Genomic DNA, 144,179 nt, shown 5'->3' with positions numbered 1-144,179 from the left:
GCGTGTGTGTTGTCTTTCATGTTCCCAAATGGTTGAGGACAACCATGTCCAAAGGGGAGGAATGTAAGGGTGATGGACTGCTCTGCTTTGTTCCTACTCTTGAAGACAGCAGTCGTGCTATGTGTACAACGTTATGCCTTTTTTATGTAATATGAATAGTGATGTGCATCTTTCATATTGTATGGTGGTAATATACAGTGTATAAGAATATAAAGTGTTAATGTATAATGTGAGTAGTGCATAGTGTAGGGTAAGCATGGGGTTAGACTGTATGAGTACTGTTCATTTAGTTAAGTGGCTTAGCAATGACAGGACATAAGGCAAGGACAGTAGGTTTAGTATATAGGATAGGGTATAGTTAGTGGATAGAACCAGCCCAGTGGGTGAAGACTGGCCACTTCCTGGTAGTGAGTCATGCAGCGCCCCAGAGTCCTGGTCGTTGCAGTACTGTGGCTCCGCCGCTAAGGGGGGCTATGGTACGTCTGATGGCACTGAAGGAGTTCATCTGACCAGGTATCACATACACCAATACATTTCACAGTCTGGCCTCCAGGGGGAGCTAAAGGTACTATTCATTAGGCCACTCCTCACAGTCTGGTAAAACTGGGGGTTAGGCAGGAAGTTAGAGAGAACGCTGACTGGGTTGGAACCAAGCAACACCTTGTGGCAGAGGGTGTTGCAGGGGAAGATTCGGTAGGGTCCCTGTCAGGGGTGGGATCCTGACAGAGGCCTGGCAAACAGAGAGAAAGCTACGGGACCGCGCCTGCACTTCATAGCGGCGGTGCCCTAAGAAAGGATAAGAAGCGAGATTTATTGTGCTGAGTGAGAAACGAGATCAACGCAACAGGGAGAAATACCAGTAGGAGTCGTGCTGTTAGACCGAGGCAACATCCTACTGAGGTGTAAATAACCGGTGGCCGGAACGCCGAGGAAGTACAGAGCTCTAAGCATTACTTCAAACCAACGGCAGGGCAGAGAGCTATAGGCTGGCTGTCTCACCTACATCACCTACGCAGACATAGGGGGCAACTTGTGGAGAGGGGCGACTCTAGGGTCCCGGAAGAGCTCCGAGCCTTCCCGTCATACGGGTGCGTCCTACCATAAGATCTGGGGGACGAGAAGAAGAAGAACATCAGAATCGAGTTGTGAGGGAACACGAGGAACAGACACAACAGTTGTGGGGTACTATCCCGTAAGCACAGCAGGGGAGGACCACAACACACTAGCGCTAGAAGGAAGGCACAGATTTCCACCTGCAACGGGAACTCTGGAGGTGCCATCGGACCGGCCAGACTTGCGCAGCCCGGTTAACCGTATTCCGGATTGAGGACCCAGAAGCCTTCAGTAAAGAGGTAAAGAGACTGCAACCTTGTGTCCTCGTTATTGACTGCGACCGTTACTGCACTGCATCACCACCACCATCCACATCTATCATTGTGCGCCCCTCAGCAGGGTCACGGACCGGGTCTAGCCACCGTGACAACCCCAGAGCAGAGACTCAGAGGCCCGGTACCGGGTACCCCTCGGCCCTGCGACAGTGGGGGCGCTGCAAACTTGGAGTCACGAACAGGATCTACTTAAGCCTGAAGAATCAGGTCATGTGTGCCTTGGAACTGTGATTTACTGTGCTTGGACTGTGCTTTATTGGAAAGACTGTGTATTGCCATTACTACAAGGATTACCGCCAAAACCGCCGCCATTGCAGCGCTGAGGAGAGCGCAGTAGAAGAAGAGGGGCGTGGAGTGGGCATAGACAAGCTGGAGAGCGCGAAGGACAATGGGCGCCCAGTCTAAATGTTTCTGTGTCCTGAGGACGTGCCCGTCAGCAGCCGAGGTCCGCCTCCTTATCCTGTTTGGAGGATGGAGACCATGGAGACGGGGCTGCCCACGAAAGAGACCGCGGGAAGAGGACACAAGAGAGGAAACGAAGATGGCGACGCCGGGAGTACCGCGTGGGAATGACCCGACTCAGCGAGAGGCTGCACAACCTGACACAGCCCCGGACACGCCATCGTTGCCGGAATTGACCCTTGCGGAGCTACCGATGGGCCGACCCCCATGGCCGATGTCCGAAGAGTGTGTGGCTGCAGCCGAGGCCCGGCAGATAGCCTACCGCCTGGAAGCCGATGCCCGTGTGATCGCTCGGCTGGGCCAACCTACGGAGGTCCGCCTGTCTCCGGTGTCCCCTGCTTCTTTCGTCCCGATCGTGGCGGAGTGTGAGCTGCAGACACAGGGCCTGAGGATCATGCCGGAGGCAGAGCACCTGCAGTGCCTGATGACAGCGTGGCGGAACAGACCCCAACCGGCAGCCCAGGTCGATCTGAGGAGTGTTGAGGAGGTTCCACCGTCACACTGGGGTGTAGTAATATTCTTTAACTCCCGGAAAGGAAGGGGAGTTATCCAGGAGATCGGGGAGCCACTGCAGGTCCGTGTGGATCGGGAAGAAGTGGAGCCCTGCGGGGGAAGGTACGATTCCGACCTGGAGCCTGGCGATGCAGTGACCTACACCCGGTGGAGGAGGGAAGCTGGTGAGACTGGCTGGATAGCTCGAGGCGTCCAGCGGTGCGTCGCCCTCCAGGCTGCTGCCGGGACGTCGGAGGACGAGCCTTCTGCAGGGAAGATGCCGGAGCCCGTTCCCACGGAACCTCAGGAGGTCCGGGTCCACCGCGTGCCTCTGGGTCGCGCTCGCCCACAAGCAAGGAGGGCATCCCGACGAGGGATCCTGTCGCTGCTGGAGCCAGGACCGGCCCTTACTGCACTAACGCGGCCCGTTGGCCGGGTGAGGCCTGGAAGAAGACCACCCCCTGCACAGCCACCATCAGAGTAAGCAAAAATGCTTTAATGACTGTAAATAGTTCATTGTTTTTCCTTGCTGTTTTGCTGCTAAAACCCGTTTAGGGTTACTCTTAAAGGGATCCCTTTGTTGACCCGGGATCCCTATTGTTTTTGTTTGTTTTCTACGTTTTGCACAAGTTATCAAAGAACTGCTGAATCATGAACAATGCATGATTACAAACTCTTTGTATATAGTTTGCACCTTCTTAAAGGTGCTCTCTACTGGTTTTACACAAAAACAGGACTCTTTGCGAAGATACGGTTCTTGGAACCTGCACTGGAGTCCTTGCTGCATACGGACTTGCGGCTTGAGAAGTTGCATTACCTCATAGAGACTTGGTCCCCTCTTATAGGGGATGTTCACATCCTGCACTTATGAATAGTGTTGCCTTAAGATGGTTGAATGGCAATAATGTCTTGAAAAGAAAGTATTGATGATGTTGATATGTGAAAGTTAAATGTAACTAACTAGTTGATTGTAAGAAATGTTTAATAATGTTAATAGAAGAATGAGGACAGGAAGTGAACCCGTAGGGGTTAGTGGTGAGTCCTCTTAGGAGCCATAGAGGGATGGCTCAGTGATCTTGAACTGAAAGAAAAATATGTTCTATACTGTGTATAGTAGTGGAAGGACAGTAGGCTCGGGCGGAAAGGAGCGGTCCTGTAACAGAAAGGAGAGGCAGTAGGTCTGGAGCAGTTAGGACAGGCGGTCCTGCAGACTTAAAGTAGGAGAATGCATAACAGTTAATTAGCCTTATATGTGATATAAGAAGGTCTTTAGTGGATTTAGCGAGTACGTCCTTAAAGGCAATGTTAAACTATTGTTCAGAATTTGCACTTAGTAGAATACCCGGTTGGGTAAGAAAAGTTAGTTATAGTAAAGTTATTTAAAAGTATTTAACCATGTTTGTAACGTTCAAGTGTCCTCACCTCCCATAAAGGGAAGCTCTGTTAAAAAGTTGACTTGTACTTGCATTTTCAAAATTGTATGTCTTTTTGCTGACATGTATTGTTGTTTTCTTCCCAGTCCAGGAGTACTGGATTTAACCGGGGGGGAGTGCAGCGCCCCAGAGTCCTGGTCATTGCAGTACTGTGGCTCCGCCGCTAAGGGGGGCTATGGTACGTCTGATGGCACTGAAGGAGTTCATCTGACCAGGTATCACATACACCAATACATTTCACAGTCTGGCCTCCAGGGGGAGCTAAGGGTACTATTCATTAGGCCACTCCTCACAGTCTGGTAAAACTGGGGGTTAGGCAGGAAGTTAGAGAGAACGCTGACTGGGTTGGAACCAAGCAACACCTTGTGGCAGAGGGTGTTGCAGGGGGAGATTCGGTAGGGTCCCTGTCAGGGGTGGGATCCTGACAGAGGCCTGGCAAACAGAGAGAAAGCTACGGGACCGCGCCTGCACTTCATAGCGGCGGTGCCCTAAGAAAGGATAAGAAGCGAGATTTATTGTGCTGAGTGAGAAACGAGATCAACGCAACAGGGAGAAATACCAGTAGGAGTCGTGCTGTTAGACCGAGGCAACATCCTACTGAGGCGTAAATAACCGGTGGACGGAACGCCGAGGAAGTACAGAGCTCTAAGCATTACTTCAAACCAACGGCAGGGCAGAGAGCTATAGGCTGGCTGTCTCACCTACATCACCTACGCAGACATAGGGGGCAACTTGTGGAGAGGGGCGACTCTAGGGTCCCGGAAGAGCTCCGAGCCTTCCCGTCATACGGGTGCGTCCTACCATAAGATCTGGGGGACGAGAAGAAGAAGAACATCAGAATCGAGTTGTGAGGGAACACGAGGAACAGACACAACAGTTGTGGGGTACTATCCCGTAAGCACAGCAGGGGAGGACCACAACACACTAGCGCTAGAAGGAAGGCACAGATTTCCACCTGCAACGGGAACTCTGGAGGTGCCATCGGACCGGCCGGACTTGCGCAGCCCGGTTAACCGTATTCCGGATTGAGGACCCAGAAGCCTTCAGTAAAGAGGTAAAGAGACTGCAACCTTGTGTCCTCGTTATTGACTGCGACCGTTACTGCACTGCATCACCACCACCATCCACATCTATCATTGTGCGCCCCTCAGCAGGGTCACGGACCGGGTCTAGCTACCGCGACAACCCCAGAGCAGAGACTCAGAGGCCCGGTACCGGGTACCCCTCGGCCCTGCGACAGTGGGGGCGCTGCAGTCACATAGGGAAGTACCATGACAGATTCAAGTTCAGGTGCAGTGGGCTGGGAGGGCCAGCATGGGCCAATCGTTCAAGGTAGTTGGGAGTCCGTATTGATTTTTCTCGTGGACATTTCCGCAACATCTGAAGCCTAGGGCTCCGTCCCGGTACTAGGGAGAGTGCCCGCTCTTCTGACATTTCAAGGTTAATGAAAGTGAAATCACGTGAAGGACAGGTGGCCAGTAGGGTTGAGCGACTTTCATTTTTTTAAGATCGAGTCGGGTTTTGGGAAACCCGATTTTGCCCAGAGTCGAGTCGAGTGCAGTCGGCCGATTGTCGCTAAAAGTCGGGGATCGACCGAAACACGAAACCCAATGCAAGTCAATGGGGAAGCATAGTCGGCAGTGAGTGGAGGCCAGGAAAACACCTACAGTGCCCATTTTAATGCCAAAAACATCCATTCTTGTTTCTGAAGCTTGTCAATCTTAATTAACTTCATAATAATAGTTGGGCATTGGAAATTGGGGTCATTTGGCAAAAGTTGTGGGGGGTAGGGCTGGTTCAAGGAAACGGGCACAGGAAACGTGGACTACGTCACGGCGGTGGAGCAGTGAGAGGTAAGTATGTCAAGTTTGCAAGTGCTGTGATCCTAAGCAAGCAGGGGGGCCCACTCGTTGGCATTGGCACTGGCACAGGGCCCCTCAAAGTACAGCGGTGTGTTTGCACGGCGGGGGCGCCTCCCACCGGCAGCGACACTTTTGCGTACTCTGAGGGGCCCTGTGCCAGTGACGTCACCAACGAGTATGCCCCCCCACCTGATGAGGGAACCTGCACTTTCATCTGCACCTTCCTCTTTGTCCCTGTGTAAGGTGGTATAACATGCGGGAAGGGGAACCTTACTTTCAGCAGGGTCAGATTCTGGCTGTGTAGAGTGCAAGGGGAATGTAGTGGTCTAGGTCAATGTACCAGCAGACTCATCTAGCAGTGGCTGGGCAATGGGCAGGATGAGGAGGAAACAGATATAGGGCCAAAGAATAAAGTAGGCTAAATGCAGTTCAAAATTGGTAACAGGACAGGACTAAACAGGCGGCATTGCTTTGTTCAGTGGAGTAGCAAACCCAGGAGCAGCAGACACTGTTTTAGGGGCCCAACCACACTAGTAGGCCAAACGCAGTTTAATATCTGATACTATAGGCCCAAAGCCAGAAGGTTGAAGCTCAGCTGTATTCAGTTGAGGACAACACCAGGCAGGGGCAGACACCGTTAGTAGGCCGGAACCACCAATTTTTTTAAAAACAGCAGTTAATCAGAGCCAGAAGGTAGAAGCTCAGCTTTATTCAGTTGAGGACAACACCAGGCAGGGGCAGACACCGTTAGTAGGCCGGAACCACCATTTTTTTTTAAAAACAGCAGTTAATCAAAGCGAGAAGGTAGAAGCTCAGCTTTATTCAGTTGAGGACAACACCAGGCAGGGGCAGACACCGTTAGTAGGCCGGAACCACCAATTTTTTTTAAAAACAGCAGTTAATCAAAGCCAGAAGGTAGAAGCTCAGCTTTATTCAGTTGAGGACATCACCAGGCAGGGGCAGACACCGTTAGTAGGCCGGAACCACCATTTTTTTTAAAAACAGCAGTTAATCAGAGCCAGAAGGTAGAAGCTCAGCTTTATTCAGTTGAGGACAACACCAGGCAGGGGCAGACACCGTTAGTAGGCCGGAACCACCATTTTTTTTTTAAAACAGCAGTTAATCAAAGCCAGAAGGTAGAAGCTCAGCTTTTTTCAGTTGAGGACAACACCAGGCAGGGGCAGACACCGTTAGTAGGCCGGAACCACCATTTTTTTTAAAAACAGCAGTTAATCAGAGCCAGAAGGTAGAAGCTCAGCTTTATTCAGTTGAGGACAAACACCAGGGAGCAGCAAACAGAGGTATTAGTCCCCATCCAGCAATTAAAAAAAAAAAAAAAAAAAAAAAGCTTCATCAGAGCCAGAAGGTAGAAGCTCAGCTTTATTCAGTTGAGGACAACACCAGGCAGGGGCAGACACCGTTAGTAGGCCGGAACCACCAATTTTTTTAAAAACAGCAGTTAATCAAAGCCAGAAGGTAGAAGCTCAGCTTTATTCAGTTGAGGACAAACACCAGGGAGCAGCAAACAGAGGTATTAGGCCCCATGCAGCAATTAAAAAAAAAAAAAAAAAAAAAAAGCTTCATCAGAGCCAGAAGGTAGAAGCTCAGCTTTATTCAGTTGAGGACAACACCAGGCAGGGGCAGACACCGTTAGTAGGCCGGAGCCACCAATTTTTAAAAACACAGCACTTAATGAGAGCCAGAAGGTTGAAGCTCAGATTTATTCATTTGAGGACAACTTGAATTAGGGACTGCAGACAGACTTACCAGGCTGTCCCCTGTGTGGACCATGCATCCAATACATTAACCCATTGCGCCACAAAGGACACGTAACCTTCCGTGGCCATGCCTACCGCTCCATGTGTCTGTTGTCAGGTGTACCTTTGGACTCACAGATTGACAGAATGAAAGGACAATGGGGTCTTTAACATGCTGGTGGAGGGGTGGGATGGCTTTTCTCGCAAAAGAATTGTCAACTGGGTAGCTCATAGCGTGGTACAGCGTAGTACATCATGGCTTTATTAATATTAAATAAAATAAAAAAATAGGCTCTATGCACTGTAAAATTGGTTCCAGGGGTACACGGGCAGCAGTGGTCAGGTGAGTGGAAGCCTAGTGGAAGGAGGGACCGCAGACAGGCTTCCAAGGCCTAACACAATAAAATGGGCTGGCTGGAGGCACTTTATAATTGGTTCCAGGGGTACACGGGCAGCAGTGGTCTGGTCAGTGGAGTCCTAGTGGAAGGAGGGACCGCAGACAGGCTTCCAAGGCCTAACACAATAAAATGGGCTGGCTGGAGGCACTTTATAATTGGTTCCAGGGGTACACGGGCAGCAGTGGTCTGGTCAGTGGGGGCCTAGTGGAAGGAGGGACCGCAGACAGGCTTCGAAGGCCTAACACAATAAAATGGGCTGGCTGGAGGCACTTTATAATTGGTTCCAGGGGTACACGGGCAGCAGTGGTCTGGTCAGTGGAGGCCTAGTGGAAGGAGGGACCGCAGACAGGCTTCCAAGGCCTAACACAATAAAATGGGCTGGCTGGAGGCACTTTATAATTGGTTCCAGGGGTACACGGGCAGCAGTGGTCTGGTCAGTGGAGGCCTAGTGGAAGGAGGGACCGCAGACAGGCTTCGAAGGCCTAACACAATAAAATGGGCTGGCTGGAGGCACTTTATAATTGGTTCCAGGGGTACACGGGCAGCAGTGGTCTGGTCAGTGGAGGCCTAGTGGAAGGAGGGACCGCAGACAGGCTTCCAAGGCCTAACACAATAAAATGGGCTGGCTGGAGGCACTTTATAATTGGTTCCAGGGGTACACGGGCAGCAGTGGTCTGGTCAGTGGAGGCCTAGTGGAAGGAGGGACCGCAGACAGGCTTCAAAGGCCTAACACAATAAAATGGGCTGGCTGGAGGCACTTTATAATTGGTTCCAGGGGTACACGGGCAGCAGTGGTCTGGTCAGTGGAGGCCTAGTGGAAGGAGGGACCGCAGGCAGGCTTCCAAGGCCTAACACAATAAAATGGGCTGGCTGGAGGCACTTTATAATTGGTTCCAGGGGTACACGGGCAGCAGTGGTCTGGTCAGTGGAGGCCTAGTGGAAGGAGGGACCGCAGACAGGCTTCGAAGGCCTAACACAATAAAATGGGCTGGCTGGAGGCACTTTATAATTGGTTCCAGGGGTACACAGGCAGCAGTGGTCTGGTCAGTGGAGGCCTAGTGGAAGGAGGGACCGCAGACAGGCTTCCAAGGCCTAACACAATAAAATGGGCTGGCTGGAGGCACTTTATAATTGGTTCCAGGGGTACACGGGCAGCAGTGGTCTGGTCAGTGGAGGCCTAGTGGAAGAAGGGACCGCAGACAGGCTTCCAAGGCCTAACACAATAAAATGGGCTGGCTGGAGGCACTTTATAATTGGTTCCAGGGGTACACGGGCAGCAGTGGTCTGGTCAGTAGAGGCCTAGTGGAAGGAGGGACCGCAGACAGGCTTCGAAGGCCTAACACAATAAAATGGGCTGGCTGGAGGCACTTTATAATTGGTTCCAGGGGTACACGGGCAGCAGTGGTCTGGTCAGTGGAGGCCTAGTGGAAGGAGGGACCGCAGACAGGCTTCCAAGGCCTAACACAATAAAATGGGCTGGCTGGAGGCACTTTATAATTGGTTCCAGGGGTACACGGGCAGCAGTGGTCTGGTCAACGGAGGCCGATTGTAATGAGTGTCTGCCAGTTAGTGGTCAAAAACAACAATTAAATGTGAATGTCTCGCATTAAAACAAAACAAAAACACTAAAGGGTGCAATCATTAGGTTCAGGGGTGGGATCCTCTGCGTTGTTTCAGACCTACTAATTTAGCGCAAAGTATTTACTGTGGTAAATAGAGGACACTGCCCCTGACTATGTTAAGAACCATCATACATGTCAACACAATGGTATTGTCAGTGGCAGGTATGGAAGGATGTCAGCGCATAGACTAAACATTGGTGGAAGTGTGAGAGATAACTGTGGAAGTGGTAGAGCAATGTTTGACCTGGGGGTGGGTGAACTCTCTTGTGGCCGGCGGTACAGGCCCAGGGCCCCTCATGTTACAACAGTGTGTCTGACGTTGGGTGCGCACCACCACCGCCAGAGACACTTTATTGTACTATGAGGGACCCAGTAGCAATGCCGTCGACCAAAAGCGAGCACACCCACCTCTTCAGACAAACAGCAGTCTCACGGGTGCTTGCGCCAAGTCGCGATACCACGGCCCCGTGTGGGGAGTTTGGCCATTTAGGGAGGTGTAAACATGTCGTATGCTGGACAATCAGCTGCAGAAAATTAGACATTAGAAAAGTAATTCACAGTAGTCCACAGGCAAGAGCTTTTCATAGGAAAGCTAGGTGTCGCCCGGGCAAGGTGGGGCAAAAGATTTCGAAATCCAGTTGTGGTTCATTTTAATGAATGTTAGATCGTCAACATTTTGGGTAGCCAGACGAGTCCTTTTTTCGGTTAATATTGAACCTGCAGCACTGAATACTCTTTCTGATAGGACACTTGCTGCCGGGCAAGCAAGCTCCTGCAATGCATATTCTGCCAATTCTGGCCAGGTGTCTAATTTTGATGCCCAGTAATCAAATGGGAATGACGGTTGAGGGATAACATCGATAAGGGATGAAAAATAGTTAGTAACCATACTGGACAAATGTTGTCGCCCGTCACTTTCAATTGATGCAGCAGTACCTGTCCTGTCTGCGGTCATAGCAAAATCACTCCACAACCTGGTCAGAAAACCCCTCTGTCCAACGCCACTTCTGATGTGTGCACCCCTAACACTCCTAGTCTGCTGCCCCCTGGAGCTCGTGTGAGAACGATCACGTGCGCTGTGTGCTGGGAATGCCTGAAGCAAACGGTCAACAAGAGTTGATTGTTTGGTTGCTAATATTAGTTCCAAGTTCTCATGTGGCATAATATTTTGCAATTTGCCTTTATAGCGTGGATCAAGGAGGCAGGCCAACCAGTAATCGTCATCGTTCATCATTTTCGTAATGCGTGTGTCCCTTTTTAGGATACGTAAGGCATAATCCGCCATGTGGGCCAAAGTTCCAGTTGTCAAATCTCCGGTTGTGATTGGTTGAGGGGCAGTTTCAGGCAAATCGACGTCACTTGTGTCCCTCAAAAAACCAGAACCCGGCCTTGCCACGCAACCAATTTCCAGTGCCCCCGGGAAAGCTTCCGCATTAAAAATATACTCATCCCCATCATCCTCCTCGTCCTCCACCTCCTCTTCGCCCGCTACCTCGTCCTGTACACTGCCCTGACCAGACAATGACTGACTGTCATCAAGGCTTTCCTCTTCCTCTGGTGCAGACGCCTGATCCTTTATGTGCGTCAAACTTTGCATCAGCAGACACATTAGGGGGATGCTCATGCTTATTATGGCGTTGTCTGCACTAACCAGCCGTGTGCATTCCTCAAAACACTGAAGGACTTGACACATGTCTTGTATCTTCGACCACTGCACACCTGACAACTCCATGTCTGCCATCCTACTGCCTGCCCGTGCATGTGTATCCTCCCACAAAAACATAACAGCCCGCCTCTGTTGGCACAGTCTCTGAAGCATGTGCAGTGTTGAGTTCCACCTTGTTGCAACGTCTATGATTAGGCGATGCTGGGGAAGGTTCAAAGACCGCTGATAGGTCTGCATACGGCTGGAGTGTACAGGCGAACGTCGGATATGTGAGCAAAGTCCACGCACTTTGAGGAGCAGGTCGGAGAACCCAGGATAAGTTTTCAATAAGCACTGCACCACCAGGTTTAAGGTGTGAGCCAGGCAAGGAATGTGTTTCAGTTGGGAAAGGGAGATGGCAGCCATGAAATTCCTTCCGTTATCACTCACTACCTTGCCTGCCTCAAGATCTACTGTGCCCAGCCACGACTGCGTTTCTTGTTGCAAGAACTCGGACAGAACTTCCGCGGTGTGTCTGTTGTCGCCCAAACACTTCATAGCCAATACAGCCTGCTGACGCTTGCCAGTAGCTGGCCCATAATGGGACAACTGGTGTGCAACAGTGTCATCTGCCGATGGAGTGGTTGGCCGACTGCGGTCTGTGGAAGAGCTGTAGCTTCTGCAGGAGGACGAGGAGGAGGAGGAGGGGGTGCGAACGCCTACAGCCAACTGTTTCCTAGACCGTGGGCTAGGCACAACTGTCCCGAAATTGATGTCCCCTGTGGACCCTGCATCCACCACATTCACCCAGTGTGCCGTGATGGACACATAACGTCCCTGGCCATGCCTACTGGTCCATGCATCTGTAGTCAGGTGCACCTTTGTACTCACAGATTGCCTGAGTGCATGGACGATGCGCTGTTTAACATGCTGGTGCAGGGCTGGGATGGCTTTTCTGGAAAAAAAGTGTCGACTGGGTAGCTCGTATCGTGGTTCAGCGTACTCCATCAGGGCTTTGAAAGCTTCGCTTTCAACTAACCGGTAGGGCATCATCTCTAACGAGATTAGTCTAGCTATGTGGGCGTTAAAACCCTGTGTACGCGGATGCGAGGATAAGTACTTCCTTTTTCTAACCAGAGTCTCATGTAGTGTGAGCTGGACTGGAGAGATGGAGATCGTGGAACTTTCGGGTGTGCCGGTGGACATGGCAGACTGAGAGACGGTTGGAGACGGTATTGTTTCCGCCGGTGCCCTAGATGCAATATTTCCTCCTACAAAACTGGTGATTCCCTGACCCTGACTGCTTTTGGCTGGCAAAGAAACCTGCACAGATACTGCCGGTGGTGCGGAAAATGGTGGCCTTACAGTGCCGGAAGGGATGTTGCGTTGCTGACTAGCTTCATTGGCCGAGGGTGCTACAACCTTAAGGGACGTTTGGTAGTTAGTCCAGGCTTGAAAATGCATGGTGGTTAAGTGTCTATGCATGCAACTAGTATTTAGACTTTTCAGATTCTGACCTCTGCTTAAGCTAGTTGAACATTTTTGACAGATGACTTTGCGCTGATCTATTGGATGTTGTTTAAAAAAATGCCAGACTGCACTCTTCCTAGCATCGGATCCCTTTTCAGGGATTGCAGACTGAGCTTTAACCGGATGGCCACGCTGTCCTCCAACAGGTTTTGGCTTTGACACGCGTTTTGGGCCAGATACGGGCCCGGCAGATGGAACCTGTTGCGATGTTGATGCCTGCTGCGGCCCCTCCTCCACCTCCGCTTCTGAACTACTGCCGCCTGCACCCTGTTCCCCCAATGGCTGCCAATCGGGGTCAACAACTGGGTCATCTATTACCTCCTCTTCGAGCTCGTGTACAACTTCGTCTGTGTCACTGTGTCGGTCGGTGGTATAGCGTTCGTGGCGGGGCAACATAGTCTCATCAGGGTCTGATTGTGGATCAGTACCCTGAGAGGGCAATGTGGTGGTCTGAGTCAAAGGAGCAGCATAGTACTCTGGCTGTGGCTGTGCATCAGTGCACTCCATGTCAGAATCTACTTGTAATGGGCATGGCCTGTTAAGTGTTTCACTTTCTAAGCCAGGGACGGTATGTGTAAAGAGCTCCATGGAGTTACCTGTTGTGTCGCCTGCTGCATCCTTCTCTCTTGTTGTAGTTTTTGCTGAAGAGGACAAGGAAGCGACTTGTCCCTGACCGTGAACATCCACAAGCGACGCGCTGCTTTTACATTTACCAGTTTCAGAAGAGGAGGCAAAAGAGCTAGAGGCTGAGTCTGCAATGTAAGCCAAAACTTGCTGTTGCTGCTCCGCCTTTAAAAGCGGTTTTCCTACTCCCAGAAAAGAGAGCGTTCGAGGCCTTGTGTAGCCAGACGACGAAACTGGCTCCACAGCTCCAGACTTAGGTGGAATATTTTTATCCCCACGACTACCTGATGCTCCACTACCACTACCATCATTACCAGCTGATAATGAACGCCCACGGCCACGACGACCTCTTGCACCAGACTTCCTCATTGTTTTAAAAACTTAACCAAAGTAACTTTATTTGTTGCTGTCAAACAACTTACACGGTGAGCTATAACTTCAGTATGATTTCAATATCCCTTAACAGGTTGGTGAAACCACAAGGAAAATCAGGCACAATGTTACACACTCTGTTTTCTGTGGCACCAAATCACAGAGATGCCACACACGCAGGACTGTCACTCAAGCACAAATGTCAATATTAATCTCCCACTGTTTTATTTTTTTTTTATTTTTCAGGGAGACTTTAGAAACCAAATAATAAAAAAAAAAGGCTTTCTATGGCCCACTGAGTGAGAGATGGCACACACAGGAGTCAGGAGTGGCACACAAGCCCTGAGGCCAATATTTTTCTCCCACTGATTGATGTAGTGATTTTTTTTCAGGTAGATTTTAGAACCCAAATCAATCAAAAAAAATTAATAGGCTTTCTATGGCCCACTGAGTGAGAGATGGCACACACAGGAGTCAGGAGTGGCACACAAGCCCTGAGGCCAATATTTTTCTCCCACTGATTGATGTAGTGATTTTTTTTCAGGTAGATTTTAGAACCCAAATCAAGCAAAAAAATTAATAGGCTTTCTATGGCCCACTGAGTGAGAGATGGCACACACAGGAGTCAGGAGTGGCACACAAGCCCTGAGGCCAATATTTTTCTCCCACTGATTGATGTAGTGATTTTTTTTCAGGTAGATTTTAGAACCCAAATCAAGCAAAAAAATAAATAGGCTTTCTATGGCCCACTGAGTGAGAGATGGCACACACAGGAGTCAGGAGTGGCACACAAGCAGAAAGGGCAATATTAATCTCCTACTGTTTGAATTTTTTTTTTTTTCAGGGAGACTTTAGAAACCAAATAATAAAACAAAAAAAGGCTTTCTATGGCCCACTGAGTGAGAGATGGCACACACAGGAGTCAGGAGTGGCACACAAGCAGAAAGGGCAATATTAATCTCCCACTGTTTGAATTTTTTTTTTTTTTTCAGGGAGACTTTAGAAACCAAATAATAAAAAATACAAAGGCTTTCTATGGCCCACTGAGTGAGAGATGGCACACACAGGAGTCAGGAGTGGCACACAAGCAGAAAGGGCAATATTAATCTCCTACTGGTTGAGTTTTTTTTTTTTTTCAGGGAGACTTTAGAAACCAAATAATAAAAAAACAAAGGCTTTCTATGGCCCACTGAGTGAGAGATGGCACACACAGGAGTCAGGAGTGGCACACAAGCAGAAAGGGCAATATTAATCTCCCACTGTTTGAAATTTTTTTTTTTTTCAGGGAGACTTTAGAAACCAAATAATAAAAAATCCAAAGGCTTTCTATGGCCCACTGAGTGAGAGATGGCACACACAGGGATGGCACTCTAGCAGAAATGCCAATCTTAGGGTACGTTCACACAGGACTTTTTTGCTGCTTTTTTTTTGCTGCTTTTTTTTATGCTAATTTAGGTGCGTTATTTTGGTGCGTATTTGGTGCGTTTTTTGGGTGCGTTCACACAGGACTTTTTTGCTGCAGATTTTTGCTGCAGTTTTTTGCTGCAGTTTTTTTTTATGCCAATTTTCAGCTGCTAGGACACCTCACAATGGCTCTTCACACCTCACAATGGCTCTTCACACCTTACTACCAGGAACTCCCTCACAATAGATCACTATCAGGACACCTCACAATGGCTCTTCACACCTCACAATGGCTCACAATGGCTCTTCACACCTCACTAACCACACCCCTAAGCTCTTGGCTGTGAGATCCCTTCCTGCTGGCCATGATTTTCTGCACAAAAAACGCAGCAAATAATGCTACATGCGTTTTTGCAGCGTTTTTTTCATCACCCATTCAAGTCAATGGGTGAAAAAACGCTGCAAAAACGCAGCAAAAACGCTGAAAGAAGTGACATGCCCTATGTCCAAAAAAAGCAGCAAAGCAGAAAATACTGATCAAACAAAAAACCAACGTGTGTGCATGAGATTTCTGAAATCTCATAGGCTTTACTGGTACTGTAAAAAGCAGCTGAAAATTAGCATAAAAAAAAGCAGCAAAAAAAAGCAGCAAAAAAGTCCTGTGTGAACGTACCCTTAATCTCCCACAAAAAAAACAAACAAAAAAAACAGGGACTGTCCTACAATTACTATCTCCCTGCAGTAATCTCAGCCAGGTATGGCAGGCAGCAATAAGTAGTGGACTGATGCACAAATTAAATAAAAAGTGTGGACAAACAAAAAAGATAGCTGTGCAGAAAGGAAGGAACAAGAGGATTTGTGCTTTGAAAAAAGCAGTTGGATTGCACAGCGTCGTACACACACAGGCACAGCAACGCAGCTATCAGGGTCAGGGAGCCTTCTAGGGCAGCCCAATGAGCGACAGCGCTGAGGAAAAAAAAATGTAGCTTCCACTGTCCCTGCAAACAAAAGGTGGTGTTGGACAGTGGAAATCGCTACAGCACAAGCGGTTTGCAGCTTTATGTACCCTGCCTATCACTATCCCTGCTTCTGAAGAAGCTGCAGCAACCTCTCCCTACGCTCAGAGCAGCAGCAGTAAGATGGCGGTCGGCGGGAACGCCCCTTTATAGCCCCTGTGACGCCGCAGACAGCAAGCCAATCACTGCAATGCCCTTCTCTAAGATGGTGGGGACTGAGATCTATGTCATCACGCTGCCCACACTCTGCGTTCACCTTCATTGGCTGAGAAATGGCGCTTTTCGCGTCATTGAAACGCGACTTTGGCGCGAAAGTCGCGTACCGCATGGCCGATGCAACGCTGGGATCGGCTCGGTTTCATGAGACGCCGATTTTGCCAAAAGTCGGCGACTTTTGAAAATGAACGACCCGTTTTGCTCAACCCTAGTGGCCAGTCCCAGGATCATTGCTGAAGTGGACAGAAAATTCCTGAGGCTGACGGAGTCAGTGGGTTTAGTGATAGACGAGTACGAAGGAGTGGTAGGGCTGAAGATGCATTATACTAAGGAAGTAAGATGCATGAAATGCTGAGCCCTATCCCACATGTCACAGCCTGTTGAGCTTGAACTGACCGGTAAACATTTCCTTGTTGCAAAGAACTTAATGTTCAGAATTGTCTCCTAAGGATGGAGGCCTGGACGCAGCGGAAGCCTGCAGCCTACAAGTGAGTGTGATGCACCCCACACCTGAGAGCACACTGGGACTGGGACACTGAGCATAACCGGACAGCAGCTCGATCATGACTACCACTCTTGGGAACTTTACATAGTCATGAAGTCACAGCCTGTCAACAAAGACTGCGACAAATGAAAATGATGTCCATACATTGCCCACATTTTATACAGGTCCTTCTCAAAAAATTAGCATATAGTGTTAAATTTCATTATTTACCATAATGTAATGATTACAATTAAACTTTCATATACTATAGATTCATTATCCACCAACTGAAATTTGTCAGGTCTTTTATTGTTTTAATACTGATGATTTTGGCATACAACTCCTGATAACCCAAAAAACCTGTCTCAATAAATTAGCATATCAAGAAAAGGTTCTCTAAATGACCTATTACCCTAATCTTCTGAATCAACTAATTAACTCTAAACACATGCAAAAGATACCTGAGGCTTTTAAAAACTCCCTGCCTGGTTCATTACTCAAAACCCCCATCATGGGTAAGACTAGCGACCTGACAGATGTCAAGAAGGCCATCATTGACACCCTCAAGCAAGAGGGTAAGACCCAGAAAGAAATTTCTCAACAAATAGGCTGTTCCCAGAGTGCTGTATCAAGGCACCTCAATGGTAAGTCTGTTGGAAGGAAACAATGTGGCAGAAAACGCTGTACAACGAGAAGAGGTGACCGGAACCTGAGGAAGCAGTGGACTGAGTCTGGTGTGGAAACATCCAGAGCCACCGTGCACAGGCGTGTGCAGGAAATGGGCTACAGGTGCCGCATTCCCCAGGTAAAGCCACTTTTGAACCATAAACAGCGGCAGAAGCACCTGACCTGGGCTACAGAGAAGCAGCACTGGACTGTTGCTAAGTGGTCCCAAGTACTTTTTTCTGATGAAAGCAAATTTTGCATGTCATTCGGAAATCAAGGTGCCAGAGTCTGGAGGAAGACTGGGGAGAAGGAAATGCCAAAATGCCTGAAGTCCAGTGTCAAGTACCCACAGTCAGTGATGGTGTGGGGTGCCATGTCAGCTGCTGGTGTTGGTCCACTGTGTTTCATCAAGGGCAGGGTCAATGCAGCTAGCTATCAGGAGATTTTGGAGCACTTCATGCTTCCATCGGCTGAAATGCTTTATGGAGATGAAGATTTCATTTTTCAGCACGACCTGGCACCTGCTCACAGTGCCAAAACCACTGGTAAATGGTTTACTGACCATGGTATTACTGTGCTCAATTGGCCTGCCAACTCTCCTGACCTGAACCCCATAGAGAATCTGTGGGATATTGTGAAGAGAAAGTTGAGAGACGCAAGACCCAACACTCTGGATGAGCTTAAGGCCGCTATTGAAGCATCCTGGGCCTCCATAACATCTCAGCAGTGTCACAGGCTGATTGCCTCCATGCCACGCCGCATTGAAGCAGTCATTTCTGCCAAAGGATTCCCGACCAAGTATTGAGTGCATAACTGAACATTATTATTTGATGGTTTTTTTGTTTGGTATTAAAAAACACTTTTATTTGATTGGTCGGGTGAAATATGCTAATTTATTGAGACAGGTTTTTTGGGTTATCAGGAGTTGTATGCCAAAATCATCAGTATTAAAACAATAAAAGACCTGACAAATTTCAGTTGGTGGATAATGAATCTATAGTATATGAAAGTTTAATTGTAATCATTACCTAATGGTAAATAATGAAATTTAACACTATATGCTAATTTTTTGAGAAGGACCTGTATACCTGCACCAGTATTCCCATGTGTAAAATGTTCCTGGTGCAGGCTTTAGAGCTTCTGTAATGCACATCAGGTAGGAAATACATTATTACATCGAAACTAAAATAGTGGGGCTTACTCTGCAGACATTCCATGTAACATATAACAAGGTTACAGCGTCTGCAGGTCATCACTGGCTACTAATGTGAGGCTGACAACAAACTACATATGGCTCTGCATATAGCAGAATGACTCTGCAATCTGTAAATAGCTGCAGAGAAATCCAGTAAGTGGAGGGACTTGTCCTCAGGGCATCCTCTGTACAGAGCCATCCTCACCAGTCTTTTCCAGTAAGGTGTCACATATTATACAAGACAATGCTCATTCCTTCTTTAATTAATGTTTTATAATATACTTTCTGTATCAACCCCTTATAGGGGTTCATGTGATAGGACATTTCATGAATACTGTATATAGAGGCACGCTGCTCATCTGATGACCACACGGAGGTGCACTTCTCATGTGATGGACACACAGAGGCACACTGCTCATGTGATGGACACACATAGGCACACTGCTCATGTGATGGACACCCAGAGGCACACTCAGGGCTGGACTGGCCAATTTGGCAATTCTGGCAAATGCCAGAAGGGCCGGTCTGGTTGTGGGCTGCCTTGTGTGCTACGTTGTTAACAGAACCAATGTTCTCAAGACACCCATACTGTTAACAGTTGTGACGGAGCACAAAGCCGGTCACTCCGTCACTTACCTCAGCATGCCGTGGGTATAATTAGAAATATTGGTCTTATAGCATGCCGCTGATGCTGTGGTAGCCATGCTGGCTCAGTATGCCTTCAATTTTGAATAAATCCCCAATTGCGTCACCAGCAAAGCACCCCCACACCATCATACCTCCTCCTCCATACTTCACGGTGGGAACCAGGCATGTAGATTCCATCCGTTCACCTTTTCTGCTTCACACAAAGACACGGTGGTTGGAACCAAAGATCTCAAATTTGGACTCATCAGACCAAAGCTCAGATTTCCACTGGTCTAATGTCCATTCCTTGTGTTCTTTAGCCCAAACAAGTTTCTTCTGCTTGTTGCCTGTCCTTAGCAGGTCACTTACCTCTGCATGCCGTGGGTATAATTAGAAATATTGGTCTTGTAGTAAATCTTCCTTTCCTCCATCCAGGGTAATATTAGTAATATATCCCATCTGGTTCTTGGGGACGGGGACACCATGTGCCTGTGTGATTTCAAATGCCAGGGCTGAATTTCATCCCCAGTCCATACCTGGGCACACTGCTCATGTGATGGACACCCAGAGGCACATTGCTCATGTGATGAACACACAGAGGCGCACTGCTCATCTAATGGACACACAGAGGCACACTGGTCATGTGATGGGCACACAGACACATTGCTCATGTGATGGACACACAGAGGCACGCTGCTCATGTGATGGACACACAGAGGCACACTGCTCATGTGATGGACAACCAGAGGCAGCCTGTTCATGTGATGGACACACAGAGGCACACTGCTCATGTAATGAACACCCAGAGGTGGCCTATTCATGTGATGGACACACAGAGACACATTGCTCATGTGATGGACACACAGAGGCACACTGCTCATCTAATGGACACACAGACGCACACTGCTCATGTGATGGACACCCAGAGGCGGCCTGTTCATGTGATGGACACACAAAGAGGCGTACTGCTCATCAAATGGACACAGAGGTGCACTGCTCATCTAATGGACACACAGAGGCACACTGCTCATGTGATGGACACACATAGGCACACTGCTCATGTGATGGACACACAGAGGCACACTGCTCATGTGATGGACACACAGGGGCACACTGCTCATCTAATGGACACACAAAGGCACACTGCTCATGTGATGGACAACCAGAGGCGGCCTGTTCATGTGATGGACACACAGAGACACATTGCTCATCTAATGTACACACAGAGGCTCACTGCTCATGTGATGGACACTCAGAGGCACACTGCTCATGTGATGGACACACATAGGCACACTGCTCATGTGATGGACACACAGAGGCACACTGCTCATGTGATGGACACACATAGGCGCACTGCTCATCTAATGGACACACAGAGGCACACTGCTCATGTGATGGACAACCAGAGGCAGCCTGTTCATGTGATGGACACACAGAGACACATTGCTCATGTGATGGACACACAGAGGCGCACTGCTCATCTAATGGACACACAGAGGCTCACTGCTCATGTGATGGACACTCAGAGGCACAATGCTCATGTGATGGACAACCAGAGGCGGCCTGTTCATGTGATGGACACACAGAGACACATTGCTCATCTAATGTACACACAGAGGCTCACTGCTCATGTGATGGACACTCAGAGGCACACTGCTCATGTGATGGACACACAGAGACACATTGCTCATGTGATGGACACACAGAGGCGCACTGCTCATCTAATGGACACACAGAGGCACACTCTTCATGTGATAAACACACAGAGACACATTGCTCATGTGATGGACACACATAGGCGCACTGCTCATCTAATGGACACACAGAGGCACAGTGCTCATGTGATGGACACACAGAGGTGGCCTGTTCATGTGATGGACACACAGAGGCACACTGCTCATGTGATTAACACACAGAGGTGAACTGCTCATCTAATGGAGACACAGGCACACTCTTCATGTGATGGACACAGAGACACATTGCTCATGTGATGGACACACAGAGGCGCACTGCTCATCTAATGGACACACAGACGCACACTGCTCATGTGATGGACACCCAGAGGTGGCCTGTTCATGTGATGGACACACAAAGAGGCGAACTGCTCATCAAATGGACACACAGAGGTGCACTGCTCATCTAATGGACACACAGAGGCACACTGCTCATGTGATGGACACACATAGGCACACTGCTCATGTGATGGACACACAGAGGCACACTGCTCATGTGATGGACACACAGAGGTACACTGCTCATCTAATGGACACACAAAGGCACACTGCTCACGTGATGGACACACGTAGGCGCACTGCTCATCTAATGGACACACAGAGGCACACTGCTCATGTGATGGACAACCAGAGGCGGCCTGTTAATGTGATGGACACACAGAGACACATTGCTCATGTGATGGACACACAGAGGCGCACTGCTCATCTAATGGACACACAGAGGCTCACTGCTCATGTGATGGACACTCAGAGGCACAATGCTCATGTGATGGACACACAGAGGCACACTGCTCATCTAATGGAGACACAGGCACACTGCTCATGTGATGGACACCCAGAGGCGGTCTGTTCATGTGCTGGACACACAGAGGCACACTGCTCATGTGATGGACACACAGAGACACATTGCTCATCTAATGGACACTCAGGCACACTGCTCATGTGATGGACACACAGAGGCGCACTGCTCATCTAATGGACACACAGAGGCACACTCTTCATGTGATAAACACACAGAGACACATTGCTCATGTGATGGACACACAGAGGCACACTGCTCATGTGATGAACACACAGAGGTGAATTGCTCATCTAATGGACACACAGGAACACTCTTCATGTGATGGACACACAGAGACACATTGCTCATGTGATGGGCACACAGAGGCACACTGCTCATCTAATGGACACACAGAGGCACACTACTCATCTAATGGACACACAGAGGCACACTCTTCATGTGATGGACACACAGAGGCACACTGCTCATCTAATGGACACACAGAGGCACACTGCTCATGTGATGGACACAGAGACACACTGCTCATGTGATGGACACACAGAGGCACATTGCTCATGTGATGGACACACAGAGGTGCACTGCTGATCTAATGGACACACAAAGGCACACTGCTCATGTGATGGACACGCAGAGGCATACTCTTCATGTGATAGACACACAGAGACACATTGCTCATGTGATGGACACACAGGCACACTGCTCATGTGATGGACACACAGAGGCGCACTGCTCATCTAATGGACACACAGAGGCACACTGCTCATCTGAAGGAAACACAAAGGCACACTGCTCATGTGGCTGAATCCACGGGGTATCAGCAGGACCAGCAATACTTGAAAATCGCTGCAGAGCAAACTGAGTTTATAGACTACAGCCAATCTGGACCAGGGTTTAGCCCGAATGCCCCTTTACCACATTAGAGGATAACACTACTATGATTGGTACTTGAGTGGCGGAAGCCCAATACTTCATTTTTAAACAGAGTCTGTCAGCACAGAGTGACTGTTCAAACCAAGTACAGGCGCTCGGTTTCTCCATGGCAGGGTCAATCATTTAAGTGCAGCTTACCACCTACTTATTTTCCCTCTATATCCACCACCCTTCCCTGGCTCTGTGAAGCCAGAGCTGTCAATCGAAGAAGAGAGGTGGGTAGAGATTGAGGGAAAACAAGCAGGTGGGAAGGTGTACATAGATGATTGGCCCCCATGATGCACCGAGCAGTGGTACTTAGTTTGAACAGTCATTCTGTGCTTACAAAGTCCCTTTAAATTCCCTTTTCAACTGTGAAGCCTCGTTGATTGCTCAAGAGGCCGCTCAGGAGTGTGCAGCTCAGCAGGCAGAAGCTAACAAGAGTGGAGTATGTGTGTATATAGACATGTACAGTATATATACAGCATATAGTGATCAAACTGTGGTGAAAACCTAAGTAAGGCTAAGTTCACATTTGCGTATGTGTCCGCAGCGTATCGTCTGCATGCGCAAACGCATGCTAAAACGCATGCAAAAGCATGCTTACACCTGCGCATCATCTTGCGAATGACGCAAACCAAAACGCTGCGTGTGCATGCATTTAAATGTGTTTTGCCATGTGTTTGCGTTTTATATGCGCATGGTGGAGGCGGTGACATCATTTTCTGGACATGCGCAGTCTAAAGTACGTATGCGTATCGAGCGCATGCGTACGCATGTCATTGTGTACCAATGCAAACGCATGCAAAAGCATGTCACTGCGTATATAATGTTAAACATATGTACGCATGACGCATGTCCATCGATACGGATCGTACGCTGTGCACACAGACGGATAGGGGAACCTGGTCTAAGTGTGCAAAAATCCATCCCGGGCAAAAATCCATTTTTTTCTGAAGCATCTTTTGTGTCGTTTCGGTTATTTCCTGAGCGTCTTTCCCATGGTTTTGGCCGCAAGCTGTTTTTTGGAGGGTTTTCCTATGGTTTTTGTGACGTCTTTTTTACTGTCACATTCCGATTGTTTTTTATGCTTGAATAATGTAGAAACTGCTAGCGTTTTAGTGTTTTTTTTTTAACCAGAACGATAAAAAACGCTCCAAAAGATGTCCAAGTGTCTACTGGGCGTCTTTTGAGCTTTTACTTGACTTGTAATGTAAAGTGTAGAGCGTCTTCCAAGCGGATATGCCAGAAGAATGCTCAGGTCACTTCTTTTAACTGCTTGAAGCTTATAGTTGTTAAAAGACGTTCAAAACACTGAATAAGTCGTCTCCACATAGAAATGGATATTTTCATTATTTTGAGTGTTTTCTGCAGTTTCGGCTGCAGAATCTGCTTGAAAAAGATGTGTGCACATAGCCTCAAAGTGAAAAAAGTAGATATTAATCAGCCTGATGGAAGTTTCTGAAGCATCTCATACCAGTCCTTGTACTGTCTGCAAGAGGAAGCAGAGTAGGAAATGCCTATTTCCTATATATGTTGGACCATTAGTCCACTAAGACAATAAAGGACCAAATAGAATATCGTGTTCATGTGTTGTCAGTAGAAAAACAGACATAGATGATAAAAGTGTCGTGTGAATAGGACCTGGAACAATCTATACATGAATCAAGCTGCAGTCCTGACTTTGCATGTTCTATGAGGAGTAATATATTTATTTTATGCCATGACAATTAAGTGTGTCCATTTCATCGTGTCTTTATCTTTCTGCTGTTGCCTTGTTGCTGCCTTCTCTTCACCTCCTGCTATCTGGGGTGTTGAATTTCTGAAGACTGTAAATCTCTAAGGTCTCAATCAATACAGTGATACTATAATTTTCTGCTTAGTATATGACATTCATCACCGCTTTCAGGCTCTCGGCCTTATGGGCATTTCATCCATGTGAACATAGAAAAGCAAATGAAATAATTTTAAAACAAAAGCTTGGTTATACATAAAGTGAATCTTATTCCAAAAGTAAGATGGCTTCATAATTCAGTAGAATTTGCACAATGAGCAGTTAGCATAATATGCTATTGTGTCTTTGCAGACCAAGCTCTTTAATGTGGCAGGTGAAGCCAATGCGCCCACATAGTTGGTTCCAAGTTGCTATTGCAACCTCTGCACCCTGTGCTGCTTCTTCTTCTTCTTTTTTTTTATGATACATGCTATTCTACTTTTGAGGTCATTTGGCCCATTTTTTTCAGACAGCATTACTCTGGCTGATAGGCAGTATGTGGTCAGCTACTTTCATTTTTATATAGCTGAGCTACATTTCCAGACACAGCCCACAAATGAGGGTAACATTGTGCCCGCGCAAAAAAAACCATAACCAAGAGACATAGTTTCCATATTCCATGAAGTGTGCTGTCAGCTATACACTCACCACTCTCCAATCTAGGACCATCTAGCCATTGTTCCTGTGGATTCTGCTTCAAGCTGCCATTTTGTTGGTTCCTTTTGCCTATAACCTTGGATACTAAGCCTGGGGCTTGAAGAAATACTCTTGGTTCAGACTTGTAACTAATTCAGTCTAGGCCTTTGGATGTCTAGGCCTTTGGATACTACGCCTGGTTAGCTATAGTGCTCTAACTGGTCCAGCGTTCAGTTGACTACGCTCCTGTCTCATACTGTATGTTAGTCCATTGCATCCCTACTGTTCTCTTGGTGACAAACTTTGTCCCTGTTCCTAACCAAGTTTCTCTCCTAGATCCTGTCTTGTTGCCTTGGTTTCTCCTGATTGCATCTAAGACCTGTTCCTGGATGCAGTCCCTGGAACGCCTTAATTTAATCTAAGGCCAGTTCCTGGTACCTTCTGATTCCATCCATGGTCTATTCACGATAATTCTGTATCTGGTTGCAGTTCAAGTACATACTACCATGTAGGGTTTAGAAAACCAGAGAATTCCTTAGACTCTGCAGCGTAGTCTAGCCAGCGAATACCTGATGCTATTTGTATGTAGCTATGTAATCTATATATATGTATGTATTGAAGAATATTTCCTTTGAAAACTATCTTTAAATGACACAGAATCCCACTATGTAGAAGCTGATGTTAAAATCGAATTGCATACAAATTGCATTTGCATGTTATTCAGATGACAGGTGATAAAAATCTCATTGTACTCGCATGAAAATCGCATGCCACTCGTTCGACTTTTTAGGAACAACATCAAACCAATTTTTTTAACGGTGATGTGTATGAGCCCTACCACAAAGTCTGTCAGTACAAGGGCAACTCTTTGAAGAGGCTTTTTGCTTTCACTTATAGAAGAAGGTAGGAAGTGGGCCACAGCCCTCAATGATGTCCATTTACCCTATTAGGCCAGTTTCACACGTCAGTGACTCCGGTACGTGTAGTGTCAGTTTTCTCACGTATCGGAGACACTGACACACTTAGACACATTAAAAATCAATGTGTCTCTGCACATGTCAGCGTGTTTTCACGGACCGTGTCTCTGTGTGCCAAACACGGAGACATGTCAGTGTTCGTGGGAGCGCACGGATCACACAGACCCATTAAAGTCAATGGGTCCGTGTAAACCATGTACCGCACATGGATGCTGTCCGTGTGCCGTCCGTGTGCTGTGCAGGAGACAGCGCTACAGTAAGCGCTGTCCCCCCAGCTTGTGGTGCTGAAGCCGCCATTCATTTCTTCTCTCCAGCAGCGTTCGCTGGAGAGAAGAAATGAAAAATCATTGTTTTTTGTTTTTTTTTGCGGTTGAAATAAAGATCTTTGTCACCAAATCCCCTCCCACCCCCTGTGCGCCTGCCCGCTGGAAATAAAATACTCACCCAGCTCTATCGAATCCCATAGGGGTGGAGCCGCATATTAATCACTGTAATGAGCGGCACCACGTGACCGCTCATACAGGAGAAGCTGCGGCGTGGAGAGGACGCATCAAGGGAGCCGGGTGAGTATTTTATTTCCAGCGGGCGGGCGCACAGGGAGTGGGAAGGGGGTGGTGACAAAGATCTTTATTTCAACCGCAAAAAAAAACAATGATTTTTCATTTCTTCTCTCCAGCGAACGCTGCAGGAGAGAAGAAATGAATGGCGGCTTCAGCACCCAAAGCAGGGGACAGCGCTTACTGTAGCGCTGTCTCCTGCACGGTCCGTGTGGTACCCAGTCGGCACACGGGCGGCACACAGCTGCCGCACGTGTGCCACACTGATGTGCTACGTGAGCTCACGGACACATGGACACGGATAACTCCGGTACCGATTTTTCCGGTACCGGAATTATCTGGACGTGTGGGACAGGCCTTAGGAGGATTTCCAACAACCTTTTATTTTGGGTGTTTGGTAAGATTGAGGTATGGAGATATTTCTAGTTTGCTCTGAGATGTTTACAAAATGATTATTCTTAAATACATGTATTTTAATGATTTGGGGGTTTCGCTTTGCTATTTTTCTCAGAGGATAATGGAATAGGTGAACAAGCGTTCTAACATTTTAATTGTAAAATAAGCTAGATTAACTTGTGGTGTAATACCTTTGGATCTTCAGAAAACAATTTTTTCAGCGCTTTTATTAACCCCTTCACCCTGAAGCCTGTTTTCACCTATCTGACAAGGCCATTTTTTTCAATTCTGACCAGTGTCACATTATGAGGTACTAACTCTGGAATGCTTCAACGGATCCCACCGATTCTAAGATTATTTTCTCTTGACATATTGTACTTCATGATAGTGGGAAAATGTGTTTATTTTTTTGTGTTTATTTGTGAAAATATAAGAAATTTGCTGAAAATGTTGAAAATGTCTCAATTTTCAAACTTTTAATTTTTATGCCCTGAAACCAGAGTTAGCTCTTGGAGCATACTTTGCACCATTTTTGTGATCTTCCCTTCTTCGCTGTTTGGGGAACCTCTGCTGGAAAATGTTGACCTGGTATACTATCAGCATCATCAGTTTCAGAAAGAAGTACTTGGACCCTCACTTTCCTGAGTGCCAAACATTAGGGCCTTGATGTGACTACCTCCTGAAACTGAATTCTGGTCCCCATATTGCCTGCAGGTCGAAACCACAAAAAAGCATTGTACATTGTCATCTGTTCAATGTGCACGGCCAATTTTTGAACCATTCTTTACCTTTTCACATGGCACTGTGTGGACTGAGGACTTAATCTGAGAGATCTACACCCCCCATGTACTTATTATAATCCAAGGTACATCTGGCTTTGGAACTTGTATTGTGGTACCTCGGACACTGACAAGGGATCTTTTGTCACTATGTATGTGTAGAAATCGCAGGAACGCGGGATGCAGTGACGCGCGGGAGGCAGAGCAAGGGTTAACAGGTTTATTTACAGGGAATACTCCACGCAGGGAGGTAAAGGATTAAACAGTATGAATGGCAAAGTGAAATAAAACGGTACAAATAACGACACTTCGGTAGTAAGCGGATCAGAAATTCCTAATACTGCCGCTCCTGCTGCAAACTCAATAGCATCGGCAACGGCGGGCGCATGGCCTTTTCCAGGATGGTACTGTAGTCGTTGGTCTGTCTTCTGGCGGCAGTGGTCGGTCTCCGGTACCTCCCACTGCCCCTTGTCCATATAATGATGTGGCTAACAAAAGCACGTGCCACAGTCCTGTGCGAGCCCAACGTGGCTCCTTAAGTATCTTAGCTGGGGTTGTCAGGTAACAAGGGTCAGGACGCAAGTGTCAGTCCCGTGTGTGGTCTCTCTTGGGCAGCGAGTGTGCGGTACTCACGGTCACGTAGTGTACGGTGCCTGGTTCTCTCTGGCGGTCACTGGACACACACCGCAAGTTCTGCTCGCTCTGGTACCCACTGTTGGCCGCGAGCGACGCTGATCTGCATGGCGCTGGTGCTTCCGGCCAGAGCACTATTCTCTGTGGCTTCTTCAACACCCGGCTCAGCTCTGCTCTGTGTACACGACTCTACTCGGCTCCACTCTGTACGGCTCCACTCTGTATGGCTCTGCTCTACACGGCTCTGCTCTGTGTGGTTCTGCTTTGCACGGCTCTGCTCTGTGCGGCTTTGCTCTGCACGGCTCTGCTCTGTGTGGCTCTGCTGGGCACACTGCTTCACTCAGCACAGCAGTCTCTGCCCTTCTGATTGACTGCAGCCTCCCCTGTCGCAGTGCCGGTACTCTGTTTCGGGATGGGGAGCGGAGCACACCACTCACCTCACTGCGCGCTGCTCTGCCCTGGCGCCAGCCTGCCTTCTCTCACGTGCTTTTTCTTTCTCCTCTTCCGCCCCCCTCCGACAGCTCCTCTCTAGATCTTCTCCCAGGCAACAGGGGGAAGTCCGCCTCACTCAGGCTTGACCCTGGGAACAGTGGATGCAGCCTCTCTAGTTCCGGACCCAGCATGCAGGTACCCGCTGCCTCGTCGACCTCCCTACATATGTGTTACGGGTGTGTCAGAGGCTGCAGACAGTCGCACTGCATCTCCCTGCAGAAGGTCTCAGCGGTTGGCCTTGCAGACTAGTGGCCACCAACCCCAACCTGGATCTGAGTGTTCATAACTCCCAACTTGCTGTTGGGAGTTGCGGGTGATATTTTCGATTTGCACTTCCCTGTTGAGGCTTGGAACTGTATCCATCTGCTATTGTCCTCTTTGGAGTTTGGAGGGCGTCGGTGTTTGTCTCTGAGTCTACTCAAGATGTTTTATTTATCCTAGCTGTCTTTAGCGGTAGTGGGGATTGACTAGCACTCATCCTGTCCTTCCCGAAGCAGGGCTTATTGCCAGGGTCAGGCAGAGATTAGGTATCCTGCTCGGCGATATGTGCGGAACCTATATAGGGATGATAGGGCACACATGGTGATGCTAAATCTGTCTAGAGGTCTCCACCCCCTTCCATAGTGTTTGGTTCCCTTATCCCTTCGTGTTGCACTTAGCCTTTCCTACACTGTGCTTGACAGTATGGTGGTCAAGATAAGGACATACGTCTTGTCCTTATACTTGACCACAGCATGTTGTCACTGCATTGTGCTCTGCTTTCTCCATTTCTCAGCAGTTGCCCAGTTAGCGTCTTAACGAGGCCTCTCTGATTTTTTCACATTGTGACGCATGCAACTGTACCTCTGACAGAGAGGGTCTTGAAGAGTGGGATGCTGATGTAAAAGTTATCTATGTAGAAGTGATAACCCTTATCCAGCAGTGGGTGCACCAATTCCCACACAAGCATTCAGGGGGTGAATCTGGGTGTCCTTCCTTTCATAGACCCTGAATCTGTGGGTGTACTCTGAGGTACTCTTACACAGCTTGTACTATTTAATTCAGTACCTGGCCCTCTTACTGGGTAGGTATTGTCAGTATTTTTGCCTCCCTTTGAAATGAACCAGAGATCCACCTATACAGATGTCCCTTTGGGGGTTTTGATGTTCAGAAAATTTTCAACTACTAAGTGTTCAACTACTGACCGAATTTTATATAGATGATCAAAGTTAGGGTCATCTCAGGGAGGACACTGCGCATTATCACTATAATGCAAAAATTTTTGGATCGTTTCAAATCGTGTCTTTGTCAGTTCTCCAATATTGTGGAAGCTCTTGTTTTCTGACTATGCCCATATGAAGCACAATGCCCCAAAAGGTAATCATTTCTGCTGCATTTACGGGGGTCCATCTGGCGTATGATGACGTGGGATTTTGGGTGAAAAATTGATGAGTATACAAACTTGTCTGGGCCACAATAAGATTTATTATTTCCTCTCTGAAAAATAATTTGAAAAAGTGAATTTCAGTGTGGCCTGTAACATCAAATTGGATTCCTTAGTTGCTGAGGCTATGTGCCCATGTTGCGGATTCGTGTGTGGATTTTTCCGCACCGTTTTTGCAAAATCCGCAGGTAAAACGCACTGCGTTTTACCTGCGGATTTACCGTGGATTTTCTGCGTTTTTTGTGTGGATTCCTACTGAGGGGCAGGTGTAAACCACTGCGGAATCCGCACAAAGAATTGACATGCTGCGGAAGATACAACGCGGAGTTTCCGCGCTGTATTTTCTGCACCATGGGCACTGCGGATTTGGTTTTCCATAGGTTTACATGGTACTGTACACCGCATGGAAAACTGCTGCGAATCCGTAGCGTCCAATCCACTGCGGATCCGCAGCCAAATCCGCACTGTGTGCACATAGCCTGATACTGTATATACTCGAGTATAAGCCAACCCGAGTATAAGCCGAGGCACCTAACTGGGTAACCTTATTGACTCGAGTATAAGCCAGGTATGTATTGTCCCCTTATTCCTATCCCATATGTGTGGTTCCCCCATCCTGTCCTCTGTGTGGCTCCCCCTGTTGTATGCATGGCTCCCCCGGTCCCATCTTGTATGCATGGCTCAGCTCCCCCCCTCAATCCTTGTATGCATGGCTGCCCCGTCCTATCTTGTATGCATGGCTGGGCTCCCCGTCCTCCTCCGTCTTCCCCTGTCATACTCACCCTCCTCACACCGTCGCTGAACGTCCCTGCATCTCTGTCCCGGCACGCAGCTTCTTCCTGTGCTGAGCGGTAACGTGGTACCGCTCATTAAGGTCATGAATATGCGCTCCACGCCTATGGGAGTGGAGTCGCGTCCATATTCATGACCTTAATGAGCGGTACCACGTGACCGCTCAGCACAGGAAGAAGCTGCCGCGCAGGACCAGAGATGCAGAGAGATGCCGTGTCGGAAGGTGAGTATTGAGGTTTTCTGGAAGCCGGCGGCTGCAGCTGTTACTGTGCTACAGCCGCCGACTCCCCGCTCCCCCTCCCCAGCCAGCTTTCTGGACCATGACTCGTGTATAAGCGAGGGGGGTCACTTTCAGCTGAAAATCTCGGCTTTTACATGAGTATATACGGTAATTTTCCAGGGGTGGAGTCCAAATGGGATCTATTGCTGAAGGGATTGCCTGGGTCCCAGGATGCCTTGCTGAGGTTCCCCCTAATAGAAATAGAGGATTGTGGCATCTTCCTTACTGCCTGAATCCATGTCGGTGGCAAGGAAATCGTATGCCTCCTCTGGTGAATAGCGTCTTCTTGGGCCTTTTTTATTTTATTCTTAAAATCACTGGGGATGTGTGTGCAAGTGGTGCTTTTACACTTCTATTGTGAGGAGTTTGTATAAAGGGTACTATTTATTATTACAAAAAGTAGAGAGAGAGAAAAGTTAAGGAAAAATTTAGAAGAAACACTTCTAAATCTCCATTCTGCAGAAGTGATCAGCCTGCAAAAAATGATTGTCCCATAGTGGGACAAAGTAAAAAAGTTAGAAAAAAAGTAAAAAAAAATGTTTTAAATAATTGTAAAAATATAAAAAAAAAAAAATCAAAAATAATTATAAAAAAATCTAAAGATATTGTATCTCAAAATAAATATTTGAATTAAAAAAAATGAAAGTACACACATTTGGTATCACCGTGTCCGCAATGACCCAACCTATAAAACTGTCCCACTAGTTACCCGTTAGTGAACACCATAAAATAAAAGCAAAAAAAAATTCTTTATCATCATATCGCTGAACAAAAAGTGGAATAAAACGCGATCAAAAAGACGGATATTAATAAACATGGTACCTCTGAAAACGTCATCTTGTCCCACAAAAAAAAAATAATTTTTTCTATAAAATAGTTTTTATTGTATAAAAGCGCCAAAACATAAAAAAAATGTAAATAAGGTATCACTGTAATCGCACTGACATGAAAAATAAAACTGCCTTATCAATTTTACCACACATGGAACATCATAAGTCCCCCCCCAAAAAAATAAATTATTGAATTGCTGGTTTTTGTTCATCCTGCCTCACAAAAATTAGAATAGAAAGCAATCAAAATGTGTCATGTGCCCAAAAATGGTACTAATAAAAACGTCAACTTGTCCTGCAAAAAACTATGACTCTGTGGGCCAAATATAGAAAAATTATAGCCCTCAAAATGTGGTGATGCAAAAACAATTTTTTGCAATAAAAAGTGTCTTTTAGGCTATGTGCCCACGTTCAGGATTTTTGGCATTTTTTCGCATTTTTTTTCAGTGGTTGTCCGCTGCAAAAACGCTTAAAAAACGCTTACATTAAGCATCCCATTATTTTAATGCATTCCGCAATTTTTGTACCCATGCTGCGGTTTTTTTCCACAAAAAAAACGCATTGCGGAAAAAAAATGTTCATTAATTTTGCGGAACATCTGCGGATTTACCGCTATATTATTGTATTGGGAATCTCTAAAAAAAGCGAAAATACGTGAAAAAAATGCCTCAGTGTGCCATAGCAGACAAGCATAAAAACTCAATATAAATCCGGTACCGCTGTAATCGCACCGACCCGAAGAATAAAGTTACCTAATCACTGAAGCTATGTGCACACGTTGCGGATTTTTCTGCTGATCCGTAGCAAATTTGACGCTGCGGATCTGCAGCAGTGTTCTATGCGTTGTACAGTACCATGTAATGGAAAACAAAATCCGCAGTGCACATGCTGCAGAAAATACAGCGCAGAAACGCTGCGGTGTATTTTCCGCAGCATGCCATTATTTGTGTGGATTCCGCAGAGTTTTACACCTGCTCCATAATAGGAATCCGTAGGTGTAAAACCGCTGTTGAAAACCGCACAAAAAATGTGGTAATTCCTCGGTAAATCCGCTGTAAATTTTTAGGAATCTGCGAGGAAAAATCCATGGCAGATTCCGCAACGTGTGCACATAGCCTTATACCACACGAGGAACGGCGTAAAAAATAAATAAAACCAATTCTTCATCTGCTGTTGATTTTTTCATTCTGCCTCCCAAAGATTGCAGTACGGCTCGGTGCACATTTATCCTGCGCTCTGCATTGAGCTCTTACACCAGGGTTTCTGTGTAAATCTCTGAAATACGTGATTCAAATGGAACCTCTGGAGGACGATTCCCTATAATGACCTGTGATTGGGCAGTGTCCATCTTTTTAGGATTGCATAGTTTTGTGCACTTCTGAAAAGAAGGACACTGCTGAACAGAGGCCAGACGGAGTTCACAGTAACTCTGCTGCCTCATTATAGTGAATGGATCCCTTTGGGGTTTCATCTGAATCATGTCACTCTGAGATTTAGATGGAAACCCCAAAGTAAGTGGTCAGCGTAGAGCGCCAGATAAATGTGATCCCAAACGTTATGTAAAATGTTCCCAGTAAAAGCTTCAACTCAATCCACAAAAAGCAAGTCCCCGCTAAGATCTGTCATCTGTTAACGAAAATACAGGTGGCTTCCACATTACTGGTAGCACAAAGGTTATGGAAAGGCAAAATGGCGCTCACCACACACCTAGATCAGTTCTTTGAGAAGTCTAGTTTCGAAAATGGTGTCGCTTGTTGGGGATTTTCACTGTTTAGGCACATTAGAGGCTCTACAAAGGTGACATGGTGTCCACCAATTGTTCCAGCAAATTTTGCATTCAAAAAGTCAAATGGCGCTCCTTCCCTTCCGAGCTCTACCGTGCACCCAAACATTGGTTTTCTCCCTCATATGGGGTATCGGCATGCTCAGAAGAAATTACACAACAAATTTTGGGGTCCGTTTTTTTCCTGTTACCCTTGTAAAAATAAAAAAAAAAAGATCTGAAGTAAATTTTTTGTGAAAAAAAAGTTAAATATTAATTTTATTTTACTGTTTTCAAAAAATTCCTGTGAAGCACCTGAAGGGTTAATAAACTTCTTGAATGTGGTTTTGAGCACCTTCAGAGGTGCAGTTTTTAGAATGGTGTCACTAAAGGGTATTTATTTTCTTTCATACTGTATTGACCCCTCAAAGTGACTTCAAATGGTTTTGTGAATTTTACTGAAAAAATGAAAAATCGCTGGTCAACTTTTATCCCTTATAACTTCCTAACAAAAGAAAATTTGTTTCCCAATTTGTGCTGATGTAAAGTAGACATGTGGGAAATGTTATTTATTAACTATTTTGTGTGACATATCTCTGTGATTTAAGGCTTCTTTTACACATATAGGGTTTTTTGGGGCCCGTTATTGCGGGCGTTTTTTGCAGGCAGTATCGCCGCAATTTTCACGGTCTGCCGCAATAACGGACAGCAAAAAACTTGCGGATTGCCCTTTTTCGGGTTCCCAATACTATAGCAAAAGTATTGGGGGAAAAAAAGGCGGTCCGCAAAACGGGAAGTCATGGCGCACCGCAAAAACATCCTTCCGTTGATTTAAAATGGGGGCCGTGTCCGTAAGCTGTGAAAAAGATTGAGCAGGCTCTATCTTTTTTCACGGCTGTACACTGTGTCCAGAATTATTAGGCAAGTTGTATTTTAGAGGATTATTTTTATTATTGATCAACAACTATGTTCTCAATCAACCCAAAAGACTCATAAATATCAAAGCTTAATATTTTTGGAAGTTGGAGTGGGGTTTTTGTCAGATTTGGCTATCTTAGGAGGATATCTGTTTGTGCAGGTAACTATTACTGTGCAGAATTATTAGGCAACTTAATAAATACCAAATATATTCCCATCTCACTTGTTTATTTTCACCAGGTAAACCAATATAACTGCACAAAATTTAGAAATAAACATTTCTGACATGCAAAAACAACCCCCCCAAAAATTAGTGACCAATATAGCCACCTTTCTTTATGATGACACTCAGCAGCCTCCATCCATAGATTCTGTCAGTTGCTTGATCTGTTTACGATCAACATTGCGTGCAGCAGCCACCGCAGCCTCCCAGACACTGTTCCGAGAACTGTACTGTTTTCCCTCCCTGTAGATCTCACTTTTTTATGTGAGACCACTGGTTCTCTATGGGTTTCAGATGAGGTGAACAAGGGGGCCATGTCATTATTTTTTCTTCTTTGAGACCTTTACTGGCCAGCCACACTGTGGAGTTGTTGGAGGCATGTGATGGAGTATTGCCCTGCATGAAAATCATGTTTTTATTGAACAATACCGACTTCTTCCTGTACCACTGCTTGAAGAAGTTGTCTTCCAGAAACTGGCAGTAGGTCTGGGAGTTGCGCTTCACTCCATCCTCAACCCGAAAAGGTCCCACAAGTTCATCTTTGATGATACCAGCCCATACCAGTACCCCACCTCCACCTTGCTGGCATCTGAGTCGGAGTGGAGCTCTTTGCCCTTTACTGATCCAAACTCTGGCCCATCCATCTGACCATCAAGAGTCACTCTCATTTCATGAGTCCATAAAACCTTTGAAAAGTCAGTCTTAAGATATTTCTTGGCCCAGTCTTGATGTTTTATCTTATGTTTCTTGTTCAAAGGTGGTCGTTTTTCAGCCATCCTTACTTTGGCCATATCCTTGAGTATCGCACACATTGTGCTTTTTGTTACTCCAGTAACGTTGCAGCTCTGAAATATGGCAAAACTGGTGGCAAATGGCATCTTGGAAGCTTCTCGCTTGATTTTCCTCAATTCATGGGCAGTTATTTTGCGCCTTTTTTGCCCAACACGCTTCTTGCAACCCTGTTGGCTATTTGCCAAGAAACGCCTGATTGTTCGGTGATCATGTTTCAAATGTTTGGCAATTTCAAGACTGCTGCATCCCTCTGCAAGACATCTCACAATTTTGGACTTTTCAGAGCCCGTCAAATCTCTCTTCTGACCCATTTTGCCAAAGGAAAGGAAGTTGCCTAATAATTACGCACACCTTATATAGGGTTTTGATGTCATTAGACAACACCCCTCCTCATTACAGAGATGCACATCACCTGATTTACGTAATTGGTTGTTGGCTCTCAAGCCTGAACAGCTTGGAGTAGGTCAACATGTATAAAAAGTATCATGTGATCAAAATACCACTTGCCTAATAATTCTGCACACAGTGTAAATGCGGCCCTCACGGCCATATGGCGCCTGGCGCGCCATGGAATTATTGCAGCCCGTTTTTGCGGCCTCATAGAAATCTATTGGGGCCGCAAAACAGGCTACAAAATCACAGCAAGTGTAAAACAAGCCTTAGGGAATGAAGATTCAAAGTTTGAAAATTGCAAAATTTTCTCCAAATTTCAGTTTTGGTCACAAATAGGCGCAAGTCATACAGAAGAAATTTACCACTATCATGAAATACAATATGTCACAAAAAAACATTCTCAGAATCACAGAGATCTGTTGAAGCTTTCCAGAGTTATAACCTCATAAAATGACAGTGGTTAGAATTGCAAAAATTGGCCCCGTCATTAACATTCAAACCACTCTCTGGGGTAAAGAGGTTAAAGCATGTTTGGGGTCATTGTCCTGCTGGAAGACCCATGACCTAGAACACAAATCCAGCTTTCTGACACTGGGCACTATATTGCAACCGAAAATCCTTTAGTAATCTTCAAATTTCATGCTGTCTTGCACAGTCAAGGCATCCAGTGCCTAAGGCTGCAAAGCAACCCCAAAACATCTTTGAACCTCCACCCCTATTTGAGTCTAGGTACGATGTTCTTTTCTTTATAGGCCTCATTCCGTTTAAGGTAAACATTAGAATGATGTGCTTTGCCAAAAAGCTCTATCTTGTTTTCAACTGTCCACAAGATGCTTTCTGAGAAGGATTTTGGCTTACTCACAGGGCTGTGGAGCTGGTAAGCCAAACCTCCGACTCTTCAATCTCCCTGACTTCCAACTCTAACTCCAAATCTATGACTCTGACTCCGCACTACCTCACTACTGAGCATGTACATAAAGTGCAGCACAGATTCATATGAACTAAAAGCTTGGATCCTTACCTCAGGAACAGAACAGACATTTATAGGACATTTCATAACTTTCCCAAATTCGTATGACCAAATTTATAGCACATCCTGCATTGTACTACTGTACACAATTTATTATATATTTTAGGAGTCGGTCCATTTTAAACCAACTATACCAAAATGGACACCGACTCCACGGTTAGCTGGAATTTATTTGGAACTTGATTGGGGCTGTTTATCCACCATCCGGACGACCATGCATTACAAGCTTTCCTCAGTTTTTCTCTGCCATCCATATCAGGGAGATTAGCTGCAGTGCCATAGATTGTAAACTTCTTGATTATGTTGTGCATGGATAAAGGAACATCAAGATCTCTGGAGATGGACTTGTAACTTTGAGATTGTCGATATTGTTCAACAATTTTGGTCCTGAAGTCCTCGGACAGTTCTCTTCTTCTTCTGTTCTCCATGCTTGGAGTGGCACACACAGACACACAATGCAAAGATTGAGTCAACTTATCCAATTTTTATCTGGTTTCAGGTGTGATTTTCATGTTGCCCACACCTATTACTTGCCACAGGGGAGTTTGAACCTTCATCACATGCTTGAAACAAAGTTGCTTACCCATAATTTTGGACAGGTGCCAACAATTATGTTCTGCCTATTTTTGAAGTTTTGTGAGAAATTATGCCTAATTTGCCTTTTTTCTGTTTTGTCTTGTGTTGTTCCAATACACAGAAAAGAAATAAACATTTGTATAACAAAAGATGTGCGATTGCAATAATTTTCTCAGAGAAATACTTCATTTTCTGGAACAATTTCATGGATGCCAACACTCTCCGCCATGACTGTAAGCATAGAGTATGAAAAACATTAATTACTACTTAAAAAACATACGTATAATTCTATACAGTCATGTGTCACCCCATTATCCATTTACAAAAATGCCATCTCAGGCATCCATACTAATCAATTGTGTATGTCTATGACATAGAAATAAGGAGACAGAAAGGAAAGAAGTTAGCGCTGCTTCGAGCGTGTGCAGAAGTGCTCTGAAGTCCCCGGCGCCATCTTGGTAATGCAATAAAATGAGGTACATATCTGTGCATCCGCTGGAATCGCTAATGACATGTTAATGCTAACAAAAGCTTCAGCAGAGGGCGCTCAAGGTGCGCATACACTTTAGGTTATTGGAACCCACAGACACCATATTTGAAAGGGTAAAAGCGTTTACTAGAAATATAGAAACGGGAGTACATTCATTTGCCAAATTTAGTAAGTAGCTAATAACATAGAAGATTCATTTTAACCCACACATGCAATCAAAAGCAAAACCTAAAAGTCACAGAAACCCTCCATGAGCTTGTAATGACCAGAGGTCCGAATAAGATCCAGTGAGTCACAAACCAAGACCAAGGCAGAAATCTCCAACGGTATTTACTCAAAGGCAAAATAATAAAGGTAATATGGAGAATATTAAGGCAGATGCACCCCAAAGATACACTAGCTCAGCAGCAGCTGAAATCACTGTGCCACTCCAAGGTCTCCTGAGAACTGTATGTGTTATGGAAATATTAGGGTTGGATAAATATATCCCTGTGTGTGCTGTGGCCGCTCCCAATTAGACTGAGTATTTTGAGCGCTCATCAAGAATGGACTGTACACAACTGTGACAGAACAACATTCCATCAATACTGATACTTTATTGTACATACATAGTTTTATATTTTCACATAGAAAGGAGTGGTTAGGGGTTGTCAGGGGTGGTTAGTTAATTATCATATTGTCTAGCTCCTCTGTCATTGGTTATCTAAACATATATGGAATATTGTGATTAATGCTCATATGACTGCTGATCAAGCAACTAAACTCGAGTTCTCTGTCTAGGACAAAGTGGAGACACCTGACCAGCAGTCACCAAACATCTGACTCTGTTCTGCTTTTAGGGGTGGAAAACCCCATATGATCTGTCTGGGTTATATCAGGCTTATATCAGTTCAGTTCGTGTCAGCCATTTTAAACCATTGATTATAATATATATATTAGCTGTGAGCATATAAGTATATATTTGATTATAGAGGAGTATACATGCAAGTGAGATCTACATGATATATATATTTCTATCACAAGCCCCCCTTAGATATCACTTGCCCTAATCCTAGCCTCCTGTCCCAAAGCGCTGCAACTCTTTTGTGCTGTTGGCGAACTGACACAAGCCTAACGCCTGTGCCCCACTCCATACAGACTTTTCGCAAATGGGCGGTCAGGAGATCTGTCCCTAACGGGGGTTCGTTGCAATCAGTCTCTTAGTCAATAGCATGTGTAGTGAGCGATGTGTAGTCTTTATCAGGTAGGTAATCTGTTCGGTCAGGCAGGGCATCCACGACATCATTCTGGCTTGGGTGTCATCTTCTGGTAGGGGAGCTTTCTTGCCATGCGATGAGTGGATCCAAGTGGGTCTTCCATCCAGTTTCACAGAGTTTGGTGTCATCAGCAGCACTTGAGCAGGATCATCAAATCTGGGATCAAGTGGTGTTCTCCTTACAAGCTTTTTCACCAACACCCAGTCTCCTGGCTTCTAGGAGTGCATACCGGACACTGAATCTGGATCTGGCAATGAAGAAAAAAACTCGAGAATGGATGTTAGCAAGTTTCTTGGTGATTTCAATTACATAAGCAGACAAAGTATCATATTGCATAATCAGCTGCTAAGGGAAAGGATACCCCTAACCTGGGACTAGACACAAACAAAATTTCATATAATGACAGCTTTTCTGGGCCTCTGGGAGTGTGCCTAACACTGAGTAGTGTGATTGGGAGTGTGTAGGCCTAAGTTTGACCTTACTGCTGACTAGATCTCTCATGTGAGGTCTGCTGTGAATGCAGGTCCCTGGTCACTCTCTATCACTTCTGGGACCCCATGGCTGCATATCTCATCTCTGAGAGTAGCTTCTTTGCAGTAGTCTTTGCTGACTGGTTCTTCACTGGGAAAGCTTCTGGCTGTCATCCTGAGAACATGTCAACGACCACAAGGACATATTCGAATCCTCCACTTGGCGGCATCTGGATGTGGTCTATCTGGATCCTCTGGAAGGGGGTACAGTGGTCTGGCAAGACGATGTGTGGGAACTTTCTTCATTCTTCCAGGGTTGCATTTGCCACAGGTCAGACAGCTGTTTATGAACTTGGCTGTTAGGGTGGAGATTTCTGGAGCGAACCAGTAAGCACCAATCGGATCATTCATCTGTGTCTTTAATCTGTGTGTGGGCCCATGTGCCCACTGGACCACCATAGGGTACATGCTTCGGGGTAAACTGGGTTTGTAGTCCATTTAGTATACCCTTCCTTCTTCATGTGTTGCTCACTTCTGCATCCAGCATTCCTTCTTGTCCTTTGGGGCTTGCTCTTGCAACTTTTTTGAGCAGATCCCAGGATGTCATCTTGTCAGGTTTCCTGTCTTCAGCCATCCTGTAGTAGCCGTCCGGCTCTACGACCTCTTCCACTTGTCCATATTGTCTTCCCTTGACTGTTTCTTTGGCTGCCATATCCGCCATGTTGTTGCCTCGTGCCCCTACTGTGTTCAGTTTTCCATGCGCTTTGACTTTTAGCATTGTCACCACTTTTGGAAGTTGAAGTGTGTTCAGCAGGTCCTTAATGGCTCCATGATGCTTCACGGTTGTTCCGCTGGCTGTTATGAAGTCCCTTGCAGCCCAGATGGGTCCGAAGTCGTGTGCTATGCCATGCAAGTACCTTGAATCGGTATACATTTTCTCAGTCTTGTCTTCTGCCATCTGGTAGGCCTTCATCAGCGCTATCAGTTCTGCTTCCTGGGCTGACAGACTGGGCGGCAGACTTCTGGACCACAGGATCTCTTGATTGCTGGTCACTGCACATCCCGTGTGAAATATTCCTTCATCATCTGCGAATCTGGAGCCATCCACATAGAGGATCAACTCTGGGTTGGTCAGTGGCTCTTCTGCCACCTTGGGTAGTCCTGCTGTTTCCTGTTGCATGATGCTGAAGCAATCATGGTCATCCGTCCGGAGCAAATTCAGATCCCTGCAGAAGGTATCATGCAGATTTTGATCAGACTTTTTATCTGAGGATCCGTATCTGTATCCCCCCTTGGGAGTGGGAGTAGAGTGGACGGGTTGAGGACTGTGCATCTGGAGATGGTGACATTGTCGGGCAGGAGTAGAGAGCACTGGAGGCGAAGATGCGTGGCGGTGAAGAGATGTTTTAGCTGGGTTTGGTTGAGGATTGCTGAGATGTCATGCAGAGCCAGGATTTCCAATGGTTTTTCCACTGATGTCAGTAGTCCTGTCCAGGAGGGCGTGTGCTGCAACTGCTGCTCTCATGCGGGAGGAAGAGGCTTCCCTTGCAACTGGATCCAGGCAAGCTGAAAAGTAGTCCGAAAGTCTCTGCTTTCCCCCCTGAAGCTGTGTCAGGACTCCAGTAGCAAGGCCTTCTTTTCTGACTCTAGGCCTGGCCTGGGCCTTACGAGGGTACGGGGTACATGGCTTGAGTGACACCCGTACTGGGGCAAATTGAGGTTTTCTCATGTGCTGGGGTCCCTTAGACCATAGACTTTCTGGTACTACGTCCAGTACCTCCTTGAGTAGGCCTCATTGGTTGCTTAATGTTCTTGTAGGGCCGCCAGCATGACTCTTCTTGGGTCAGGGATGAAGAAAGTGTCACTGTCCCATCTTCGTGGAACACTGTGGTTGCCTTCAGCTTCTGCAGTAGGTTCGCTCCCAGCAGGTTGAGTGGCAGGTCCTTTACACCACAAACTGGGACAGGATAGAGTGTCCTGGCTGAGTGCACACGCTCAGTGGCTTTGTAAGCTGAGAATGTCTGACTTGACCATCAATGCCCATGCGAGACACAGAGGATTCTGATAGGCAGGTGGGATCAGCGAGTTCCACAGGTGTCATCACACTTCTGGCTGCACCACTTTGGATCTGACAACGCCATCCACTTTAAGGGTAATTTGAGGTATTGGTCCTGCAGATGAAGTTTTACATGTCAGGAGCATAGTGTCTTGCGGACCTGGCTTGCTTGCCTCTGTCCTATGGACGGGGTACTTCACTGCTTTCTGCACTTCCTCCTTGACCTGTTTCTCTGGACCAACTCTTGGATTGCATGGGTCCAGTCTCTTCGGGGGCGTGGGTGCTTTTGCACTGGTTCTGGTAATGGCCAAACTTGCCACAGATGTAACCCTTGACACTTCTTCTGTCTTTGTAGGGTGGTTGCTCTTCCAGGTCAGTGGTCACCATGAGAGGGGCTGTCTTCTGCACCCCTGGTTGAGACTCAATCCTTTTGGCTACTGTGGACAACGGCATGATGGGTACTGTAGCGGCAGCGGGGTCCGGCCTGCTGATTGAAGCTGCGGTGGTAAGACGGGGCCTGCAGGTGCATTAGTGGCGAGGCCCGGGGGTGCCATGAGACCGGCGGCTGCATCCAACCCAAGGTCTTGGGGCATTACAGGGGCTGCGGCTGCATCTGCCGTCACTTCTTACCCCTGGTCTGACATAGCTTCTCCCCTTTGCTAACCTTATTGAGGTCGGTGTCTCCTCTCTGGAGTCTGCAGCGGTTCTTCCGGTGTGTCGATCGGCACTTTGTAGCGTCTTCACCTCTGGCTCCCCTTCTAGTGTTCTCAGCAGCACGGCACCCTTTTCCTTCTTTGCGCTCTTTGTGGTGCTATAATGGCGGCAGTTTTTGTGACAATCGGCAATAAACAGTCTCCTAGGAGCACATAAAACATTTTGCTGGGTCAGTCCACTGCTATTGACCTGTTCTCAGGCCTAGCCACTATCAGTGGTTTCCTGATTGGCTGTCTCAGTCCATGCACAAAGGCCTGTGTATCTGGTCATCAATGGTGAAGCCCAAGTCTTGGAATACTTGCATTACTCTGCAATGAAACTTCTTTACAGACTCTGTCTTTTCTTGGCTCATGTCATGTAAGCTGAGGGCCTGTCCGGCCAGCCTGCCTTTGGCCCACTCTCTGAGTTGTTCAATTAGCTGTGGCCCTGACTTCCAAGCATGTACGTCTGATTCTGCTGGAAGTTTGAATTGTTCCTTCATGATTGGCCAGAGTGCATCACCTGCTTCTATTTTCATTCATGGCCCAGAGATCATTCCAGGTGGCTGCATATGTTTACTGCTTCTGCTACTCTCTTCGGTAAAATGGCATGGGATGCATCCCTGGGTCTGGAAGATTGTCACCTGACTTTGAAGTGCAGTGCACATAGTGTAATGGTGGTGCCTCTATCTGCCCTTGCATTCTTGGTGCCTGTGGGTTTCCTCTCTAGTACTAGACAGCATGTATGATGTTCCCTCTTCATCTTCATCAGAGGAATAGTTGTGATAGCTTGTACTGGGGTCGTACACTGACTGATTTTGGACTTAGAAGTTGCCTTTTCTTTTGTGAGGATGTCTCCCCCCTTGCTGAAGCTATGATGGATTAGGCTTATAGTTTCATGTTGGTGTGAATGTGGATGCAGGCAGCTCTGACCGGTGCTGAAGCTGTACATTATCAATACATAGTGATATCAATGTTCATGTAAAACCTTAAGGGTTACAATATTGTTGACTGTGAAATGAGGTAACGGAGGATCTGTCAGTGAGCTCGTTCTGATATCATGCCTCCCCCCTCTGCACCCAGGGCTGAGCTGACTGCTGCCTGATATGTCTGGGGCTGCCCACTGTAGGGGGGGCTTTCACCTTCTTTCCCCGATATCACAACTGGCAATGGCTGGACTGTGCCAGGGACACCTTGTGCTGTAAGCACCATATTGTTTGAATTGGGCGTTGGCCCAGCCGGCAACACGGAGGAAAAAAGAGGAAGAAGAAGGGGGAGGGGTTGAGGAGTGAGACAAAGGAATAGTAGGAAGGGAGAGAGAGAGAGAGAGAGAGAGAGAGAATGTGGAGAGAGAGGGAGGAGAAGAGAGGAGAGGGAAGGAGGGGAGAAAGAGGGTGAGGAGAAGAGGGAGTAGAGATGGGTGTGGAGAAGGAAAAGAAGGAGAAAGGTGTGGGGGAGTGGAGAAGGAGGGAGGAGAAGATGGAGGGTATGGAGGAGAGAGATAGAGAGGGGAAGAGAGAGAGAGAGAGAGAATGTGGAGAGAGAGGAGAGAGAAAGGAGAGAGAATGCGGAGAGAAAAAGACTGACAGAGAAAAAAAAAAAGAGGATAGATGAGAACAACAAGAATAATAGAGAGGAGCAATTATGCCTTCTCCCTGTAGGGAGAGACGGGGCGCACCACATACTGTGCAAAAATAACTACCTATACCATGGATTCTGCTAAAAGCAGACTGCGCAGATTCTCCCGTCTCATACCCACAAAAATCACTTCCTGGTTTGCTCATATAACTTTCTGTACCACCTAAACGATGTAAGCTCTGCTGCCACTTCATACCATGTATTAGTATTCAGCAATCTAACATCAGCTACTGTAACTTCCCTTATTTTCCTTTCTACGTCATGCCACTCCGCAGCTTGAAGTCTGCCATTCTAATGAATTTCACGTACTTTATACCTTCCAAAATCTACACATACTTAACACCTTCGTATTCTGCCACTATCTAGGGGCTGTTTTCTCATCAGGAAGTAAAAAGACTTTCCTGTTGCTCGGCCACTCTATTCCCCATGGCAAAAGCAAAAAAAAATGAAAATGAAAAACACACAAAAATGAAAAAAGAAAACAGTACTAAAAAAAACTTCTAAAAATGAGTATATAAAACACTAAGAAAAACTCAAAACGATAAGAAAAACCTTCAAAAACTTAGTTCACAACTAAAAACTCAAAACTTTGATACAAGAGTAAGGAAAAAAAACTTTTTTCAAAAATAAATAAATAAAAAATAAAAAGGTAAAGAGATTGAAGATTGAGGAAAACGTAATTAAAAAAAACTTTAAAATGCCGCAAAAAGAAAAAGACCCTTTAAGAGAGTAAAAAATAAAAAAAATAAAAAATTAAAACGGCTTTCCTCTTCTTTTTTTTTCCTTAGAATCTCTGCGCTCAAATGCAGTCAGAGACACACTTCCTCTTTATTCCGTATGCCATTGCAATAATATCAAATGTCACTAAAATCACGCTTTCTGAAAACACGTAGGTCACATCAAAAAATGATAGATACAATTTAAATTTCACTTCTTCACAAAAAACTACACATACCCAGCATTGCAGCTGAAAACAGTCAGAGAGAAAAAAAAAATTGATTTACAATGCATATCTCTCTGCTAAACAGCACGGAGAAAGAGGAAGTTCGGACAAGAGAACTATTTCTGCTTCTTAAAGCGGCAATAGTACATGACACAAACAGACAGATAGACAATCCGAGAGATGCCCTTTTAAATTCTGTGACACATGCAGGCTGCGCTGGGAACAGACTACTGCCAATCGCACTGGACGCACCTGCGCCCGGGCCACCTGAGTGCTTGAGAAGCACAACAAGCGGGAAATCTACCACCCCGGTCCGGACGTCCTGACTGGATCGCCGGCACTACGGGAATCTGTGGCAGCCCCTGTAATCTATCACCATCCGAGCCTGGATTCTGGAGCCACCTGCTCCGGAACTACCTGTTCCTTTCCTCTTGCACGGGAATCTGTGATAGCTTACTCAGCGATTTGAACTCCTGCTGTCTGTTACCCAGCCACCATAAACAAAAGTCACTTTTTCCTTCTCTCGGATTTTACACAAATACATATACACGGTACACAGCAGACACCTCCCAGGGTGGATTCGTGGCTACGGATTTTTTACACTACCTGGGAATTGATGACCACATCTGACCGGCAAGAGGCATAGACAAGGACTGGGCACAGGGGACTTTCAGGTAAGATGATAACATTTTCTTACCTTACTTATGGAGCTGCGCAGTCTCCTGCCCCTGTGCCAGGCCACGCTACAACTTCCGTATCTCCGGTTAGAAGGATCCCGTGCGTTCATCCGTGCCCCACGTTGGGCGCCATTCTGTTATGGAAATATTAGGGTTGGATAAATATATCCCTGTGTGTGCTGTGGCCGCTCCCAATTAGACTGAGTATTTTGAGCGCTCATCAAGAATGGACTGTACACAACTGTGACAGAACAACATTCCATCAATACTGATACTTTATTGTACATACATAGTTTTATATTTTCACATAGAAAGGAGTGGTTAGGGGTTGTCAGGGGTGGTTAGTTAATTATCATATTGTCTAGCTCCTCTGTCATTGGTTATCTAAACATATATGGAATATTGTGATTAATGCTCATATGACTGCTGATCAAGCAACTAAACTCGAGTTCTCTGTCTAGGACAAAGTGGAGACACCTGACCAGCAGTCACCAAACATCTGACTCTGTTCTGCTTTTAGGGGTGGAAAACCCCATATGATCTGTCTGGGTTATATCAGGCTTATATCAGTTCAGTTCGTGTCAGCCATTTTAAACCATTGATTATAATATATATATTAGCTGTGAGCATATAAGTATATATTTGATTATAGAGGAGTATACATGCAAGTGAGATCTACATGATATATATATTTCTATCACATATGCTACAAAAGACTAATAATAAATTTACCTAACAGGGCAACTAAAAACAGGAACAAGTGTAAATTGAATGTATGTTATCAGGGGAGCCCCTGGAACGGCACACTGAGTATAACTTACACAACTCTAATATGAGATACACCTCTAAAGTAACAATTAAACACTCTGCGCAGGGATACCCGGGTATCTATAACTTATGGTACCGTATCCTGAGATAGATCTCCTCTCAGGCAGGAATCCGCACAGGCTGCAGCCAGTCCATATCTTCAGCGCCAATAAGTTACAGCAAGCTCCTCTTGTCTTATCGGCCGATGCCGAGCCCAAACGCCGGGGACTTAGTTAGTGGCCTCACGATATTGTCTCTTCTTCTGTAGCTCCTAGGAATGCTTCCACGACAACCCGTCCGTCTCTGTATCAGCAATCTGTCCAGACTTGTTTCTCCAATCAATGCACAGGTATTCCACAGACTCTCAAATACGTAGTGGGTTTGCAGTAAAGTTTCAGTCTTTCAAAATAAAGGTTAGCTCCTCTCCAGAAAAACGTTAGCAACAAAAGTCTCTCACAGAGTTGAACAAAAGGTTAGTTTTTCTCCAGGAAAACGTTAGCAATGAAAAGTCTCTCAATAGCTTCTTTTTCTCCAACAAACTCGCAGTAAAATCCACACACAGTCTCTTTGCTATATCACAGCAGCTTCTGCTTTTTCTTCCCGCCTTTCTCTTCTCAGCTCTCACTTCCTTATTTTACTTTACACACGAGACACCAGACCCCACCCCCCAGCACACATTGTCTCTCGGGGTTTTGCAGAGTCTGTCCTCTGCTGCAGCAAGCAAAAACCACAGGGTCCTAGTGCCCTCTCAGTGGGACTACAGTTCACCCTCTTACAAGCTGGGGCTGGTATACTGCAGTGTATACCAAATGGAGAAATTGAAATGTATCCAAGTGGAGACACAATTCAACACCCAGAATCTTAATACAGTACTAAGGCCATTCAACACCTCACTATTCCAAAAAGAGCAGGGGTGTTATGTGGGTTGCATGGATCTCTCTGCTTTCAAATGCCAGGGCTGAATTTCAGTCCGAGTCCCTTCCTGCTCGGCACATCTCAAGTCTTCCTGAAAATCATTGTAAAATGTAGCCAGGTAGGAGAGAGGGAGTGAGAGAGAGAGACAGATAGATAGATAGATAGATAGATAGATAGATAGATAGGGGATAGATAATATGAAAAATATGAAAAAGGGAAGGCAGAACTCCAAAATTTCCAAATAGAAGATGGATTTATTTCAAACCAACATGGCGTGGCAATGTTTTGGCTCACAATGAGCCTTTCTCAAGCCTTGTGCTGCCTTCCCTTTTTCATATTATGGACTTGGGCAAGTATTGGATGCATTGCTGAGAAGGCTTGTTGCACCCATTTTGTATTTTGTTGTTCTGTTCCATTTTTGGCTTTGATAGGTAGATAGATAGGTATGGGATAGATAGATAGATAGATAGATAGATAAATAGATAGATAGATATGGAATAGATAGATATGGAATAGATAGATATGGAATAGATAGATAGATAGATAGATAGATAGATAGATAGATAGATAGATCGATTCCCCCCCAAAAAAACGCATTTCAAAACCATTCAATTGAAAAAACTGACTCTTTTACTGACTGATAATGTAATTGCAACTACGCTTCTGCCTTTTTTCTTGGACTGTATCCCTTGGACAGATTGGTAATTTTTCTTTCCCCTGCACCCATAGTTATATGTCACCGTTGCTTTAATTTCATCCCTATATATTCCTTTGCTTTTCTCTTATCTGTATGCGATAGTATGGTATAGTGTTCCCATTTTTAAGAGTTCTTTTGACTTTCTAATCTTGCGTAGATGAGAATCGGTAACATATTTGGCCCCTGTAAAGTCTCCTCCTCATTGTCAAATTCCTCAGGGTAACATTATCTCAAGCAGCTTCCAACTGTGATCAATGCTCTTTTGCAGTGAGTTTTGGCATGTAATATTAATAGCAATTAAGCCATTAATTATTAAATAACATACAAAAAAATACAAAAGGCATCTGGCTGAAGCCTACACAAAATCAGAGACCCCTCACTCCCCAGCCTCTGCTCCTCATCTCTTCTCTGACTGCCTGACGTTTCAGTAGTGGGGGTCTTCGCTTTTGGACCCTTACCAATACAATATTTATCCAGTATTTTTATCCTGACTTCTCATTTCTTAGGTATAATAGAACAGGTTGTTGAGGACGTCCAGTGATTTATGTCTAAATATAGCGACAATTATACAGAAATCATGATCTATATGCAAATGTAAGAAACTACTAAAAAGCCTTCAAATCCAGTTTCAATGAAAAATGCATTGTAAGTGCACATTATTATTGTAGTAATATTTGCTATCGGCGACGCTTTCAGAGCTCATCTTCTTTTTCTTTCTGTCTTTTAAACTGATCATTGATTTTGCTCTGATGTTAATGTTCCCGATTATGATTCCTCCAGGGTTCCAGCTTGGAAACTTTTCCATATCGGAACATTTCTGCAATTTTAACCCCTTCTCCATAGCAATACTTAATGGCTTATTAGAGAAATATTGCATAGCTAATTAAAGAGATTGAAGCTATTTCTATCTGGTTGATTTTAAAGCAGAGGAACAGGCTCTCGCATGGAGCAGGAAATATTGGCACATGTTACAGAACTGTATAACTGATGCAGCGATGGCAGAAAATAAATCTAATATTGGTCCATACAAGATTAATCTTTCTGACCAGTGACATCTATATGATTGTCCATAGAAAAGAAAGCGGATTGGCACATACAGTCCTGTGCAACAAAATCCTTTATTGTGGCATCATCATACCAACAGCAGGCAGATAAAACAGTGGAGTAAATACAGACGATGATCGTTTCACACTTACATTGCGCTTCAAGCGCAATGTAAGCGTGAAACGATCATCGTCTGTATTTGCTCCACTGTTTTATCTGCCTGCTGTGGGTATGATGCCACAATAAAGGATTTTGTTGCACGGGACGGTATGTGCCAATCCGCTTTCTTTTCTATGGACATACAGATTATTTTTCTTTGGAAGTGGCACCCGTAATCCCTTCTGTATGTGCAGCTTCATCAACCCGAGGTCATACAGCTTGTGCCTTTGTTCTGCTTCTCTTCTATGGTACATCTACACTCACCGGCCACTTTATTAGGTACACCTGTCCAACTTCTTGTTAACACTTAATTTCTAATCAGCCAATCACATGGCGGCAACTCAGTGCATTTAGGCATGTAGACATGGTCAAGACAATCTCCTGCAGTTCAAACCGAGCATCAGTATGGGGAAGAAAGGTGATTTGAGTGCCTTTGAACGTGGCATGGTTGTTGGTGCCAGAAGGGCTGGTCTGAGTATTTCAGAAACTGCTGATCTACTGGGATTTTCACGCACAACCATCTCTAGGGTTTACAGAGAATGGTCCGAAAAAGAAAAAAAATCCAGTGAGCGGCAGTTCTGTGGGCGGAAATGCCTTGTTGATGCCAGAGGTCAGAGGAGAATGGGCAGACTGGTTCGAGCTGATAGAAAGGCAACAGTGACTCAAATCGCCACCCGTTACAACCAAGGTAGGCCTAAGAGCATCTCTGAACGCACAGTGCGTCGAACTTTGAGGCAGATGGGCTACAGCAGCAGAAGACCACACCGGGTACCACTCCTTTCAGCTAAGAACAGGAAACTGAGACTACAATTTGTACAAGCTCATCGAAATTGGACAGTAGAACATTGGAAAAACGTTGCTTGGTCTGATGAGTCTCGATTTCTGCTGCGACATTCGGATGGTAGGGTCAGAATTTGGCGTAAACAACATGAAAGCATGGATCCATCCTGCCTTGTATGGAGCATCTTTGGGATGTGCAGCCGACAAATCTGCGGCAACTGTGTGATGCCATCATGTCAATATGGACCAAAATCTCTGAGGAATGCTTCCAGCACCTTGTTGAATCTATGCCACGAAGAATTGAGGCAGTTCTGAAGGCAAAAGGGGGTCCAATCCGTTACTAGCATGGTGTACCTAATAAAGTGGCCGGTGAGTGTATATGATTGTTGTATCACATATTTACAGTGTTGAGAATACAGAGTAAAAGGAGCGAGAAACAAACATGTACGAAAGAAAAACTACAAAATCTGGAGTCTATCCAGAAAAGACAAGAGATACAGGAAAAATAATCAATAGATGGAAAAATAATCAGTTTATAAAGGTCTTAATGAACATCCTTGAACCAAGATTCAGCTTTGTAGCACAACCATCAGTAAGACTCAGAGACTGTTTTTTTTCTAGCCATTTCCACCCTACAGAATCACAAGAACTGGCTATCTACTACGCTACAATCTGTTATATACTGTATGTGGTGGTGTCATATAAGAGTAATTCTAAAACTTTTACGTCTAAATTGTAGCTCAATATTTCCCATTGAAATTTTTATAAACTGCAGTACTTTTTGTTGTTTATACCATGTTGTGCTCTAAATCCAATAAACAATACAGTGGCATGTAAAAGTTTTGGCACCCCTGGTCAAAATTACTGTTATTGTGAACAGTTAAGCAAGTTGAAGATGAAATGATCTCTAAAAGACCTAAACTAAAAGATGACACAATTACTTTGTATTTCAGGCAAAAAAATATGTTGTAATTTCTTACATTTTAAAAATTAAAAAAAATTAAATAGGTCGATTAAAAAGTTTGGGCACCCTTAGAGATGTGTGCTTAGATAACTTTGACTAAGTTTTCAAACCTTAAATAGCCTGTTAGGGTTATGGCTTGCTCACCATCATCTTTAGGAAATGCGAGGTGATGCAAATTACACAGCTTTATTAAAACCTTGCCAAAAACAGCAGCCATGGGTTCTTCTACGCAGCTGCCTAGCACTCTGAAAATGAATATGATGGAGGCCCACAAAGCAGGAGAAGGCTGTAAGAAGTTAGAAAAGTGTTTTCAAGTTGCCGTTTCCTCAGTTTGTAATGTAATTAAGAAATATCAGTTAACAGGAACAGTGGAGGTCAAGATAAGCTCTGGAAGCCCAAGCTGCTTGTATGATTGCTATAAAGGCAAATCAGAATCCCCGCTTGACTGCAAAAGACCTTCAGAAAGATTTAGCAGACTCTGGAGTTGTGATACATTATTCTACTGTTTAGAGACACCTGCACAAATATGGCCTTCATGAAAGAGTCATCAGAAGAAAACCTCTCCTGAATCATCACCATAAAATTCAAGGTCAGAAGTATGCAAAAGAACATCTAAACAAACCTGATGCATTTTGGAAACTAGTCCTGTGGACGGATGAGGTTAAAATAGAACTCTTTGGCCACAATGATCAACCTATGTGTGGAGAAAAAGAAGCACAGAATTTCAGGAAAAGTACATCTAGCCAACCAATAAGCATGGGGTGGATCAATCATGCTTTGGGGTTGTGTTGAAGCCAATGGTACTGGGAACATTTCATGGATAGAGGGAAGAATGGATTCAATGAAATTTCAACAAATTCTAGATGCAAACATAACACTATTTAACAAGACTGACAGAATGGGTAGAGTTAATTAACATGTTCCTAGTGGAACAGGGGCAACTCTCTACATCATAAAACACCTACAACAAAAGGAAGCATATAGCCCTATAAGACAAATGTATAGATACTACAGATACAAATAAAATCATATAACTTTTATTAGAATCAAATTTTAAAGAGACAAAACAGTAATTTAAAATTAGTGTAAGGTGAAGATACAAAATAAAATCTGAAGGTAAAATCCAGCAAATGCACAGATACTGCACTGATTCCTTTTAATAATGCAAACACCCCCTTAGATCAATAGATGTCACATGCTGCATTCTTAAGCCTAATACTGCTACCACTTGTCAGAAGTACGATGCATGTATCTGGAGCGCCCCCACACCGCCGCAGGGCCGAGGGGTACCCGGAGCCGGGCCTTTAGGTCTCAGTCCTGGGGTTGTCACGGTGGCTAGACCCGGTCCGTGGCCCTGTCTGTCAGTGGGGGACGTCCGGTGCAATAAGTGATGTTGTAGCGGTGCAGTTGTGGGGTGCAGGTCGCGGTAAATAACGAGGACACCAGGTTGCAGTCTCTTTACCTCTTTACTGAAGCTCTCTGGGTCCTCAGTCCGGAATACGGCTCACCAGGCTGCGCAAGTCCGGCCGGTCCAATGGCACTTCCAGAGCTCTCCTTGCAGGTGGAAATCGGTGCCTTCCTTCTAGCGCTATGTGTTGCAGTCCTTCCCTGCTGTGCTTACGGAAAGTACCCCACAACTGTTGTGTCTGTTTCTCGTGTTCCCTCACAACAACTTAATTCGCAATGATCTTCCTCGTCCCTCCAGATACTATGGTAGGAACGCACCCGTATGACGGGGAGGCTCGGAGATCTTCCGGGACTCTATCTGCGCCCCTCTCCTGTTGGTACCCCCCTTTGCCTTCCTGGGTGATGCGTGAGACAGTCCGCCTCAAGCTAACTGCCCTGCCGTAGGTCTGAGGTATGGCTTGAAACTCTTTACCTCCTCGGCGTTCCGGCCACCGGTAGTGCGCCTCAGTAAGGTGCTGCCTCTTTCAGCACAACCCTCACTGGTATCTCCTTTCGCTTGATTTCGTTTCTCACTCAGCACAATCTATCTCGCTTCTTAGTCCTTCCTTGGGCACCGCCGCTATGCTGAGCAGGCACGGTCCCTTTACGTTCTTTCCATGCCAAGCCTCTGCCAGGATCCCACCCCTGGCAGAGACCCTACAGTCTCTCCCTTCACAACACCCTCTGCCACCAGGTGTTGCTCCGTTCAATCCCGTCAGCGTTCTCTCTAACTTCCTGCCTGACCCCCAGTTTACCCACTATGGTGGGGAGTGGCCTAATGAATAGCACCCTTAGCTCCCCCCGGAGGCCCAGCTGTGAAATGTATTGGTGACTGTGATACCTGCTCAGAGAACTCCTTCCGTGCCATCGAACGCAGCATGGCCCCCCTTAGTGGCTGAACCATGCTACTGCAACGACCAGGACTCTGGGGCGCTGCATATCAAGTGCAAATTTTTACGGACCGTGCCAAGACAATATGCATGCACCGGAGCAGAACCAGACAAAAGATATTTATGTATTATTGATCTTATGTGGGGGGACAGAAACAAGAGTCAGAAAGGAAAGGAAAAAGAGAGTATCATGAAGTATTGTGCAGCGCCCCAGAGTCCTGGTCGTTGCAGTGCTGTGGCTTCGCCGCTAAGGGGAGCCATGGTACGTTCGATGGCACCGAAGGAGTTCCTCCAATCAGGTATCACAGACACCAATATGTTTCACAGCAGGGCCTCCGGGGGGAGCTAAGGGTGCTATTCATTAGGCCACTCCCCACCATAGTGGGTAAACTGGGGGTCAGGCAGAAAGTTAGAGAGAACGCTGACGGGATTGAACGGAGCAACACCCTGTGGCAGGGGGTGTTGTGAAGGGAGAGACTGTAGGGTCTCTGCCAGGGGTGGGATCCTGGCAGAGGCTTGGCATTGAAAGAACGTAACGGGTCCGCGCAGGCTCCTGGAAGCGGCGGGACTCAAGAAAGGACTAGAAGCGAGACAGATTGTGCTGAGTGAGAAACGAGATCAAGCAGAAGGAGAATACCAGCAGGGGTTGTGCTGAAAGAGGCAGCACCTTGCTGAGGCGCAATACCGGTGGCCGGAACGCCGAGGGAGTGGATTAGAATACAGCTTCAAGCCATACTCCAAACAGCGGCAGGACAGTCGGTCTCAGGCGGGCTGTCTACCACATATCACCTATGAAGTCTTGGGGGGCAATTGCGGGAGAGGGGCGACTCTAGGGTCCCGGAAGAACTCCAGGCCTACCTGACAAACGGGTGCCATTCCAACCTGAATACAGGGAAGGGGTGGATTACAGAGGAACATCAAATCGAGTTGTGAGGGAACTTAAGAAACAGACACAACCGTTGTGGGGTTACTTTCCGTGAGCACAGCAGGGAAGGACTACAACACATAGCGCTAGAAGGAAGGCACAGATTTCCACCTGAGAGGAGAACTCTGGAGGTGCCATTGGACCGGCCGGACTTGCGTAGCCTGGTGAACCGTGTTCCGGACTGAGGACTCAGAGATCTCCAGTAAAGAGGTAAAGAGACTGCAACCTGGTGTCCTCGTTATTTACCGCGACTTACACCCCACAACCGCACCGCTCCATCGCTACCATTACTACCACCTATTACACCGGACGTCCCCCACTGACGGACAGGGCCACGGACCGGGCCTAGCCACCGTGACAACCCCGAGACTGAGAACTAGAGGCCCGGCTCCGGGTACCCCTCGGCCCTGCGGTGGTGTGGGGGCGCTCCAACTTGGCGTCACGAACAGGATCTACTTAAGCCTGAAGAATCAGGTCATGTGTGCCTAGAGACTGTGATTTGTTGTGCTTGGACTGTACTTTATTGTAAGACTGTGCTGCGCCATTAGCCGCCAAAAGTTCCCGCCAAAAGGCGCCGCCATTGCTACACCCAAGGGGAAGGAGGGCGTGTTATGGGCGGAGACTCCCAGTGTGGCGCGAGAAATGGCTACCGCCCCCTGCACTTCTGGCTGCAGAGGAATGACCTGCCCCAAAGCAGAAGAGAAACACCCCTTGATATGCAACGGCGAGAGGCTGGTGACGGAGAAGCCCGACCTCGGAGAAATGGCGGAGTTAGGTGCATGCACTGCCACCGACTATCAGGCAGCGATGATGAACGGCGAGTGCCTGAGCGAGGAAGAAGCGGTTCAGGCCTGCCTTTCTTCACCGGAGATGGACCGGAAGCCTGCGGATCCGACAGCGAAGCTACGTCTACCAATCCCGACCTCGGAGTTAGAGGAGGAGGAACCACAGCCAGCGGAGCGGAGTCCGAGCATCCCATTGGAGGAGCCCCGGTCCGGACTGCAGCCGACTCCAGCGTCCTTGTTAACGGACCGGAGCGACACCGATGGAACCATATTAGGCGCAGGTATGGCCGACGTCCCTGCTCCCCTCCGCGAGCCCGCTTCCATGACCCACCTCTATCGCAGTAGGGAGCGACTTATTTCGGCAGGGCTAATGGTGCTATCCCCCGATGACCTGGGGAGGATGGTGCCACCGCTGTCGACTGGAGTGGGGGAGCCTGTGGATGTGAGCTTAGATGGAGTAGTTCTTCGGTGGGACACCCCCTGGTTTAGAGCAGATGGATCCCGGGAGAACGGGTCCACTCTTGCGGTGCTTACATGGGAACAATATAGACAGTGCTTGATTCTGCAGTGGAAAGGACGGAAAGGAGCTGAGTCGATGGGCCCATCGAAAGTACAACAACCCCCCCCGGCATGGGATGACAGAGACGCGGTAAGGCGGGGCACTGTGTTGGCCTACCATGTAAAAAGGGGGTGGGGCCTCATACACGAGCCAGGATTGGATACTGATGTTTTCGTTGCGCATTGTAACGTGAGGGCTCCCTGTTGTGGCCGAAGCGGAGAACCGTTACAAAAGGGGGATCCAGTGACCTACAGCCGCCACTTGAACCCACTCGGGTGGTATGCACGGAATGTTCGGCGGTGTATGTCTGGAGCCGCGGCACTTGCTACCCCAGACCTGGTCCCGGGGGCACCCGAACTTGTCACCATCGCAACGGTACGCCTAGTAGCAGCCCCGGAATTGGCCAGTCGGGTTCATCTGCATGTTCGAACCGAGGACACTGGCGCTACAGTGGCCGGGGGCTGGAGCCCCAGCCACCAGAAGAAGAATAAACCTCGATACCATGAAAATGTAAATAGTTACTGTTTGTTCTTTTGAGTTGCTGCTAAACCTGTCCAGGGTTAATGGATCCCTCTGTTAACCCGGGATCCCCTTTGTTTGTTTTCCTTTTCTGAAGTTGTTGCACAAAAGTTACACAAACTGTGAAATCATGGACTGTGCATGATTCGAACTTCTTTTGTAAATAGTTTGCACCTTCTTAAAGGTGCTCCCTACTGGTTTTAGCCAAAGACACTTTGCGAAGATATTTGCCCTATTGGTTTGAGCCAAAGACACTTTGTGAAGATACCTTTCCTACCGGTTCTAGTTAAAGACACTTTGCGAAGATACCATACCGGAACCTTTGCATGGACTGGTAGGCTGAGAAGACGAGCTACCTCGGAAAGACTTGGTCCCCTCTTAAAGGGGATGTGAGAAACTGAACTTGAGAAGAGATACTGTTGCAGAACAGTAATGCCATAATGATGCTTTGAAAAGAAATGTAACTGTTTTACATGCTAAGTTATATGTGTTGAATTTGTTGAAATGTGAAATCTAAATAATGTTTTGCAGAAAGAAAAGATGCAGAGAGCCCGTAGGGGTAGAGATAGAGATCTGCATAGTTGAAAGTAAGCGAAGTAATAATGAAGGTGAGGATAGAAGGTCAACCCTGCGTCCCCATTGAAAGTTACTTTGTTACTAAGGACAGAGAGTGAACCCGTAGGGGTTAGAGAGTGAGTCCTTAAAGGAGCCGAGTAGAGCGGGCTCAGAGTTCTTTAAACGAAAGGAATGTTATGTCTATACTATGTATAGTAGCGAAAGGCAGTAGGCCCTGGCTGAACAGGGCGGTCCTGTAAAAGAAAGGAGAGGCAGTAGGTCTGGTGCCATAGGGACAGGCGGTCCTGCAGGTTCAAAGTAGGAGAATGTGAAGTTACCTTACCCTGTAATGTGATTATAGGAAGGCCTTTGGTAAACTAAGAGTGTATGTTTCTTAAAGGCAATGTTAATTTATTGTTCCAGAATTTGCACTAAGTAGAATACCCGGTTGGGTAACAGGAGTTATGTATAGCCTGTAAGTTATAATGTTGACCATGTTTGTAACGTTAAAAGTGTCCTCACCTCCCATAAAGGGAAGCCTGTTCAAGTATACTTATTGTTTTGCACTCAACAAAATTGTATGTCTTTTTGCTAATCTGTATTGTTGTTTTTCTTCCCAGTCCCGGAGTACTGTGTTTAACCAGGGGGGAGTGCAGCGCCCCAGAGTCCTGGTCGTTGCAGTGCTGTGGCTTCGCCGCTAAGGGGAGCCATGGTACGTTCGATGGCACCGAAGGAGTTCCTCCAATCAGGTATCACAGACACCAATATGTTTCACAGCAGGGCCTCCGGGGGGAGCTAAGGGTGCTATTCATTAGGCCACTCCCCACCATAGTGGGTAAACTGGGGGTCAGGCAGAAAGTTAGAGAGAACGCTGACGGGATTGAACGGAGCAACACCCTGTGGCAGGGGGTGTTGTGAAGGGAGAGACTGTAGGGTCTCTGCCAGGGGTGGGATCCTGGCAGAGGCTTGGCATTGAAAGAACGTAACGGGTCCGCGCAGGCTCCTGGAAGCGGCGGGACTCAAGAAAGGACTAGAAGCGAGACAGATTGTGCTGAGTGAGAAACGAGATCAAGCAGAAGGAGAATACCAGCAGGGGTTGTGCTGAAAGAGGCAGCACCTTGCTGAGGCGCAATACCGGTGGCCGGAACGCCGAGGGAGTGGATTAGAATACAGCTTCAAGCCATACTCCAAACAGCGGCAGGACAGTCGGTCTCAGGCGGGCTGTCTACCACATATCACCTATGAAGTCTTGGGGGGCAATTGCGGGAGAGGGGCGACTCTAGGGTCCCGGAAGAACTCCAGGCCTACCTGACAAACGGGTGCCATTCCAACCTGAATACAGGGAAGGGGTGGATTACAGAGGAACATCAAATCGAGTTGTGAGGGAACTTAAGAAACAGACACAACCGTTGTGGGGTTACTTTCCGTGAGCACAGCAGGGAAGGACTACAACACATAGCGCTAGAAGGAAGGCACAGATTTCCACCTGAGAGGAGAACTCTGGAGGTGCCATTGGACCGGCCGGACTTGCGTAGCCTGGTGAACCGTGTTCCGGACTGAGGACTCAGAGATCTCCAGTAAAGAGGTAAAGAGACTGCAACCTGGTGTCCTCGTTATTTACCGCGACTTACACCCCACAACCGCACCGCTCCATCGCTACCATTACTACCACCTATTACACCGGACGTCCCCCACTGACGGACAGGGCCACGGACCGGGCCTAGCCACCGTGACAACCCCGAGACTGAGAACTAGAGGCCCGGCTCCGGGTACCCCTCGGCCCTGCGGTGGTGTGGGGGCGCTCCAATTACATAGTTCCTTTTCTAAAGTGCAGGAAAGTGTGCAGGGAAAGTGCATGAAGTGCTTACCCATGTGGGGAAATATGCAGGATAACCGTCCAGGTCAGTGTCCCAAACGCACGTTTCACTCGTTGGGCCCCCGAAGAAGCCCAACTAGTGAAATGTGTGTTGAGACACTGTCAAGTTCAAGAATCAGCTCACTCATTTGATCATCTAAGTAGCTGTTCTTAAGAAAGAAGCGACATGCCTCCAAGTCATCTCGATGATGCATGTATTTAACAATTCTATATCTGCAGTGGCCAGAAGCATCTCCTTTTCCATTCCTACACCATTAATTCTTGCCAGGACATCCGTTGTGGCTCGCACATATGAGGGCAATGCTTCCACTAGCGGTTTCAGATAGTAATCAATTAATTTGCAGATGGGATCACACAAATCTCCAATGCCGGATGCAATCGGACTCCCCGGTGGTTCTGTTGGATTCTCTTGTGAATTTTGGGTATAAAGTATAGGATTGGAATATTAGTGAATTTAGACATAAGTCCATAAAAAAGAGTTTCAGGAGTAATTCCCTTTTCAAATGCCTCAAAGAGGATACTCTCTAATTCTGCCTAAAAAGAAACCAAAGGACAGCGATTTCATTTACGATAAGTATTTTTGTCCCTAAGACGTCTAAAAGCCTCCCTCTCATACATTTCTTTTGGCCACAGTATTATATTTCCCCCTTTGTTGGCTATTTTACTAACAATATCATGATATGTTTGAAGTTCGTGGAGGGCTCTACGTTGTCCTGACATCAAATTGTCAAATCTACGCCTAGTAGGGATCCTACAGAAATCTTCTATGACCAGTTTAACAAAAATCTCCACCGCTGGACTATGGGAACACACCTGTACACTGTAAAACTGTTACCCTGACAAAGGATCAATCCCAAAATGCATGTTGGGGTGTGCGCCACACTTGGGAGTCCTGGACCTCTCTGGTAACGTATGGATTGTCCATAAATTTACAGACGGTTGGCAACTAATGGCACATAGGTGTCACCGACAGACACAGACCAGACTCAGAAGTCTAGAAATTGGTATCTGAGCACACAAGGAGTTAATAGGTGCCCATAAATGCGCCTTTGTCCACCTGCACCATTCTCCCTAGAGAGAAAAAAGCCTTTCATGTTATTTTTCAGAGTTACTCTGCACAGAGATGAAAGAAGAAGAAAAATCCAGAAAAACTTTGCCCACATAACAGATCAAAGGAACAGGAGAGACCAAGAGGGAGGCCGACCTCACGCAAACCTCATGGTGGACAAGAACACTTATGTTCCTACGGCTATGTTCCCACAGTGCAAATGATGCGGGTTTTTTTGCTCTTTTTTAGGGAGGAAATATTTGAACAGTGCCTAAGAAATGCTGCTTCAAATCTGGTCCAAAAAACACTTAAGACAGTATTTTGGTGCAGAAAAAATGAAAATAAAAAGTAGCAGAAAAGACGCAGCATTTACTCAAAGTACTCTGTGCAAGGGTTAATATACAAGTCTCCTGAAACACTCTGTCCTGCTGTGACCACTGCTCCTCCCACTTATGCAACCATCTAGGGCTGGGATAAGGGGTGGGCAGGATAGGCACCTGCTATCACCAACTTCTGCCTACATGAGGGGGGTGCACTTTGAAAAACAAATTGCTGAATGTCTGCAGTGGCCAGGCATCTTACTGCGGCCGCAGACATTCAGCCCAGTGACGGCCCTGACGAAGACACACAGGGGAGCAGTGTCAATCACTGACACTGCTTACCCCTCTTTCTGTTCTGCGCCCCGGCTGTCACTCCCTCCACGCCCTCAATTGTATTTGCGTATGTCAGATGCAAATGCAATTGCTGTGTGTGCTGCCACGACAAGAGCAGAGGAGCTGTCATCAGCTCCTTGCTGCTCCAATGGGAACTCCAGCAAGATGTAGGCCACTTCCAGTCTGTGCCTTGTTGGAGAAGACGCACGCAGGGGACATTGGATGGAATGATGAAGTGACGTCTTTGTGCCGCCCAGCGCCCACTGCTGCACTTCATAGAAGAGGAGATGGAAGACAAGAGCCAAGATTATGTATGTTTTTTTCTTTTTTTAATTCTTATATTGCTGTGCAGGGAAGCATACAATGAGGGGAGGGGCTGTGCTCGGTGTTGGACTAGGTTGCAAATGGCCCATCAGTAACACTGACTTGGGGGGGCACGTTTCCCTTGCATACAATTATTACACTACCCTCGTTCACAAATTTACCTATATCTCTAATAATAAACTGGGTAGTTTGGTTAATGAATGATGAGATGCTCCTTTTTTTCTGTGCAGAGTGAATCAAGTGAATTATGCCAAGTTCTGCGCATACAGTGTGGTTTGGGGACCAGATCTGCACAGGGGCCCATCAGGGTATTCCCATTACCCTATGGGCCAGTGCGAGTCTGGCTGTGCTAATGGGGAGAATAAAATGAGGGGAGGGGATGTGCTGATGGGTAGAATAAAATGAGGGTCTGTACTGATGAGTAGTGTTGAGCGATACCTTCCGATATCGGAAAGTATCGGTATCGGAAAGTATCGGCCGATACCGTCAAAGTATCGGATCTAATCCGATACCGATACCCGATCCCAATGCAAGTCAATGGGACGAAAATATCGGAATTAAACTAAACCCTTTATTTCCTTGTAGGTTCATTCTACATGAAGGAAAACAACTAAGAATAATGTAGGATGTATTGGGGGAGGTGGCGGAGACATTAAAGGCACAGAGGTTTAGCCCAATCAAATAGAATAGCAGGATTTTTATATTTTTTTATGACGTTTGGCGTTAGAAAGATTTTGACTATGTTAATTTTTTATTTATTTTGTCAGATATTGATGTTTCACTACTTCCACGCCCTTCACCTTCTTTTTTACTTCTCCCACACTTTCTTCTTCATTATCCTCATCATCAGCTTCTTTGACATCAACTTCTTCACCTTATTCATCTTCTTCTTCATCTTCTACCTATTTTTTTTTTTGTTACATTGTTCATATTCTTTTTATTTAACTATTATCTTCTTCATATTCAACTTCTTCATCATATTCTTATTTGTGACAGGCATTCCCGTAGTTGTTATCTATAAAAGTTTGATGATTACACCTTCCGTTCTGCCTGTCACAAAAGAGTTACATTTGTCCGCGTTCAGTTTGGCCTGCAGCATCAGGCTTTATCCAGGGGCACCACGAGGAGGAACGGACTCACCCCCATACACTGCTTAGTCTTCTTCTGCTTATAATTTAGATAATATCTTTTGCTCTGATATTTAGTCTTATGCTTAATGTTCTTCTGCTCTTTGTTCTGCAGCCTCTTGTTCTTCTGCTTCTCGGTCTTCCGGGTTGTCGTCTTTAGGGTCTTGAACTTGGAAATGTAGCAGAAGGTACAAGAAGGCTGAGAAAATGCCGAGAACCAGCAGACGGTACTGGAACCCGGATGGGTAGCCGAAGGTCCAAGAGCCAATGGAACTACCGAGGACCAGCTGACGTTACTGGAACCCGGTTACTAAGCAGGAGGTACCCGTGCCTGAAAGCACTACCAAGGACCACCTTACGTTGGTGGAACTCGGATACCCAGAGGGAGGTACCTAAGCCAAAGGCTCTGCCCGGAACCAGCTGACGGTACTGGAACCAGGATGGGGAGCAGAAGGTACAAGAGCAAAAGACACTGCCGAGAACCAGCAGACGGCACTGGAACCCAGATGGGAAGCCGAAGGTCCAAGAGCCAATGGAACTACCGAGGACCAGCTGACGTTACTGGAATCCGGTTACTAAGCAGGAGGTACCCGTGCCTGAAAGCACTACCAAGGACCACCTGACGTTGGTGGAACTCGGATACCCAGAGGGAGGCACCTAAGCCAAAGGCTCTGCCCGGAACCAGCTGACGGTACTGGAACCAGGATGGGGACCTATTCAAGCTTGTCTTCCTAGAGCCCCAACTAGCGGTGTTGGAGCAAAGGGTCAGCAGGGGGAGCAGAGTGTAGGCCGAAGCCTGCACTGGAGGCATTTGTAGGTCTGTTGTGTCTGCGTGGCTGTTGCAGGACACGTTGCCGGCTACACAGCAGGGGAACAGCTGGCGGTGCTGAACCCCACTGACACATTGGCTGGTGTTTTTCTCTGTGCAGCTAGCACATCTGGGCCCCAACTGGCGGTGTTAGAGCCCAGGGTCAGCAGGAGGAGCAGAGGGAGCAGAGTGTAGGCCGAAGCCTAATTGAACCAATTTCAAAGGTAACCTTTAACCCCCCCTCAGGTGTTACAAACTAGAAGAGCCACAGCTTATGCAGCAGTAGTGCTGCACAAGTCAAAGGTTGCTCTTTTAATTTTTCTCCTTGCACGCGCTGAATGAAACACGTATAACATTTAGCCCTTTATACAGTCAAACTGTGTTGGAGGCGAGAGTTCCCTTCGTAATGAGATGCAGCACAGATGTCAAGAATCCCACCTTGGTGCTGGGCGCAGCCTCCTGAGCGTTGTTATTTGCTGTACAGGAGTCTGCGCTGTCGTTTTATCCCTTGGCCTTGCGCTGTTAGCGCTGCCCATCTTCTGACATCATTTAATGTCGGCCGTTGCGGTTTGCGATGACCATGAATCCCAGCCCCGCAGTGTCTTTACATAGTTAAAACACTGCGGGGCTGGGATTCATGGCCTGGCGCAGTACGTATGTTCGCCTCTCACACTCGGGTCCTTACACCCGCTTCAGACTGTGCGGCGTCAGCTGATCCCTTATCGCATGCCACGGCCATGAAGCCGCACAGTCTGAAGAAGGCGGAAGGAGATGAGGGACAGGCGAACATATGCACTGCTCATGCCCATCAATCACACCCTCGCAGTCCAAATAAATAAGACACCGAGGGGCGTTGTGTGGGTCAGGGCGGCCGCAGAGGCGCAGGCAGCCAAACAATGATGACAGAAGATGGGCAGCGCTACCAAGGGGGTTGCAGCGTGTCATTACAAAGGAAAGTCACACCTCCGGGACGGTTAAATGGTCACAGAGGACACATTTTAGACGTGTTCAGTTCCACATGTGCGAGGAGAATAAGTTTATGAGCCACCTTGCACACATGCAGCATTACTGCTGTACAAGGTGGCTGGAAAACATACAAACGCCTGGGGGAGGGGGGACAGGTTCCCTTCAATTTCAGTTCTTGTGTCTGCGTGGCTGTTGCAGGACACGTTGCCGGCTACACAGCAGGGGAACAGCTGGCAGTGCTGAACCCCACTGACACATTGGCTGGTGTTTTTCTCTGTGCAGCTAGCACATCTGGGCCCCAACTGGCGGTGTTAGAGCCCAGGGTCAGCAGGAGGAGCAGAGGGAGCAGAGTGTAGGCCAAAGCCTGCACTGGCGGCAGCTTTGGGTCTGTTGTGTCTGCGTGGCTGTTGCAGGACACGTTGCCGGCTACACAGCAGGGGAACAGCTGGCGGTGCTGAACCCCACTGATACATTGGCTGGTGTTTTTCTCTGTGCAGCTAGCACATCTGGGCCCCAACTGGCGGTGTTAGAGCCCAGGGTCAGCAGGAGGAGCAGAGGGAGCAGAGTGTAGGCCGAAGCCTAATTGAACCAATTTCAAAGGTAACCTTTAACCCCCCCTCAGGTGTTACAAACTAGAAGAGCCACAGCTTATGCAGCAGTAGTGCTGCACAAGTCAAAGGTTGCTCTTTTAATTTTTCTCCTTGCACACGCTGAATGAAACATGTATAACATTTAGCCGTTTATACAGTCAAACTGTGTTGGAGGTGAGAGTTCCCTTCGTAATGAGATGCAGCACAGATGTCAAGAATCCCACCTTGGTGCTGGGCGCAGCCTCCTGAGCGTTGTTATTTGCTGTACAGGAGTCTGCGCTGTCGTTTTATCCCTTGGCCTTGCGCTGTTAGCGCTGCCCATCTTCTGACATCATTTAATGTCGGCCGTTGCGGTTTGCGATGACCATGAATCCCAGCCCCGCAGTGTCTTTACATAGTTAAAACACTGCGGGGCTGGGATTCATGGCCTGGCGCAGTACGTATGTTCGCCTCTCACACTCGGGTCCTTACACCCGCTTCAGACTGTGCGGCGTCAGCTGATCCCTTATCGCATGCCACGGCCATGAAGCCGCACAGTCTGAAGAAGGCGGAAGGAGATGAGGGACAGGCGAACATATGCACTGCTCATGCCCATCAATCACACCCTCGCAGTCCAAATAAATAAGACACCGAGGGGCGTTGTGTGGGTCAGGGCAGCCGCAGAGGCGCAGGCAGCCAAACAATGATGACAGAAGACGGGCAGCGCTACCAAGGGGGTTGCAGCGTGTCATTACAAAGGAAAGTCACACCTCCGGGACGGTTAAATGGTCACAGAGGACACATTTTAGACGTGTTCAGTTCCACATGTGCGAGGAGAATAAGTTTATGAGCCACCTTGCACACATGCAGCATTACTGCTGTACAAGGTGGCTGGAAAACATACAAACGCCTGGGGGAGGGGGGACAGGTTCCCTTCAATTTCAGTTCTTGTGTCTGCGTGGCTGTTGCAGGACACGTTGCCGGCTACACAGCAGGGGAACAGCTGGCGGTGCTGAACCCCACTGACACATTGGCTGGTGTTTTTCTCTGTGCAGCTAGCACATCTGGGCCCCAACTGGCGGTGTTAGAGCCCAGGGTCAGCAGGAGGAGCAGGGGGAGCGGAGTGTAGGCCGAAGCCTGCACTGGAGCAAGTTGAAAGGGAACCTTTAACCCCCCCCCCCCAGGCATTTGTAGCTGAAAGAGCCATCGTGTACAGCAGTAATGCTGGAAAAGGTAAACTTAGCTCTTTTAATTATGGTCCTTGCACATGCTGAACCTAACACTTATGAAATGTGTCCCCTCACACCGTTAAACCGTCCGGTAGGTGGAACTTTCCTTTGTCATGTGACGCAGCACAGCCGTCATTCTTACCCCCTTGGCGCCGTGCGCCGCCTCCTCAGCGTTGTTTGAATCTGTCCCGGAGCCTGCGCTGTTAGATTAGCCCTTGGCCATGCACACATTTTGCGCTGCCCGTCTTCTGACATCATTTGGTGTCAGGCTGGCTGCGCCTGTGCGGCCGCGCTGGCCGAGATCCCGCCTCGCAGTGTCGTCTAATGTAATCCCACCGCGGGCCTGGGATCCGTGGCCATGCGCAGTGCATATCCTCGCCTCTCACTCCCCTCCCTACGGCTTCTTCAGACTGTGCGGCGTCACGGCCGTGGCATGCTATTAGGGATCAGCTGACACCGCACAGTCTGAAGAAGCCGTAGGGAGATGAGTGAGAGGTGGAGGTTCAGATATGCACTGCGCATGTCCATGGATCTCAGACCCCCAGTGGGATTAAATCAGAAGACACTGCGAGGCGGGATCTTGGCCAGCGCGGCCGCAAAGGCGCAGCCAGCCTGACACCAAATGATGTCAGAAGACGGGCAGCGCAAAATGTGTGCATGGCCAAGGGCTAACCTAACAGCGCAGGCTCTGGGCCAGATTCAAACAACGCTGAGGAGGCGGCGCACGGCGCCATGGGGGTAAGAATGACGGCTGTGCTGCGTCACATGACAAAGGAAAGTTCCACCTACCGGACGGTTTAACGGTGTGAGGGGACACATTTCATAAGTGTTAGGTTCAGCATGTGCAAGGAGCACCACGAAAAGAGGCACTTTTTCCATTTGCATCATTACTGCTGCACAAGGTGGCTCTTTCAGTAACAAACGCCTTGGGGGGGGGGGGGACAGGTTCCCTTAAATTTAAGTTGTTGTGCCTGCGTGGCAGTCGCATGACACGTTGCCGTATACACAGCAGGGGAACAGCTGGCGGTGCTGAACCCCACTAACACATTGGCGAGGTGTTTGGCTCTGTGCGGACAGCACTTCTGGACAGCAACTAGCGGTGTTGGAGCCCAGGGACAGGAGGAGGAGGAGGTGGAGGAGATAGGAGGGATTGCCACACACACAGCTGGGGAACAGCTGACGTTACTGAACCCCAATAACAGAGGAGCGACTGTTGGGACTGTGCGGACAGCACTTCTGGACAACAACTAGCGGTGTTGGAGCCCAGGGACAGGAGGAGGAGGAGGTGAAGGAGATAGGAGGGATTGCCACACACACAGCTGGGGAACAGCTGACGTTACTGAACCCCAATAACAGAGGAGCGACTGTTGGGACTGTGCGGACAGCACTTCTGGACAACAACTAGCGGTGTTGGAGCCCAGGGACAGGAGGAGGAGGAGGTGGAGGAGATAAGAGGGATTGCCACACACACAGCTGGGGAACAGCTGACGTTACTGAACCCCAATAACAGAGGAGCGACTGTTGGGACTGTGCGGACAGCACTTCTGGACAACAACTAGCGGTGTTGGAGCCCAGGGACAGGAGGAGGAGGAGGTGGAGGAGATAGGAGGGATTGCCACACACACAGCTGGGGAACAGCTGACGTTACTGAACCCCAATAACAGAGGAGCGACTGTTGGGACTGTGCGGACAGCACATCTGGACAACAACTAGCGGTTTTGGAGCCCAGGGACAGGAGGAGGAGGAGGTGGAGGAGATATGAGGGATTGCCACACACACAGCTGGGGAACAGCTGACGTTACTGAACCCCAATAACAGAGGAGCGACTGTTGGGACTGTGCGGACAGCACTTCTGGACAACAACTAGCGGTGTTGGAGCCCAGGGACAGGAGGAGGAGGAGGTGGAGGAGATAGGAGGGATTGCCACACACACAGCTGGGGAACAGCTGACGTTACTGAACCCCAGTAACAGAGGAGCGACTGTTGGGACTGTGCGGACAGCACTTCTGGACAACAACTAGCGGTGTTGGAGCCCAGGGACAGGAGGAGGAGGAGGTGGAGGAGATAGGAGGGATTGCCACACACACAGCTGGGGAACAGCTGACGTTACTGAACCCCAATAACAGAGGAGCGACTGTTGGGACTGTGCGGACAGCACTTCTGGACAACAACTAGCGGTGTTGGAGCCCAGGGACAGGAGGAGGAGGAGGTGGAGGAGATAGGAGGGATTGCCACACACACAGCAGGGGAGCAGCAGGCTTTACTGAACCCCACTAACACATTGGCGAGGTGTTTGGCTCTGTGCGGACAGCACTTCTGGACAGCAACTAGCGGTGTTGGAGCCCAGGGACAGGAGGAGGAGGAGGTGGAGGAGATAGGAGGGATTGCCACACACACAGCAGGGGAGCAGCAGGCTTTACTGAACCCCACTAACACATTGGCGAGGTGTTTGGCTCTGTGCGGACAGCACTTCTGGACAGCAACTAGCGGTGTTGGAGCCCAGGGACAGGAGGAGGAGGAGGTGGAGGAGATAGGAGGGATTGCCACACACACAGCTGGGGAACAGCTAACGTTACTGAACCCCAAGAACAGAGGAGCGACTGTTGACTGTGCGTACAGCACTACCAGGCAACAACTAGCGGTGTTGGAGCCCAGGGACAGCAGGAGAAGCAGAGGAACACAATGTAGGCCGAAGCCTGATTGGAGAAAGTCGAAAGGGAACCTTTAACCCCCCCCCCCAAGGCGTTTGTAGCTGAAAGAGCCAGCTTGTGCAGCACAAAAGATGCAAAAGGAAAAGGTGGCTCTTTTCATTATGCTCCTTGCAAACACAGAACTAAACACTTATAAAATGTGTCCCCTGAAACCGTGAGACCGTCCCGGAGGTGGGACTTTCCTTCGTAATATGACGCAGCACAGCTGTCATTCCTACCCCCTTGGCGCCGTGCCCCGGCTCCTCAGCGTTGTTTGATTCCGTCCCGGAGCCTGCGCTGTTATGTTATCCCTTGGCCAGGCACACTTAGCGCTGCCCATCTTCTGACATCATTTGGTGTCAGGCTGGCTGCGCCTGTGCGGCCGCGCTGGCCGAGAGCCCGCCTAGCAGTGTCGTCTAATGTAATCCCACCGCGGGCCTGGGATCCGTGGCCATGCGCAGTGCATATCCTCGCCTCTCACTCCCCTCCCTACGGCTTCTTCAGACTGTGCGGCGTCACGGCCGTGGCATGCTATTAGGGATCAGCTGACGGCGCACAGTCTGAAGAAGGCGTAGGGAGATGAGTGAGAGGCGGAGGTTCAGATATGCACTGCGCATGTCCATGGATCTCAGGCCCCCAGTGGGATTAAATCAGAAGACAATGCGAGGCGGGCTCTCGGCCAGCGCGGCTGCACAGGCGCAGCCAGCCTGACACCAAATGATGTCAGAAGATGAGCAGCGCTAAGTGTGCCTGGCCAAGGGATAACATAACAGCGCAGGCTCCGTGACGGAATCAAACAACGCTGAGGAGCCGGGGCACGGTGCCAAGGGGGTAGGAATGACAGCTGTGCTGCGTCATATTACGAAGGAAAGTCCCACCTCCGGGACGGTTTTACGGTATCAGTGGACACATTTTATAAGTGTTAAGTTCTGCGTGTGCAAGGAGCTAAACAAAAATAGCTACCTTTTCCTTGTGCAGCATTACTGCTGCACAAGGTGGCTCTTTCAGTAACAAACGCCTTGGGGGGGGGGGGACAGGTTCCCTTACATTTCAGTTGTTGTGTCAGCGTGGCGGTCGCAGGACACATTGCCGGCTACACAGCTGGGGATCAGCTGACGTTACTGAAACCCAATAACACTGGGTCGTATGTTTTGACTGTGCAGACGGCACTTCTGAGCCTCAACTGGCGGTGTTGGAGCCCAGGAATTTAAGTTCAGGTGGTAGAAAGATGAACACAACAGGAGACCTGGATAACATAGACAGTCACCTAATTATTTAATCAGGAAGAGGAGTGGCAAATTCCTGCGAGATCCAGGCCTTGTTCATTTTCAGGAAAGTAAGCCGGTCAACGTTATCGGAGGATAGTCGCATGCGACGGTCAGTTAGTACACCACCTGCAGCACTAAAGACGCGTTCCGATAATACACTAGCCGCAGGGGAAGCCAGCACCTCCAATGCATACTGGCTTAGCTCTGGCCATGTATCCAGCTTTGAGACCCAAAACTTGAAAGGTGAAGAGCCGTTTGGGAGTACAGCAAGAGGGCAAGACATGTAGTCTGTCACCATCTGACGGAACCGTTGCCTCCTGCTGACTGGAGCCGTCTGTGATGGTGTAGACTTTTGTGGCGGGCACAGAAAACTGTGCCACAGTTGGGCCATACTGGTCTTGCCTTGGGCAGAGGCACTGCTTCTGCTCCCTCTTTGTGCAGAGCCTCCACCACTGCCTGGACGCACTGAGCTGCTTTGTAATGCACTAGCAGCACTTCTCTCAGTTGGAATGGAGAAGATGATGGAATTCACCAGTGTGTCTTGGTACTCCCGCATTTTTCGCTCCCGGTTCAACGGTGTGATGAGGCTTTCTACGTTGTCCCGGTAGCGAGGATCGAGGAGGGTGAACACCCAATAATCAGACATGTTGAGAATGTGGGCGATGCGGCGGTCGTTTCTCAGGCACTGCAGCATGTAATCCACCATGTGCTGCAGACTGCCAACTGCCCAAGAAACGCTGTCCCCTGCTGGAGGCGTGATCTCTGCCCGCTCGTCATCACCCCACCTTCGCTGTACACACTGAGTACTGGACAATTGTGTAACTCCCTCCTCTGGACGGATGTCTTCCTCCTCCATTGACTCCTCCTCATCCTCCTCACAAACTGTCCCCTGCCTACACGTTTGTGAGGAACCACGTGGCGCTGACTGTCCAGAAGATGATGGAAATGGTGAATCCTCATCCTCCACCTCTTCCACAACATCATCCCTTAGCGCTTGCAGTGATTTTTCAAGCAGGCAGATAAGGGGGACAGTCATGCTGACTAGTGCATCATCTGCACTCGCCATCCGCGTGGAATAATCGAAGGGACGCAAAACCTGGCAGACGTCATTCATAGTGGCCCACTCTGTGGTTGTGAAGTCTGAACGGCGCGGAGTGCGACTTCTTTGCGCCTGATGCAGCTGGTACTCCATTACAGCTTGCAACCGCTCCAACATATGTAACGTGGAATTCCACCTGGTAGGTAGGTCACATATGATGCGATGTTCCGGCAGGTGGTGTCGGCGCTGCAGAGCCGCAATGCGCGCTTTTGCCGTGCTGGAACGCCGCAAGTGAGCACACTCTAGGCGGACCTTGTGCAGCAGTGCATCAAGATCCGGACAGTCCCTCAAAAAACTCTGCACGACCAAATTGAGCACATGTGCCAGACATGGGATGTGAGTGAGTTTGCCGAGGCCCAGAGCTGCCACCAGATTTCGGCCATTATCACACACTACCATGCCTGGCTGGAGATTCGCTGGCACAAACCACACATCGCTCTCCTGCTTGATGGCATTCCAGAGCTCCTGCGCTGTGTGGCTTCGATTCCCCAAAGAAATTAATTTCAAGACGGCCTGTTGACGTTTGGCCACGGCTGTGCTCATGTCGGTCGTAACAGGTAAACGTTCATCACGGGTCCATGTGGAGGTGGACTGTGACGGCTCCTGCAGCGATGATTCTGAGGAACTGGTGTAAGAGGAGGAGTCAATGCGTACAGAATGGATTCCTGCAATCCTTGGAGTGGGAAGGACACGTCCTGCGCCACTCGCACGATCTGTACCCGGCTCAACGACATTAACCCAATGGGCAGTGAGGGAAAGGTATCGCCCCTGTCCATGTTGACTGGTCCACGCATCGGTGGTGAGGTGGACCTTGCTACTGACGGCATTCAGTAGCGCGTGTTTTATGTGTCCCTCCACATGCTTGTGCAGGGCAGGGACGGCTTGCCTGCTGAAGTAAAAGCGGCTGGGCACATTGTACTGTGGGACTGCCAATGACATCAAGTCACGGAAGCTGTCAGTCTCCACCAGCCTGAATGACAGCTTTTCCAGTGACAGAAGTTTGGCAATGCCTGCAGTCAGAGCCTGTGCTCGTGGGTGGTTTGACGAGAAAGGCCGCCTTTTCTCCCATGCCTGTACTACCGATGGCTGTACACTGGGCTGGGAGTGTGTGGATGACTGGGAAAGTGGTGCTGCGGGTGGAATTACAGCGGGTCTCTGGACAACAGGGCCAGAGGTTCTTCCACGGCGATCCTGGGAGGAAGCCGAACCAGCTGCGTGTGAGCTGGAGGAAGAGGCAACACGAGCTGAAGAGGTGGTAGCTGCCGCTGTTGGTTGGCCTAGCTCTTCAGTGTGTTTTTCTAACTCCGCCGCGTGCCTGGTGCGCACATGTTTCCACATGTTGGAGGTATTGAGGTTGCTGACATTTCGACCTCTTTTGACTTTGTGATGACACACCTTGCATTTGACATAGCAAATGTCATCTGCAACTGTGTCAAAAAAGGACCAGGCACTGCAAGTCTTGGGAGCGCCCTTTTTGGCTTTTGGAAGAGACATGCTCCTAACGGGTGCCAAAGCGGAGGCTGCAGGATCCGTAGTCTTCCCCCTCCCTCTCCCTCTTTGGGCCGTATGGGGAATCTCTTACTCAGAGCTGCTCCCACCACCTTCCTGTCCCTCACGCCAAGATGGGTCAAGGACCTCATCATCTACACTACCCTCTGCCCCCAACTGCTCCTCCTGGGTAGTCTCAGCAGCAGAGCACGCACCAGAAAGTGGCACCTGAGTGTCATCAGCGGATGCGTCCTGCGATGTGGTGACAGGAGGCACTGGCCCACCCGCCTCTTCAGAGGAAGAGAGAAAAAGCGGTTGGGCATCACTGCACCCTGCCTCTTCTTCCATTTCTCCAATGCTGCTTGGCTGGCCCCCTGTTTCCAAGCCAAGAGATTCAGAGAACAGAAGTAGAGACGGCTCCTGTCCTGGGATCTCTGTCTGCCTGGGCAATTTGGCAGGTGGTGAAGAGACAGATGGCTGCTCTCCAGTGCTCTGTGTCTGAGAGGATGTGGCACTAATTGAAGTTGATGCATTAGCTGCCATCCATCCGACAACGGCTTCAATTTGTTCTTCACGCAGCAGCGGTGTACGGCGCTCTGCGACAAAGCTGCGCATGAAGGACTGTTCCCTGGTGAAAGTGGGTGCTGATGAGTCACCGGTGCCCGCAGCAGGCACAGAATCCCCACGTCCTCTCCCTGCTCCGCGCCCACGCCCACGTGCCTTACTCACTGCCTTCTTCATCTTGGTTGACTGATAAAGATAAGCAGAAAAGTACTAACGGCTTTGTGTGCTTATTCCTGAACAACTCCTAACAGGTATAAGAAACACTAATTTTCTAAAGTGTGGACTAGACTTTAATATGAGCTAATGTGGCCTACACAAATGTAAAGTGGTATCACTGGTGTGTTTGGTGAACTTTATTATTTATTTATTTTTTGGGGGCTGAACTGACAACAGAGAGAGCTGCAGTCACACGGAGACCGTGCAGACAGCCGTAAACGGCGCTGCAAGGCCCAAAAACCCTCCTCTACGTTATCCTATGTAGTGTTTTTCCACAAGTTAGCTGGAGACAGGTGGAAAGACACTAATAGGAATTTTTTGAAAAAATGTGCAGCAGCCTGCACTACTTAAAACAAAAGGAAAATTGATTTTACGGTATGACGCAGTGAAGAACCCTGAGCTGGAGACAACCAGGCTATGGCTGCTCACAGACTACAGGGCGAGCTGCAGTCACACGGAGACCGTGCAGACAGCCGTAAACGGTGCTGCAAGGCCCAAAAACCCTCCTCTACGTTATCCTATGTAGTGTTTTTCCACAAGTTAGCTGGAGACGGGTGGAAAGACACTAATAGGAATTTTTTGAAAAAATGTGCAGCAGCCTGCACTACTTAAAACAAAAGGAAAATTGATTTTACGGTATGACGCAGTGAAGAACCCTGAGCTGGAGACAACCAGGCTATGGCTGCTCACAGACTACAGGGCGAGCTGCAGTCACACGGAGACCGTGCAGACAGCCGTAAACGGCGCTGCAAGGCCCAAAAACCCTCCTCTACGTTATCCTATGTAGTGTTTTTCCACAAGTTAGCTGGAGACGGGTGGAAAGACACTAATAGGATTTTTTTGAAAAAATGAGCAGCACACTACACTACTTGAAAAAAAAAAAAAAAGAACAGTATGAGGCAATGAACCACTCTCCCTGAACTGAATACAACCAGCTATGGATGGCCTATGGCTGCACTCAGACTAGAGAGTGGGCTGCACTCACATACACACACACACAGACCTTGCAGATCGCTGTGAAAACAGCGCTACAAGGCAAAAGCAAGGTGATTAGTAGGTGAACACAGCGGTTGCTAAATTAGCCTTTGAAAAGCACAAAGAAGCAAATCGCTATCTCTAAACTGGCCCTCAGTCAGCAAACAGCGTCCTGTCACTAAAGGTACCTTCACACGAAACGACTTTGTAACGATATCGCTAGCGATCCGTGACGTTGCAGCGTCCTCGCTAGCGATATCGTTTAGTTTGACACGCAGCAGCGATCAGGATCCTGCTGTGATGTCGCTGGTCGCTGAATAAAGTCCAGAACTTTATTTGGTCATCCGATCGCCGTGTATCGTTGTGTTTGAAAGCAAAAGCAACGATACCAGCGATGTTTTACACTGGTAACCAGGGTAAACATCGGGTTACCAAGCGCAGGGCCGCGCTTAGTAACCCGATGTTTACCCTGGTTACCAGCGTAAAAGTAAAAAAAACAAACAGTACATACTCACCTGCGCGTCCCCCAGCGTCTGCTTCCTGACACTTACTGAGCGCCGGCCCTAAAGTGAAAGTGAAAGCACAGCGGTGACATCACCGCTGTGCTGTTAGGGCCGGAGCTCAGTCAGTGTCAGGAAGCAGACGCTGGGGGACGCGCAGGTGAGCATGTACTGTTTGTTTTTTTTACTTTTACGCTGGTAACCAGGGTAAACATCGGGTTACTAAGCGCGGCCCTGCGCTTAGCAACCCGATGTTTACCCTGGTTACCCGGGGACCTCGGCATCGTTGGTCGCTGGAGAGCGGTCTGTGTGACAGCTCCTCAGCGATCAAACAGCGACGCTGCAGCGATCGGCGTCGTCGCTATCGCTGCAGAGTCGCTTCGTGTGAAGGTACCTTAACTGAATTCACAGCAGAGTGATCGCAAAATGGCGCCAGCGACTTTTAAACTGCATCATTACATCATTTCAGCAGCCAATCACAGCCTTGCCAGTGCCAGTAGTTTCATGCCCTCCATGCTGAACAGGATGTGCCCACACTTGGAATCATTCTCATTGGCTGATTTCGTACAAATTTGTGCAGTTTGAATCCTGGGAACTTCCGATTCCGGTATCCGATACGCGGCAAGTATCGGATCTCGGTATCGGAATTCCGATACCGCTAAGTATCGGCCGATACCCGATACTTGCGGTATCGGAATGCTCAACACTACTGATGAGGGAATAAACTAAGGGGTTGTGCAGATTTTGGGGAATAAACTGAGGGGCTGTGCAGATAAGGGGAATAAAATGAGGTGAGGGGCTGTACTGATGGGGTAATAAAATTAGGTGAGGAGCTGTGCTGATGGGATGAATAAAATGAGGTGAGGGGCTGTGCTGATGGGAATAAAATGAGGGGTTGTGCAGAGGGGGAATAAACTGAGGGGCTGTTGTAATGGGGAACAGAGGGGTTGTGCAGAGGGAGGAATAAAATGAGGTCAGGGATTGTGCTGATGAAGGAAATAAAAGTAGGTGAGGGGCTGTGCTGTTGGGGGGAATAAAATGTGCGGCTGCTTATGGGGGGAATAAAATGAGGGACTGTGCAGTTTGGAGGGAATAATCTGAGGGTCTGTGCTGATGGGGGGACTTAAAAGAGGTGAGGGGCTGTGCTGTTGGGGGGAATAAAATGAGCGGCTGCTGATGGGGGGAATAAAATGAGGGACTGTGCAGTTTGGAGGGAATAATCTGAGGGGCTATGCTGATGGGGGGACTTAAAAGAGGTGAGGGGCTGTGCTGATGGGGAGAATAAAATGAGTTGAGGGGCAGATGGGGGCTGTGCAAATGGAAGCAATAAACTAAGGGGATGTGCTGATGGGGGAATAAACTGAGGGGCTGTGCACATGGGTGGAGTAAACTGAGGGGCTGTGCAGAGGGGTGATAAAATGAGGTGGCTGTGCATAGGGGCATAAAATGAGGATGCTGTTCAGGGGGTGCATGAAATGAGAGGATGTGCATTTGGCCATGAAATGAGGAGCTATGAAGGGGGGACAGCAAAGTATATGAGGAGCTGTGGTGACCATACTGTATATGGCGCTGTAGAGGTCATTATACTGGGGACTGTGGTGACCATACTGGATAGGGGGCTGTGGTGAATATCATACTGTTTTACTGCTTGGGATATTATCTGTGGGCCATAATACTGTATGAGGTGCTGTTTGGGCCATCATAGTATACATGGAGGCTGTTTTGGACATCATACTATTTGTGGGGGCCTGTTGGGGACATCATACTACATATGGGGAGGTCTAGTGCTGACCCTACTATATATTGGGGGTTGTTGTGGATATCATACTGTATAGGTGGCTGAGGTGATCATCATACTGTGTAGGGGGACAGTGTGAGGAGTGATTACAGTTTGAAGAGGGCAGCGCGGTGGGCAGTAGGAGGGCATAGTGTCCTGTGTATTCTAGACAGTGCTTGGGTCAGGACACAGCAGCAGTTCGCAATCCTGTCTCTAAAGCTGTGCAGCTGTCCTGGAGTCAAATCCCAGCCTGTAATCACTGTCTGCACTGGCTGATCTGCAACATACACACAGGACTGACTGCATATAGGAACCTCTGAGAGACTGTCAGCTCCACTGCACAAATCACAGACACTCCCCCAGCCCTTTCATGGTAACACTTTGAAAGTAGACAGCTGGGACTTGTAGTCGTATAAGCACTGAGCTGTCATCAATAATTTACCACCTGGGCTACATCCAACAACTCTTGTGGTTATGAAGATATGGGTTGTAGTTCTGCCACAACTAGAGTTAGAGAATCACCCTTCTCAACCCATGAGACATCAGAGGTCATGAAGTGGAGGGTGGAGAGCTGGCACTTGTAGTTCCACAGCATTGATAATGCTATATGTGTCGCCCCAGGGTCCTGGTCGTCACAATGACATTGCTTTCCTCACGGGGAGAGTGATGTTACGTTTGGAAGTGATGAAGGAGATCTTTTATCAGGTAACCACAATGCATACATGTTCACACTCCAGGCCAGAAGGGGGAGCTCTAAACCTGTTTACGGTGAACTCCCCTATAACTTCATCCTGATCTGGAGAGAAAGGGTTCAGAAAGTGAGAGACACACGAGAGAGCAGACCGACATAGAGTGTCAGAACGTCTGAAGGGGCCATGTGGTCTGAAGTACCACAGCTCCTGGAAAGAGACATACAGAAAGCCGAACATTAACTGAGTGTGCAGGAGAGCGAAGCACAGGAGAGTGACATCAGGGGAGACCAGCTGCAAATGAACTATCTCCTTCTGAAGTGCAGATAACCGGTAGCCGGAACACCGAGGACTGTAAGGGACTCCACAACTTACACCAGAGACCGGCAGGACAGCTGAACTGCAAGTTACCTGTCCGCCTTATTATGCAGGAGGCACGGTGACACCTTTAGAGCCCGGGGCATGCTAGAGTCCCTATAAACAGGCTCAAGTCACCAGTCATATGGATTGTGTCCTATCCTATGCGGGGGACAGGGAGAGAGATAACATCTGTGAGGAACTTATCTGAAGCTATAGGCAGTAAGGGACTACAACACCACCGCACTAGAGGAAGGCTTTTAACTACACCTGGTAAAGGGGACTCTGGATTCGCTTACAAGCCGGTCGGACCCTGCCTACCCTGTGATCTGGTGCTCTGGACTGTGGCTGCTGAAGTCGTCAGTAAATAAGGGAAAGAGACTGCAAACCTGTGTCCTCGTTCTTTACTGCGCCATTCACCATCTTCCATCTACACACCGGGAGCCCTGGGGATATACTTCACCTGTGGGAAGTTATACCATCTAGCTGCCATAACATCACCCCAGCGGACCCCTTAAAGCAGCGTCGGTCTCCACTGACCGAATACCACTTTTTAGCACATGCACAGTACACACTTCGGGGGTAGGGGGAAAGTTCACAGACGGTGCTTTTTTGTGCCGAACGCTACAGACAGCAGAGAAAAGCACCAGGTTTTTATGGATAGTTGGCAACTATGTCGTCCGTACAGGAAACAGGATTCAACTCTGTTTACCAAGAGCCCAGCTCTGGAGGTCTGGACGTCTCCCTAGGGTGGAGATATGATGAACAGCTGTTCCACTTACCTCTTCAGCTGCTCATAATAGACCTTGGCCTGTTATGGCCAATTACCCACTCTCAGCACATGACATGCTAGAGCAAAAATTCCAGGTTTATTTCACCAAAGATAATAAACTCAATGAAACATATCTCCCAGAGATCATCTTACATATTCCCCCTTCTGACTAAAGTCGGGGAGTTTGGCACCTTTAGTCACTAGACAGGAAAGCCAGGGCATCTGTGTTAGAGTGTCATTTCCCCGGCCTACGTTCCATATGGAAGCAATTGCAGTGTCAATTGGCCATTTGATGGCAAAGTATTCTTTTTCCACGATAGCATAATTCTTTTCACAAGAGGAGAGTTTCCTACTTAGATATAGAGTTGGATGTTCCTCACCATTTATTTCCTGGGATAACACAGCTCCCAACTCAACCTTTTAATCGTCTGTCTGAACCACAAACTCATTATTGAAGTCAGATGCGACCAAGACCGGCTTTTTAAACAGGGTGAGCTTCAACTTTTGGAATGCCATCTCCGCTTTGGAAGACCACTTGGCTATTGACGTCTTTGTGCCCTTAAGGAGGTCAGTCAGGGATGTAGCGATCATAGCGAAATTCGGGATAAATCATCAATAGTATCCCACAATTGTAAGAAACACCCTAACCTGTTTCTTGGAGATCGGTTGTGGCCAATTTTGGATCGCCTCTACTTTGTTCACTTGTGGCTTTATTTCGCCTCACTTGATGATATAGCCTAAATATTTTGCCTCCTCCTTCCCATGGCATACTTATTTGTACAAAACTCTGCAGGACACAGTTGGTTAAATTCCTGCAGAATCTGTTTGCGCCTCCCTATAGTCAGGTGGAGACTCTCCAGCAACAGTAGTATTCAGCAGAGCTGGGAGTGCCGCAAGAGGCAGTTCAGCGTGATGGCCTGACACTGGGTGGAGCAGAGCGGTGAACGCAGTGAGTAGGATGGCTCTGAGAAGGAGTGCGAGTTACCGGCATGACAGCGGTGTGTACATGTCACTGGATGAAACCCAGTGTTGCACCACTGATGCATGGACCTGATGAGCACTCACCACTGATTGCTGTCATCTGAGTGCTGCAAAGATATGATGGCACTGCTCAGATCAGTGTCAGCCCCCAGTGGCTTAGGCAAAAAGTAATATAAAAAAATAGACCATTTAATTTTATACATTTATAAATAAACTTTTTTAACATAAAAGTCCTTACAAAAAATTGACACATTTAAATCAAAGCACATCTACATTTATATATAATCTTCATAAAACACAAAGTTAAACTATAAAAGCTAAAAATACCTATGAATATCTTCACTGGGAAAGGATTTTTGTATACCAGGAATTCAGAGGTGGGGGGCTGCGGGGGAGTATAGAAAAATATTTTCATTTGTTGATGTGCGCAAACAAGAGTGATGAAATATCAAACAGTGAGGCAGATAAAACCAGAGGTCAGAAACCACATCATAGGCTGGTATCTGAGAGTCCAGTGATGAGAGCTCCACTGCTCTCTGCTCTGCTGCTCTTGGGGGCAGCATGGTTTGCCAAAGCTGCAGAAGGTAAGTGGACATAGAAATGTGGTTTTGTCTATCTCTAAGGCCTCATTCAGGCATCCTTGCATGCTGTATCGTTTTTTTTCACTGACACAACACATACCTGTTATAATCTATGGTGCTATTCACATGTCTGCTTTTTCCGGTATCATTAAAAGGGCCAATAAAAGTCTATGGGTCAGAGAAAAACACATACAGCACATGGATGGAATCAGTGTGCTGTCCGTATTTAAAGGGAACCTGTCACCAGATTTGGCCGATATGAGATACGGCCATCACCTTTCAGGGCTGATATATAGCATTATATAATGCTGTATATCTACCCCCAACCCGACCTGCAAGAGAAGAAAAATAACTTTTATTATACTCACCTGCGAGGCTGTCTTGTCCGATGGGCGTAGCTGGTCTTGGTCTGGCACCTCCATTCTTCTTGCGATGCCGCCATCTTGCTTGCTTCCTGTGGATGACGCGTCTCCTCGGCATCTTGCTCATGCGCAGTCATCATTCTCTGCCCTGTTGAGGGCAGAGCAAAGTACTGCAGTGATCAGGTGCCGGAAAAGGTCAAAGAGCCCCGGCGCATGCGCACTGCAGTACTTTGCTCTGCCCTCGACAGGGCAGATAAGTATGCCTGCGCAGGAGCGCTGTGCCGAGGAGACTGTGTGGATGACGAAGCAAGCAGGAGGATGGGTATCATAAGAAGATGGGAGGCGCCGGACAAAGACCAGTGACACCCATTGGACCGGACAGGTGAGTTGGTCGGGTTGGGGGCAGTTATACCTCATTACAGAATGCTGTATACCAAACCTGAAAGGTGATGGCCGTATCTCTTATTGGCCAAACCTGGTGACAGGTTCACTTTAACATTGCAATTGATAGAAGCCTTGTAATTTATTTATTTACCCATCCGTAAAAACAATGATGGCAAAAATGGACACACGTCTCATACACTGATACAAAACACAGATGACCCACCGGTACCATTTTTTGACATATGTGTTTAAACACAGACGTGTGAATGAGGCCTAAGTCTATTTAGTGTACGGAGTTCTACTTGATTAGTTTCTAAGTTCATTTTTGTAAATGGTTGACATTGCATAAAAATAGCAGAAGTAATATTTACCAAACCACATAACACTGGAGCAGCTACACTTTAGTAAAAATGAGTATCAGCCCAAATTTACACGTCTGCAAAACACAATGTTATAAGTCATTATTTTTACCTGGATTACCACTATTAGAAACTCTTACTTAGGCCATGTTCAGTATTTGGTCAGTAGTGGGACAATCAGAGGAAAAGTATAATAGAAACCCGTCACCACTTCTGTATTTATCACCCGCTTCTAGTTTTGGCTTGCAAATACTGATGTGAAATACTGAGCAATTGTGAACGTGGCCTTAGGGCTCATCCAGTCTCAAGTGATTTTCTTATACAAGAAATCCAGTGAGTTTTATAGGAGGTTCTTTTTTTTAGAGTTTTGTCAGTTTTTCTTGGATGGAAAGAAAACTGATGAAGGTTTCTCAACATTCTCACATCATGGAGTCTGTAAATAATTGACAGCTCACAGATTGATCCAAAATACATTTTAAAGTCAGAAAAATCTCCTTGATTTTGTGTGGACCACTCGGAGAGCAAAAATACACATGAACAGCTCCATAGACTATAATAGATGCATGTTCTATCCGTGAAAAACACTGATAGAACGAGCATGTGAAAAACTGATGTCTGAATGAGCCCAAAGTGTTTAGAGGTGGCCAAGCATGTGTGTTCTCTGCTCAGTCTCCTCATTTGTGACTTGTCAGAGGAGAAGGATGTCAATGTACATGGTCAGCATCTCCTCAATATGCAATATGGGTATAATTATGTGTTTTATTTTACTAAACATATTTGAGGGGTAACTCCTTTAAGTTCTGCTACTTGAAGAGATTTTTTCAGCTCAAACACTAATGACAATGAATCATATTACATTGTAAACCATAGTTTTTTTTTATTTTTTATCAATATGATTTGCCTGGAACTTCTTTTTTAATACGGGATGCATTGAAACGACAAAAAATTGGTAGTAAAAGAATAAGCTACGTAATGAGCTACTGTTATCTTACATGAAACAATGTGATTTGTGATTTTGTTTTCAGCCTTTCTCTATATTATTAATTATATTTCACAGTTGGATAACTCAGGATATGAAAAAATCCCATTCCTGTTTTTTAACAAAATAATGCAGGGCACTGACCCTCCCAGAGTCAACAGATGTGCAGAAACTGCAAATAAGCATGTGATTGAACCAAGCAAGGACATGACGATCAAAGGGCTTTGGAGTAGATAACAATGTTAAATGTTAAGACAGTTAAATGTCATCATGGACATAACTTCCCAAAAATATGACTGATGGATTTGTTGGAACCCACGATGAAGGAAAGTAACAGTCCACAAATAATGTGTGACGCCGAGAGGCTGGGTAATGAAAAGGTCCGAGGTCAGAAGCCAGGAGGGTACCTCAAATACAGAGGACTGCTAAAAAGAATAGTCTGGTCACTGTCCAGTGGTCAATAGCCAGGAAGACAGCAGATCACTCATAGGATCAAAGCAAATGGATGGTCAGAATGAGATCCAAGGCCTGGCAGCAGTAGATCAGTGCACAGAGGAACCAGGCAAACATATACCAGTGAACAAGAAGCTACAATTGGCACTAGTCAGGGGCAGAGAACTGGCTAATTAGCCAGGTAATTACCTGAACAGGAGGCACCTGGATGAAGTTCAGGTAACACCCAAACTCCAATTGGATGGCTAAACTGTCAATAAAGACACTGACAGCTCAGCATGTTCCAGCATTTGATTGGGCAGCTGAACTGTCCATCAAATACTGGCATCCCAGCATGCCCCAGCTCTAGATGGGATGCTAGACAATAATTCATATTCATCAGGATCCTTTGAAGCGTTCCAGAGTTATAACTTCATAAAAGTACAGTGGTCAGAATTGTAAAAATTGGCCCCGTCATTAACGTGCAAACCAACCTTGGGGGTAAAGGGGTTAACATAACCTTACTGGCAGTAAAGCTCCAGATCTTTTTCCTGATGATTTTCCTCAAAGGGTCTTGTCCATAGTATCAGTTCCCCTCTTGACTTGCATCTGCATATGGTCTCTGCAGCTCCCCCACTGCCGCAGGGCCGAGGGGTACCCGGTACCGGGCCTCTGAGTCTCTGCTCTGGGGTTGTCACGGTGGCTAGACCCGGTCCGTGACCCTGCTGAGGGGCGCCCAATGAAAGGGTGTACGAGATGGTGGTGATGTTGTAGTGGTGCGGTGCAGGTTGCAGTAAATAACGAGGACACCAGGTTGCAGTCTCTTTACCTCTTTACTGAAGGCTTCAAGATCCTCAATCCGGAATATGGTTAACCGGGCTGCGCAAGCCTGGCCGGTCCGATGGCACATCCAGAGTTCCCTTTACAGGTGGAAATCTGTGCCTACCCTCTAGCGCTTGTGTGTTGTAGTCCTTCCCTGCTGAGCACCACGGGATAGTCCTCACAACTGTTGTGTCTGTTTCTCGTGTTCCCTCACAACTCGATTCTGATGTTCTTCCACGTCCCCCAGATCTTATGGTTAGTACGCACCCGTATGACGGGGAGGCTCGGAGCTCTTCCGGGACTCTAGCATCGCCCCACTCCTGTTGTTACCCCCCTGTGTCTTCCTAGGTCAATTGGGTGAGACAGCCCGCCTATAACTGACTGTCCTGCCGTAGGTTTGAAGTTTGGCTTGGAGCTCTATACTTCCTCGGCGTTCCGGCCACCGGTTATGCGCCTCAGTAGGATGTTGCCTCATCTTACAGCACGACTCCTACTGGTATTCTCCTTGTTGCGTTGATCTCGTTTCTCACTCAGCACAATATACCTCGCTTCTTATCCTTTCTTGGGGTACCGCCGCTATATCATGCAGGCGCAGTCCCGTAACGTTCTCTCTGTTTGCTAGGCCTCTGTCAGGATCCCACCCCTCACAGGGACCCCTCTGAATCTTCCCCTACAACACCCTCTGCCACAAGGTGCCTGGTTCCAACCCAGTCAGCTTTCTCTCTAACTTCCTGCCTAACCCCCAGTTTTACCAGATTGTGAGGAGTGGCCTAATAAATAGAACCCTTAGCTCCCCCTGGAGGCCAGACTGTGAAATGTATTGGTGTCTGTGATACCTGGTCAGATGAACTCCTTCAGTGCCATCAGACGTACCATAGCCCCCCTTAGTGGCGGAGCAACAGTACTGCAACGACCAGGACTCAGGGGCGCTGCACTCCCCCCCGGTTAAATCCAGTACTCCTGGACTGGGAAGAAAACAACAATACATGTCAGCAAAAAGACATACAATTTTGAAAATGCAAGTACAAGTAAACTTTTTAACAGAGCTTCCCTTTATGGGAGGTGAGGACACTTGAACGTTACAAACATGGTTAAATACTTTAAATAACATACTATAAATACTTTTCTTACCCAACCGGGTATTCTACTAAGTGCAAAATCTTTGAACAATAATTTAACTTTGCCTTTAAGGACGTACTCGTTGAATCCACTAAAGACCTTCTTATAACACATTATAAGGCTAATCAACTTTTATGCATTCTCCTTCTTTACATCTGCAGGACCGCCTGTCCTAACTGCTCCAGACCTACTGCCTCTCCTTTCTGTTACAGGACCGCCCCTTTCCGCCCGGGCCTACTGTCTTTCTACTACTATACACAGTATAGAACATATCATCCATCTTTCAGTTCGGATTACTGAGCCATCTCTGTATGGCTCCTAAGAGGACTCACCAGTAACCCCTACGGGTTCACTTCCTGTCCTCATTTTCTAGCACATTATTAAACATTTTCTATTAAATACAACATTAAACTTCCTTTATTACTTTCTTACTGACTTGTATGCAGGACGCTATGTCTACCCCTACGGGTCTGCTGCATCTTTCTTCTAGCTTTCACCTTTACAGGACTTTATTTCAGAGCACATTACCAACATTTCTTACAATCAACTAGTTAGTTACATTTAACTTCTTCTTTCAAGACATTATTGCCATTTAACCATCTTAAGGCAACACTGTTCATAAGTGCAATATGTGAACATTCCCTTTAAGAGGGAACCAAGTCTCTATGAGGTAGTGCAACTTCTCAAGCTGCAAGTCTGTTCGCAGTAAGGACTCCGATGCTGGTTCCTAGACCAGTGTCTTCGCAAAGAGTCCTTTCTTTATGTAAAACCAGTAGAGAGCACCTTTAAGAAGGTGCAAACTATTTACAAAAAGTTTGTAATCATGCATTGTTCATGATTCAGCAGTTCTTTCAATGATGAATAAACAGGAAACAAAAACAAAAAGCAGAAGAAGGGATCCTGTTATGATTTTCCCAATGGCAGGGAAATCAAAATAACAACGGACTAGCTCTCGGGTGATGGGAACTAAAGTGACCGTGACCTGAACCTGACACGACACTGGAAGTAGCCGGGGAGTGTTTCCTACGATGCCCTAGACACCACGCGCCAGCCGGAGATCTAACTACCCCTATCAGAGGAATATACAGGCCTGCCTTACCTCCAGAGATGAACCCCAAAAGGAGATAGCAGCCCCCCACAGATATTGACGGTGAGTCAAGAGGAAAAGACATACGTAGGATGAACAGCAGATTTAGCACAGTGAGGTCCGCTTACTAGATAGCAGAAGTACAGGAAAGAGTCACTTCACGGTCAACTTCAAAACACTACTCAAAAACACCATCCTGAAATTACTTTAAAACTCCAGTGACAACTCATGCCACTGGAGTGGCAATTCCAGTCCACGAGAGCTTCCAGCTACAGAGAGTCACATTGCAAATAGCTGGACAAAAATAGCATAAACTAGAAACAAAATTCAACTTAGCTGAACAGGATCTTGAGGCAGGAGAATGCAACAGAATGCTACTGATACATTGTTGGCCGGCATCAGACCAGCAGCCAAGCAGCCTTAAATAGGAAACTCCCCTAATGGGTGTCAACAGGTGATCAAGGATAGAAGAAGGCAAATAAGTGGCACTACCATAAAACACCACCGGGGGAGCCCACAAACAGAATTCACAACAGTACCCCCCCCTTAAGGAGGGGGCACCGAACCCTCACCAGAACCACCAGGGCGATCTGGATGAGCACTATGAAATGCACGAACCAAATCAGGAGCATGAACATCAGATGCTGTCACCCAAGAATTATCCTCCTGACCATAGCCTTTCCACTTAACCAGATACTGAAGTTTCCGTCTGGAAACACGGGAGTCCAAGATCTTTTCCACCACATACTCCAACTCACCCTCAACCAGCACAGGAGCAGGAGGATCAGCAGACGGAACAACCGGCACCTCATACCTCCGCAACAATGACCGATGAAAAACATTATGAATAGTAAAAGATGCTGGGAGGTCCAAACGAAAGGACACAGGATTGAGAACCTCCAGAATCCTATAAGGGCCGATAAACCGAGGCTTAAACTTAGGAGACGAGACCTTCATAGGAACAAATCGAGAAGACAACCAAACCAGGTCCCCAACACAAAGACGAGGACCGACACGCCGATGACGATTAGTGAACTGTTGAGTCTTCTCCTGGGACAACTTCAGATTGTCCACAACCTGTCCCCAAATCTGATGCATTCTATCAACCACAGCATCTACTCCAGGACAATCCGAAGACTCCAATTGACCGGACGAAAAGCGAGGGTGAAACCCTGAATTACAAAAAAATGGAGAAACCAAAGTAGCAGAACTGGCCCGATTGTTAAGGGCAAACTCTGCCAATGGCAAAAAATCAAGCCAATCGTCCTGATCAGCGGACACAAAACACCTCAAGTAAGTCTACAAGGTCTGATTAGTACGCTCAGTCTGGCCATTAGTCTGAGGATGGAATGCAGACGAAAAAGACAAGTCGATGCCCATCCTGGCACAGAACGCCCGCCAAAATCTAGACACAAACTGAGTACCCCTGTCAGACACTATATTCTCAGGAATACCATGCAAACGCACAACATTCTGAAAAAATAGAGGGACCATCTCAGAGGAGGAGGGCAATTTGGGCAAAGGTACCAAGTGAACCATCTTGGAAAAACGGTCACACACCACCCAGATGACGGACATCCTACGAGAAACAGGAAGGTCAGAAATAAAGTCCATAGAGATGTGCGTCCAAGGCCTCTTAGGAATAGGCAAGGGCAACAACAACCCGCTGGCCCGGGAACAGCAGGGCTTAGCCCGAGCACAAACATCACAAGACTGCACAAAAATACGTACATCTCGAGACAAGGAAGGCCACCAGAAGGACCTAGACACCAGATCCCTGGTGCCAAAAATTCCAGGATGACCTGCCAACGCGGAAGAGTGAACCTCCGAAATAACTCTACTGGTCCAGTCATCAGGGACAAACAGTCTACCAGGCGGACAGCGATCAGGCCTATCCACCTGAAACTCCTGCAAAGAGCGCCGCAGGTCTGGGGAGACAGCTGACAATATCACCCCATCCTTCAGGATGCCAGTAGGTTCGGAATCACCAGGCGAGTCAGGCTCAAAACTCCTAGAGAGGGCATCCGCCCTCACATTCTTAGACCCAGGCAGATATGAAACCACAAAGTTAAATCGAGAGAAAAACAACGACCAGCGCGCCTGTCTAGGATTCAGACGCCTGGCTGACTCAAGATAAATTAGATTTTTGTGGTCAGTCAAGACCACCACCTGGTGTCTAGCACCCTCAAGCCAATGACGCCACTCCTCAAATGCCCACTTCATGGCCAAGAGCTCCCGATTTCCAACATCATAATTTCGCTCAGCGGGCGAAAACTTTCGAGAGAAAAACGCACATGGTCTCATCACTGAGCAGTCAGGACCTTTCTGCGACAAAACTGCACCTGCTCCGATCTCGGAAGCATCTACTTCAACCTGGAACGGGAGCGAAACATCAGGCTGGCGCAACACAGGAGCAGAAGAAAAGCGGCGCTTAAGCTCCCGAAAGGCCTCCACAGCCGCAGAGGACCAATTAGCAACATCAGCACCCTTCTTGGTCAAATCAGTCAAAGGTTTAGCAATGGCAGAAAAACCCGCTATGAATCGGCGATAGAAATTAGCAAATCCCAAGAATTTCTGAAGACTCTTTAGAGAAGTAGGTTGTACCCAATCACAAATAGCCTGAACTTTAACAGGGTCCATCTCCATAGATGAAGGGGAAAAAATATATCCCAAAAAGGAAATTCTCTGAACCCCAAAAATACACTTTGAGCCCTTCACAAATAGAGAATTAGCTCGTAAAACCTGAAAAACTCTCCTGACCTGTTGAACATGAGATTCCCAGTCCTCCGAAAAAATCAAAATATCATCCAAATACACAATCATAAATTTATCCAGATATTCACGGAAAATATCGTGCATAAAGGACTGAAAAACGGAAGGGGCATTCGCGAGACCGAAAGGCATTACCAAATACTCAAAATGGCCTTCAGGCGTATTAAATGCGGTCTTCCACTCATCCCCCTGCTTAATCCGCACCAAATTATACGCACCACGTAGATCGATCTTAGTGAACCACTTCGCCCCCTTTATGCGAGCAAAAAGATCAGTCAGTAAAGGTAACGGGTACTGGTATTTAACTGTAATCTTATTCAGAAGTCGATAGTCGATACAAGGTCTCAATGAACCATCCTTTTTACCCACAAAGAAAAACCCTGCCCCCAGTGGAGACAAAGAGGGGCGAATATGACCCTTTTCCAAAGATTCTCTGATATACTCCCGCATAGCAGTATGTTCAGGTACAGACAAATTAAACAAGCGACCCTTAGGAAATTTACTACCGGGAATCAACTCAATAGCGCAGTCACACTCTCTGTGAGGGGGGAGAGAATCAGTTTTAGGCTCCTGAAAGACATCATAAAAATCTGACAGAAATGCTGGGACCTCAGAGGGAGTAGATGAAGAAATGGGAACCAAAGGTGCATCCCCATGAATCCCCTGACATCCCCAGCTCAGCACAGACATTGATCTCCAGTCCAAGACTGGATTATGAATTTGTAACCATGGTAATCCAAGTACTAATACGTCATGTAGATTATATAACACAAGGAAACGAATAATCTCCTGATGGTCTGGGGAAAGATGCATAGTCACTTGTGTCCAATATTGTGGTTTATTGCTAGCCAAAGGTGTAGAATCAATACCCTTTAAGGGAATAGAAACCTCCAGAGGCTCTAAATCAAACCCACAACGCTTGGCAAAGGACCAATCCATGAGACTCAGAGCGGCGCCAGAATCCACATAAGCATCCACAGTAACAGATGATAAAGTACAAATCAATGTCACAGACAAAAGAAATTTAGACTGCAAGGTACCCATAGAAAAAGATTTATCAACCTTTTTATCAACCTTCTTTATGCGTTTAGAGCATGCTGATATAACATGAGCTGGATCTCCACAATAGAAGCACAACCCATTTTTGCGCCTGTAATTCTGTCGTTCGCCTCTAGACAATACACTATCGCATTGCATATGCTCTGGTGCCTTTTCAGAGGTCACCGCCAAATGATGCACAGGTTTTTGCTCAGAAGATACCGCCATATGGTGCACAGGTTTTTGCTCAGAAGATACCGCCATATGGTGCACAGGTTTTTGCTCAAAAGATACCGCCATATGGTGCACAGATTTTTGCTCAGAAGATACCGCCATATGGTGCACAGATTTGCGCTCCCGTAAACGCCGATCAATCTGGATAGCCAATTTCATGGCATCATTCAGACCTGTAGGCACAGGGAACCCCACCATGACATCCTTCACGGCATCAGAGAGACCTTCTCTGAAATTAGCTGCTAGAGCGCACTCATTCCATTTAGTAAGCACCGACCATTTACGAAATTTTTGGCAGTATATCTCAGCTTCATCTTGCCCTTGGGAAAGAGCTATCAAGGCTTTCTCAGCCAAAATCTCTAAATTAGGTTCTTCATAAAGCAACCCCAAAGCCAGAAAAAACGCATCTACATTTAATAACGCAGGATCCCCTGGCGACAATGCAAATGCCCAACTTTGTGGGTCACCCCGCAATAGAGAAATAACAATTTTAACCTGTTGCGCAGGATCACCAGCAGAGTGAGATTTCAGAGACAAAAACAATTTACAATTCTCTCTGAAATTCAAAAAACGGGATCTGTCTCCGGTAAAAAATTCAGGCATAGGGATCTTAGGTTCAGACATTGGAGCACGTATAACAAAATCTTGTAAGTTCTGGACCTTTGTAGCCAGGTTATTCAGACCTGCAACCAAACTCTGTGGATCCATGATTCAAACAGGTGTAACCAAAGCCATTCAGAGATTAAGAGGAGAGGAAAAAAAAAAAAAAAAAGGCTGAAGACTGCAGTTTAAGCAAGGAGTACAAATAAGCACTAAGGTGCACTTTCCAAACACAGAAGGAAAAAAAAACCTTTTCATATCCTTTCCTGCTTTAGTGCATAGTTTTAACACATGTGGGCCGGCCAAACTGTTATGATTTTCCCAATGGCAGGGAAATCAAAATAACAACGGACTAGCTCTCGGGTGATGGGAACTAAAGTGACCGTGACCTGAACCTGACACGACACTGGAAGTAGCCGGGGAGTGTTTACTACGATGCCCTAGACACCACGCGCCAGCCGGAGATCTAACTACCCCTATCAGAGGAATATACAGGCCTGCCTTACCTCCAGAGATGAACCCCAAAAGGAGATAGCAGCCCCCCACAGATATTGACGGTGAGTCAAGAGGAAAAGACATACGTAGGATGAACAGCAGATTTAGCACAGTGAGGTCCGCTTACTAGATAGCAGAAGTACAGGAAAGAGTCACTTCACGGTCAACTTCAAAACACTACTCAAAAACACCATCCTGAAATTACTTTAAAACTCCAGTGACAACTCATGCCACTGGAGTGGCAATTCCAGTCCACGAGAGCTTCCAGCTACAGAGAGTCACATTGCAAATAGCTGGACAAAAATAGCATAAACTAGAAACAAAATTCAACTTAGCTGAACAGGATCTTGAGGCAGGAGAATGCAACAGAATGCTACTGATACATTGTTGGCCGGCATCAGACCAGCAGCCAAGCAGCCTTAAATAGGAAACTCCCCTAATGGGTGTCAACAGGTGATCAAGGATAGAAGAAGGCAAATAAGTGGCACTACCATAAAACACCACCGGGGGAGCCCACAAACAGAATTCACAACAGGATCCCGGGTAAACAAAGGGATCCCTTTAAGAGTTAACCCTGATCGGGTTGTAGCAAAAAGCAGGGAAACAAGCAGTTAACTATTTACATATCCATGGCATCGAGGTTTACTCTCGCTCTGGCGGCCGTAGCTCCGCATAGACCTCGCTCGGCAAGGTGATCGGCGAGATCGGGGCCTTTAAGAAGTGCTCCATACCCGGGGCCTGATCCCAGGGTGTAAGGCGCTGGAGTCTATAGGTCTCAGGGAGAGGGGGTGCCGCGACGGGGCCTATCAGCAGGTCCTCTGCTGGCGGGGCAGGGTCGTTCTTCATACCTGCTTCAGATGCGGTCCCTCCGGTGCCGATCTGCTCCGTCTCCGCTGGGATCAGGAACGCTGGTTGCAGGGCCTTGCGCTGCGGCGTTGTCATCTCTGCTTGCAGCATCCCGCTTTCCGGCAGGGCCTCGCTTTCCAGCTTCAGAGCGCTGGAACTTCTTTCCTGCTCCAGACCAGACGAGGCTGCCGACAGGCGTCTGGCGAGGCTCCCGATGAAGGTCTTCTTCCACCCGGCCTCAGTGCTCAGCTGTGTCCGCAGGAGTCGGTCGCCAAGCTCATCCACTCCGGCCTGCAGGAAGTCAATATCAGCGGTGGAGGCCTGGTCACGGTGCCCCTCAGGGTAGCTGGGGGAGTCCTCTGCTCCTACCCCACGCTCCGGCTCCGGGTGGCTCGCCATGGCGTCCTCCATGTCACTGACTTCTTCTTCCTGGCCCTTTTCCCGCTCTCTCCTCCGTGGGCGGTTTCGCTTTCTCTGTCTCCGCCCACCATTGAGAATCAGGAGGCGGATCTCGGCTGCTGACGGACACGTCCTCACGGTGCAGAAATATTTAGACTGGGCGGCCATTGTCTTTCGCGCTCTCCAGCTTGTTTACGCCCACTCCACGCCCTTCTTCTTCTCCTGCGCTCTCCTCAGCGCTGTAATGGCGGATTTTGGCGGCAAGTGGCGCGGCACAGTCTTTGCAATAAGTCACAGTCCAAGTATAATAAATCACAGTTCCAAGGCACACATGACCTGATTCTTCAGGCTTAAGTAGATCCTGTTCGTGATGCCAAAATTGCAGCTCCCCCACTGCCGCAGGGCCGAGGGGTACCCGGTACCGGTCCTCTGAGTCTCTGCTCTGGGGTTGTCACGGTGGCTAGACCCGGTCCGTGACCCTGCTGAGGGGCACCCAATGAAAGGGTGTACGAGATGGTGGTGATGTTGTAGTGGTGCGGTGCAGGTTGCAGTAAATAACGAGGACACCAGGTTGCAGTCTCTTTACCTCTTTACTGAAGGCTTCAAGATCCTCAATCCGGAATATGGTTAACCGGGCTGCGCAAGCCTGGCCGGTCCGATGGCACATCCAGAGTTCCCTTTACAGGTGGAAATCTGTGCCTACCCTCTAGCGCTTGTGTGTTGTAGTCCTTCCCTGCTGAGCACCACGGGATAGTCCTCACAACTGTTGTGTCTGTTTCTCGTGTTCCCTCACAACTCGATTCTGATGTTCTTCCACGTCCCCCAGATCTTATGGTTAGGACGCACCCGTATGACGGGGAGGCTCGGAGCTCTTCCGGGACTCTAGCGTCGCCCCACTCCTGTTGTTACCCCCCTGTGTCTTCCTAGGTCAATTGGGTGAGACAGCCCGCCTATAACTGACTGTCCTGCCGTAGGTTTGAAGTTTGGCTTGGAGCTCTATACTTCCTCGGCGTTCCGGCCACCGGTTATGCGCCTCAGTAGGATGTTGCCTCGTCTTACAGCACGACTCCTACTGGTATTCTCCTTGTTGCGTTGATCTCGTTTCTCACTCAGCACAATATACCTCGCTTCTTATCCTTTCTTGGGGTACCACCGCTATATCGTGCAGGCGCGGTCCCGTAACATTCTCTCTGTTTGCTAGGCCTCTGTCAGGATCCCACCCCTCACAGGGACCCCTCTGAATCTTCCCCTACAACACCCTCTGCCACAAGGTGTTGCCTGGTTCCAACCCAGTCAGCTTTCTCTCTAACTTCCTGCCTAACCCCCAGTTTTACCAGATTGTGAGGAGTGGCCTAATAAATAGAACCCTTAGCTCCCCCTGGAGGCCAGACTGTGAAATGTATTGGTGTCTGTGATACCTGGTCAGATGAACTCCTTCAGTGCCATCAGACGTACCATTGCCCCCCTTAGTGGCGGAGCAACAGTACTGCAACGACCAGGACTCTGGGGCGCTGCATCTCCTTAGCTCAGGTCATTGTAGACTAGCTACTGTATCTGAGACTGGTGAATTTTTTTTTAAATGACACTTGTTTGCAAAAGTGGTCAGGAGGGTCCTTAATCAGCCCTAAAAAACTTTGTAGCAAAAGTTTTGTCCAAACTTCCGGGTTGTAAGATTCTGGCATGGAAAGCAGGATCTCACCTATGTGGCCCCCCTCACTGTGATATCTCTCATGTTATCACAAGAACTCGCTTTTTGCACTATCCCAGCACTACCAAACACTTTAAAAGAAGAAAGTGGAGTCTGGGCTATCCACAACAGGTCCAAAGGCCACCCCCGGACTGGTGATAGCGACTCTAAATGCCTGCAGAGACAACTTGGAAATTATCTACCTACTCCTTAAAAACAAGGAGCACTGGGTCCTGGGTTCAAATCCCACCAAGGACATCTGCAAGTGCTTTGTATGTTCTCCCCGTGTTTGCTTGGGTTTATTCCTGGTACTCAGGTTTCCTCCCACACTCCAAAGACATACTGATAGGGGATCTAGATTGTGAGCCTCAATGGGGACAGCGATGGTAATGTCTGTAAAGTTCTGCGGAATAAGATAGCGCTATATAAGCAACGCTTGTTTGTATTGCTGCTGTAATACCGTAATTTCCCCAGGGATCAATAAAGTGTATCGTATCGTTTCGTAATATAAATAAATAAATATAAATAAATAATGGGAACGTGTGGGATCTGTGAAAAAAGCAGATACCACATGTACTGAAAACACAGATGTGTGAAGAGGGCCTTATTCTATGGACACTTTTCTGTCCATTAACTTCCATTTATTTTAGCTGCCATAAACAATGTGCTCCCTGATGTACGATCCATGCAGACGGTACTGGTGGGAGGTGAGCGCCTCTAAAGCCGGGGTCACAGTTGTGAGTGCAATGCGGGAAACTCGCGCTAGTCTCTTGCATCAATACCCAGCACTGCCGCCGGCACTTGGGACTGGAGCATGCGGCTGCATGTATTTCTGTGCAGCCACATGCTCCAGTCCTGAGTGCCGGGTATTGATGCGAGAGACTTGCGCGAGTTTCTCGCATTGCACTCACAAGTGTGACCCCGGCATAATGCTGTAGCGCTTACTGCAGTTTTTAAACACATATAGGTACAATATATTGGCCTGTCTAATTCTATGGAGAAATGTCCTACTGCCTACCATGGGCTGCACTTGTGGCTATCCTCCAAGAACCTGGATGGCTGATTATCATTAGTATGCTATCTTACTGTCATACCTAAACTGTTACAGTAACTTCATCTTTCACACAATGTAACGTGTCTGAACTATATTTTTCCTGCCTTCTTGTTACAGAATCCTGTGTAGGGCGATGTTTAGATGGATTTAATGGAGACAAGAAATGCCAATGTGATAACTTATGCATATACTACAAGAGCTGCTGCCATGACTACGTTTCAGTCTGCAAACCAAAGGGTAAGAATTTAATGGGAGTCTGTCAATCCAGAAAACGCATGGTCAGGCGAGTTTAGTTTTTTTTGTGCATCTGTTTTTCCTCCTCTTCCACCTCATTTTTATTTTTCTGTTGCCATAGCCTTATGAGGACTTTTTTTTTTGCTGGATGAATGTTGAATAACACCACTTATTTTACTACTTAATAAACTGAAAAATGTTAAAGATGAGAAAAAAACTATTACACCATTATTGTTTGGATTTTGTTGGTTTTTTGCGGCATTCACTATGAGGTTAACCAGCAGTATAATTCTCCAGGTCAGTAGAAATACGGTGGTGCCAAATTTGTAAAGTTTTTTGTTATTGAAAGGGGATGTATCAGAATATCTTTAAATAAATGTTTTGAATTCATGTTAAAAAGTTTATTAATAAGTGTATAAAATTAAATGGTAACTTTTTTTAATTAACTCTTTAGCTCACAATACGACCGCTGATCGGTAAAACCTTTATCAATAGGTGGTTTCAGAGGCGTAGCTAGGGTTTTGGTCCAGGGGGGGCGAAGCTTCTGAGTGGGCCCCTAACCAGGTAACCTTCATTACAATTCAGTGATGCGCCCTAATAGTGGAGGAGAACCTCAGCAGATGACCGCGCTGTTACTGGAAATATTCGCTATATAAAGACCAACATTGATATTACCGCCATATGGTCAGTGGTAAATACCAGTCTTACAGAACATATAACAGATCACTGCACAGTTACAGATAATGACTTACCTCTGACGTTCTTTCTGATAGAATTGTTCATTTTTCCCGTCTTTTCCATCTGGCCCAGACCGACATGACAACTTCTTCCAGCTACAACTCATCTGCAGAGAATACAACAAAGACATGTTTCACTTCTCACATTCCAGCACCATCACCATCTATTCCCAACCTGCACAAACTCCTCATCCTGCTGATACCCCAATACTGAGCCGCTACTGCCGTATGTGTCCTTATTACTGCCCCTGATACCCCAATACTGAGCCGCTGCTGCCGTATGTGTCCCTATTACTGCACTGATACCCCAATACTGAGCCGCTGCTGCCGTATGTGTCCCTATTACTGCACCTGATACCCCAATACTGAGCCGCTGCTGCCGTATGTGTCCCTATTACTGCCCCTGATACCCCAATACTGAGCCGCTGCTGCCGTATGTGTCCCTATTACTGCACTGATACCCCAATACTGAGCCGCTGCTGCCGTATGTGTCCCTATTACTGCACCTGATACCCCAATACTGAGCCGCTGCTGCCGTATGTGTCCCTATTACTGCCCCTGATACCCCAATACTGAGCCGCTGCTGCCGTATGTGTCCCTATTACTGCACTGATACCCCAATACTGAGCCGCTGCTGCCGTATGTGTCCCTATTACTGCCCCTGATACCCCAATACTGAGCCGCTGCTGCCGTATGTGTCCCTATTACTGCACTGATACCCCAATACTGAGCCGCTGCTGCCGTATGTGTCCCTATTACTGCACCTGATACCCGAATACTGAGCCGCTGCTGCTGTACGTGTCCCTATTACTGACCCTGATACCCCAATACTGAGCCGCTGCTGCAGTATGTGTCCCTATTACTGCACCTGATACCCCAATGCTGAGCCGCTGCTGCCGTATGTGTCCCTATTACTGCACCTGATACCCCAATACTGAGCCGCTGCTGCCGTATGTGTCCCTATTACTGCACCTGATACCCCAATACTGAGCCGCTGCTGCCGTATGTGTCCCTATTACTGACCCTGATACCCCAATACTGAGCCGCTGCTGCCGTATGTGTCCCTATTACTGCACCTGCTGTGTGGTTCTCTGTGCCCTCTAAATTCTAAAGCACCCCTCTATAATATAGTAATGCCAGGTGCAAGTGCCCTAGAAAACAGTGCCCACATTTTGTCCCCTAGAAAGTAATAATGCCCTCTGTGTGTGACCCTTTGATAGTCACAGTAACCTGAGTTCCCCTGTAAGAATAAGTGCCCACTTTACATTTAATAAAGTCCCGAGTCTCCCCCACTGTACAGCTCCCCTATACACAGTATGATGCCCCCTCACTGTATATACTGACCCGTTAATATCCCCCAAACTGGCTCCAACACTGTATGATGGCCCCGTCGCTGTAATCTCCACACTGAATGATGGCCCTCTAGATAGCCTCCATATAGCATAATACACCAGATAGTCCTCAATATGGTATAATACATTCCCCATAGGCCTCCATATAGTATCATGCACTCCCCATAGGCAGACCCTATAGTATAATGCCCTTCACATAGGAAGACTATATAGTATAATGCAGCTCCCATAGGCAGCCTCTATAAGGAAGGCTGTAAATGTGTCCCCAATCCCCTCCGCAAGGCATAAAAATGACCTCTCATTATACTCACCAATGGCTCTCACCAAGGCATAGCTGCTCTTGACTTAAGATCGCCATCCTCCATTACTGCTTCATCTGGATGACACATTCTACGTCATCCACACAGTGTCACCCATTACGCTCCTGTGCAGGCGCACTTCTCTGTGGGCTGCTGAAAGCAGAGCCAAGTACTGTAGTGCATGTGCGCTGGGAAAGGCCAAAGGGCGCTGATGACCTGGAAATAAAGCTGGCGCATGCGCACTACAATACTGTGCTCTGACTTCAGCAGGGCAAAGAGAAGTGCACCTGCATGAGAGTGCGACAGAGGACACTGAATGCATGATGTAGGATGCATCTTCCACACGAAGAGGGACAGCGATCACAGGAAGAGGGTCGGAGCCGGAACAAGACTGACGCCCGGACTGCGCCATCCGTGATTATAATAACAGCTCTTTTTTGTGCCTTGCATAGAGGATTGGGGACATAGAGAGCATTCTAGAACACTGTGTGAGGGCGTACAGATGCTGGCCGGACCTTATATGGTGACAGACTCCCACATGTAAAAGCCGTCCTGCAAGATTCCAGCCGCTCGCAAACTTAAGAAAATAATCATTCTCCTTCTCATAAGCTAATCAGCAGTAAATAAATTATGTGCGAAGACACTTATCGATCACATGTCAGTGTTCAGTGTCTGTCCAGATTGCAGGATAAACAAGACATACAAGTTTAAAGGGAACCTGTCACCCCATTTTTTAAAGATGAGATAAAAATAGCATTAAATAGGGGCAGAGCTGTGCTTTACATTAGTGTCTTTTTTGTGCCTTTATTCCCCAGCTATGCTGCCGAAATACCTTTGTAAAGTCGCCATTTTGGGCTGTCACTCACGCTGGTCTGGTCAAATGGGCGTGGTGTCAGCGCTGTTTCTTCCCCCAGATCTTGCTTATCTGCCCGTTGGTGGCGTAGTGGTGTGCGCATGTCCAGCTGCCGAATCCACTGCGCAGGTGAAGGAAAAGAGCGCGATCTGCGCTATTCCCCTGGTGATCGGTGGGGGCGGCCATCTTCCTGAGGCCGCGCGTGCGCAGATGGAGTGCTCGGCTTCCCGGGGCTTCAGGAAAATGGCCGCCGCGATCTCCATCTGCGCACGCGCGGCATCCCGCGGCCATTTTCCTGAAGCCCCGTGCAGCAGAGCACTCCATCTGCGCACGTGCAGCCTCAGGAAAATGGCCGCCCCCACCGATCACCAGGGGAACAGCGCAGATCGCGCTCCTTTCCTTCACCTGTGCAGTGGATTCGGCAGCTGGACATGCACACACCACTACGCCACCAACGGGCAGATAAGCAAGATCTGGGGGAAGAAACAGCGATGTCACCACGCCCATTTGACCAGACCAGCGTGAGTGACAGCCCAAAATGGCGACTTTACAAAGGTATTTCGGCAGCATAGCTGGGGAATAAAGGCACAAAAAAGACACTAATGTAAAGCACAGCTCTGCCCCTATTTAACGCTATTTTTATCTCATGTTTAAAAAACGGGGTGACAGGTTCCCTTTAAGAACCTTCATTGCTTTATATACTGTGCCTGTATGTATGTATTCAAGGCAACAGATCAGACATATCAAATAGCAAATGACATGTGCCAAGATACTCATCATGCTGTGTGGAGAGTGTCCTCTGGTCCTGGGGGCTGCTCCTCAGGCTCCTCCAAGTCAGATGCTGCAGACATCATGTGTAGGCAGTGAGCTCAGCTCACAGTCAGAGGCAGAGTCCCCCTGCGTCCCCGGCTGCTGCTGCTGGAGCCGCTGCTGCTGCTGATCACTTCTCTGCAGCACAGGAGCTTTGAAGCAGAGCGCGCTCAGCCGGGATTGGGTGAGTGGCCTCCCTTCCCCCTCTCCTCCACAGACTGCAGAAGAGCGATCACATGACTCACTCCCTGCACTCTGATTGGAGGCCTTCTCTTCCTTCTCTCTGCTGACCCCCTCCTGTGAGCGTTTGTACCGTGCATGTTACTTTAGCTACATACACAGTACAAACGCAAGGGAAATAAAAGATAATCATTGCCCGGAGGCAGGGGCCCCCGCTGGCCCTGACAGTAGCGTAGCTCCGGGTGGGCCCCCTCAGAGCACAGGGCCCGGGGCGACCGCCCCCTCTGCCCCCCTGGTAGCTACGCTACTGGGTGGTTTAAATGCTTATTTAGACATGCAGACCAAAGTGATCGATACACACTGAGAGATCTGTAATAGATTGCTCAGTGTGTATAGGCTGCCATGGTTCTCCAAACCACCGAGAATGATAACACTGGTCAACGCAATTTTTCTGGCAAAAGGTTTTAAAACATATTTTAAGTCAATTTTGGCTGCTGATTCCGAATATAAACTCCGTTTTTGGCTATCACATCAGGATTTCGAGATTTTCAATTTTTGATGAAAATTACTCCTATCTAATGTTTTATGATAAAAACACATGATTTTCGATACTACATTGTATGTTTTTAATCAAGGAATAACAAAGATTACAAAGTCTATGTACAGCAAATCAAATATACTTACAGAATTAAACTACAAAATATAAAAACACATATATATGACACACAGATGAATGGCAAATGGCAGTTATTTGAACTTTATTTTCTTGGCTGATCAGTGATGTACAGCTTCTGGGTTGTTTCTCATCAAGCTCCAGCAATAGTCAGCCATCATATGTGAGTCCCACCGGCCTTGATACCGTTCTTCCATTGTTTTAATGTCCTGATGAAAACGCTCCCCTTGTTCCTCGCTCACATCCCCAAGGTTCTCTGGAAAAAAGTCCAAATGGCTGTGTAAATAGTGAATCTTGATACTCATTCTACATCCAAGATTTCACAGACTCATTAGTAGCTCTTCCACAATCTCTTCATAGTTGTCTGCTTTCTTATTCCCTAGAAAATTCTGCACCACATTACAAAATGCATTCCAAGCTCTTTTTTCTGGCTCATTCATTGATGTGATAAAATTTGGGTCTCTCATAAGTGTTCTTATTTGAGGTCCATAAAATATTCCAGCCTTTTTCTTCTCTTCACTAAGACCAGGAAAAGTTGAACATATATAGTTAAAGCATTCTCCACTGTGATTGAGAGCTTTGATGAACTGCTTCATCAATCCAAGTTTTATGTGTAAGGGAGGAAAGACAATGTTCTTCCTATCCACTAGAGGATCATGGATGACATTCTTATCGCCAGATGCCAAACTCTGTCACTGAGGCCATTCAGTTTTCACCCAATGCTCTGCTGTAGCTCTACTGTCCCAGTAGCACAGAAAACAAGGGTGTTATCACAACAAATGGGAATTATGCATGTTCAAAGAAAACAAAGATATTCTCACATTTATTGGGAGACTAAATGAAAACTAAATTTACCTTAGTGAACCGTATAAACCGGCACTTTTCATACACTACTTATATTTATCAAAAACATGATGTGATAGGGAAATTATAAGATCAGATTTGAATTCAGCACCCTAAAATTAGTCTAAAACTGTTCTTAAAGTCCATGCCAGAAATTTTTTTTTTGTAGATCAGTGTAATATTTGCACTGCACAAAAGATCATTTCACCCAGTGAAGAAGCATTTGCTCTTTCATTGTGTGATCAGTAGCCTGTTTACACTGCAAGATTATCGTGAAACAGTAGCGTAGCTATGGAGGGGGCAGAGGGGGTGGCCGGAGCTACGCTACTGTAACTGTATTGGTACAGTTAGATTCTGTGGCAGAGCAGGGAGAATCGATCTCCCTGCTCTGCCACCCGGCCGCTATGTGGCCTCTGAGCAGTAGGGGAGGGGGGGGGGCCCGGTGTCAGCAGTGGCCCCCCAGCCCATCATCGCAAGTTCAACTGTATCGGCTGGATGCCGATACAGTTAACCGCATTGATGAGAGTGGAAGCGTTACACTCTCTCTCCCATTATCCCCCTCTCAGCGTTTGACGTCCCTGATGCAGACACTGACAGGAGTTGCGATGACGTCACTACTCAGCACCTGTTGTCCAAAGATGTGCGGATGCATGGAGCAGCGGAGGAACGAGAAGGAGAGGTGAGTATTGGATTTATTCATTTTTTATGGGGGTGCTTTATATTACATAGACTCTGCCTATAGGGGGCTGCATTATACTATAGAGGCTGACTATGAGGAGTGCATTATACTATATAGAGTCTGCCTATGGGGGGTGCATTATACTATATAGAGTAAGCCTATGGGCAGGGCATTATACTATATAGAGTCTGTCTATGGGGCTGCATTTTACTACAGAGTCTGCCTATGGGGGTGCATTATATAATATAGAGCCTGTCTTTAGGGAGCACATTATACAATATAGAGTCTGCCTGGAGGCGGGTGCATTATACTGTATAGAGTCTGCCTGGAGGGGGGTGCATTGTACTATATAGAGTCTGCTTATGAGGAGTGCATTATACTATATAGAGTCTGCCTATGGGGAATGCATTATACTATATAGTGTCTGCCTATGGGGAATGCATTATACAATATAGAGTTTGCCTGGGGGAGGGGTGCATTATATAATATAGAGTCTGCCTGGGGGTGATGCATTATACAATATAGAGTCTGCCTGGGGGGGTGCATTATACAATATAGAGTTTGCCTAGAGGGGGGTGCATTATACTATATGGATGCCTATGGGTAGTGCATTATACTACAGTGCCTTGCGAAAGTATTCGGCCCCCTGGAACTTTTCAACCTTTTTCCACATATCATGCTTCAAACATAAAGATACCAAATGTAAATTTTTGGTACAGAATCAACAACCAGTGCAACACAATTGTGAAGTTGAATGAAATTTATTGCATATTTTACATTTTTGTGGACATTCAAAAACTGAAAAGTGGGGCGTGCAATATTATTCGGCCCCTTTAACTTAATACTTTGTTGCTCCACCTTTTGCTGCGATTACAGCTGCAAGTCGCTTGGGATATGTCTCTATCAGTTTAGTACATCGAGAGACTGAAATTCTTGTCCATTCTTCTTTGGCAAACAGCTCGAGCTCAGTGAGGTTTGATGGAGATCGTTTGTGAACAGCAGTTTTCAGCTCTTTCCACAGATTCTCGATTGGATTGAGGTCTGGACTTTGACTTGGCCATTCTAACACCTGGATATGTTTATTTGTGAACCATTCCACTGTAGATTTTGCTTTATGTTTGGGACCATTGTCTTGTTGGAAGACAAATCTCCTTCCCAGTCTCAGGTCTTTTGCAGACTCCAACAGGTTTTCTTCAAGAATGGTCCTGTATTTGGCTCCATCCATCTTCCCATCAATTTTAACCATCTTCCCTGTCCCTGCTGAAGAAGAGCAGGCCCAAACCATGATGCTGCCACCACCATGTTTGAGAGTGGGGATGGTGTGTTCAGAGTGATTAACTGTGTTGCCCTTACGCCAAACATATCGTTTGGCATTGTTGCCAAAACGTTCGATTTTGGTTTCATCTGACCAGAGCACCTTCTTCCACATGTTTGGTGTGTCTCCCAGGTGGCTTGTTGCAAACTTTAAATGACCCTTTTCATGGATATCATTGAGAAATGGCTTTCTTCTTGCCACTCTTCCATAAAGGCCAGATTTGTGCAGTGTACGACTGATTGTTGTCCTATGGACAGACTATCCCACCTCAGCTGTAGATCTCTGCAGTTCATCCAGAGTGATCATGGTCCTCTTGGCTGCATCTCTGATCAGTCTTCTCCTTGTTTGAGATGAAAGTTTAGAGGGACAACCGGGTCTTGGTAGATTTGCAGTGGTATGATACTCCTTCCATTTCAATATGATCACTTGCACAGTGCTCCTTGGGATGTTTAAAGTTTTGGAAATAATTTTGTATCCAAATCCGGCTTTAAACTTCTCCACAACAGTATCACGGACCTGCCTGTTGTGTTCCTTGGTCTTCATGATGCTCTCTGTGCTTTAAACAGAACCCTGAGACTATCACAGAGCTGGTGCATTTATACGGAGACATGATTACACACAGGTGGATTATATTTATCATCATTAGGCATTTAGGGCAACATTGGATCATTCAGAGATCCACAATGAACTTCTGGAGTGAGTTTGCTGCACTGAAAGTAAAGGGGCCGAATAATATTGCACGCCCCACTTTTCAGTTTTTTAATTTCCACAAAAGTTTAAAATAACCAATAAATTTCGTTCAACTTCACAATTGTTCCACTTGTTGTTGATTCTTCACCAAAAATTTACATTTGGTATCTTTATGTCTGAAGCATGATATGTGGGAAAAGGTTGAAAAGTTCCAGGGGGCCGAAAACTTTCGCAAGGCACTGTATATTGATGACTATCTGGTGCACTATACTATATGGAGGCTATCTAGGGGGCCATCATACAGTGCGGAAATTACAGTGAGGGGGCCATCATACAGTGTTGAACCATACCTCCCAACTTTTGACGATGGGAAAGAGGGACATAGTTTGGCAAATTTTAGGCCACACCTCTGACCACACCCATTCATAACTAGTCACACCCATATCCACGTCCCAATAACACCCATTTAGCACTGCTGATCACACTGTTTCATAAAGAATAATTATAAACAAAAAAATATGGCCACACAGTGCTCCATACTGTATAATGGCCACACATGATGCTCAATACTGTATAATGGCCACACAATGCTCCATACTGTACAATGGCCCCACATGATGCTCCATACTGTATAATGACCACACATTATGCTCCATACTGTATAATGGCCCCATATGATGCTCCATACCATATAATAACCACACATGATGCTCCATACTGTACAATGGCCCCACATGATGCTCCATACTGTATAATGACCACACATGATGCTCCATACTGTACAATGGCCCCACATGATGCTCCATACTGTATAATGACTGCACATGATGCTCCATACTGTATAATGACTGCACATGATGCTCCATACTGTATATTGGCTGCACATGATGCTCCATACTGTATAATGACCGCACATGATGCTCCATACTGTATATTGGCTGCACATGATGCTCCATACTGTATAATGACTGCACATGATGCTCCATACTGTATAATGGCTGCACATGATGCTCCGTACTGTATAATGGCTGCACATGTGCTCCATACTGTATAATGACCGCACATGATGCTCCATACTGTATAATGAGCCGCACATGATGCTCCATACTGTATATTGGCCGCACATGATACTTCGCACCATATAATGGCCACACATCTACTCCTACACACGCGGCTGCGCTCTGTACACTTTGCACACACGGCTCCGCTCCTTACACATGCGCTCCACTCCGTACACTTCATACACACACGGCTCCGCTCCATACACTTCATACACACACGGCTCCGCTCCGTACACCTCATACACACATGGCTCCGCTCCATACACCTCATACACACAAGGCTCCGCTCCATACACCTCGTACACATTCAGCTCCGCTCCGTACACCTCATACACACACGGCTCTGCTCCATACCTCATACACACACGGCTCCGCTCCGTACACCTCATACACACACGGCTCCGCTCCATACACCTCATACACACACGGCTCAGCTCCATACACCTCATACACACACGGCTCCGCTCCATACACCCCGTACACATGGCTCCGCTCCGTACACCTCGTACACATTCAGCTCCGCTCCATACACCTCGTACACACATGGCTCCGCTCCATACACCTCATACACATACAGCTCCGCTCCATACACCTCGTACACATTCAGCTCCGCTCAATACACCTCATACACATTCAGCTCCGCTCCATACACCTCGTACACACACGGCTCCGCTCCATACACCTCATACACACACGGCTCAGCTCCATACACCTCATACACACATGGCTCCGCTCCGTACACCCTGTACACATGGCTCTGCTCCGTACACCTCTTACACATTCAGCTCCGCTCCATACACTTCGTACACACGGCTCCGCTCCATACACCTCGTACACACATGGCTCCGCTCCATACACCTCGTACAGACACGGCTCCGCTCCGTACACCCCGTACACACAGCTCCGCTCTGTACACCTCGTACACATTCAGCTCCGCGCCATACACCTCGTACACACACGGCTCTGCTCTATACACCTCGTACACACGCGGCTCCGCTCCGTACACCTCATGCACACACGGCTCCGCTCCATACACCTCATACACACACAGCTCCACTCCGTACACCTCGTACACATTCAGCTCCACTTCATACACCTCATACACATATGGATCTGCTCCATACACCTCATACACACACGGCTCCGCTCCATACACCTGACCTCGTACACACTGTCTGCTACATCCACACTGTAAACACCTCCTGACCCCACACAAGGCAGCTTACTTACCTCATCCAGCAGCACCATAGCAAGTTGGCAACCAGTGCCACAGCCGAGTCCTGAAATCCACCGAGGTCCCAATCATGTGGCCCCTGACTCCTCCCCTCCTGTGACCTCATCACAGGTCCTGTGCGCATAGAGCAGCCAATTTGTGGAGTAAGGCTCTGCGGGTGCAGGGATGACCGGCTGACAGGGATGACCGGCTGATTCCTACTGCACTGCATACGGAAGGGTAAGGGGCGTGGCTTAACACAAGGGGGCGTGTCGGCTGCTTCTCCTGCTGTCTGCGGGAAGCAGAGCGTCCCGTGCGGGAGTGCGGGGCAAAGGCTCAAAACTGGGACAGTCCCGCAGAATGAGGGACAGTTGGGAGCTATGGTTGAAGCCATCAAACAGTTTGGGTGATACTAAGGGGTCAGTATATATACAGTGAGGGGGGCATTATACTGTGTATAGGGGAGCTGTACAGGGGGGAGACTCGGGACATTATTAAATGTAAAGTGGGCACTTATTGTTATAGGGGAACTCAGGTTACTGTGACTATCAAAGGGGCACACAGGGCATTATTACTTTCTAGGGGACAAAATGTGGGCACTGTTTTCTAGGGCACTTGCACCCGGCATTACTATATTATAGAGGGTTGCTCTAGAATTTAGAAGGCACAGAGAACCACACAGCAGGTGCAGTAATAGGGACACATATGGCAGCGGCGGCTCAGCATTGGGGTATCAGCAGGATGAGGCGTTTGTGCAGGTTGGGAATAGATGATGATGGGGCTGAAAACATGAGAAGTGAAATGTGTCTTTGTTGTATTCTCTGCAGACGACTACTGGCTGGAAGAAGTTGTCATGTTGGTCTGGGCCAGATGGAAAAGACGGGAAAAGTGAATGATTCCATCAGAAGGAATGTCAGCGCTAAGTCACCATCTATAACTGTGCTGTGATCTCTTATATGTTCCGTAGGACTAGTATCTACCACTGACCATATGGTGGTAATATCCATGTTGGTCTTTGTATATAGATTATTTTCAGCAATAGCGTGGTCATCTGCTGAGGTTCTCCTCCACTATCAGTGTGCATCACCGAGTTGTAATCAAGGTTACCTGGTTAGGGGCCCACTCAGAAGTCCCCCCCCTCAACGAAAACCCTAGCTACTCTGTCGTGAAACAAGTGTTTTTAAAAATATTTGTTCATGATTATCTTGCAGTGTAAACGCACCTTCAATGCCAGAGCATGACACTTAAGGTACCGTCACATTAAGCGACGCTGCAGCGATAGCGACAGCGATGCCGATCGCTGCAGCGTCGCTGTTTGGTCGCTGGAGAGCTGTCACACAGACCGCTCTCCAGCGACCAACGATGCCGAGGTCCCCGGGTAACCAGGGTAAGCATCGGGTTGCTAAGCGCAGGGCCGCGCTTAGTAACCCGATGTTTACCCTGGTTACCAGCGTAAAAGTTAAAAAAACAAACAGTACATACTCACCAGCGCGTCCCCCAGCCTCTGCTTCCTGACACTGACTGAGCTCCGGCCCTAACAGCAGAGCGGTGACGTCACCGCTGTGCTTTCACTTTCAGTTTAGGGCCGGCGCTCAGTCAGTGTCAGGAAGCAGAGGCTGGGGGACGCGCTGGTGAGTATGTGCTGTTTGTTTTTTTAACTTTTACGCTGGTAACCAGGGTAAACATCGGGTTACTAAGCGCGGCCCTGCGCTTAGTAACCCGATGTTTACCCTGGTTACCAGTGTAAAATATCGCTGGTATGGTTGCTTTTGCTGTCAAACACGGCGATACACGGCGACCTAGCGACCAAATAATGTGCAGACCTTCTAGCAGCGACCAGCAATTTCACAGCGGGATTCTGATCGCTGCTGCGTGTCAAATACAGCGATATCGCTCCCTAGGACGCTGCAACGTCACAGATCGCTGGCGACGTTGCTTAGTGTGACGGTACCTTTATACGCAGCTAATGTGGCAGCCCCCGGCCATAGGAGACTGTGGTCAGTGACCAAATCTATCTCCTACACTGTGGCTACCTGACATGCCCAGTTCCCAACTGTAGGTGTTGCCAGATGCCATTTTATTGCAGCCCAGCGCTATTCGCTACAATGGGTACAATTTCCCTCTGCCGCCTGTAATTACTGTGATCTGAGAAGAGCAGTAATATAATTGTGGCACTCTTATCATAGTAATTGCCAATAAGCAGTCACCAGGTCTGGACACCAGTGCTGTGGCAGTGATTTCATTTAGAGACATGAGGATCAAACTGCTGGATAAAGTAACCTCTGCAGTCCTAGTGTCTGGACCTGGTGAGTGTAATTACTGTGATCTGTGCGGAGCAGTCATATCATTGCGGCTGCAGCACTCAGGTCACAGTTATCAGTGCTCACTGGGTCCGGGCAGCAGGGCTACAGCTGTGACTTCTGAGGTTTGTAGTACATGTCACTGGAGGAAATCAGCGCTGCAGCTGATCTGTGCTTACTGCTCACCACTTTTTACTGTGATCTGAAAGCTGAACCATGTAACTCATACGCACATTTGTGACTCCACTGAATTTTTGGAACACAGTCTACTTATTGATGGTAGCATTAGTCATCACGTTATTCTTGTTTAAGAACCCAGACAATACATTTGCAAGTCAAAAGGAAAATACAAGTACTGTATGTCAAGTTCCTATCAAAAGAGCCTCAGTAACTATTAAGTCACACTATAATAATGCACTATTATATATCGCCTACAAGTCACAGCTGACAAGTCGCCATAGTTGAAACTGACTTCTAGATTCCACATTGGAAATTCCTGGTTCCCAATTGGCTTCATGTACTTTTTACTTAACACAATGTGACCAAAGTCTGATTACTATGATACATAGTAAAAAAAGAAAACAATAACCTAAAACAGCTCATCACCTACAGCATCTCGCTTCACCACAATTTTATTTAGGATTGAAGTACTAATTTGGCCCCAAAGCTTAGGCGTCTTTAGCTATTCTGATGGGTAACTCTCTGGGTAACTTAGCTGGTAGGAATCTACACTGTGGGTCTGCCTGAAAGGAATCTGTCAGCAGAATTTCACACCCCAAAATACTTACATGCACATATAACTCTTTCCAGACAGGTCCAGCAATACCTTTACATGGCAAGTCTGTTCCTATGTTACTGAGAAATCAGTGTATACATTTATATGCAAACAAAGCCGTAGATTTGAAACCTCTGTCACTCCAGCTCTATTTCCCCCCCAGCAATGCCTCTTACTGCTGTTTGACTGATGACTCATTTGCCAAACATGACACAGCATATAGGCTGTCAGTCAAACAGGAGGCAGTGACGCTGGGCGGGGAATAGAGCTGGAGTGACAGAGGCTTCAGATCTATAGCCCGATTTGCATATAATTTAAAACACTGACATCTCAGTAATGGTGATGAAACAGACTTGTCATGTAAAGACTTGTCTGTGAAAGAGATACATGCACATATAATTATTTTTGTTTGGTCATGGCCCAGTTTGGGGATATGATCCAGCGACCTGTTGCTTTGTGGTCAGTTTTTCTGCCTGTTGAGCTATGGCTCTTTTCCTTCCCTGTTGTGAATTTACCTTTTTGGCTCCCTCTAGTGGTTACTAGTGATTTGACTCTGGGAATGTCTGCCATCCCTTGTATGCTCACCTGGGTCGTTAGGTCAGGGGTGTTGCTATATAAGCTCCATGGACCTTCAGTTCAATGCCTGGCAACGTTGTAATCAGAGCTAATCTGTTGTGCTCTTGTCTACTGATCCTGGTTCCTGCTAGATTAAGCTAAGTCTGCTTTCTTGCTTTTTGCTATTTGTTTTTGTTTGCATTTTTGTCCAGCTTGTACATAATCTGTATCCTTACCTTGCTGGAAGCTCTAGGGAGGCTGGAGTTCTCCCCCCGGGCCGTTAGACGGTTCGGGGGTTCTTGAATTTCCAGTGTGGATTTTTGATAGGGTTTTTGTTGACCATATAAGTTATCTTACTACATTCTGCTATTAGTAAGTGGGCCTCTCTTTGCTAAACCTAGTTAATCTCTGTGTTTGTCATTTCCTCTTACCTCACCGTTATTATTTGTGGGGGGCTTGTATCCAACTTTTGGGGTCTATTCTCTGGAGGCAAGAGAGGTCTTTGTTTTCCTCTTCTAGGGGTAGTTAGTCCTCCGGCTGGCGCGAGACATCTAGCGACCAACGTAGGCATGTTCCCCGGCTACTTCTAGTGTTGGCGTTAGGAGTAGATATATGGTCAACCCAGTTACCACTGCCCTATGAGCTGGATTTTTGTACTTCGCAGACTTACTTGTTCCTCTGAGACCCTCGCCATTGGGGTCATAACACTTCCCTATCCGAATGCTGATTTTTCCTTTGTCCTTATTCTTCCTTTTTGGCTTGCTCCTTTCCAGGTGTTTTCCAATTTCTCATTTTGTTTTGCCTTATCAAGTTCTAGTTGGGGCTTTATATAGTATCCATTTTCTGAACTTCCTTGCTGGATATATTTCCGTGTGGATGTATATTTTGGAGTTCCAGCCCTTTTTAGTGGTTTTCCTCGCTGGGTTAACTTCAGTTGTATTCTTTCTGCAAGTTGGTTTACTTTCGCTCCCAGAACCTTTTCTTATTACCACTGTTAGATTCTGTTAGGTTAGGTAACTGTTAGGTTCTTGTGAGGCCTTTCTTGTTACTTTTATTTTTGGTACTCCTCCTTAACCTTCACCCCTCCACCTTATATGAATGTGTCTTAGTTTTGCACCTTGGGTTCTCGTATCTTTCCTGAAACTTTCTTTTCCCCTTGTTGTTAGTGTGTTGCGGCCTCACCTCTAGTTCTTTAGAGAAACCCCTTCACGGCCTTGTACGGAACCAGGTTCAAGGTGGTGCTTTTAGCTGTGCTGCTCGAGCCTTTCTAGTCTGTACAGGGACCAGTTGGGTGTAGGTGCGGCGTTTCCCTGTTGTGAGTGTGAACACGTTCATAGTAATTTTTTTTTGGGGGGGGGATAAAATCCTGCTGACAGATTCTCTTTTAAGGGAATTTGTCATTAAAGGGGTTGGTCACTACTTTGATATAAAAAGTGGAGAACTTATATCTGATCAGTAGGGGTACGGCACCTGGCCCCTCGCCTATTAGCTGTTATCGATGGTGTTTAGAAGTTCTCGGATGCTGTCTGAACACAGCAACTCCACAATTTCTACAGTGCCCACAGCCAGGTACTCCAAATCGACCCCCTATAATTGCTGCTGTGTTCTGGCAGCATCTGAGAACTTTCAGCTTACACCGGTGTCGGTAACGGCTGTTTGGAGGGGGAGTTGGGTGTCACATGGCCAAGGATCAGTTATTGATGACCTATCTGATGGACAGGTCATTAATTAAAAACTAGTGGCTAACCTCTTTGAGATTAACTCCCCAAAAAGCATATATGGGCATGCAGGTCTTTGAAAGCTAAGTTGAGTTGATGGGAAGGATGAATGAAGCTTAATACAGGGCAAATCTTGAGGAAAATCTGTTGGAGACTAAAAAAGACTTGAGCCTGGGGCATAGGTTCACCTTCCAGCAGGACAACAACCCTTAACATACTGCCAGAGCTACAATGGATGGTTTAGATCAAGCATATTCTTGTGTGTGAATGGACCAGTCAAAGTCCAGTCCAAGATCCTATAAAGAATTTGTGGCAAAACTTGAAAATTGCTGTTCACAGATGCTCTCCATCCAATCTCAGTGAACTAGAGCGTGTTTGCAAGAAGAATGGGCAACAATTTCAGCCTCTAGATGCGCAAAGCTGGTAGTGACATACCCCGGAGAAATTGCAGCGAAAGGTGGTCCTATAAAGTATTGACTCAGGGGGGTTGATCTTAAGGTACCATCACATTAAGCGACGCTGCAGCGATATAGACAACGATGCCGATCGCTGTATCGTCGCTGTTTCGTCGTTGTGTGGTCGCTGGAGAGCTGTCACACAGACAGCTCTCCAGCGACCAACGATGCCGAAGTCCCTGGGTAACCAGGGTAAACGTCGGGTTACTAAGCGCAGGGCCGTGCTTAGTAACCCGATGTTTACCCTGGTTACCAGTGTAAATGTAAAAAAAAACAAACACTACATACTTACATTCCGGTGTCTGTCGGGTCCCCCGGCGTCCGCTTCCCTGCACTGTGTAAGCGCCGGCCGTAAAGCAGAGCGGTGAAGTCACCGCTGTGCTCTGCTTTGCGGCCGGCCGGTGCTGACACAGTGCAGGGAAGCGGAGGCCGGAGGACCCGACAGACACCGGAATGTAAGTATGTAGTGTTTGTTTTTTTTTACATTTGCAATGGTAACCAGGGTAAATATTGGGTTACTAAGCGCGGCCCTGCGCTTAGTAACCCGATGTTTACCCTGGTTACCAGTGAAGACATCGCTGAATCCGCGTCACACACACCGATCCAGCGATGTCAGCGGGTGAGCCAGCGACGAAATAAGGTGCTGGCCTTCTAGCTCCGACCAACGATGTCACAGCAGGATCCTGATCGCTGCTGCGTGTCAAACACAACGATATAGCTATCCAGGACGCTGCAACGTCACGGATCGCTATCGTTATCGTTGTTAAGTTGTTCAGTGTGAAGGTACCTTTACTAACAGATTCTCTTTAAGTATACCTAGATGGGTATGACGATAGAAATTAGGTAAGGCAGAATACAGGAAATTGGCAAAGAGGGTAAAGTGAATTCAGATCAGGAGTGAGTTGTAAATGTTTCCAAGAATCCAAGGAACAATAAAACAGTTTACATTACGTCAGTGGTTATGGGGAGTATGGGGAATAGACTTCATGTTTTGGGACACAAATGTCCAATCTTTTCTCTAGAAAAAATTGTGTCATCCTTCATAAGATAGATTCAATATGTTCACTAGATGACAAATCCATTATAGCTGTCAGTATAAAGCTACCTGATGAATATTATACACAGTCTCTCTCTGTTTCTGCATAATCCCATAGAATAATTGTACATTAGATGAAAATTCTACAATCATTGATAGGTAAAACTTTACAGTATATATTATATTCTTTCTTTTCAGAGACACGAGGAGATGTTTTTGACGTTCCTGAAGATGATTACAATTATGACACTTTTAATGATACCACGGATCCCACAGTGTTGACTGAATCTACCACACTGACAGATCAGTATGTGGAATCTACTGAAGCGCCACAGAAAGAAGAGACCTCTGTAGGGTCGTCTGTAACAGAAGAGACCCCCGAGGAACTATGTAGTGGAAAACCCTTTGATGCTTTTACTAACTTCAAAAATGGTTCTATCTATGCTTTCCGAGGTAAAGAGACACAATCTGAACACAATTTGGGCTTAATTAAGTATTCTGGATATTTTTTGCAACAAATGTATTGGTCGCTAATGCCCCAAATGTATTTTTCAGTGCATATATCTTTTTTCATCTTTTAAAGGAAAATACTTTTATGAGCTTGATGATAAACGAGCGCTGGATGGATACCCGAAACTCATTAAGGAAGTGTGGGGTATAGAAGGTCCAATAGATGCAATATTCACTCGCTTGAACTGCCAGGGGAAGACTTATATATTTAAGGTAACATTGCTTTCTGTCCAGAGGCACACCTTCTCGCTGTGTGTTATTTTTTTTTCTCCTGCATGACGCCTCCTGCTTTTGATTGGTCAACATTATTCAGGAGAAAAAATACACCCCCCCAAAGAAGAAGCTCTGCTAAGACCCACTTGAACTTACAGTAAATTTCAACCCAAATTTTACATGCTAATATCTATAGCAACAGGCAGAAGAAATAAAAAAATAAAATCTATGTTTTATTCAATTTATCAACCACTATTCTATGATATAGCCAGTGTAATATTTTCAAACTGGTGAAAGGTGCCCTTTAAATCTCTTACATGATTTTCTGACTACATTGCAGCAACCACTAGGTGGAGCCTAAGAGCTTACTGCATACAATTTATTATTGATTTCAATGCATAGACATTATATATACACTATACGCCAACTAGTGGTTACAGCAAACACTCCATACACAAATTTGTCTTAGGAAAACGGAGCTTCAACTGCTCCATAAACCTATTATTTTTTATATTGTTAGAGTGCAGATTACAAAGCAAATTTACGCCACTGGTGGGATCCATGCAACCTGTCTCTGATTTGGAGATCATAAGGTCTGACTCCTTTTTGAAAACGTGGTATCCCTCTCCGCCATACAAGCTGTTGAGTCACTGGCAGACACAGCAAAAAATATGGGCCATTTGCAGTCTAATAGCTCATCATAAAGCACAATTCCACCTCTCTTGGAGGTGGAAGAGGCCTCCTTACATTTTGGGCCCCTGTGTGGCTGCACAGGATGCACCAATGGTTTGTCAACCCCTGTGTTGAATGGATTTAAAGAACTTTTTTTTCTAACACTATAGCATTGTTAGTGGCCAGATTTGATAAAAAGAAACTGATCCAAGTAATAGTGTTCTTCTTGTAGCATCATTATATGATTTTTTATGTTTTTTGAATAAAATGAGAATACTTAATACTCTTACCTGTATTCTGATGGTTATAAAGGGAAGAAACAAATGAGCATGAAGGGTTTTCCTGGAATTATAACACCATATCTTTAGGATAGACCATTGATTTCAGGTAAGCGGGTGTCCAGGACCCAGCACCACTGACGATCAGTTGACTGAATGGGCTGCGTGATAAGCAGAGGCCAGTAATGCAATAGAAGCCCTCCTGCTGTAGACCGTGTACCGGGGTGGTCTCTCCCAGAATACAGTGGGCTGAGGACAAAGAACCTGACCAATTTGTTAAGGAACTACTTTTTACTAACAACGGAAACTAAATTGCCCCGACAACACCAGATAGGAGCACAGTTAAATTTCACACACACCTAGCCTGGGTTGGCTAGGACCCCTGCGCTGCACAGCCGAGGGGCCCAGAATATTCTAATGGTTACACTATAATTTGCCTACCTATGGTTCCACCTAATGCGGCAACCGAGAGGTACCCAGAAACAAGAGTGTAATTCGATGGGTGCCAGAGACGGCCCCTGCAGTGGTGCAGTGCAGAGGTTCACAAACTTAACAATTCTCTAAGATTACAATTCTGTTAGGCTTTCTGGACACAAGCTCGCTCTAATGAGGTGAATATCTAGCTCTGGATCACACAGTCCTACTAGCACACAATGTCTCTGAGAACGTACGTCTGGCGCTAAACTCTCTCTACAGACCATGCACATACTCCCACCGGGAGCCCTGTGGTGGGGCCTGAACTCAAGACTCTCCAGCCATAACCTGGTCACTAATGAGGCTGGTTGATCGGCCTTTAAGCTGGAAGGCCGAGGAGTCCTGGACTTGTCACCTGGAGAGTAGTTTTAGCATCATAGCCTAACAGAAGGCCTTGGACGGAGGGGGGGACATCCAACTCTGCATCCAACCATAGTCATTCCCCCAAAGAAACTCTTCGGCCGGGATCACACACAGTGACATACGGCCGAGTCTCGTAGGTTAAAAACAAGCTCTGGCACCGGCACTCCAGAGCAGAGCGTGCGGCCGCATAGCAACACATGGAGCCGCACGCTCCGCTCCGGAGTGCCGGTGCCAGAGCTTGTTTTTAACCTGCGAGACTCGGCCGTATCTCGCTGTAGTGTGACTCCGGCCTTCCTCTATAACACAAGCCACAGGAGCCGTTACTCTTTTCTTCGGTACTCTGATCAGTTTCGAGCACGGAGCACAGTCTGAGCTTCAGGATGTCATTGGATTGTTCTACTCTGTCAGCTCTCTGCTCCAACTGAAAAACAACATGAGGTCTACAATAGAGTCTATTGTAGAGGAAACAGTGACCTCTTGTGGCCAGAGTCCAATACTGCAACAATGTCTATTCATTATCATCTCACACTCCACCACTAATGCACAGAGAAGTGGCACTTTGGGTTTCATTGACAACAAGATATTAAGTATAAATTATTTAAATCATAGTAATGATCATCAATACCACAATAAATAGCATAACCCTAATAGAATGTGGGCTGAAGGTGTTTGAAAGGCCAATATCAGAATAACTTTTTCTCTGCCCAAGCCTTCAAATCCACCTATGATATAATATTGCCCCCTTCAGTGATAATTGCTTTCTATGGTTTAGTTTGAGCAAATTGAGATTTCACTCTGTAATGCTCAGCAGAGCTGATAAATGTCATAGGAAGTTCTTGGACCGTTTTTGTTACAGATTATAGCTATCCAATTGTCATAAATAACTTATGGGTAAGTTCAGAACGCCATATCACAAATCGTCTGATTTGCATCCTGAAAAAACAATGGATGATTGTTCATCCATATAGAATTCTAAGAGGTCACGTTTCTCCTTGTGGAGAGTGACATACCGGCTCTGGCATGCCAAGGTAAGGAGGCTTATTCGCAGTGCAATGCTCCTCTGGTGAGGGGCAATACCCCAAAAACCCATGTATGCAAATTGAGATTCTGATTTGGTTTTTATGCTAAGTCATATTGCAAGACTAAAAAGGGTCGATAATGACTTGTAGGATCGCTGCTTCCAACAGGTGGTGCTATAGAGTTAAAGTCTTCTTCCTCTGTGAAGAGGCAATTTGCATATGGAGTTCCAAACATTCTAAAATCGGGTCCATAAGTGGTCTGTCCAGACACACTCCTGAAAAAAAACACAAAATTGAGCTTAATTTGAGTTGGTACACATGCAGAAGTTAAACGCATGTTCACATTGGCCACAAAACCTTAAAACTACAAGAGGAAAAGTAAACAAAAATCCTGATGTAACTAATTAAAAAAGCAAAAGTGCATTTAAATAACACAGGGTTTTTAGTAATACTGTGTTTTGATTAAAAAAATAGCACAAAAGCCATCCCACCTCGTCAAGGTAACTCTGATCGGGACAGTCCTACACTGTCTAATATTAAAACCTTACCATGTGTCAATGTTGACCTCAGTGTGAATAAGGGCAGACAAAAGGACTGGACCCAACCAGGGAACACCAGACTGGGGGAGCCTTACATACAATTTCCAGCTCAGAAACAGGGAGGCCACATTCTTACTCCTGTCTGGGAGAATGATCTTTTCCAGTGCCAATAGCTGTGTGCAGTCATCCTCTAACACAGGATTTTGGCTTAACGTGACCCGTTTTATCAGTTCAGACTGGAACAAAACACAAAAATTCATGAAGCGTTTCTTGGTTACATTTAATTTTTCCTGAAAATGCAAATTGGTAATTACAACATGCAAATGTTTTATTTACTTTAAAGGGAACCTGTCACCCCCAAAATCGAATGTGAGCTAAGCTCACCGGCATCAGGGGCTTATCTACAGCATTCTGTAATGCTGTAGATAAGCCCCCGATGTAACCTGAAAGATGAGAAAAAGAGGTTAGATTATACTCACCTGGGCGGGCGGTCCGATCCGATGGGCGTCGCGGTCGCGGTCCGGTCCGGGGCCTCCCATCTTCATAGGATGACGTCCTCTTCTGGTCTTCACGCTGCGGCTCCGGCGCAGGCGTACTTTGTCTGTCCTGTTGAGGGTAGAGCAAAGTACTGCAGTGCGCAGGCACCGGGCCTCTCTGACCTTTCCCCCACCGGCGCACTGCAGTACTTTGCTCTGCCCTCAACAGGACAGACAAAGTACGCCTGCGCCGAAGCCGCAGTGTGAAGACCAGAAGAGGACGTCATCCTAAGAAGGTGGGAGGCCCCAGACCGGACCGCGATGCCCATCACCGCAGCAGAACCGTCCCTGGGTGAGTATAATCTAACCACTTTTTCTCATCTTTCAGGATAAATCGGGGGCTTATCTACAGCATTACAGAATGCTGTAGATAAGCGCGTGATGCCGGTAGGCTTAGCTCACCTTCGATTTTGGGGGTGACAGGTTCCCTTTAACCTGCTGAGGCTCAAAAAAGTAATGACTTTTTACTTTTATTTTAGAAATCAAAAATACAAGTGAAGATAAGAAACTTAAGGTACCGTCACACTGACCAACTTTCCAACGAGAACGACAGCGATCCGTGACGTTGCAGCGTCCTGGATAGCGATCTCGTTGTGTTTGACACGCAGCAGCGATCTGGATCCTGCTGTGATATCGCTGGTCGGAGCTAGAAGTCCAGAACTTTATTTGGTCGTCAGGTCGGCGTGTATCGTTGTGTTTGACAGCAAAAGCAACGATGCCAGCAATGTTTTACAATGGTAACCAGGGTAAATATCGGGTTACTAAGCGCAGGGCCGCGCTTAGTAACCCGATATTTACCCTGGCTACCATTGTAAAAGTTAAAGAAAAAACAGTACATACTCACATTCTGATGTCTGTCACGTCCCCCGCCAGCGTCCACAGGGTTAAAACTGCTTTCGGCAGGAGCGCTGCTAATGCTGCGCTGCTGCCGAGAGCTTCCCTGCACTGACTGTCAGTGCCGGCCGTAAAGCAGAGCACAGCGGTGACGTCACCGCTGTCTGCCGGCGCTGACACATTCAGTGCAGGGAAGCTCTCGGCAGCAGCGCAGCATTAGCAAGCGCTCCTGCTGAAAGCAGTTTAACCCTGTGGACGCCGGCGGGGGACGTGACAGACATCAGAATGTGAGTATGTAGTGTTTTTTTTTAACTTTTACAATGGTAACCAGGGTAAATATCGGGTTACTAAGCGCGGCCCTGCACTTAGTAACCCGATGTTTACCCTGGTTACCCGGGTGCTGCAGGGGGACTTCGGCATCGTTGAAGACAGTTTCAACGATGCCGAAGTCATTCCCCTGATCGTTGGTCGCTGGAGAGAGCTGTCTGTGTGACAGACCACACAACTACTAACCAACGATCACGGCCAGGTCGTATCGCTGGTCGTGATCGTTGGTAAGTCGTTTAGTGTAACGGTACCCTTAGTAATATATAACAAGAAAAAAAATGCCGCTTTCTTCACTTGTCAATAACTTTTTGTCTTATTTGTCATGTACAACCCCTGGCAAAAATTATGGAATCATCGGCCTTGGAGGATGTTCATTTAGTTGTTTAATTTTGTAGAAATAAAGCAGATCACAGACATGGCACAAAATTAAAGTAATTTCAAATGGCAACTTTCTGGCTTTAAGAAACACTAAAAGAAATCAAGAACAAAAAATGTGGTAGTCAGTAATGGTTACTTTTTTTTAACGAAGCATAGGGGAAAAATTATGGAATCACCCTGATACAGGAAAGAAATATATCTTGGTACCGTGTTTCTTTCCGGAATCACCCTGTAAATTTTCATACCCAAAATTAACACCTGCATCAAATTAGATCTGCTCGTTAGTCTGCATCTAAAAAGGAGTGATCACACCTTGGAGAGCTGTTGCACCAAGTGGACTGACATGAATCATGGCTTCATCACGAGATAGATGTCAATTGAAACAAAGAAGAGGATTATCAAACTCTTTAAAGAGGGTAAATCATCACGCAATTTTGCAAAAGATGTTGGTTGTTCACAGTCAGCTGTGTCTAAAATCTGAAGCAAATACAAACAACATGGGAAGGTTGTTAAAGGCAAACATATTGGTAGACCAAGGAAGACATCAAAGCGTCAAGACCGGAAACTTAAAGCAATATGTCTCCAAAACAGGAAACCCCCAACAAAACAAATGAGGAACGCATGGGTGGAAACTGGAGTCAACGTCTGTGGCTGAACTGTAAGAAACCGCCTAAAGGAAATGTGATTTACATACAGAAAAGCTAAACGAAAGCCATCATTAACATCTAAACAGAAAAAAACAAGGTTACAATGGGCTAAGGAAAAGCAATCGTGGACTGTGGATGACTGGAGGAAAGTCATTCAGTGATGAATCACGAATCTGCATTGGGCAATGTGATGATGCTGGAACTTTTGTTTAGTGCCGTTCCAATGAGCTTTATAAAGACTGTCTGAAGAGAACATGCAAATTTCCACAGTCATTGATGATATGGGGCAGCATGTCAGCTAAAGGAACTAGGGAGATGGCTGTCATTACATCTTCAAAAAATGCACAAGTTTATGTTGATATTTTGGACACTTTTCTTATTTTCTATCCCATCAATTAAAAGGATGTTTGGGGATGATGAAATCATTTATCAAGATGATAATACATCCTGCCATAGAACAAAAACTGTGAAAACATTCCTTGAAAAAAGACACATAAGGTCAATGTCATGGCCTGCAAATAGTCCGGATCTCAATCCAATTGAAAATCTTGGTGGAAGTTAAAGAAAATGGTCCATGACAAGCATGGGCGGACACACCACATGTTCAGCCTGTGCAGCTGCACAGGGGCCCAGGAGGACAGGGGGCCCGATCAGCTGCTCAAATATCTTACTCTCTCATAGAGCCAGCGGCTGCATCTACACTAAGAGGAGAGGAAGGGGCCGTACCCGAGTCTTTTGCTGTCAGAGAGGGGCCTCTTCCTCTCCTCTGAGTTGATGCTGCCGCTGGCTCTTTGATAAGATGAAGGAGCCCGGGACCCCTGGACACGCCCCCCAGAATCCTTGGACACGGCCCCAGCTTCTCCTCCTGGTGAAGGCAGGAACAGGACTGGTAAGTATGGCTGATCTCAGCCAGTTCTGTCTCCTGCCTCCTCCTCACTGCCTCTGACTGCTGCTGGGAACAGCCTCTGAGCAGTCAGTACATCTGACACCTCTGCTGCCTCCTGAGCAGTTCTGACAACTGAACTGCTTGATCAATGTTCACATGAGGGGCTTTCTTGGAAAACTGCGGCACTGGCCCATTCAGATTCAGGCGCTGCAGTGTGAATGCTGAAGAGTGGCCAGTGCAGCCCAGTAAAGACCCCTCAGTACAGGGGTGGTAAGTGGCTACGGGGGGAGGGGAGGTTGATGTGATGGCCGATGTTCACATGGGTCAGGCACCTGACAGAACTTCTCAGAAGGAAGAAGTCTCAGATCCACTGACTACGGGGAGAACACTCTGCAGCTATCAGAGGTAGTGAAGAGGCAGGAAGACTGGCGAGAGCTGGAGATCTGGCCAATAAGTGCTGATGGAGGACTGAAGACCCCCAGGATGGAGCTGCTGGAGATGGAAGAATGCACCTGCCAGAGGGAGGGCACGTGTAAGTAACAAAATGTGTACAGACTTACTATCACCTATGTGTATTACCATACTTCTGTGCACCTGTTTGTAAAAGTCTATATATAAGTATCTATATATATGTATATATAATTGTCTAAGGGTCACTTCCGTCTGTCTGTCCTTCTGTCACGGTTATTCATTCGCTGATTGGTCTCGCCAGCTGCCTGTCATGGCTGCCGCGACCAATCAGCTACAGGCACAGTCTGGAAGAAAATGGCCGCTCCTTACTCCCCGCACTGTCCCCGGCGATCTGCTCCATTATCTCCGCTCCCCGCAGTCAGTGTCCCCGGTGCTCCGCTCCATATTCCCCGCAGTGTCCCCGGCCCTCCGCTCCATATTCCCTGCAGTGTCCCCGGCGCTCCGGTCCATACTCCCCGCAGTGTCCCCGGCACTCCACTCCATACTGCCCGCAGTGTCCCCGGCGCTCCGCTCCATATTCCCCACAGTGTCCCCGGCGATCCGCTCCATTATCTCCGCTCCCCGCAGTCAGTGTCCCCGGCGATCCGCTCCATTATCTCCGCTCCCGGCAGTCAGTGTCCCCGGCGCTCCGCTCCATTATCTCCGCTCCCCGCAGTCAGTGTCCCCGGTGCTCCGCTCCATATTCCCCGCAGTGTCCCCGGCCCTCCGCTCCATATTCCCCGCAGTGTCCCCGGCGCTCCGGTCCATACTCCCCGCAGTGTCCCCGGCATTCCACTCCATACTGCCCGCAGTGTCCCCGGCGCTCCGCTCCATATTCCCCACAGTGTCCCCGGCGATCCGCTCCATTATCTCCGCTCCCCGCAGTCAGTGTCCCCGGCGATCCGCTCCATTATCTCCGCTCCCGGCAGTCAGTGTCCCCGGCGCTCCGCTCCATATTCCCCGCAGTGTCCCCGGCGCTCCGGTCCATACTCCCCGCAGTGTCCCTGGCGCTCCGTCCATGCTCCCTGCAGTCACTGTCCCCGGCGCTCCGCTCCATGCTTCCCGCATTCACTGTCCCCGGCGCCCGCTCCATACTCCCCTCTGGTCACTGCTAACACAGGGTTAATGCCGGCGGTAACGGACCGAGTTATGCCGCGGGTAACGCACTCCGTTACCGCCGCTATTAACCCTGTGTGTCCCCAACCTTTTACTATTGATGCTGCCTATGCGGCATCAATAGTAAAAAAAGTAATGTTAAAAAAAAAAAAAACTGCTATACTCACCCTCCGTTGTCCGCTCACACCTGCCACATCTTCCTTTCCCAGCGATGCTTCTCGAAATTACCCAGAAGACCTAGCGGTCTCGCTAGGAACGGAAGATTTTGCGCCCATCGGCACAGCGCCGTTGGATCCCAGGAGGCGGAGAGACGGGACGCTGAGGAGCAGCGACGAGAATGGTGAGTATGTTAGAACTACAAGGGGCCCTCGGATCCGAAGGTGAGTATGTTTATTTTTTATTTTTTAACCTGTGACATACGTGGCTGGGCAATATACTATGTGGCTGGGCAATATACTATGTGGCTGGGCAATATACTATGTGGCTAGGTAATATACTACGTGGCTGGGTAATATATTACGTGGCTGGGCAATATACTACGTGACTGGGCAATATACTACGTGGCTGGGCAATATACTACATGGCTGGGCAATATACTACGTGGCTGGGCAATATACTACGTCGCTGGGCAATATACTACGTCGCTGGGCAATATACTACGTGGCTGGGCAATATACTACGTGGCTCTGTGTTATATACTACGTGGCTGGGCAATATACTACGTGGCCTGTGTTATATACTACGTCGCACTACATGCATATTCTAGAATACCCGATGCGTTAGAATCGGGCCATCATCTAGTGTATGTACTGTATATGTACCTATGCACAGTGCTCATATGTATCTGTGGGACACAAAGATAATCACAGTACAGTATATATATGTATACAGTATATATATGTATATATATATATATATATATATATATATATATATTAGAACCTGAGTGTACAGTAGCTATCTGTGTGTCTATAATTATATACAGTATATATACAGTATACTGTATATGCTACATATAATGCACACACATACACACAGTCATGGCCAAAAGTGTTTTCATGTATCGATGTGTACTTTGGTTATCTATGCATGTATGTACAATATGTATATATATTAGTATCTGAGACACAGTAGGTAGTAAGTGTAAAGGTAAATATCACTTAAAGGGAACATGTCAGCAGTTTTGGCCGCTATAAGATACGGCCACCACCTTTCAGGGCTTATCTACAGAATTCTGTAACTATGTAGATAAGCCCCCGATCCAACCTGAAAGATAAGAAAAATAAGTTTTATTATACTCCCCTGGGGGGCGGTCCGGTCCGATGGGTGTCGCAGCTCAGGGTCCGGGGCCTCCCATCTTCTTGCGATGCCATCCTCCTGTTGCTTCATGGCTCCCCGGAATCACGCTCCTTCACAGGCGTACTTATCTGTCCTGTTGAGGGCAGAGCAAAGTCATGCAGTGCACAGGCGCTGTGCCTCTCTGACCTTTCCTGGCATCTGCGCACTGCAGTACTATGTACAGAGAAGTACGACTACGCAGGAGGCCAATGCCGGGGAGCCATGATGCAAGCAGCACAGTGGCGATCATAAGAAGATGGGAGGCGCCGGACCCGGAGCTGTGACACTCATCAGACCGGACCGCCCCCGGGTGAGTATAATAAAACTTATTTTTCTTCTCTTACAGGTCGGATCGGAGGCTTATATACAGCATTATAGAATGCTGTAGATGAGCCCTGAAAGGTGGTGGCTGTATCTTATATCTGCCAAACCTGGTGACAGGTTCCCTTTAGCGGGGCATTCCCGGGGCCAGACAAGTCGCAGCTGCATTGGGCCCAGAAGTGGAGTGCGGCCACTGACACCGGCGAATATTTCAGCTCGATCTGCATCCTTGGACGCACATTCAGCTCAAATATATTGCAGCACCGGTGATCCGCCAGTTCCGCTGCAGTACACGCCGCTGACCAATTTGCATCCAGCATCTGACCTCGGTGTGTCCATGACTGGGGGACATATGGCAGTGACGACAAGTCAGCTGGCGGCTCTTGCGCCGGTTGCAGAAGAGGACGCCGTGTGGCATGGGAGCGGAGAAAGGTGAGTAGAATCGAGTTTTTTTTCATGTGTTGCAGAAGAACAAGACAAATTCAGAAAGGGGCATGTAGCGCTATGCCTGACATGGTGTCCCTCCTCCCTCTATGCAGGGACACCAGCTTACTCACCGGCCCATGGCATTGTCTCCAGCATGCTCCTGCTTTCTACCTCCACTATGCATGCTGCAGCTGCACTGTGTCCCGATGGGGTGCCTAGGGTGCATCTGTGCGCACTCCCCTGTTCTAAAAGGGGCAGCACGTACATATGGTAAATGCTCAGCTGGGAGGCATTTAGTTAAATGTGTGTTCACTTGCAACGTGTCTCCCAGCCAAAAGCGTGGAGACATCTTGTATAAAAAGCACCCTCCTCAGTAGGGAGGTGCCTGAGCAATCCCTATAGTTACAGTATGTTAGGTAGTTGGTGTGTATGCAACTGTGTGTTGCCAGGTCCCCCATCCCTAGTCTGATATAGTATCCCATATCCCATACCCTGTTTACTGTTATTAGTGCTCGCTTCCTGTGACTGCTTCGGCGGTGACCGTATCCTGAAATCGCATCTGCGGTATCGGTACCCTCCCGTCCCTTATTACATAACATCCTGTTTATGTATGGTGCCGTCCTTTATTATATAGCGTCTAGTGATGAGCGAATATACTCGTTACTCGAGATTTCTCGAGCATGCTCGTCGGTCCTCCAAGTATTTTTTTAGTGCTCGGAGATTTAGTTTTCTTCGCCGCAGCTGAATGTTTTACATCTGTTAGCCAGGCTAAGTACATGTGGGGGTTGCCTGGTTGCTAGGGAATCCCCACATGTACTTATGCTGGCTAACAGATGTAAATCATTCAGCTGCGGTAAGAAAAAGTAAATCTCCGAGCACTAAAAAATACTCGGAGGACCCCCAAGCATGCTCGAGAAATCTCGAGTAACGAGTAGATTCGCTCATCAGTAACAGCGTCCTGTTATGTGGAGCGCCGTCCATTATTACCCAGTATCATCTCTTGCCATCTACAGCACCGTCCCTTACATTGAGTATTCTCATTATTTTTGTTATTCACAGCGTCTTCTCTTTATTGCATGGTGTCCTCTCCTGTAAAATGTAAAATGACTGCTGAGGGAGCAGCATCTGACCAGAAGACCAGTCCATCAGCCGCATCCATCACAAAAGAAGCTTTCCCATACTCCATCAGCCATCATTTCAGTTTATATCTAACAGGAGTGGATGATATGTAATAAAGAACAGGGAGGTATAAATAACAAAAATAATGAGAATCTCATATGTAAGGGACGGTGCTGTACATAACAAGAGGGAACTATATGATACGGGACGGTGTTATACATAAAGAGAGAGCACTGTGTAATAAGGGTTGCAATATATATGAGAGGAGACTGTAAAAAAAATATGTATATGTAGCTTGGTCGCGATGAAAGGAGGGGGGCCCAGATACATTTCTTGCACAGGGGCCCTAAGCTGTCTGTGTCCGCCCCTGATGACAAGGCTCCAACCTGCAAAGCTGATCTGGCAACAGCAATCCGAGAATGTTTGAGCCAGATTGATGAAGACACTGTTTGACACTCATTAAGTCCATGCCTCAGAGACTGCGAGCTGTTATAAAAGCCAGAGGTGGTGCAGCAAAATACTAGTGATGTTTTGGAGTGTTTTTTGTTTGTTTGTTTTTAATGATTCCATAATTTTTTCCCTCATAATTGATTAACTCCATAATTTTTCCCCTATGCTTGGTTAAAAAAAGTAACCATTACTGACGACCACATTTTTTGTTCTTGATTTCTTTTAGTGTTTCTTAAAGCCAGAAAGTTGCCATTTGAAATTACTTTAGTTTTGTGCCATGTCTGTGATCTGCTTTATTTCTACAAAAATAAACAACTGAATGAACATCCTCCAAGGCCGTTGATTCCATAATTTTTGCCAGGGGTTGCATATTAATGCTTATACTGAAAAGTCACCTGAAAGTGCAGTTACAGTCTAACTAATAGACTCCTGCTCACCTGATTTTCCAGGGTACACAATATTGGCGGTTTTCTGATACAAGCCTGGACCCTGGATACCCCCGCGCCATTAGTGATGGTTTTTCAAACATTCCAAACAAAATTGATGCAGCCTTTTGCCTACCAGCAAATAATTATGAAGGCACTGAAAAAGCTTACTTCTTTAAAGGTAATGTTTATTGACTGCAAGTTACATTGTCAAATACTACTTCACTCTGGTGACATGTGCAGAACACTTTTGTAAAAATGGTTTATCAATGATACGAGAAGCCATAAATACTCTTTTAGAAAATCATATACACTGTATATTGTATACTGGTGTCCATAGTCCATTATATATCTTCTATGTTATTGAAGTAGCTCCGTTTATCAGCATGAGTTATCTGTAATTTTTTTCTCATGTCGATTTTGCTTGAGAAACCAATTACAGCTTGCTGCAAGTGTATCCGATAATCAGAAGAAGGAATAACAATTTTGTGGCGCCCCATGGTCCTGGTCCTCACAGTAACCTCGCTTTCCTCCCGGGGAGAGTGATGTTACGTTTGGAGGCAAGAAGGGATAGCTGTAACCAGGTAGCCACCAGCATGCAACACATTCACACTCCAGGCCACCAGGGGGAGCTTTTGATCCTATTAACTAGGTGACTCCCCATATGTATGGTAGTCTGTAGGGAAAGTTAGTCAGTTTTTCCAGACAGCAGACAGTAACAATCTGGGACAGAAGAGGGTTTACGGAGCTGTGTAGCTGCAGTGCAGCAGTTCCTGGGAAGAGACATACAGAAAGCCGAATATATTGCAGTGAATGTACAGGAGAGAAAAGCACAGGAAAGGATACCAGGGAGAGACCAGCCCCGAGCAGGCTGCCTCCTTCTGAGGCGCAGAGACCAGAAGCCGGAACACCGAGGTTGTAAGGCCCTCTACGACTTACATCAGAGACTGGCAGGACAGCTGAACTCTACGTTACCTGTCCACCTTAGTACCCAGGGGGCACGGTGACACACTTAGAGGCTGGGGCTTGCTAGAGTCCCTATAAACCACCTCAAGTCACCAGTCATATGGGTCGTGTCCTATCCTATACAGGGGACAGAGAGAGAGAGAACATCTGTGAGGACCATATGTGAAGCCATAGGTAGTAAGGGACTACAACACCACGGCGCTAGAGGAAGGCTTTGATTTCCACCTGGGTAAGAGGACTCCTAACTTGCCTCCAAGCCAGCCGGACCCTGCCTGCCCTGCGATTTAGTGCTCTGGACTGTGGATGCTGAAGCCTTCAGTAAATCAAGGTAAAGAGACTGCAACCCTGTGTCCTCATTCTTTACTGCACCTTTCACCATCTTCCATCTACGCACCGGGAGCCCTGGGGATATACTTCACCTGTGGGAAGTTATACCATCTAGCTGCCATAACATCACCCCAGAGGACCCCTTAAAGCAGTGTTGGTCCCCACTGACCGAATACCACAGGTGGCGTCACGAACATAAACTTTATTCCCTTTAAAGACCTTTCACTTTTACATGTGCGCCCAGGGCCACGGCCCGGGTCGCAGCCACCATGACATCCCCCTGTGAACAGCAGGGCCCGGTACTGAGTACCCCACGGCCCTGGCGGGTGACTCAATTTGACCTCAGATCTTGAGGGTCTGATTCAGGACCTCCACTGATACTGAGTTTGAAAAGGTCACAGTAGTATTTTAGTGATTCCCCAGCACGTCAGCATTGTCACATCAGATCTGCTCCAGTCTCTAATGTCACCCGGTCCCGCTGTATTCATTCAGCGGACTATGTTGTGGCCAATAGTCTCCGGGCTGTGTAGGCATTGTCCAGCTAGTGATCCTGATGTAGCTGTGACCTGTGGTGCTACCCAGTCAGACAGAATGTGGGTGTCCACCAATTCACAGATGTGACCTACAGCTACCTGCTGTGGCCTATGGGGTAGTAATACACCCCACTTGAACTCTCAATACACTGCTGGCAATCTCCAGTTATTACTATATACTGGCCCAGCTTATTTGATCCCTGTTGCTGACCCTAGACTGACTTAACCCTCTTATTGCCTGACAATTCTGCCTCTGACTTCATACTCCTGGTTCTGACCTCAGCGATCCTCCTAACCTAATTTCTGCTGATTTTTTCTAGCAACTATCAGTTTTGACCCAGGTATTCAACTACCTTCTGCCAGCTGGCTCCACTGGGCAGCGGCTACTCTGTGAACAAAACCTAGTGGTCCTTGTTGTAAGTCCAGATCTCTGTACTACAGGGGTTAAAGGGTCTAGGCCAGGGTAGCTCTGGGACCGGCTAACTGGATTGACTACAAAAAATCTGTCTGGGGAAACCCTTTTAAGAGCTGCCAGACTTCCGCAAACAGTTCCTATTTAGTAGCGCTTAAGGACCATTTGCCATGCAGGAAAAAGTTTGAAGGAGTCACAGCACTAAAGAAATGCTGTGGCGCCTTAAATCCCATAATTGGTGGCTCCTTGGCAGTCAGACTTCACTGATCAGAAAATAATGGTATAATTCTATTTGTGATGGGAATAACCCTTTTATATTTGTTTTGCTTTACTTCTAAATCCATATTTCTTCACTATAGGTAGTCGGTATTGGCAGTATGAATTCAAAAACCAGCCCACCATCCAGGAGTGCATGGCCTCATCCCCATCAGAGACATTCACACGATATGTAATGATCCAGTATGACAGCTGGGAACAAGACCTTGACTTTATCTTTGGAGGGTGGTTTAGAGGTAAGTCTGCAAGAATCAAGCTAGTCAATGGCCATGTAAAGAATACATTGGTCACACATTTTAGCTTGTGGCTGAGTATGTAAGGGGTGTGTAGTCCGCGTGTCAGATTACCACACAAGTGATAAACATACACAAGTGTGGGGGATCTCACTGTGTTATTACTGCTCCCTCGGTGACAAGTTTTCTTGGCATGGTGTATGCATGATTGGTGTACTCCACGGAACAGGAGAAAACAATCACAGCATGCTGCGAGTGTATCCGATAATTGGACCACCAGCCCCCATGCTAGTCTATGGGAGCGTGTGAAACATCGCACTGCAGTCTGATTACTGCAGAAATTGAGACACTGGAGAAGATGAAGAAATTAAGTTCTCCGTCTTCTCCACACCAGTCCTGCAATTCTCTCATGTGAAAGAATCACATCACAGCAAGATGACACTCTGCTCAAACTCTGACAGAGTTTGAGCTGCGTTTTATTAGAATAATTGGCCTGATTCTCTCGTATGACCCCACCTCACACTTCTTTCTGCTCCCTCCACACTGAACAGGACAACTCTACTCAAACCGAGGTGGCCCTCCAGACTCCCTAAGCGGCACAACTCCTTTCAGTTACGTATAACCAGTAGCTTTGCCTCTCGTCAATTCCTCCTTTCTCTTCTCTAGAAATCACTAACATGTTTCCACTGCTACCTTCCTCCTCTTATTCTGCAGAAAGGGCTTCTGCCATTAATTCACTGCAATCTTCTGAGCTCTCCTTTTAGCTCCAGCAAAGCTGCAGTATTTTCCTATTACTGATTCTGACCGAATTACTAGGAATACGCTAAACTTTAACTAAACCCAATAAGCCATTTATAATCTCTACATCTTCCCTTCTCTGGAAAGTTCTGCATACACAATGAGGCCATGTGCACACGTTCAGTATTTTTCGCATTTTTTTCGCGTTTTTTCACTATAAAAACTTGATAAAAATGCGAAAAAAGCAAAAAAACGCAAAAAAACGCTTACATATGCCTCCCATTATTTTCAGTGTATTTCGCATATCTTGTGCAAATGTTGCATTTTTCTCCGCGAAAAAATCGCATCGCGGAAAAAAAAGCAACATGTTCATTAAATTTGCGGAATTGCGGGGATTCCGCACAACTAGGAATGCATTGATCTGCTTACTTTCCGCATGTGGCTATGCCCACCATGCGGGAAGTAAGCAGATAATGTGCGGTTGGTACCCAGGGTGGAGGAGAGGAGACTCTCCTCCACGGACTGGGCACCGTATAACTGGTAAAAAAAAAAAGAAATAAAATAAAAAATAGTCATATACTCACCTTCGATGGCCCCCGCAGTCTTCCCGCCTCTCAGGTGCACGCTGCCGCTTCCGTTCCTATAGCTGGTGTGTGTGAAGGACCTGCGATGGCGTCGCGGTCACATGACCGCGATGACGTCGCGGTCACGTGACCGCGACGTCATCGAAGGTCCTGCACACACCATCTATAGGAACAGACGCCGCTGAGGAGATCGGCTGTCTGCAGAAGGTGAGTATAACCATTTTTTTAATTTTTTTTATTTTTAACATTCTATCTTTTACTATTGATGCTGCATAGGCTGCATCTATAGTAAAAAGTTGGTCACACTTGTCAAACACAAGTGTGACCAACCTGTCAATCAGTTTTCCAAGCGATGCTACAGATCGCTTGGAAAACTTTAGCATTCTGCAAGCTAATTACGCTTGCAAAATGCTAAAAAAAACCGGAAAAAAACGCAAAAAGAAACATGCGGATTTCTTGCAGAAAATTTCCGGTTTTCTTCAGGACATTTCTGCAAGAAATCCTGACGTGTGCACATACCCTTAGTGTAATGCTAAGAACACTCGTTTCCTGATAATTGTGCAATGTAAACAGGTTGCAATCGCCCGATGAACAAGCCAAAAAATCATCAAACCCAACAAATGAACATTTTACTCATTCGTTGGGTACTTTGGGCTATGTTCAGAATTAGCTAATCGTATACTAGGGATTACAGAACAGGAGAAATACTTGGGCTTTCTGGTTACAAGTAAGTTAAGCAACACTTCTCAATGTCAAGAAGCAGTGGCAAAAGCAAACAAGATTTTAGGGTGTATAAAAAGAAAGAGAACATTCCATTATTCAAATATATTATTCCACCTCACTTACTACAAAAAGGAAAATGGTCCAATGCAAAAGTTTGTCACCCTGCATGGTTCATACCTAATAACAGCTTGTAAACACTTTTTATAGCCAGTCAAGAGTCTTTCAATTCTTGTTTTAGGGATTTTCAACCATTCTCCCTAGAAAAATTCTTCCAGTTCTGTGAGATTCCTCGGTCGTCTTGCATGCACTGCTATTTTGAGGTCTAGACACAGATTTTCAATGATGTTCAGATCAAGGCACTGTGAGGGCCATTGTAAAACCTTCAGCTTGCGCCTTTTGTGGTAGTCTATTGTGGATTTTGACACGTGTTTAAGATCATTATCCATTTGTAGAAGCCATCCTTTTTTCAACTTCAGCTTTGTTTACAAATGGTGTTATGTTTGCACCAAGAATTTGCTGAAATTTCATTGAATCCATTCTTCCCTCTACCCGTGAAATGTTCTCCGTGCCCTTAATGGTTAATGAGATGAGTTGGTGAGATGTTCTGTCCCTGAAATTCTGTGCCCTTTTTTCTCCACACATACCTTTGATCATTGTGGACAAAGAGTTCTATTTAAAAGGGATTTTGTCACCACTTGGGACACTTTTAAACTATTACTATGGGCATATAGGTAATAGAATGGTTAAAATAGTCCTACCCGTATGCTTCATAGCTGCAATCTAGTTGTTGAGAAATTGAGTTTTAATATTTTATGTTAATGATTTCTTCCAGGCTCTTGGGCGTGCGGTGCCTGGAAGAAATCTATGCCTCCTGTCTTCATTATTATACCACCCCCCTCCCATGGATAGCACACTTCCCTGTGACGTGCAGCTGTGGCGCTGTAATCCCGCATCTGTGCCCTGCACTCGCGCTATTATCTGTACCTTATCCGCCCTTCTATGGGCAGTGTCTTCATCCTTCTTCTGCGCAGGTGCCTGCGAGTCACTGCGCAGTAGCAGATACTATACTCATGTAAATCGTAGTCAGTACAGAGCTGTCATTATTTAAAGGGACCCTGTCACCAGAAATAATGCTGTTAACCTGCAGATAAGCGGTTAATTTGCAGATTAACAGTGTTATTACGCGGCCCAGGGCCTGTACGCAGCCGAATGCAGCGGGGAAAAAATGAACTTTATTCCTTGCCAGCATATCTGCAGGTTAACAACGTTATTTCTGGTGATAGGTTCCCTTTAAAGTTATTCCGATTAACCCCCTAATAAAATTTAGCTATTCTAGTAGGATTTTCCTGACAAATTCTTAGCGGAATTTTACAACAAAAGCCATGGTGTGCAAACAGCATTAAACACATGAAAGAGAAAGTTAACAGTCAGTAAAAGTGTACAAAAAATGGCAAGGCATTAGATATACCATGGAACACTATGAAGACATTCATCAAGAAATGTAATTTATTTATTTATCTATTTTACTCATGTATATTAGCGGCATTAATTCCACAGCACTTTACAGATATTATTGTCACTGTCCTCATTGGGGCTGACAATCTAAATTCTTTATCAGTCTTTGAAGTGTGGGAGGAAGCAAATAAGGGGAGAATATACATCTTTGCAGATTTTGTCCTTGGTGGGATTTGAACCCAGGACCCCAGTGCGGCAAAACAATAGTGAGCCACAGAAAGAGCCTAATATTTCATATAAGTGTTAATCCAATTTAATAAAAAAAATCAGATAAATGTATAAGTACACAATTAATATTTTATTGAATTAAACAATTACACAATAAAAATGATATACAAAAGTTAATAGTAAAAACAAGAAACAATGAAAGCTAGGAGAGACTGATCAGAGGCACAAAATAATGAAAACAAGATTACTATGCAAAATTTAGCCACCGGATGGCAGAATACTACCAAGGAGTAATGATAACAGGTATGTATAGGCCAGGGATGCACAACATTTTTTGGCCCAAGGGCAACATTTCCATATTGAACCAATCTAAAGGGTTGCAAAAAAATGTAAAGGGGTATTTACATGATTACATCACCAGAATCATCATCCGTACATTAATATATCACTTGAACCAAGTTTTGAGTATTTAAGGAGGACTTGGAGAGTTTCGACTTGAAAAAAATCAGCATGAACACACTAACTTAAACTGAGTTTTTGGTGCAGAACGTCACCAACTCCTCCTCAATGTCAAATCTCTAACTTTTTGAGGATTTTTAAATTGTAACATAGCTATATATTATTTATTATGGATTGCTGATATAGCACTAACATATTCCGCAGCGCTTTAGCTATAAAACACATTATGGATTGCTACATGGTTACAAGGTCAGAGCCACCATCAGTTCATAAATTCAGCAGTAGAAGCACTGTCGGTACATAAATGCAGCGCAAGGACCATAATCAGTACATGAATGCGGTACCAGAGCCAGTGTCAGTACATGACTATATCACCAGAACCACCATCAGCATGAATGCAACACCAACAACCTTCAATACATGAATGCAGCACCAAAACCATCGTCAATACAAGAAATCAAGTGCAAGAACAAATGTTAGTATATGAATGCAGCAGCAGAAATATCATCTGTACATGAATGCAGCACTAGAAACACCATCAGTCCATGAATGCAGTACCAGAAACACTGTGTACATGAATGCAGTGACAGAACAACAATCAGTTCATGTATACAGCACCAAACTTAGTACAGCGATAAATTCTACTCTGAGATCAGCCCTATAGATAATTGTACTGCATGAATCTACAATTCCCAGTAAGTCCTTAACAATGGTAAAGAGATACTGGCAGTTGTTGTTACCAGCCATGATCAGACTGCTCACCATACAGAAACCACTGTAATGATGAGTCGCAGGCAGTATCACAAATAAACACTCATATCTAGGTACCTGGTAGGTGACATCTTCTCTGACTGGAGTTGTTCCCATCCCTTTTGTCTCCATGTAGCACAGACACCATGATGAAATTTCATGTCCACAGCTAGTCTCTGCAGACATTTCTTGTCTCAATCTTTAGCAGCACAATCTAACACTATACTCTTAAAAATATAAGTATAAATATAATGCCCCATAAATATAAATATTTTCCATGATGCACCCCTGAATATATAATTGACTTTCACTGCATTTCCGGCAAAAAATATCTCTCCCCATTGCCCCTTTCCATAACGTCCCCCCACAATGCCCCTCTCCATAATGTACCTCACTCACTGCCCCTCTCCATATTATCCCCCACATACTTCCCCTCTCCATAATAATCCCCCATACTGCCCCTCTCCATAATGTCCCCCCATACTGCCATTCTCCATAATGTCCCCCCCCTATACTGCCACCGTACTGGTTGAGTACTGCATGTGACAACAATTTCCTGTATAGCGTGGCAAGAAGGAATCCTTTTCTTTCAAAGATACATATCCAAGCACTGCAGTGTTTTACCAAAACCTACATCAAGTCTGTCAAAGGCATGTGGGAAAACATGTTATGGTCTGATGAGACTAAAGTTGACGTTTTTGGTCATAATTCACATAATGTTGATATATTCACATAATTCTTTGGTGCAATGACAACAATATGAATAGCCAAAAGGACACTATGCACACAGTGTAGCATGGTGTAGGCAGTAGTATGCTGTTTTTTTTGGCAACTGGAACTGGAGCTTTAGTGAAAGTGCTGGGAATTATTAACAATTCCAAATATCAGTCAATTTTGCATCAAAATTCACCTTTCAGCACGACAATGACCTAAAGCATACCTCCGAATCAACAAAAGAGGGGCATCTTCTAATTCTTTATTTTTCTTTTTCCACCCAAAAAGATTTCAGTTTGTTTTCAATTGATTTCTGCAAATTATGGGTGACATTAAACTTGGAAAACGTTCTGAAATGATTCTTCTTGGTATGATTTTTTTTTACATAACAAATCCTGCCATTTTCACAGGGGTGTGTAGACTTTTTATCTCCTCTGCATATTCTGGTTTTTAGCTTCTGGATGTAAACAAGATTGTTCTGACTGCAAACAAAAATATTGAAAATGGTTAGGAATGAAAAGACTAGGTATATTAGAAAGTTGAATAACTTTTCATCATACCACGATGAAATCTAAGTCCATTATTGTGTTTTATCTTACATATATAAGTAGGGGTAGTTGTAGCTATGGAACATATTTTCCTTAAAGGGGTTCTCCAGATATTTTTCTTTCTGAACTTCCCAATATCGTCTAAATATTTTAAACAGTCACCTGTCGATCCCCTGCCTTCACCGCTGACTCCATCTCTTGCCACTCTCAGAAACTTCTCTTACAGTGACATCATGTGGCTTCAGCAATGAACAACACATCATTTCTGTAGCTGCCGCTGTCACATGTGCAGAGGACTTCACTGTAGGAAAAGGCTCAGAAACTAACTGGAAAAGAGTGGAACATAACCCTATCAAATTCACTTCTTGCCCTTAATGTTTACTCTAATCCTAAGGGCAAATTAATGAGTCTTTGAAACACGGTCTGTGTGTGGACGGGGATGAACAGACTGGACTTGGGTCTCCCAACATGAACTGAACTGCCTCTTAGGCATTTATGAGGCAATTAAGTTCGGGTCAGGATACCTGAGGCTAAACCATAAATTATGGCTTATACATGGGCCGCGTTTCAGAGACGTCTGAATTTGGCCTAAATGGAATGATGGGGAAGATGAGTCACTCCATAGTCATCAATTTATTATTATTATTATTATTTTTATTATTATTATTTATTTATATAGCACCATTAGTTCCATGGTGCTGTACATTAGACGGGGTTACATCAAAATACAAATATCACTTACAGTAAACAAAACTAACAATGACAGACTGGTACAGAGGGGAGAGGACCCTGCCCTTGCTGGCTTACATTCTACAGGATTATGGGGAAGGAGACAGTAGGTCAGGGGTTCAGGTGGTTGGTCATTACAGTAGGAAGCTTCTTTGAAGAGATGGGTTTTCAGGTTCCGTTTGAAGGATCCAAATGTGGTGGATAACCGGACGTTTTGGGGCACAGAATTCCAGATGATGAGGAATATTCAGGAGAAGTCTTGGAAGTGATTGGGTGAGGAGCGAATAATCTTGGAGGAGAGAAGGAGTTCTTGGGAGGTCCGGAGGTTACGTGAGGGAAGATATTGAGAGATTAGTATGGAAATATACGGAGGAGAAAGGTTATGGATGGCTTTGTAGGTCAGTGTTAGTAATTTAAACTGGATACGCTGGGAAATAGGGAGCCAGTGAAGAGATTTGCAAAGAGGGGAAGCAGGAGTGAAGTGAGGAGAGTTAAGGACGGACTAGCGGGGTGAGAGAGTGTTAGAAGGTAGGCCACAGAGGAGGATGTTGCAGTAGTCGAGGAGGGAGATGATTAGGGCATGCACAAGCATTTTGGTAGAGTGAGGGTTGAGGAAAGGACGAGAACAATCTTGTGAAACACAGATTTTTCTTTTGGGGACTGAAACTAAGACACCTCTGTTGTAATCCTGTAGTATTCCAACACAATGTGGTTTAGTATACTAGGCAGCATGGTTACTCAATGATTAGCACTGTCGCTCTGCAGCGCTGGGGTCTTGGATTCAAATCCCACCAAGGACAACATCTACAAGGAGTGTGTATGTTCTCCCCTTGTTTGTGTGGGATTCCTCCTGGTACTGAGGTTTCCTCTCCAAAGGCATGAAGATAGGGAATTTAGATTGTGATCCCCAGTGGGTACAGTGATGATAATGTCTGTAAAACTATGTACAATATAAAAATAGAAATCTGAGAATGTTAAATTGCCATATTTAAATGCGTTGTCTACCTTGATTTCTTATGATATTCTGCCACTTGTATTATTATTTACTGTATATATGATTTTTATGCTGTAAAATAATAATTACAAATTATTATTATTGTGCATATTACCGTAATATTATTAATATTTTCTGCTGATCTATTATACATTATCTATTCATACATTTGTTTACTCACAATGATTAATATTTCCATCATTTTCATTTGAGATAATAATGAGGTTCCTCGCTATATAAAAAGAGACTGGAAAGGGATTCCAAATGGAGTGGATGCTGTACTGCCAAGCAGATTATATGTTCCAGAGAAGAAAAAGTCTGTTTCACGTCGTAGGAAGAGTCGAAGGACCAACCGAAGAAAGAGCCGCAAGAGAAAGCCAAGCTGGAGTGACACAATGGTCATACTAGATGACCTTTTTGGCTATGATTATGATGAGTATGAAGAGTATGATCCTGACTGGCTTCCTCCTAAAAGGCAACCAAAATGCCAGCCAGTCCAAAGTGTTTACTTCTTTAAAAATGGTACGTATGATCCAAGAGTCTGCGGGAACTTTATAGAGTGGGAGTAGTTACAAACAAGCGGTGAACAGTGGGCTAATGTCCGGATAAACCCAGTAAAGGGCAGTGGTAATGTTTATTTCTTTGTCTGATTGTAGTTTCACAGTAGATTAAATCTAAATAATATCCTGACACAGAACTCAAGTAGCAAAGCTTTTATATCACATTTATGTTGGACATAAATGCAGAGAAATTCCCTATATACATCGGATGTAACCATAGCCTAAAATGTGGCTGTTACGTTCAGGCTCTATATGTTGCATACCTTTCTTTTCTAAATTCATATCCAAGAAGCATCGTTTCTCCTTGCGGAGATTGACATGCTAAGCATGCCGAGATGAGGAGACTTAAAGCCGCAATGCTCCTAGAGTTCTAGTCCAGGAGTGGGTGATAAATGCAGAAGTGGTGCATATGTTTCTATTAAACTTTTCCTCTGATTTTTCCACTCCTGGTTTTGGCTTACAAATACTGATGTAAAATACTGACCAAATAATGCTAGCCTTAGAGCTATAGCTTTTTTATTTCTCCGCTGATTGAGCTGTAAGGCAGCTTATTTTTTAAGTGACAAGATTATGTTTTTAACTATACCTATTTTATTTCCATTTCACTTTTGGATCGCATCTTATTCCACTTTTTGTTTGCCAATATGAAAAAGAAGAGTTTTTTTGCCACTTTTTTTTCTTGTAGTGTTGTTCATTGAAGGGGTTAACTAGCGTGAGAGTTTTATAGGTCGGGTCATTCCAATCAGGGCAATACCAAATGCGTGTACTTTTTTTTGTTTATTTTTGTTTTTACATACCGTAAATATACCTGTTTATTTGTATAATATTATTTTCATTTTTTTTTATTTTTTGTTATTTAAAAATATAGATTTTTACAATTTTTTTTACTTTTTTACTTAGTCCTTCTGTGGGACTTTAGCTTTTATTAGTAGAATCGCTGATATAATGCAATGCAATGCACCAGCATTGCAATGCATTATACCAGTCAGTGTAACCCTGACAGAAGTCTCTAAGCAGACCACTGTCGCTGGCAGACTCAGGGCTCGTCAGGACAACCTCAGGTTGCCATAACAATGATTGAGCCCTCGCGATGACACCCGAGGTCACCAATAGGACGGAAGAGGGAGCTCTCTCCCTCTCCTAGCCTCCCAAATGATGCAATCAATATTGATTGCTGCATTTAGGGGGTTAAACAGCCAGGACGGTGCTAGCATTGGTCCTGGCAGTGACAGCCGGGGCTCGTCTATCGTGTAAGCTGAGCTCCCTAATGGCGATCGCGCGGGCACTGCTCTTGTGCCGTGCAAGATCATCATGACGTACCCATACGTCAAAGGTCAGGAACCCCTAGCCAGCCATAGTGTGTATGGCAAAGGCCTTGAATAGATTAAAGAAGCACTCCCACCAATCTTTTCATTGCCTAATTTTGAGTAAATGTTTTTGAAGTGTACTGTAGGTCCATTAATACACTCACTGTCTTCCCCGTGAGATCCAGCAGGCAAGAATAAAATAAAAAGAGGACTGGAACAGAGCTGGAAATTGGGGAAGATGGTGATGACATTTGCACAGGCAATAAAATGTTTGGTGGGAGTGCTTCTTTAGGGGTTCATTCCTGCAGAACCTTTTCACTACATGATAAATTTTGCAAAACCTTAGTGCAAGGAACATTTTGTTGCAGAAAAGGTGGAGATCTGCAGCATGTTTCTTGCTTTTCATTACAATGGGTGACATCTGTGGCAACATCCACAGTGGATGACACCCATTGTAATGCAGATCTCGGGTGCTGCACAACTTACACTGCGCATTTTCTCATTCTCAATGTTGCTAGAGTAATACACACTGGACTTTCCACATGCAAATCACTTAGGAAAGTCTGCTGGATATTTGCCCTGTAGGAATGCAGCCTTTGATGAATCATTAGAGAGTGTAAGTTGCATCTGACGATACATGCCAAGGTTTTATGTTCAGATTACATATAAATCCAACTGGAAAATGAGTGGCATACTCAATCAGATGCCGAATCTAATGACATTGTCTCCTCTAGAAGTATTGCTACCAGGTGAAATATCTCTGTGCACAAGGAGTCTGACAAAGCCCATATGGCAATGCAGCGAAGCTACGTAGGTTCGTACTAAAGCTTGGCGTGCTCATGAGCTTTATTTTTTTAGGACTTGCCATATAGTGGCCATGCAGCATGTCAACTGCTAACACATGGATGTGACACAGCTCTATGGATGTAAGCTGCAATATGATACTGTCACAACTCTGTTGTTGGATGTCCCGGGACCAGGGGCTTCTTCCCTGTCCCTAATGCTAGGGGGCACCCTAGCTTGTCATACTCCCTGGATTACTTCTGATGGTGAAGATGCCGGGGCCACGTACCTTACCTTAGCTCCTGAATCCACCCTCAGTGTGTACCCTTCCCCCACCCAGGGAAGAGGGGAGTAGTAGTATACCCTAGTACACCAACCAAACAAGGTAGTACGAACAGGGGTAACGAAAAATGCCAAACATACAAATATACACATGTAACAGAGGTATGCATCGGGGAATGGAGGATAGGGTTAAACCAAAGTAGGAGAAGAAAAAGAATTATCACACACTCAAAACCTCGCAACAGTCACAGATAAATCCACCAAACCAACAACAACCTCCAGCCATGCAGCATAAGCTAACTCTGACAATGAATGCTAGCCAGGGCCCAGATTATATAGGCGATGGGAGTGGCTGACAGTACACAGCTTAGCCTTAAGGCTCCAGGAATGCTCAACTGAGCAGATTAACCCCAACATAAATTTACACTGTTTAATAAGAAGGTGAAGTGCTTCTACTCAGTGCAGGAGTAGTAGGAATCAGATGCTGTGGTCTTCTGGCTTCTCTCTGGTGCGGTAAACCCCTGACAGATGCCATCTCACCCCATGGTGCCCGGTTCTTGTCACTGTCGGTGCATAGCCTAAATCTTGGTAGATGTCATATCACATCCAGAAAGAGCTGGAGCTGTGTTGCATCTCTGCTAATGCTGAGTGATGTATCACGCATATATTTATTATAGATAATGTGAACCAATGTCATCATTTCTTATTTTTCGTACAGATAAATATTACCGTGTAAACCTCCAGACGAAGCGCGTAGACAGAGCCTTTCCTCATTACCCTCGATCCATTGCAGAATACTGGCTGGGATGCAAGAAATCTTCTAAAGAAAAGAAGTCAAGAGGCTGATATTTTTCTTGAGCAATATATATTAGAAAACAAAATTAACAACCAATCATTTCTGACCAAGATTAAAATGTTTATTTGCCAAAGCAGCCACCAGCATTTATAATGATGGATTCATGTGATTTTATGGTAAAACCAAAATAATATATATTTTACATAAAGTGAGAAGTGTCACGTGCTTTTTTTGAAATTCGGAGACAGGTGGTCATGTAGCAGTAGCTGCCAACCAGTGACATTGGCAATGCCCACTAGCACACATGCGTTTTTTTTTTTTACATACTAGAATTGGCTTTAGCAGAAAAAGAGAATTTAAGCTTGTATGACCCCCTCCTTGTGTTGTAGATTCTTCTCAAGTGTGTGATAACACAGAATTTCACAGAACTGACTGTCATCATTAGCAACCTATTCATTAATATAATTATTCATAGCACTGTTATAAAATAAAGTATTAGTTTCCTTAAAAGGGCATCTATCACCACGTTTTTTCTATATAATGTGAGATCATGAGGTAGGGGCTGAGACACTGATTTCAGCAATGTGTCACTTCGGCTGGGCGTAGTTGTTTGAATACAATCAGTGTTTTATCAGCAGGAGATCATCACTGCCAGACTAGCTGCCTGTGCACCTCCTGGTCCACCCCCACAACTAACACTGATTATCAGCTTACTGTCACTATACAATGTACATAGAAAGCTGCTAATCAGGGGTATGGGCAGGGTTAGCTTTCTGAGCACTGCTACATCTATAACAGACAAAACTCACAACAGCTGCAACCAGTAAACTAAGTGACATATCGCTGGAATCAAGGTCTCTTTCCCTACATTACGTTGATGTCAGATGAATAATAATCCAACAGGGCAAAACGTAGCCAAAGTACTGCGTTTAAAGGCATGCAAAAAATTGTATAGCAAAAAAGGGGGATGAGAAAATGCTAGACACCAATTCAAAATAAATATATACATATATCCATTATTGAAATAAATAATTAAATTATTAAAAACACTTTAAAAGTGGTAAAGACATAGAGACATGTTATGTCATTAAAAGGTTTGATGGAACTGTGCTGTGCAGCTCCCTAAATGACCAGTTCTGGCCACCCCCAACATTGGGAACAGCTGATCAGCAGGGGTGTCGGGTGTCGCACCCCTACCGATCAGACATCGATTACCTATCCTAAGGATAGACCATAAATGGTAAAGTCCCAAACAACTCCTTTAATCCCTTCATTTAGTAACATGCAGCAATAATAATAATGTTAGGGGCTATTTTTAATGACCCCAGGATTTATTTTGCCAATGTGGTCAATCGTACATACAGCAGACAGAGGAAGCCCCGGTGTCTGTCCAGTGATGCTGCCCACATGGCATCCGAAATTGAACTTTGGCAAAGAACACAGCTCGTGTTAGAAATGCGTAGCTGCACATATGGGTGCCATGTCACTATTTTATATAAAGACAAGCTTTTTTATCAGCTGGACTCATCCTGCTTTTTTTTCATAAAAAATATTGATTGTTAAAAAAAAGTGTAAAATTAATATACAGTAAAAAGTAATAAAACAGTAAGATACAGTTGATGTTTATAGCTACCGGGGGCAGCTGGGGGCGGTCGTGGGGGCTCACCCGGAGCTACGCACAGCGTGACAATACAGTTGCACTCTGTGGCAGAGCAGGGAGAATCAACCTTCCTGCTCTGATACACAGCTGCTATGTGGCCGCTGAGCAGTAGGGGGGCCCGGTGCCAGCAGAGGGCCCCCTTGCCGTCATCGCAAGTTTAACTGTATTGGCTAGATGGCAACACAGTTGACCACATTGATGAGAGTGGGAGCGTCCCACTCCCTCTCCCATCATCCTCCTCTTCTGACGTCCCTGACGCAGAAACTGACAGGGGTCGTGATGACGTCACTTCTCAGAGCCCGCTGTCCGGAAAGAAGGAGGAGCAGAGGTGAGTATTGTATGTATTTATTTTTTATGAGGGTGCTTTATATTATATAGAGTCTCTATGTGGGGTGCATTATAGTATACAGAGTCTGCCTATGTGGGGTTCATTATACTATATAGAGTCTACCTATAGGAGGTGCATTATGCTATATAAAGTCTGACTATGGGGAGTGCATTATACAATATAGTCTACCTATGGAGGGTACATTATAGTACAGAGTCTGCCTATGAGGGTGCATTATGCTATATAAAGTCTGACTATGGGGAGTGCATTATACAATATAGTCTACCTATGGAGGGTACATTATAGTACAGAGTCTGCCCATGAGGGTGCATTATGCTATATAGATTTTGCCTATTGGGGAAAGCATTATACTATATAAAGCCTGCCTATGGGGTATGCATTATACTATAGAGGCCTATGAGGAGTGCATTATACTATATTGAGGACTATCTGGTACATTATGCTATAAGGAGCTTATCTTGGGGGCCATCAAACTGTTAGAGCCATCAAACAGTTTTTTTGGCTACTAAGGGGTGTACCGTGTGGATGGTACTATACAGTGAGGGGGCACTATACTGTGTATAAGAGAGCATCATACTGTGTATAGGGGAGCAGTACAGGGGGGGAGACTCGGGACATTAGTAAATGTAAAGTGGGCACTTATTGTTATAGGGTATCTCAGGTTACTGTTAGTGTCAAAGGGGCACACAGAGGGCAATATTACTTTCTAGGTCTCTAGAGGGCAAAATGTGGGCACTGTTTTCTAGGGCACTTGCACCCTGCATTACTATATTATAAAGGGTTGTTTTAGAATTTAGAAGGCACAGAGAACCACACAGCAGGTGCAGTAATAGGGTCACATAGGGCAGCAGCGGCTCAGTATTGGGGTATCAGGGGCAGTAATAGGGACACATATGGCAGCAGTGGCTCAGTATTGGGGTATCAAGTGCAGTAATAGGGACACATATGGCAGCAGCGGCTCAGTATTGGGGTATCAGGTGCAGTAATAGGGACACATACGGCAGCAGCAGCTCAGTATTGGGGTATCAGGTGCAGTAATACGGACACATACGGCAGCAGCGGCTCAGTATTGGAGTATCAGGTGCAGTAACGGACACATACGGCAGCAGCGGCTCAGTATTGGGGTATCAGGTGCAGTAATAGGGACACATATGGCAGCAGCAGCTCAGTATTGGGGTATCAGGGGCAGTAATAGGGACACATACGGCAGCAGCGGCTCAGTATTGGGGTATCAGGTGCAGTAATAGGGACACATACGGCAGCAGCGGCTCAGTATTGGGGTATCAGGTGCAGTAACGGACACATACGGCAGCAGCGGCTCAGTATTGGGGTATCAGGTGCAGTAATAGGGACACATATGGCAGCAGCAGCTCAGTATTGGGGTATCAGGTGTTGTAATAGGGACACATACGGCAGCAGCGGCTCAGTATTGGGGTATCAGGTGCAGTAATAGGGACACATACGGCAGCAGCGGCTCAGTATTGGGGTATCAGGTGCAGTAACGGACACATACGGCAGCAGCGGCTCAGTATTGGGGTATCAGGTGCAGTAATAGGGACACATACGGCAGCAGCGGCTCAGTATTGGGGTTTCAGGTGCAGTAACGGACACATACGGCAGCAGCGGCTCAGTATTGGGGTATCAGGAGCAGTAATAGGGACACATATGGCAGCAGCGGCTCAGTATTGGGGTATCAGGTGCAGTAATAGGCACACATATGGCAGCAGCGGATCAGTATTGGGGTATCAGGAGCAGTAATAGGGACACATACGGCAGCAGCAGCTCAGTATTGGGGTATCAGGTGTTGTAATAGGGTCACATATGGCAGCAGCGGCTCAGTATTGGGGTATCAGGTGCAGTAACGGACACATACGGCAGCAGCGGCTCAGTATTAGAGTATCAGGTGCAGTAATAGGGACACATACGGCAGCAGCGGCTCAGTATTGGGGTATCAGGTGTTGTAATAGGGACACATACGGCAGCAGCGGCTCAGTATTTGGGTATCAGGTGCAGTAATAGGGTCACATACGGCAGCAGCGGCTCAGTATTGGGGTATCAGCAGGATGAGGAGTTTGTGCAGGTTGGGATAGATGGGGGCTGGAATGTGAGAAGTGAAATGTGTCTTTGTTGTATTCTCTGCAGACGAGTCCTGGCTGGAAGAAGTTGTCATGTCGGTCTGGGCCAGATGGAAAAGACGGGAAAAGTGAACGACTCCATCAGAAAGAACGTCAGCAGTAAGTCATTATATGTAACTGTGCTGTGATCTCTTATATGTTCTGTA

The 144,179-nt window shown here is 46.5% G+C and overlaps 1 protein-coding gene across 1 annotated transcript; it reads left to right on the top strand.

Annotated features, from left to right (window-relative positions):
- The first annotated feature begins 79,625 nt into the window (after positions 1-79,625).
- Positions 79,626-140,097, top strand: VTN (vitronectin). The gene is made up of 8 exons (XM_077294496.1): positions 79,626-79,727; positions 94,511-94,630; positions 112,370-112,624; positions 112,755-112,894; positions 125,517-125,673; positions 128,090-128,242; positions 136,375-136,683; positions 139,812-140,097. The coding sequence occupies exons 1-8, from the start codon at positions 79,661-79,663 to the stop codon at positions 139,937-139,939; spliced, it is 1,329 nt and encodes a 442-aa protein (XP_077150611.1). The 5' UTR covers positions 79,626-79,660; the 3' UTR covers positions 139,940-140,097.
- The last annotated feature ends 4,082 nt before the right edge of the window (positions 140,098-144,179 follow it).

The sequence above is a fragment of the Ranitomeya variabilis genome, chromosome 3 (genome assembly GCF_051348905.1).
Source record: "Ranitomeya variabilis isolate aRanVar5 chromosome 3, aRanVar5.hap1, whole genome shotgun sequence".
NCBI lineage: Eukaryota > Metazoa > Chordata > Amphibia > Anura > Dendrobatidae > Ranitomeya > Ranitomeya variabilis.
Note: the sequence above shows the minus strand (reverse complement) of the source record. Positions and strands in the feature narration are given on the sequence as shown.

Bases quoted from the DNA above. Each gene is read 5' to 3' on its own strand.
- VTN (XM_077294496.1), top strand. From the start codon at position 79,661: ATGAGAGCTCCACTGCTCTCTGCTCTGCTGCTCTTGGGGGCAGCATGG. The intron at 112,625-112,754 runs GTAAAGAGACAC...CATCTTTTAAAG, and splicing joins TTCTATCTATGCTTTCCGAG to GAAAATACTTTTATGAGCTT. The intron at 136,684-139,811 runs GTACGTATGATC...TTTTTCGTACAG, and splicing joins TGTTTACTTCTTTAAAAATG to ATAAATATTACCGTGTAAAC.